Below are 144,179 nucleotides of genomic sequence, written 5' to 3' on the forward strand. Positions count from 1 at the left end.
TTCACTGTAACTGAGGCTCTGAGAAACAGAGACACATGACTACATGCTAGGGGATTCAATTCCTGTTTTTCCTTCCTGTTTGTCCTCTGCTAAAATCAAAAAAGAAATACCTAAAAGAAACTTCTTGGTTTTGTTATCCTGATAACATATTATTACTACATCTGTGGAGGTAAAGTTAAATGAAATAATAAATGGTTTTTGAGCTGTTGGCATCAAATGCCATCAGTTTTTAAAAGACAAGTAAATAACATCTAGGCACTAAATCTGTATTTGATGGCAAAGATCCCTTCTCTGGGTAATTCCATTCTCATACCCTCTCCACTGAAATGTCTATAGGAATTTCCATACGTTGGTATTAGTAAACTTCTGTCTAGCATTCATGCATCTATCTATGGGTTCATTCCTTATCAAAACTGTGTGCTCAGTCCTTGGATAAAATAGACACAGTGCCTGTCCTCAGGGAGTGTAGTCTCATCTGGCACTTATAATTCCATGTGATAGGTGCTGAATAGGAGAAATGTGGGGTGTGGTTGGAATATTTTCACAGATCCTCACCCTAGACTTGGGCGTAGCTGATCAGGGCCATATCAGTAATATCTAAGGTAAAACCTGAGTGTGTTAGGTGAAGGTGGAGGGGTGAAGTTGTGGGGAGGTGTTGTCCCAAGAAGAGAGACTAGCATTCTAGGAGGCTCATGTCAAGGGAGAGAAGGTTTTAGGGAACTGAAAAGAAGTCATTTTCAGTAGATCAGAGAAGAGAAGAAGAATGGAGAAAGATTATCATCATCATCCTCCTCCTCATAGTTAATACTTTAGATATATAAATTGGGTACCATTATTATCCCCATTTTGCAGATGTGGAAACCGAGGCACTGAGAGGTTACAGTAATTTTCCCAGGGTCACCCAGCCAGTATGTAGCAGATCCAAACACAACCCAGGATCTGTGCACTTAACTGGCAAAATATTGCCTGCCATCCTACCTTTGAGATATTCTCCAAACTTCCTCCCAGCAATGATTTGGGGACCCAAGGAGAAAAAAGTAGATTGAGGCAGTGATTTTATATTTAGTAGGAAGTCTGAGTGGAAATCTTAACCAAAGAAAGCCTGCTCTCCTCTGTCTGCTCCCCTCTGTAAATCAGATTACGGTAGGGAATTCCCTGGCAGTCCTGTGTTTAGGACTCCACGCTTTCACTGCCAAGGGTGTGGGTTCCATCCTTCACTGGGAACTAAGATCCCACAAGCCTCGCAGCCAAAAAAAAAACCAAAAAAAACAAAAACCAACACAGATTAAGGTAAAGACAATGCTCTCCTGAGGGGAATTTTCATTTAAATGGAGGAGGGACCAAAATGTTTTGAACACCCTAACAAGTAGGGTGGATAGAGGGAGACGATTTGGGGTGGAGGCCCAGCTCCCCAGGGGCTCGAGTAGGTAGTATATAAGGGACTACCTAGTCATATAATCGGAAGCATCTTTTTGGCCTAGAAGAGTTGCTATGAATCACTAAACTCTTAATTTTCTAGTAGGGAATGACTTAGGCTCTTAAAAGTTACACATTAGAAGTTTTTTCCCTCACTCCAGTTACTAATGACATAAGTGAAAATTACTCAAGGTGACTCAAGGAGTAGGCTTATTCAGAGGTAGCTGAGTTTTGTTTAATTCCATGACTGATCTAGAACATACAACAGCTTCATATCCCTTAAGGTGGAAACCAAAAACAGTTTAATGCCATAATCTTTGTGAGCAAAGACTTCAAAGTGGTGTAGTATGTGAACAGTACACCCAAGCTTGGAGCATGGTGATACGACTTCTCAAGACCAGACAATCTCTTGTGGACAATTACCCACTAGTTCGATTAAACCTTGAGCCTATAAGAAATCTAGCATTTGTTCATGACTAATTTTTCCTAGAATAAAACCATTTCAGTATGAAATTTACTGTATATCACCTTTCCTGTATAAAATGCTCACTTCTCCTGTTTCATCCCAGTTGCTTCATTCCTTCTCAAGAGAGTGGACAAGGATAGGTGATATTTTAGCTGCTGAGACTGGCTTGAGTCAAAATACCCATCTCCAAGACCTCCTGTGGTGAAAAGGTTGAGGACTGAGCACTATTTTCCATGTTTATTTCCCAAACTGGGAAAGTTGATGGTTTGCATGTGTGTAATAGGTTGGATTAGAAAAGGAGCTTTGGAGAAGCTTATGGCCCGTGATGGGGCACAGTTACTTGGTTTAGTTAGCCCCCTGAGTAGGGAGGATGTGTGTGTTTCATATCCTTGTTTATACCAGTACCTAGGGAACTCAAAGTCACGTGGAAATAGGATATGGTTTATCATTTAGTCCTTTCTACTCAAACCATTCCCCACCCCTCATCAAAAAATGAACAATAGTTTTATTGGCCCTTTCCCTACTACTTAAAATTCCTTCTGCCACTTGGCCAGATCTGATTTTGCTATTTATCTCAAGTACATGGATAGAGAGCTTGGTTAAGAAATTCTGCTTCACAGGGAGATCAGCTCAGTGCTTTGTGACCACCTAGAGGGGTGGGATAGGGAGGGTGGGAGGTAGACGCAAGAGGGAGGAGATATGGGGATATATGTATATGTAGAGCTGAGTCACTTTGTTATAAAGCAGAAACTAACACACCATTGTAAAGCAATTATACTCCAAGAAAGATGTTTAAAAAAAAAAAGAAGAGTTCGCCTGCCAATGCAGGGGACATGGGTTTGGTCCCTGGTCCAGGAGGATCCCACGTGCTGTGGAGCAACCAAGCCCGTGCACCACAACTACTGAGCCTGCACTCTAGAGCCTGCGAGCCGCAACTACTGAAGCCCGCGCGCTGAGAGCCCGTGCTCCGCAACAAGAGAAGCCACCACAATGAGAAGCCCCCGCTCGCCGCAACTAGGGAAAGCCCGCGTGTGGCAATGAAGACCCAACACAGCCAAAAAAAAAAAAAAAAAAAAAAAAGATGGCTCAACAGCTCAATCACAGAAAGGGTAGGGCATCAGATGTGAGGGAACCAGGGAAAACATCCCTCCCTCATCCTGCCTCCTCCTCCCACAGTCCTTCTCTCTGGCTAACTCTCTACAAGGACGCTTTCTTCTCTCTCCCTGCAGATAGGGTTGTCCCCAACAGGGTGGTGCCGCAGCCTCACATTTCCCATCTTCTATCTTTCTCTTTCTCTGTCTTCTTGACTGGCTTAGCCTCCTACCTGGCCATCAAATGTTGGAGTTCCTCGAGGCTCTATCCTAGGTCCTCTTACTTCCTCCCTCAGAGATCCTCACAGTTTTAATCACCATCTCTACTTAGAGGGTTCCCATATTTATTCTCCAACACAGACCTTTCTCCACGCTCTAGGCCTGTGTAGCCAATTGCCTACCTGGTGTCTACTCTTGGGTATCTCAAAGGCATCTGAAATTTTCCCCTTCTTTCTTGGTAACAAAATCCCCATGTTGTTGGAATTGGCAACGTACCTGGCTGAAAAGATCACATTTTCCCCCTTCCCTTTGCAGTCACGGGTGGACAATGAGATGTACGCAGAAGTAATTAAGTTGAGCTTCTAGGGGAAGGCCTTTATAAAAGGCTGACTCAGCTGGAAGTTTTGCCATTTTTGCCCTTATGCCTTCCTCCTCCTTCTGCCTGGAATGTGGATGTGATAGCTAGTGCTCGAGCAGTCATCTTGAGAGTATGAGGAGAACTTGAAGATGGAAATGAGCACTAAAAATGGCAGAGAGGGCTTCCCTGGTGGTGCAGTGGTTGAGAGTCCGCCTGCCGATGCAGGGGACGCGGGTTCGTGCCCCGGTCCGGGAAGATCCCACATGCCGCGGAGCGGCTGGGCCCGTGAGCCATGGCCGCTGAGCCTGCACGTCCGGAGCCTGTGCTCCGTAACGGGAGAGGCCACAACAGTGAGAGGCCCGCGTACCGCAAAAAAAAAAAAAAAAAAAAAAAAAAAGGGCAGAGAAAATGGTAGAAGGAGCTTGGGATAAAGATGCTTACTTTCTATCTACAGACAACTTTTAGGTGAGAAATGGTAAATGTCTATCTTATTGAAGCCACTCCTATTACAGGTCTCTGTAACTAGAACAAAACACAATTCCTAACACATAATGGTCTCTTCCTACACCTCTATCCTCATCTGTCATCAGACCACACTCCAACCTTCTCCCTCTTCTCAAGTCATGCCGTGCTCTCTGCCTATAGTCACCATGCTCTCTCCTGCCACTTAGTCTTCTCACGTGCCATTCCCAATGCCTAGATCCCAGCTCAGTCATCACTTCCTCTGAGAAGCCAGCCATGGCCAACTTCACCCATCACAGGTCTCAGAGTACCACCAGGCTCTTCTATGTAGTAACTGTCCCCTTTGTAATTTCACAATCTAGTGGGAGGGACTAGTCTAGTCCCTCCCACTAGACTATAACCTCCATGGAGGCAGGACTGTGTCCTTTCCTGTTATTACCATTGTATCGTTTATACCCAAGCCTAGTTTTGTAATAAGTGCTCACCTCCAAAAAAAGAAAATAAATGCAACAGAAAGGAGTTACTCAGGTCTCTCTGGTCCATATTTTTAAAATCCTAGGGAAGAATTCAGCTGGTTTAGTTAAGGCCAAGTTTCCACCTCAGGCCAAGAGCCAGGTCTGTAAGAATATGGCAGCCCTCATTCAAATCACATGTTTGGATTAGGAAAAGAAACAATTCCAAAAGAGGGGAAAGGGGATAGGTACATGTAACAATAAATGTCCACCCCTTTAAGGCCATCTTCTGTGCTTATTGCAACCTGCTTTTACCTGGAGGGGAAGGTGGAGGAAGGAGGGTTCACAATATAATTTGACTCAGGTCTTGCATGACCTGGAGGGGACCTGGTCCCCAAACTATTGTGTATAATAAGGGGGCCACCTTGGTACATTCCCTCAGGGTCTATTCCCATTGTAGTCCATAGGTCATGAGAATAAGAGTGAAAATTCTTGTTTTATCCAATTTTATGACTTCCATTCAATTCAACAACACTTGAAATATAAGCTCTTCACAAGTCAAATTCCTTCCCCTCTGGCCCCTGCTGCCCTCTCTGACTTCCTCCTATTTCTCAATGTCTGAGCTCAGCCCTGCCTCGGGGACTTTGCACTGCTGTTCACTCTGCCCTCAACTCTCTGTCCCTAGATCTTGGCGAGGCTGGCTCCTGGGGAGGCCAAGCCAACAGGGCTGCTGTGCATACTTCTGCAGTTCATACGATGCACAAAGGTGGTGGACTAAGGGCTGAAACTCAGTCCCAGTGCTGCCCACCAAGCTGTGTGCTCTGAGGAAGAGGAGCGTTTTTCTTCACCAAAGAGCATCGTGTAGCAAATCAAGGGTCCTTGGGGCTGCATCTGGCCAGACAGGAGATCTTTGTCTCACGTGTACACAAGCCATGTAAGCCTAGTGGTAGCCCATGGCTAGAGGGCCTTCTCATCAGAGCTGGACAGTTTTTTCCTCTACTGGATGAGGATGACCCTGGGGCTAAATTGACACTGAAGCTGAAAACCTTGCGACTGACGGAAGGTGGAGAGAGCGCTGTGGGGCGATCCTGAAAGGAAGTTCTGCCTCTGCCCCATGTCGGTGCTCTTGGTTTAGACTCTTCGTCACATCCTCTACTTCATTGTCCCACAAGTGTATTCTGAGCTCCCATCATGTGCTGGGGGAGGGATCAATGGTGACCAGGCTCTGCCTTCTGGGAATTTAATCTAGACGGGGAAAGATACAAATCAAATAATCACACCAACAACATTTAACATTAAACTGTGATGAGCCCAGCAAGGAGACGTGGGTGGGGCCTTGAGAGCTCATGGTAGGAGGAGCTAAGTGGAGGCTGGAGTGTTGGGAAGGTTTCCTGGAGGAAGTGACTTAAGCTGAAAATGGAAGGATGGATGGGTAGGAGGAGACTGGGCAGAAAAATGATGGGAATTGATATGGAAGGTAGCCTGATCTAGAGAAGAATAGAACCGTGAGCCCAGCTCGGAGAGCAGGTCACTCTAGTGCCTGAAGGTGTTTCAGACAATGCTTTTGGCTTTTAAGAATATGCCGTTATTCATCACTGAGGTTACATTTACAAATCATTCTGGTGAGTCATCTTTCAGGGGCTGCCAAGAGCATGACTCAGGGGTGTGCTGGAGCAGACTCCTTTCCACTGGCCAGAGCTGATCATACACATCTCTTCCCGACTCCACACTCAGTGGCGTAGCTTTGGTAGCTTGAAATTGATCATGGTGGGAGTATTTACACCAGAGGAATTGGTGAACAAGTCAGGGCTTTTTTTTCCTGCAGAGCCGATGTTAAACAGTTACTACTATGCCGCTGAGCATGAACCACTTCTCACAGCCCTGGAGAGGTTGCTCAATTTCACAGAGAGCGTAAGTTTTCTTGAAAAGGTAGAATTTATGACAAAGTGACATGGTGGCCTTTGGATTCTGCCTGAGATACCTGGGAAAAGATACTGCCGACATACCAGAGGTATGAGGTGGAGTGTGGTTTCTGCCACTCATGAGTGTTTCCTGGCAATTGACTTCCAAGAAGCAGAACCTCATAAATGCTGTAACTTGAGGGTGATAGAGGTAGTAGGACTGGACCAGTCAGCATGCTTGCCGACTCCCTCCATGGTCAGAGACTTTTACCAGGTCCAGGGGCCAAATAGTAAGAGCACCCAAGACTGCAGCCCTCCCCTCTGGGAGGGGGAGCAGTTGGTTCACAGCGTAGGTCAGATACAAATTATGTGTGTAATTCGATCCCCTGCTGTCTTTTACCGTAGGGGTTTAGGGAGGGCTTGATTCAGATGAAAGTTTCCTGAGAGCATGGACTGACTTAGCCTCATGTTCCGCACAGCATCCGACCCAGCGCCTGGCACACAGCAATCTCTCCCTAGATGCTGGCTTTCATATCAATGCACCCCATGAAAGAGAACCCAGAAAGTTTACACAGCTAGATGCCCTGTTTACCCCAGGCCTTTGTTTGTCCTTATGCCAGCCTTTCTGGCAACTTCCCTTTATCTTGCTAAACTCAGCTTGGGGGAACTTGAGACACCATCCCTGGTCCCCGAGACTGGGGTGGGGCTGCTGCCTGCACTGTGCAGCGTATCCCCAGTTCCTGTCCTCCCAGGTCGTTCTGCCCACCTCGTCTGCTGTGCGTGTCTACATCTCATCCATCCTTCCAGCCCTGGCCCCTCAGTATTTGGAAAAAAATAGGTGCCCAGTAAATATTTGATGTGTGAATGAGAAGCTGAAGCTAGTGCAAACAACTTGAATTTCAGGAAAGCCACACTTAACAAGCTCCTTCTGCATGCCAAGCGTATGACTGGTAGCAGACTATGCCTCCCCCAAACATGCCACTCTGGTATAAGAATGATTCTGAACGGCCAGCAATTGAGAAGAAGCAGATGTAAGAAAAGCTCTCTGTCCTCTCCCTATTTGCCTAAAGCAGGACAGAAGTTTATAAAGGTGTCCCTTTCCCCTCTCTACCAGAAAGGACAGAAGTTCATCACTGGAAATATCTCTAGACCCTTATCAGCTCAGAGGTGGCACCGGAGGAATCTATATAACAAACTTTACTAACAAGGCTTTGTCTTTCATTCGTTCCCCCATGTGTTTGTCTTCCCACAACTTGCTGCCCTAGAAATTCAAAGTCCTTTTCCTTTTCTTATCACTTCTCAAAGTGTGTTGTTCTTTTGTTAAGATGCCACCTAGCCCGAGTTGTAACCACCCCTCTGAGTTACACATCACTGGGTACTCCCATAGGTATGTGCAATGCACATGTTAATAAACTTCTGTTTGTTTCTCTCTTGTTAATGTGTCTTTTGTCAGTCTAACTTACAGGGCCCAGGTACAGAACCTAACAGGGTAGAGGGAAAAAAACGTTTTTCCTTCCCTACATATGGTAAAATGTCCTTATATTCTTTCTCTCTTTTAATCCTTACAACAACCCCATGAAGTAAATTCTGTTATTCCCATTTTAGAGAGAAGGAACTGAAGATCAGAGCTGTTAAGGAACCCAAAGTCACACAGCTCAACGGGAGGAGGTAGTACTCAGGTCCAAATAAGATTCTCTGCCTTCCACACACAGTATTCTAGGGTGGGATGCAACCAGAGTACTCAAGTGCAGCAATTCAAAACTGTTTAGTCTAAAGGGTCCCTTTCTCTGCCTTTTTTCCTTGCTTCCAACATCATAGCGTTCATTCCTAGGGGGCAGTTTGCCTTCACATTGATTCAGTTTAAGCTTATAGGACATAGGGGTCTATTTTTGTTGCATTTCTCACAGCTTTTCAGGGAACATTTTGCTACATTTGTTCCATTCACTCCAAGTTCTTCAGGTTTATGGAATGGGAACATGTACCAAGATGCCACTGAAGCCAGTAAATACCTTCTGCTAAAACTCTTGACCTGGGCACCTCCCTGGCGGTCCAGGGGTTAAGACGCTGCCCTTCCAATGCAGGGGGCGCTGGTTTGATCCCTGGTCGGGGAACTAAGATCCCACATGCCTTGGTGCTGTTGACCAGTGTGTCTTAGAGGGTAATGCCAGGACACCCTGCATCAGAATAACCGGGGGCGTTGGATAAGGGTCAGTTTCTCAGCCCTGCCCCATAGAGTAGGTCTCTGAATGGGACCCTGAAATCTGCATCTTAACCAGGCACCTCTGGCTGATTTGTTTTTTAGGAGCTTTCAAGGACCTGTTTAAAATTTTAAGGTGTAATTTATAGAGATAAGTGCACAAATCTTAAGTGTATAGCCAGACTTTTTATTTTTATATAAGTACACACATTTTAACCTGAGTACACCTATGTAACAATCAGTCAGATCAAGATAGAGGAGGAAATTTCCCTCTAAGTTGTCCCAGAGGTAACTATCAATACTATTCTGAATATCACCATGGACTAATTTTGCCTGTTCTTGAACTTCATAGATACGGAATCATACCATATATGCTCTTTTGTGTCTGTTTTCTTTCAGTTACATTGTTTTTGCTATTTATCCATGTTGTTATGTGTAGCAGTCGTTTGTTCCTTTTTGTTGCTGGTAATATTCCATTGTGTGAATATATCCTAATTTGTCTATTCTCTTATTGGAGGTCACTTAGGTTGTTTCCAGTTTTGGGCTGTTACAATTAAAGCTGCTATGAACATTTTTGTACTGGTCTTCTGGTGGACACAGTCATTCATTTCTCTTGGGTAATTACCTACGAGTGAAATTACTTCAGGCTTAAGGTTTGACTGGGAGAGGTAGATGGGAGTTTATTTACAACCAGGAGCAAGAAATGCAGCGCTGGGGCAGGATGTCAGCAATCACCACTGAAAGGAAGAAAGTGCCAAGCTGGAAACTCCGTTGCTGATTCCAGCTCATATATTCTTAGCAGGCGATATTGACCCCAAGGTGTTTCTTAGGTGAAGTGGGGCGGGGGGAGAGGGCAGAGGTATGTGAAAAAAATCTTAGATATTACAATGGTTCGTGGCCCTGAGATATGCTGGTAGACAGTAATGGCATGGGAAGAAGGGCGATTAGGAAAAGAATACCTGACAAGGCTCTTTAGGGGGTAATAATGAAAACAGCTTGGGAAACACTGGTCTAGCTAAACCTAGACATTCTTAAAATCTGGAACCTAAGGGGATCATCACTCTTTTTGGTCCAGGAGGGTAACTTGGGAATAAACAACACTACCCAGAGACGCCCAAGGAAAAACGCAGCCAAGTTCTTGTGTGTGTGTGTTGGGAGGGGCTGGGGCTTATAGGTACAAGGAAAATAATACTCGGAAAGGATGAGTAAAGAACCAGAGTCCGTAAAGATCTTGCTGTAATCAACACAGCGGCCAAGTGGCCAGTGAGAGGAGAAGTTTATTTTCTTAGCACCTTTTGTTGAGGGAGGAAGTGATGAATGTCTGCATCAGCCCTGCTGTGTGTCTTGTCAGATCGGATCTTGCCTGGAGGAAGTTCTGGAACCGCAGTACAGCCACCACACTCGAGGCTTCCTCGGCCACCAGCACCCATTGTTCTCCTTTCACTCAAGCATGATGTTTCCGCCCCAGCAGGCCTTCCCTTGTGAGCAAACGGAAAGAAAGTAAAAAAATCTGGAAAGAATGAATGCATCAAAGAGAAAGCAGGCGCCGTGAATCTAGGCATGGGGAGATGTTCACAGCCCATACCCTAGGCAGGAAGAAGGGGCGCTTGGAGGGAAGCCCCTGCACTTCTCCTTAACCCATGGTTTCTTTAACCCAGGGGGCCGCTCACCCCTACTTGCCCCTGAGGGGTGTGCGGTTAGCTGTGAGAAGGGCCTCCAGGGCAGTGTACCCCACCAAACCCAAGCACTGCCTTCGGCCCTGAATTATACACACCGGTAGTGTGGTAGGTACAGTGGCCAAACTCTCTTGTAACCTGTGTGGCCTTAGTAAGTTTCCTACCCTTTCTTAAGCTTTCTGTGCCTTAGTCTCACGTGCAAAATGAGGGTGATAAGATTGGCACCTACCTGAAAGCGTTGTTAAGAGGGTGAAACTAGTTGAATATATGTCAGGTGCCCAGAACAGAGCTTGGTCCAGTCTCTATATGAGAAGCGGCCTTAGGATGACTCATGGTCTTATGAATGGCTGTACTATTACTTATGATAACTGATGCCTGCCCTCAAGCTGCTCCCGCACTAGAGAGGAGACCACCTTCTAATTTCTTATTCAACTGAAAGGCTGACAGGCAAGTATGATTTTAATAATTTTGCCTGTTCCCCTCTAGACTTCAGGCAGGGATACTGCTGCCCCCTTGGGGTTGTCATTTCTTGATGACTCCTTTTCCCCTCCCCTCTTCTCTCCCACTCAGCAGCCAGGCTCCAGAAGGGGGAGGTGAAGATAACCACTGTCCTTTGGGGGGGGTACGTAGCTAATAGGAAATTATGATCGAGCCTGATGACTCATGAGTTGCTGCAGATTTGGCTCAGCAGGGTGAGGTCATGGCACAGACAGGGACCCAAGCTAAGGTCTGCTTGGCTAAGAAATGAAGTTGCTTTCACGTGAGGGATACTCCCGAGCTGTGGCAGTGGTCGTGGGCCGCGCACACCACATTCTCTTCCTTTCCATGTTATTCTGTTAAAAGGGATGTGATGAGCCTGGCTCATCTGGTTGTTGGCATAGCTTTCAGAGGCCCAGCTTACTTGTTCTGTGTCCAGTTTCCCAAAGATCTTTTGACCTTTCTGGAAAGTCATTGGATGATTTATTCTGAGCGTCACAGGTTGAGCTCCCCAGAAAGTAGGCTCTGCAACAGAGATTTGCCTGCACGAAGTTTATTGGGGAGTGAACTCAAGATCAATGCCTGTGGGAGGAGGAAAGGCAGCAGGATTGTTGGAGGGAAAAGTTGAACTTTGATGCTGTCCCAACAAAGTCTTCACCAAATGTCACAAGGAGCTCCGGAGCTAGGATGGCCCTTTACAGTTGGAGCTCGGGGCAGGCTTTATACCCCACATTGACCATTGGATACAGGCTGCTTTGGAAAGGGGCAGAGTGGCCTTGAGGGAGGCGGCTCTCTTTAGGCCAGGGCCAGCCCTGAGGGTGCAGCTGTGAGCTGCTGGCTGCCAACGCTCCCCGCAGCTGGGGTAAAGAATACCCCATCCTGAGGGGAGACCTGGGCAACGTACCTCAGCATCCACCACCCTGAGCATGGGCGTTAGACCTTCCTACCTCTTGCCACTGTCCAAATCCTTCCTATTTTCTGAGATCTGCAGAGTACAGTGACTGAAGCTATAGGTTTTGGAGTCCAGTAGACTCATGTTCAAGTCCTGTTTCTGCTGTTCATTTGGCGATATTTATAGAGTACATTTCAGGTGCTGTTCAAGGCACTAAGGGTACAAAAGTGGTAACCCCTTCCCTCTGGAGCTTATATTCCATGGGTGGCAGGGAGACACAGGCAATTAAAAAAGGAAAAAAATATGCTTGATATCATATATAATTTTATATATATATTGTATAAATTACATATATTATATTATATATCATGATTAGTGACGCAGAGAAAGTAAGGTGCGGGGTAAGCGAATAACGTATGGCGGTCAGGGAAGGCTTCCTTCCCTGAGAAGGTGGCATTTGAGTGGAGACATGAGGTGTGGCCGTGATCTGGGGACCATGGGGTTCAGGTGGAGAGAACCGAAGTGCAAAGGCCCTGAGAAGGGAGTGTTCAGGGAGAATCAGGAGGCCAAGGTGTTGGGTGGGGTAGGAGAGGAGGAGGGAGAAGGTGGGCGGAAGGGGCTTTCAGGAGGCAGAGAGAAACTCAGAGAGATTTCAAGGCAATATCTACAAAAGGGAAATCTATGGAGACAGAAAGCCGGGTGCCTGGGACTGGGAGAGAGGGGAAGATGGGGGAGTGATGGCTAGGGGATTCAGTTTCTTTTTGAAATGATGAAAGCGTTGTAACGTTCATTGAGATGGTGGCTACACGACTCTGGGAATGTGCTAAAAGCCACACCGTTGTGCACTGTAAGTAGGCAAGCTGTATGTCATGTGAATTATATCTGAAAAAGCTATTTTAAAAAATCAGAGCAGTGATCGACAGGAGACCGGATCAGGCAGGGCCTGGTAGGCCGTCTGAGGATCTGGGATGGGGCGCTAGCGGAAGGTTTTAAACGGGAGAGCGGAAAGATGGGGTTTACATTTGAAAAGAACCTCTCTGCTGCTGTGCCAAGAATGGGCTGAAGGGGGCAGGCGGGAAGCCGGCAGGTGGTAAGGAGTGGCTTGCAATAATCCAGGTGGCAGGTGCTGGAAGCAGGGGAGTGGGTGGTTGAATGTAGACACCCGCGGGTGGTGGAGCTGACAGGAAGTGCCGATCGGACCGCTGAGGGAGGTTGTGTGAAAGAGAGGAGTCGATATTTTTTAGTCCTACCTGATAGAGCGAAGTCACCGTTTACTAGGATGAAGACAGCTGTGGGAGCAATACATTTTGCAGCGGAATCAGGAGTCTGTGACCATGTGCGTTTGAGAGGCCTGTTAGAGAGGTGGCAGAGGCAGTGGGAGTGTGTCTAGAGTCCATCCCGGGAACACTCTGGGCTGGAGAGGAATTCTGGGAGTTGTCAGCATATTGATGGATTTTAGTCTGGAGACTGGATGAGACCCTAGGGAGGAGTAAAGAGACAAGTGATGGCCAAGTCTGAACCTTTGAGCCTTAGTCTTCCAAACTTGGAAGAGCTCCCTGGCACAGCTGTCGTGAGTGTCGGCAGACGCACAGTGAACGGAAGCGCTCTCTCCGCTGCCCTTTTCATCTCAGAGTTCCTCAGGAAGACTTACTGTATGCTCAGTGCCTTCAGCCTTATTATTTTACTACTTTATCCAGTTCAGTACTGAGCACTGATTGCAAATCAGACACTCTTCTGGGAACACCAGCTACCTAAAGGTCCTGGCTCGCACTGTCTACCCGCCAAGGATGTACCTTCCGATGGAGAAAACAGAAAACCCCATCAACCTAATGATAATGTATGGCAAACTCAAGGCTGTAATAGGTGCAAAACTGGGCTGGGGGTGGGGAGGCATTAATTCAGATAGTAGACATTTGTGAGGAGCTCACTTAGGATGCAGAACATGAGCTGGAGCTCGAGGGTTGAAAAGGAATCTGTTGGGGAAAGACGGGGTTGGAAGGGAGGGCAACCCAGGCTGACATGAGAACAGAACCACAGGAGTCCTTTGTGGCTGAAGCATGGCGTTCATGGTGATGGGATGAAGGGAGCTCAGGTTGGCTTGAATCAGACTGGAGGAGTTGGCAGAAGGCACTTGTTTAAGAAACCTGCACCCGTGGGCACAGCCAGAGTCATCTGATCACCCAGAACTGCTCCTCTCTGAGCACAGGCCTAGGGCCTTTTGATTCCTCTCACTCTTAAGCCCATTAACCAGCTCCCCAGCTTCACTGAGGCTACCTACCATTTTCTTTCCATCCAGTTGTGACCTTCTCACCACCTCTTGTTCCCCTCCTGTGGTTCCATCACTGTAGCCCGTCTCTTGCTAGCATCTCCAACTGATTTGCTTCTTTGGCTTTCTACTTCATCATCTTATAAACTCCCCATCCTGGTCATTTCAACAACCTCTTTCTCTTCTATTGCAGGGTGTCAAGGTAGCTGGACAACAAGTCCTTAACTGCTTATTGCAGTAGCTTCAACTTTTGTTTAAATCACCCATCTCAGCTGGGCTCTTACGAGTACTAGCCCATTCTTTCATGCACCCTTAGCCAGCTGAATTTCTCATCTTCCAATGTAGCCATGCCAAACCTTTGTTCTCTTTTTCAACTTGCTCTCAGCACAGAAAGTGGAAGGCTTTCAGGCACATGCTCCCTCAAATGTTTGCCTTCCCTGCATGCAAACATATCTACTTATTCATAGTTATCTATCGCTGCATTCAAAACTTAGTGGCTGAAAAGAACGAACGTTTATTATCTTACAGTTTGTGGATTCTGGCTGTGCTTTGGTTGGGTGCCTCTCCTTCAAGGTCTCTCATAAGAGTGCAATCAAGCTATTGGCTGGTGCTGAAGGATCCTCTTCTAGGGTCACTGATATGGGCCTTTACATAGGGCTGCCTCACACATGGCAGCTGATTTCCCCTCAGGGGGGAGTGACTCAAGGGAGAGCAAGACAAGAGTGCCCAAGAGGGAAGGCATAGTCTTTTTATAATGTAATATCAGAAGTGGCTTGGGACTTCCCTGGTGGCACAGTGGTTAAGACTGCGCTCCCAATGCAGGGGGCCCAGGTTTGATCCCTGGTCAAGGAACTAGATCCCACATGCATGCTGCAACTAAGAGTTCGCATGCTGCAACTAAGGAACCCTCAAGCCACAAATAAGGAGACCGCGAGGCGCAACTAAGGAGCCCACCTGCCACAACTAAGACCCAGTGCAACCTAAATAAATAAATTTTTTTTTTTAAAAAAAGTGGCAGCTTACCATCACTTCTACCTTCTGCCTTCCTTTCCATATTCCTATTCCCTGCTTGGGCTCGTTCCTCAACATGTGCAAATGTTCCTGTCCTCTGGATCCAGTGCTATGAAGTATCCGCAATTGTTCCATTGGCTTCTTCTCCTCAAATTTAAGGCACCTTCAGAAATCTCTTAAGTCCAAAATAAACCTTCCCTCCACTTCGATCTGTGACCCCTGATTCTCCCTTCTTCCCCTGCTGCTCTTCTTGAGAATGTGACCTTTATTCCTTGCATTCGAGTCCACCTCCACAGCACTGCTCTGCTAAGGTCATCCTAAGGTCAGCCAGATCACATGGCAACACTTCAGTCCTATTCTTAGTGGACTCATGCAGTATTTAATGCTATTAACTCTTCTCTTTAGCATCTCTTGCCTTGCTGATTTTGCTTTTTCAGCCCCTTATTTCTTCACTTACCCCTAAATCTGAGATTGTCCAGGCTTTTGCCCACACTCCCTGGCTTCACTCTCTCTGAGCCCCGCATTCAGTACTCCCAGCACCCCTGTGTTCTGATAACTACTGTCAGAGCTGTGAATCCTAGTCTTCCAACTCTGAAGTGAAGGAAATACACTTCTTGACTTTGTTTAAATCACCTTCAGTCTGGCAATGAGCCCCGATTCTACTGTGCTGGCAGGAAATTAATCTCGGTAAACGTCCCCCCCTTCCACCCAGGGGTGTGCCAAGTCGGCTCCTCCTGGGAGGCCCCTCCAGGCAAAGCCATTGGTCTTTGGTCTGGCTGATAATTGCTGAGATGTTCCCTGGTCTGGGCCCATGGTTCCTCAGGGCCAGTGGCCTTACTGCTTGGAGCAAAGGAATCCTTGGTAAAGTGAGAGCTCCTGGGCCTGGGGTCCAGCCTTCCCAACTGCACTGACCAGCTGCCCTCATTGAGGATTTGTCACCTCCCTGGCGAGTTGACACAGAGCAGCATCCAGACCCCAGTCTTCCTCGGGGACCTGCTGGTATTTTCCCTCTTCCCAGTCCAGGGTCGAATCTCTTCTGTCTCCTCTCGCAGCCCTCAAAGCCCTGGCCCCAGGAACACCGTGCACAGGCTACCAGTGATTGCTTTCTCACCCTGCAAAAACATCTTAGGAAAGATATTTCCACTAACAGGCCTGACCACCTGCTTGGAATGCAGAGGAGAGAAAAGTACAGCAAACAACGTACACTAGTAGTGTTGGGAGTTTGGCAGTGGTTTCAATAAATAACACCTTCTCCCTCATGAGTTTGTAGAAGACAGATGGCGATCAAAACGTTCGCTTTATTACTGAAAATGCTGATTGGAGACCATAGCTTTGGGTCTGCTTCAAGTGGCTCACTCTCTACAGACCACCCACTGCAGTCCCAGGGAACCACTCAGCACACAGCAGGAGAGATCCAGAGTGGGTAAGCCCCCAGGGCCTGGCTGCACTTGCTTAGTTCCTTCCCCAAGATGACCAATCAGATAAGCTGTCCCCTCTGTTTCTCCAGTAGGAGAACCCCTCTCATAAGGCTAGTTCCCCACTAACAAGTATCTGTAAAGCCAACCCTGCCAAACTGTGAAAGCTGAACCTCCAGCCAAGACCTCTCTCCTGGACTCCAGACCAGTACACAGGCACACCTCGGAGGTATTGCGGGTTCAGTTCCAGACCACTGCAATAAAGTGAGTCACACAAATTTTTTTTGGTTTCCCAGTGCATATAAAAGGTATGTTTATACTCTAGTTTGTTAAGTGTACAATAGTATTATGTCTAGAAAGCACATACCTTAATTTTTAAAACACTTTTTGCTAAAAAACGCTAACCATCATCTGAGCCTTCAGCGAGTTGTAATCTTTTTGCTGGTGGAGGGTTTGAAATATTGTGAGAATTACTAAAATGTGAGACAGAGACAGGAAGTGAGAAAATGTTGTTGGAGAAATGGTGCTGATAGACTTGCTCAATGCAGGGTTGCCACAAACCTTCAATTTGTAAAAATTACAGTATCTGCAAAGTGCAATAAAATGAGGTGTGTCTGTGTTTCCCACTCTCTACTGCACATCTTCATAAGGGTGAGCTTGAGGCAGCTCAAATTTGACGCTGTCAAATCTGAATTCCTGACCCTCTTACCCCAACACTGCCCCTGTATTCTCGGAATTAACGACAGAAAAGTATCTTCCAACCCAAGGACGTGGGAACTACCTTCTACTCTTTCCCTAATCCAGTTTGTCCGCGGATCCCATCCATTCTACCCCCAGAAACCTCTTGAAATATGTCCCCTCTCTGCTGCTGTGGTTTCTGCTCTCCTCATTTCTTAGCTAGACCATAGCAGGAAACTCACCATCTCCCTGCCTCTTTCTCTCCCTCTCCCATGCACAGGTATTGGGACTCTGCCGACATTTCTAGCCTCTTCTTACACCTTTTCCCTAAATGCATCCAGTACTCCTTTCACACAGCCCTACTACGCCATCTAATTTCCAGACCCTCCATCCTTTGCACATGTGGTTTCCTCTGCATTGCTTTTCACCCTCCCACCTCCCCCAACTGTTTGTCTGCCTGGAAATCTCCTAATTGTTCTACAACTTTCAACCCTAAGGTTGTTCTTCCCTAGCACCATCCCTGACCAAAGCAGAAGTAAGGGGTCCCTCTGCTGTGCTCCCATGGTGTGGCAGAACCAAGATGTCAGTCAGCTTCCTACCAGTCTTAGGGGGGCCTTCAGAGCAGGGACAAGTTTCATTCTTGCCTGTGTCCTGGGTGGCTAAGTCAATGCCTGGTGAATGTTGGGGGCTCCATAAACATTTGTGGAATGAATGGCTTCATGGCTCTTGTCTCCCACTGACCCCATCAATTTAGCCTGTCAAACTGATCTCATCCTTTCTTCCCTCCTTCCCCAACCCCTTCACCTGGTGACCTTGGTGCAGTTAGTGGGCCCCGAGCTCACAGGGAATTTAATGGTGCTTTCCCTCTGGTGTGCTCAGCTTGGGGCAGGAAAAGCAGGTGTCTCTGCAGACGGTGAGTGGGCTTTGCTAGAGGAGTGGCTGCTTTGTACACCCTCAGGGCCTCCTGCAAATCAGGCTCAATTGCCTTCACTTCCTGTGCTCAGGGAGATTAGATACTGCCTAATCAACGCCGATTTGTTTTTCTTTTCTTAATATTTGAAACTACCAAGGACCAGTTGCCATCCTAGTGGGTGGCTTTCAGAAATCCCCTCTTTTCTGATGTTTGACTTCTTGTGAGTTTCAAGAAACCAATCTATTTGGAAAGAACCTGCACTTAGATGTTCTTTGAATTGCCCTGAAGCCCTGGCAGGAAGTGACTTGGAGCTGGGTTAGTCTTGTCTCCCAGGAGAGGCGGGAGTAAAGAGGTATAGGTACGTCTGGGGACAGGTGTGGCTTTGGATCATTCCTGTGGCCATCTCTCCATGCGTGGGCAGCTTTCACAGGTGTAGGCTCGCCTGAAATCAGAGGATGCTTGTTTAAGCCAGAGAGCGTCTACTGCACGTTGGTGGTGCAGCTGTCCCGCTAGGCGCTCCGTGAGCCCCGGCTGGCACAAACGGCCTCGATAGCCATTCTCATCTCAGCCTAACCCGTTGTAACATTTAGGCAGACCAAAGAACAAGCCAGTGAAACTCTGTAAGAATTAAATGAGTCTTACATACTTTCTCCAAATAAAACAACTCTTCCAGGAAGTACATTTAGGGAGGGGCTTGGTGGCCCGGCAGGGACCACTTATCTTCACATCATTGCATGGAAGGTAGAGATCTAGTACTTCAGTCTGGTTGGGGAGACCAGCGCCGGCTTCTTCCCTGATTCTTTGGATGTGTGTTTAGAAGTGGATGCCCGTTCAGGGTCAAGCACCATGCCTAGTGCACGATGCACTGTTTCGTGTAACCCTCTGATGCCTCAGTTATTCATTGAGCTTCACTATGTGCCAGGAGCTTCTGGATCTCTCTTTCAATCCATTTAGCAACTCTTTGAGGTAGGTTCTGTGATCATAACCACCATTTTCAGAAGAGAAAACCGAGGCACAGAGAAATTAAGGAATTTTCACAACTTCTGTCAGTCAGTCGGAGCTGGAGTCTGAGCCTAGGCAGTCTGGCCGCAGAGCTTCTAAACCACTTCTCGATGCTTCACTGGCCAAACAGGTATTGATAGTCTCACTTTTCAGATTAGGAACCTGGAACCCAAGGTCTCACAAGCAGTACGGGTTGGAGCCAAGATCTCTCTGTTCCAAAGTCTACAACATTCTCTGACTGCATACTGGTTAGAGATAGTGGATATACTAGTTTAAAAGGCAAAAAGTTCTACAACTCTTTTTAAAAAACAACAAAAAGTTGTCTTCTCCCTTCCTCTTCCTCAGTCCTGATTTCTGCTCCCTAGAGCCATTTATTTTCAAGTCTTTAAGACTTTTCTCCTATTATTTATTCCTAGTTACTATTTTTCTATTATTTCTAAATAACATGCTTACACTATTCTACACTTTTTGGTTTTAGATATTTTCTACTTACTACCACTGAAGGTGAGGATTTCACTCTCTTACACCCTATTCTCCCCCCCGCCCTCTGCCACCCCTTCTTAGTATAGGTATAATTTGGGGCTAGTTCAATATTCTCTACTTATATTACTATGACTATATGAATGTTCATAGCTGAGCCATGTGATATACTGTGGATTTATTTCCTCTTTATATAGCTTTATATATAAAATATATATATAATATAAAGCATATATTTCCTTTTATATAGTTTCACTGAAACTAAGATGTGTCATTTAAAAAATTATTTGGTTGTTCTCAAACTCTGACAGAAGTGTTAATATCCTCTCACTATGATCAAGCATATCAAGTAAAACTTCATTTTTACTTTTCTTTTCTTGGCGATATTCCTCCTGGATCCCTTTTCTTCCTGCTCTTAGACTGATGGCTAAGGAATGCTACACAGCTGTTATTCTGGGAGATTAACAGTCTGTTTGTCCATCCTGTTTGTACAACCTGCCAATCTTTTGGAATATTTTCATGTCACAGCTTCCCCATGAGGTTTGAAGGGCAAGTGTTTCAGGTGGGAGAAAGCAAAGCACAGGAGGGTTGAGTGTCTGTTGAAGGTACACAGATGTAAGTGGCAGAGCCTGGGCAGAACTGGGTTTTCCTGAGTCTTAGCCCTGGGCTCCCTGCAGGAGGCCACAGTGCCCCCTGCAGCCTGGCACAAATGACTGTTGCTGCTGCTGGTCAGCCTTCCCTCAAAAGTTCCAGACTCCACAGAAGAATGCAGGGTGGCAGGAATTTCATCCACACCTCCATGTAAGTTCTTTCATAAATGGGAGATATGATTGAGCACTATACTTTGAATCATAATACTTCCCGAGTCTGCCAGTTAATAGTTATGCAGTTTGGAGCTGGTCACATAAACTCTTTGTCTCAATTTCCTCATTTGTAAAATAAGGACAACAGTGCTACCTTATTAGGATCATTGTAAAGATTAAGTGCTATAATGTTTAAAAAGGCACATCCTAACTGCTTAGGAAATGTTAAACATTTATAATTATGGTCTAGAATTCCACAGGAGGTAGTAATAATTTTACTATTGGACCCCAATTCTCTGGTACCCTTGAGTTCCTCGACCATGTTGGGATATTATGAGAGCTGTGTGTGTACAATAGAATTTTCTAAATGAGAAATTTATACATTTCACTCTAGTGACTTTGGTTAATAAGTTAAGCCTGTCATTCTTCAGTCCATCCCCAGTGCACCCTCCAGGGATTGATGACACCCCTTGGTCAGCTGAGGTCAACTAACCAATACTAAAATAAATACCATCCAAACGTCCCAATTCTTGCCGTTTGCTGATTTTTTGGCTTTCATGATTTTTTTTTCTTTATTGTCAGTTGATGCAAAGATGTTAAGTCTTTTGGGTAACATTTTTCCTTGGGAGAAAGGAGTAGCTAGCCTCATCTACTTCTCCACCATGCTTCACCCTACTAGCCTTTCAGTACTATTTGCTGTAACAGTTTGCATTCTAAAACAGGCTGAATAAAGAAAGATGATCCAAGTTTGAGATGAACTTTTGGGAAGAGAACTTCTAGTGTATTTCAAATTGTAGGTGACAACTCAGGAGAGGCTGTGAAATCACCTTAGTGAGATCACAGCTGGCTCTTAAAATATCAACCTGCATCTCGCATAGCAGGAAAGCATTTTGTGAAACTTGTTTTAATTACCTATGTGTGTATATACATATATAAATTATATATACACAGACATATTCATGTATGTGCTGGCTTGCAATATAATATGCATGTGCTGGCTTGCAATATAAAATGTTTTTTTTTAAATTTATTTTATTTTTGGCTGTGTTGGGTCTTCGTTGCTGCGAGCAGGCTTTCTCTAGTTGCGGTGAGCGGGGGCTACTCTTCGTTGCGGTGCGCGGGCTTCTCATTGCGGTGGCTTCTCGTGTTGCGGAGCACAGGCTCTAGGTGCATGTGCTTCAGTAGCTGAGGTGCATGGGCTCAGTAGTTGTGGCTCACAGGTTCTAGAGTGCAGGCTCAGTACTTGTGGCGCACCGGCTCAGTTGCTCTGCAGCATGTGGGATCTTCCCAGACCAGGGCTCGAACCCATGTCCCCTGCATTGGCAGGCGGATTCTTAACCACTGCACCACCAGGGAAGCCCTAAAATGTTTTTAACTAAGTGTTACAGTGGAAAAAGTTTGAAAAATGCATCTTAATGATCTTCATGGTGAAAAAGAAATGTGCCTTAATGATTTTCACTAAGTTTTGTTTGCTTCTGTTAGTTCCTTCATCAGGTCTCTCTTCTAGATAACCCTCTTCAGACTAAAAAGAAAAAAATCAAAACCAACCAACGAAACAGGACTCATGCATTTAAAAAAATTTATTTATTTTTGGCCACACTGCACGGCATGTGGGATCTTAGTTCCCTGATCAGGGATGGAACCCATGCCCCCTGCAGTGGAAGCACAGAGTCTTAACCATTGGACCGCCAGGGAAGTCCCTCACACATTTTCTTCAGGATTTTCTGGGTACCCACTACATATTCTTGGATATAGCTTCCTACTCTCAACTTACAACCTCTCAGGGAAAAGCAAGTATGTAAACGGAACATTATGCAAGTTAGAGTAACTAAAACGTTGACAAGTCACAAGTAACGTGTTGGGAAGGTAGGATGATTGATTCTGACCAGATTATCATGGAAGGCTTTATGTGGCCATTAGGCTCAAAATGTCAGTAATCAGAGGTTGGCAAGGAAGGGTTTAGAAGTGTGTCTTTTTAAGGACTAATAAGTAATAGTTTGGCTGGATATGGTGTGAAAGATAGTTTTTGGAACATGCGCTTTAAAAGCATCAAATTCTATCTTGCCCTTAATAGCTTAATGCATTCAGAGCCACAAAGAACCTGTTATGATGTTAATTTAACACATTCAGCATAGTGTGATAATTGTGTTAAAGTTATATCCTAGGAGCAGTGAGCTGCCCTAATCAGAAATTCACACTCCAGGGACGGTCAGCTGGCACTCCCATCAGTGTACTTCACAAGTGACTATTAGAAGCCCTTCTGTTATCCACAGCTCACTCAATACAGGAGGCTTTGCTAATTAGCTTAATAAATGTCAAGTGTGTTTCCACTGGTGCCATGAGTGGCTTGCTAATAATCTTGATGTAGACAGCAGGTTCTTATTTGTGAATTCAGTACCTGATTTAAGATAGGTGGATAGGCTAAAAACAAGTCATTAACAAGAATGTAACAAGCTCTGTAGCTTGTACTTCTGTGGACAGTACCCAAGATCTGATTGCTAAGTGCACCTCTGTCCAGCCATTAGGAGAGTATTCTGGTTGCCTGATGTTGACCACAGGGTGATAGAATTTTGCCCTCAACACTTGAGGCAGATGCTACTGCTTGCTAAGGTTTAATCAGATATTCCGTGTAAGGCAAATTGAGTATGAACTTTGCTTTTATGTTAAGCAGGTTGTGGATACCACTACCTGCCAAAGACTCTGAGTGGTGAAGGACCGAATTGGCTGTCAGTTTGATAAATAAGTTAAAGACGTCTGGTACTTTTAAGTTACTCCCGAATAATATCAGTCAATCATCAACACCTATTTATCAAAGCAAGTTTATTTGATTACTTATTCCAGACAGATAATGAGGCTCGTGTGTACAACTAAGAAATTAAGACAATCCAGATAAAAGGCAGGAAAAATTAATATGAACTACACAAACAGCTAGCTAAAAAGGAACAGGAGCTGCATTCATCTTACATAATACTGTGACGTGATGTAGCACCATTGACCTCAAAGAATCCTAAGCACTTTTTAAGGTAATTACGTGGGTCCTTGCTAAAAATGCAGCAATACATTAAAAATTATAGCAAGCCTGATGATAATCTTATGTTCAACTACTTCAAATATAAAATTATTCCAGAAAAAATGGGAAATTTGGGAAGAGTCTGACCTTGTACAATTCTTTTAAAAAATCCTAAGGAAATAGTCACCATTATTGAGACCAGTTTTCTTCCACCACTTGCACTATATTCATCACTATTATCATGACCTAAATTCTAAGCTTTGGAATTTTTAATAGTTATTTATTTAAATACACACACAATTTTATTTATTAGAAAAAATTTTTTTACACTAAAGTTCTGTTTATTGGTCTGTTCAGTCTGTTCTGATCTGAACCACAAACATGGAGAAATAAGAAACTTAAGCCTACCAAAATCAAAGGATTAGGATCTTTAATGATAAATCCTATATTTTTACCATTTCTAATCATTATTCTAAGCTATTCTACTCTGATCATTCTTAGGCTGAAATTTGTTGAACTTAAGTTTGACCCTGTTAATGAATCTAAGTTAAGTGAAGACACAAACCTAATCATACACCTTTTTCTAAATACTGATGAAGTTTCATCTGAGATATATAAAGAAACTTGGAGAGAAATTCAGTGTTCCAGAGTCCTTCATTAGCCCACTTTACTAGTTAAGAGCCACAGTACATTTTCAGAAATACACCACAGAAAAATCTTAAGAAGAAAACTGCAAAGAGTTTGGGATTATTCAATCCCGAAAAGCTGTGGTTCCTAACTTTTTTTTAAGGGTCGTGACCACTTTGAGAAGCTGATGAAATTATGAACTTTCCCTCAGAAAAATGTATATGAACAAAAACTTCTTATATACATTTGCAAGGGATTCCCTACAGTCCATGATCCGCAGGTTAGGAATTTCTATTTCAAAGCTGTGGGACACAGTGGAAAATAAGTTCAGCCCATTTCGACGTTGCCCATCTTCACTTCACTTCACTTCACTGCAACTATATAGGACAGTAAGCATTTTAATGATGTTACTAAATTGCTGCCTTAAGACAAAAACTCTTATTGTCAGCATAGTCTTATAAGATCCTCTTGCCCCAATTTTACAAGGCTTTAAGCCATTTATCCTGTCTCTCAAATTAGTTAAGTCCCTAAGGTTTAAACTAGCAGATAATTGTTTCATTGATATATTATTCTTTAGAGCCAGTCACTGAAAAATGAGATTAAAATACCCCTGTGAAAATGAACATGTGTCTACATACTGAAGAACAGGTTATTTGACTTTGTAAAATATATTTCTAGTTATATTTCTAGGTATAGTCTCTACACTTGAAATCAAATGCATCTACCTAGTGCCTGTGAACACAGCACATAACTGCAGACCATTCCCTCTTACTTACTTGGAACCCTTACAATGGAGGTCTCCTACCATGGTAACAAAATGTACAGTTGACCCTTGAACAATGCAGGAGTTAGGGGCACCAACCCACTCACCCCAGTTGAAAACACCTGTACTGCTATCTCTGCTTCAAAAACAAAGGAATTGATACATGACTCACCCAAGGGCAGGAAGCTGAAACAGTCTGGATCGAATCAGGACTCAAACCCTAGTTCTTTCGATTCCACATATTGTGATCTCAATCAAACCTTCCCCTATAATTAATTAATTAGTTTAAAGTTCTGTGAAATGAAAATACAAGTACTATATTTATTGGAAAAAATCCACATATAACTGGACCCATGTAGTTCAAATCTGTGTTGTTCAAGGGTCAACTGTACTCAATGTTCTACCTACTGTTCAGGATAGAAAACACTTCATTTCTGACCAAACCCGCTATCTCAAAAGCACCTCATCAACTCCCCAGTTACCAAACAGGTTGAAGAATGCTATCTTTGAGAAGTCTAACATTAAACTCTTGGCTATGTCTTAACCCCATGTCAAATGGACCATTAAAACAAGAGGAATGACTATACTACAGTACAAAGGTTAGGCCTGTTGCTTTCTTATTAAAGATGAACTCCGCTAGTTACTCCAAGGAATCGGTTTATATAATAGGGTAAACATGGATGTACGTATGGGGAATTCTTAAAGCCCTTATTAAAGAAGTTTTCAATCAATGTTTTAAGTCAGGTGACAGTTATTCAGTCCTTGCATAATCATTCTCTTTTGCTCAAATAGAGTATTTATAGAACAAATCTCAAAATACTTGAATAAAGAAAAAGGGTCAACTAAGAGAACAGCTTTGCCAAGGAAGCTACAACTTGGTTATGGGATTTCATTCTCATATTTTGCTATATAAAAAGTGAATAATGGAACAACCATTGTTTTCCCCTTGCTCTTCTTTACTTTTAAGAAGTCTTCCTTTGTAAAAGTTAAACACTAGAATTTCCATTTCAGAGACGTAGGGGTCAGGAACAGGAGTGGGAAAAGAAGGATCCTGCTCTCTGACAATCAGAATTCAAGTATTTCAACTCAATGGTAAAGGGCTTGCAAGAGAAAATGGACTATTACTCCACTGGCTAAATGGCATCCCATGAGTCCTATAAACTATATAACCAAGGATTTTCCCTGCACTATTCAAATGTACCATTTTGTGTTTTTCCTACTGGACTTACTAAATGGTGAGTGAAAGCTGAAGAAGGTAATATATACCAACATTCCTGGCTGTGTAATCTATACATTTTCGTTTAAAGAGTAATTCAAGCATAATCCATATTTAAAAAATTAGACTAAAGAGAGACAGTAAAGGTTTTAAAGTTTTCTCTTTGAAAAGATGGTATCTTACAGTACATACAAAAATACTCTGAAAATACATACGACTTCATTTACAAAACACTGAATCAACATATTACAAGAAGAATTACATGGTTATGGATTTTAATAAATGGAGCATGCGTTCATGAAACTTAAAAAATATTAAGAAATGCACTGAAAAAAGCAGTGTAAAAAAAGACAACTCATATATTTAAATAAAAATTACAAAGGTCCTGAGCCAATTAATGGTTGGTAACAATGTCATTCAAAAATGCCTTTAGGTTTCAATAAAATCCACTGCTCATTTCTGCATGCCTAGTCCACGAAGGAACTGTTTGAAGTTGTGGCGGTAAGTAATGGTCAGGAAGTATCATGCCAAGTTAATCGTACACTTCAAAAATACAAGTTTGCCATACTTAAAGGCATCTTACTGTTGATGCCGGAATGAGTTGCTCCTCAGTAAAAAATACCAGTCAACTAACAAGAAATGGCATGAGATAGGATATGTAACAATTTCACCGTTCATATACTGACTTTCAGTATCCTGGTCATATTTTGATTCTTAATAAAGATGCATTTCAAAGGCCTCCATGGGAGGCAAAATATAGAGAATTTATGGTGCCCAACTCTTATGTAATCACTGGACTAATCCTCCCTGGTAACTATGCAACATTTGGATAGAAAGGCACAATAAAAAGTTAAATATTCCGTGTGCCAATCCAAGAAAAAATAACTTAAATCAACAGAACAGACATAAGTACATCTACACAAATGAGGAAAGCAGAGAAGATACCTCACATTCATTTATCTCAGGTGTCACAAAGTGGCTTCAATGATAAAGTAAATGTGTTAACATTTGGAAAATTACATTTTTTGTTTTGTTTTTTTGTTTTCAACTTTTTTAGTTCTATACAATGATTACAACATAAGACTTAAAAAAAAGAGGGGGGCGGTGTTCAGGACTTGTTTTATCAGTGTCCAGAGAGCCAAGAACTGGTTCCCACAACAGAGAAACAAGCATCGAAAGTTAAGGCAGTAAAACCTCCAACGCAAAGCCATAATATTGTAGATGATAATTTGATAGCAGGTCATCCTCAGAGAACTGTATGTAGCAATCAATGAGAGAATGCTACAGCATCTGCAGGTCAAAGTGTGAGAGTTCAAAAAACCACTTCAAGGTTGTTAGGCCGATGACTGTAACTTTCACCTTATTTTATGTATGACAGCCACCTCTATCTTAAAAAGAGTGGCTGCATCTATGCCACTAAATGATTGCATATTCACTTAAGTAAGGAGGCACTGCTTTTACCGATTTAGGGTCAGTCGAATGGAATTTTTGATGACACGGATGTTATTTGCTGGAACTGGAGATGATGAATCTGGTAGTTCTTTACTGGGCAGTCTCTGTTAGAAATACAAAGTAGGAAAAACAAATACACATTATAAAGGTCCAACGAGTAAATCAGTCACAAAACTCTGAGTTTTTTTCCAAATGCTTTAAGTTCCTAAACACTCAAGTATGTGTTGAATATTTTTTCCCTATGTTCAAGTCCCCTTGTTTTGGGGACTTATTATTATTTTTTTAAACAGGTGAAAAGCAGAGGGATAGGGAAAGGGTAGAAGTGGGAGGACTGTATGAATAGGAAAGAGGACTTTGTTTAATCAATTGCCACTTCTAGACTGAGAAATGCATAAAGAACAAAGTCCTCCTCAGACTCGGGCAATGTTAAAGAGAAATAGGTGAAGAGCATGGTCACTAAACAGGAAATTCTTGGGGTGCAAGGTGAAAAAATGAGTGTGTGATACAGAGGAAAACTTGATATCCAGTTATAGCCTTCAATTAGTTTCTGTAATACATTCATGCAGAAGAATAACCCAACTTGTGAGATAATTAAGTTTTTAGGAAAACCAACTTTGTAGTCAGGGTAGGTAACTTCAGTGATGGTAAAAGTCAGGGACATCTATATGAGGGCTTTTGAAGACACTAAAGATTATTATATAATGAAGGCAAAGTCTAAGACAGAAACAAAGACAGAAGCCTAAAATACAGATAGTTGTCTGACAGAAACAGCATATCAGCTTCTTGTCAAGAGATGACTGCAAGAATTAATTCTCCTCGCATGTTACCTAGGCTAAACAAATTATATCATACACACATCCATTCAAAAAAAAAGACATGAAAAATTTCAGATGTGCATAGAAGTAGAGAATAGGAAGGACAATGAAGACTTAAATGCCACAAATGAAGACTTAGATGCCACAAAGAAGACTCAGACATTATTAAAATTTTGCCACATTTGTTTGGTTTATGCCCCTTACCCTTTATACTTGAAATCTTTTAAAGCAAAACCCAGACATGTCATTTCACACTTTAATATCATCTCAATTTTTTTTCCATTACCATACATAATTATACACCTCTACTTTTTGTAACCCACTCTTACGTTAAAAGAAATTTTACAAATTCTACAACTAATAGAAATTCTACAACTAATAGAAACATTTTCTATTTTGCTTTAGAATTGCCAATACATCCTGGGCAACTTGGCAGGGTGACAGTTGACTGTGATGAGAAACACTTTATTTAATGGGGGGTGAAAAATAAGCCATTTTGTTTACTGTAACCTCTCAAAGAAGGGCTTCTTCTGATTTACACAAGGCCGATTTTTTTGAGCACCTATAATATTATTAGCTTAAATGGTAATCCTTTGAAAATAAATTTTTAAATTGAGATTTAGGGGCTCTTTAGCTCATGTTTTAAAGGTACTTACTCTGTATACCAGTATATTTGGTTCCTCCAAAATATTAGTAACTATGGTCCCCAACTATCAAACCTAAATTTTGTCAGTAAGCAGTGGTGTACAACAAAAGACTATCAAGTGTTGGTAAGAAATTATTGTGCTGAGCACTAAACTGCTTCTTTAAAAATAAATGAAAACAAAGGTTGAACATAACCTGCATAAATCGTAAAGTCTTAAACGACTCCCTCTTTTCTAGACTTTTGAGGTACATACATTTAGGATCATACACTTTGTTTGCTATTTCCAACCCAACTTCCAACTATACTGCTGGTCTTTGAGGACAGGGACAAAATCTTACTACTCTTTTCCTCACCCCATGCTAGGCTCTTCTTAGTAAGCTTTTTGTACCTGCAGATTACCTATGAATTTTTAACTGCGTATTTTATTACAAATAAGACTATCTATTACCTTTTTGCGTGATGTATCAATAGTTGGAATAGGCATACATTCTCCTCCAATGGCATCCTAAAAACAGAATTACATACAAGTGAAAACTTTCTTTCCTATATGCAAATGCTTATTTCTACATGAAATGAAACATAACCAAGAGTTGACAGATATAATCTGATCTACTTTTGAATATAGTACTTTTCCTGATACATGGCTCTTTAAAAGTAAATATTTTGAAGCACACTATTGATATACTTACCACTGATTTTCTTTTTCTGTCCTCAGCAGCACGTGATTCCTTAAACGTTGATTCAAGTCGAATAAACTAAAATATAAACATTAAAATGAGTTGCTATTACCTATAAAAAACACATAAATCTATATAAACTGAGAAACTAATTAGTGACCAGGCTAACATCAAAACTATTACGTGGGCTTCCCTGGTGGTGCAGTGGCTGGGAGTCTGCCTGCCAATGCAGGGGACATGGGTTCAAGCCCTGGTCCGGGAAGATCCCACATGCCGCGGAGCAACTGGGCCCGTGAGCCACAACTACTGAGCCTGCGCATCTGGAGCCTGTGCTCCGCAGCAAGAGAGGCCGCGACAGTGAGAGGCCCGCGCACCACGATGAAGAGTGGCCCCCGCTCGCCGCAACTAGAGAAAGCCCTCGAACAAAGACCCAACACAGCCAAAAACAAACAAACAAACAAACAAAAAAACCTATTACGAACATGGTTTGATGAGGGAAGAGAATTTAAATTAGACAATTCCATTGCCACCCTTAATTTCTAAAGTTTTATCTTTTTGTTTAATCTATCCAGATAATGAATAAAACAGTTTTACCACCACCTACTGGAAGCAGAGGAGATCAACATTATAACACAATAAACATGATTATTTAGTTACCAATAATGCCTTTATGTAAGTCAAAGAGAAACGAAGATCATTCAAATTTTTAGACACATTAGTAATTTGAATTTTTAAATAATTAATTTTTATTTTTGGCTGCATTGGGTCTTCACTGCTGCACGCGGACTTTTCTCTACTTGCGGCGAGTGGGGGCTACTCTTCTTTGTGGTGGGCAGGCTTATTGCTGTGGCTTCTCTTGTTGCACAGCATGTGCTCTACGTGCACGGGCTTCAGTAGTTGTGGCACACAGGCTCAGTAGTTGTGGCTCACAGACTCTGGAGCGCAGGCTTAGTAGTTGTGGCCCATGGGTTTAGATGCTCCGCGGCATGTGGGACCTTCCCGGACCAGGGCTCAAACCCGTGTCCCCTGCATTGGCAGGTGGATTCTTAACCACTGCACCACCAGGGAAGCCCAGTAATTTGAATTTAAGATGAACAATTAGTATTATCCTATTAGGGTTTAGGTAAATACTCTTTTTAAACAGTCAAATCCTAATGGAACACTAAGATAACTGAAGAATTTGAGTTTCTTCAGCACTATTTTAAGTTTACTTTGAAAAAAATCAACTACTGAATCACCACGGAAGTTGTAATTTTACCTTTTCTATGTCTTTCAACCTCTTAGAAGACCCATCTATGGATGGGGAGTGGGATCTTTTGGGGGTAACATTCTTAGTTATATTTGACATTCCATTTAGATGTGGCTGCCCCTGGGCAGGGCTGTGGGGTGTTGTGATTCTAGGAATGACATTTCGTCCTACTACAGTAGGAATGGTACACACAGCTGGAGGTGATACAGCTTTTACTGCAGAGTCAACTTCTGAAAAGGAAAAAAGAAAGATTTCAGTAATTAAATACAAATGTAGTAGTATCGTTACTAAAAAAAAGCGTAGATACCTACTTGCACCAATGACGGGAATAGACAGTCCTTGGGCTGGCGGGACAGTCAGTGGCTTTTCCACAACTACAGCAGCAGGCTCAGCATTATTCCTGTTAAAAGTGTTAAAATATCATCATTAAATGATTTAAATAGTATGCATTAAAAACACTCTTATTTTAACATTTAAGATAATTTCTTTCAAGTACTCCTAACTTTAACATTTCACTGAAGGAAGAGAAAAGGGTAGGGAAAGGAAGAGGACCCAGGGAGAGAATTAACAGAAAAAATTAAAGGAAAACCTGCACATTTCTATGTACTTATCTACTCCCACATACTCATAAACCTATACCATGCCCCAGAGGATTACCACAAATTGTCAAATAATTCTAAATAAGAAACTGACTACTAACTGGCAAAATAAAATCTTTTTACAGTTAAAAAAAAAGTATTTAGCAAAGGTATAGAAAAGTTTACATTATCCTCAAATAAGCTGAAGACTGAGAGGAAAATTTTGAAATACAGACCTTTCTGTCTCTGCTGAAGGAGGACTATCAGGCTTGGAAGGCTTGTTTGTAGACACTGGGGAATTAAAAGGTGTTCCATTATCAGTGTCTCTGGAGCTATCCAAACAATTGCTATCCAGAGATGATCTTTTGGATTGAGGTCCACTTGAACTTCGACTGACATCAGAAAGACTTTGCTGAAAGAGGGGAAAGCTTTTAGGATTTCAAAAAGTAAATGAGAAAAATGACTGGTTTCAATTCTGAAGTACATATAAAACAAATTATATTTGGTGATTAATGAAGGTAAGATTTTAGTCCTAGATTGAATTGTCTGTACCTTCCCTCTTTCTTCTCAATAGGTTTGGGCGTTATAAAAATGCAAATTTGGTCCCAGGATCATTCGTCTGAGTTCCACTCAGATTGGAGAGTTACGAGTACAAACTCACCTTTTTCTTCTTCTGAAGAATCTCTGCGGGAAGGTAGTGATGAAGTTGTTTTTTTTTAACATGAGTTGCTTCAATTTTCATTCCCTCCTTTAGCATGTTTATATTGTTTGCCTGTCTGTACACTGTAACAGAGTCAGTATGTTAAAATGGGGAACTTCCTTCTGAACCAAGGGCTGTTTTCTTTTTCTGAAATACATACCTTTAATATCTCCACATCACTACACAAACACACATTCCTCTTACAGAACAAATACTTCCAAAACATTTTCACAATGTCACAACCCTATTCAAGTACTGACTAGTTTTCTCATGTCCAACTTCTAAGACTTCCCCATAATCAAATCTAACAAAATAAATGTATGGAAAAAAGGCTTTTTCCAAATCTTGTTTTCTGCTATTTTCCCCAAAGGCAATGTCTTCTCATAATTATTTGCCCAAGTCTGAGCTAATCCTAATACCAAATATCCAAGATGCCAATTCAAGCTCTCCTCCTCCATGAAGCTTCTTTTTCTACACCAACCACAGAATGTTAGACATGAGAAACCATCTAAAAGTACATCCTTATTATACAGGTGGGTAAATGAGGCTCAACAGCCTTGAATGCCTTGCCAAAATTGGAATACACATAGGCCTAGGTCCCCAGTCTAGTGCTTTTCACTCCTTATAAGAAAATCATTTTTATTAACTACCATATAAATTATTTAATGTACGTTAATTGTGAATACCAAATTAGATTATAAGCTTACTCAAGACAGGGATGGGAGGTTTCTTTTGCACAGTAAGTACTGTGAAATGTAAATTATTTAATCTCTTGGGGCCTCAGTATCTCTATCTGAAGAAGAACATTTTATAAATCTATAATAAACAGAGCTTCCCAACCCCCTCATTTTGGAAAAATGAGTCCAAATTAGAATGGAAAAATTTATATCTATGTTTTCATTCCAGATTGCTTATAAAAGAATCACCAGGAGTGCTTGTTCAGTGTGCAGACTCCTGGCTCCACTCCCAGAGCATGTGATTCAGTGGTTCTAGGTGATGCACAGGAACCTGGATTTTCATGATAAATGTGAGTGCTAATTCAAAAGAATTTAGAAAACTCAGATGAGCTAACCAAGAATATTAATAGTATGAATGTACACTATTCCAGATTATTAAGACAACTCCAAATTTATAACAGATATATTAAGATATTCCAGGGAGATATTCTTAGGGAGCTAGATGTGAAAGACCCTTTTCACTGATTCTGAGACATATTCAGCAAGCCTGTACTGAATGATATTTATTTCATGTAAAAAAAGTAAAAAGCAAGTCGTCTTTATGACTGTGATTACGAACACTGGCTGTGCACACTAAGAATCACCTATAGACTTTCTTTAGTCTTCTTTTTGTTTTAAAACAGTTAATACATTTACATGGTACAAAACTCAAAGGGGGGATTTCCCTGGTGGTTGAGCAGTTAAGACTCCACACTCCCAATGCAGGGGGCCTAGGTTCGATCCCTGGTCAGGGAACTAGATCCCACATGCATGCTGCAACTAAGATCCCGCATGCCACAACTAAAGATCCCGCACGCGGCAACAAAGATCCCACATGCTGCAACTAAGACCTGGTGCAGCCAAATAAATTAAATAAGTATTTAAAACAACAATGACAACAACAACAAAAACTCAAAAGGGTTCGAGAGTATACAGTGAAGTTGCCTCACTCCTGTCCACTAGACACACCTGGTTCCTTGACCTAAAAGCAACCAGTTCTGCCAGTTTCTTTTTTAAAAAAACTATATATCCCTCCAGAGATAGTCTATGTATTTTTTTTTTTAGTCTATATATTTTTAAGCAAACATACATATATTCTTTCTTTACACTGGTCTGCAACCCCCCACCCCCCGCCCACAAACAGGTCTTGGAAGTCGCTTCATCATGCCTTTACTTTTTTAATAGCAGAATTAATTTTCATGATATAGCTGTTCCATCTTCATTTAACCAATTGCAGAACTTTAAAAAATATAGCCAGCCAGATCCTAAGCAGGTGATACTGCGTTACTGCCAAGGTTGAGCACCACAGCTCCATGATGACAAAGTCTTACCTGTATCAGTAAATGACTGTATGTCATATGTCAAGTCTATATTAACACTTTCTGCATTTTCTACTCTCCGAAAAATTATTCCAAGGAACCACATTGATACGTAATTGTTGCTATAAAATAAAAAATTTAAGAATTTCCATTAATTTTTACAATTTTACAGATGCTATTTGGTAATTAAAACTTGGTCTATGGAAGCATAAATACAAATGTCAATGGTTTGGCCAAATTCTTAAAACTGACACCAAGAACACTGTTAAGTTATCCTGTGTTATTATACAAGAGGATTAAATGCTTCGAAAATGACTTACTAAATATGTATTTAAAGATGCTCCAAATATTGTGATGGAGTTTTTTGTTGGGGTTTGTGGGCTACCAACAAAGCATGTACTTAGTTTTAATGCATGACAACTCGTGATCAAGTATACAATGTATTATCCTCCATCAATGCCTGTTAAATAGCATCTCACAACTGATCTTAAACCATGCATATTTCAGATACCATTATTTTAAAAATATGATATTAAAAATAATTAACTTACTCTTTATGATGTTCCTTATTTCCTGGGAATGACTGGGGATTTACATGGGCAAGAGTAATAAATTCATTCCGTTCCAAATTTCCAACAAGTACACGTATTTTAGATTCTACTAATCCAACCCTAAAATAAAATGACAAGATTTTTCCATATTAAATGTGGAAGCTACATCCAAGTAAACCAAACAGCATATTAGCTATGATGCTTTACAGGGTTCATTAAAAAAATTCAGTCCAATATTTTAGGGACTCTGTTTAAAATACCATTCAGGTAAGTGAGAAGTTACTTAGTGAATTTCTGTTTCCTTCCCTTTCTTTTTCAAGAAGAACTGATCTATTTAATGCATTCCTGATCTAAAATACCCTGCCTTTTAAGACCATAAAATAGTCATGATTGGAGCATGAACAAAAACTGTTCGTTAACCTGGTTCTAAATCTTTTTCTACTTTCAAATCTTATGCCTAAACCCTAAGGCTAACATATATTTAAATAATGTTAACAAAAAGAGCTAATAACTAGCACTTAATTCATGAAATAAACATGCTCTAATCTTTACAAAATTGATACTAGATATTAAATTTTAAAAAGAATTCACTAAAATCAGATCAGATACTACTAAAATATAGAAAGTTTCATCAGGGACTTCCCTGGTGGCACAGTGGTTAAGAACCTGCCTGCCAATGCAGGGGACATGGGTTCGATCCCTGGTCCGGGAAGATCCCACATGCCGTGGAGCAACTAAGCCCTCACACCACAACTACTGAGCCTGTGCTCCAGAGCCCACGAGCCACAACTACTGAGCCCACGTGCTGCAACTACTGAAGCAAGTGCGCCTAGAACCTGTACTCTGCAACAAAAGAAGCCACCACAATGAGAAGCCTGCGCACCGCAATGAAGAGTAGCCCCCACTCGCTGCAACTAGAGAAAGCCCATGCACAGCAATGAAGACCCAACGCAGCCAAAAATAAATAAAAAATAAATTTATTAAAAAAAAAAACTTCATCAGATACCTGCAACTTTACTTTCTACCTCACTTAAATGTGACTACTGTCACTTATTTTATTAACTTATTAATGATTTTATGAATTACAAAGAATAACTACAAGAACATTTTCACATTTTCAAACGCTTGAAAAAGCTTACACATTATAATTATGTGTTCTTCAACAGCAGATATACAAAACACTTAGTTACTCCTCTGTGTTATCTAAATGAGATGTTGGCAAACTTTTTCAGTAAAGGGCCAGAGTAAATATTTTAGGCTTTGTGGGCCATATGTTTCTGTCACAACTATTCAACTCTGCCATGCAGCAGGAAAGCAGCCATAGACAATACATAAATGAATGAGTGTGACTGTGTTCCAATAAAACTTTATTTATAAAAATAAGTAGCAGACTGGATTTGCACTATACCATAGTTTTCTGACCCCTAATCTAGACAAATAAAATGTTTTAGTGAAAGGATTCTTTTCAGGGTCTCTTTAAATTTTTTTTTCTTGTTTGTTTTTTCATTCATTCATTTTGGCCAACCAGGGATTTGAACCTGTGCCCTTGGCAGTGAAAGCATGAAGTCCTAACCACTGGATCACCAGGGAATTCCCAAGGTCTCTTTAATTGTCAATGAAATAAGCATTAAACCCCTGAAGCAAAAACAGGACAGTAATATGTTTTCCTTTCCCAAAAAGCAGACCTGAGGAAAGCACAACCATCTTTGGTGGTCTAACAGTTTCTGCCTGATGGAGCTAGTGAAGTCAATACACTGGAGGCAGAAGGAATCAGTTCAGATGCGCTAGAAAGAATGTACTAGTCCTTGACCAAAAATATCTCCTATCCGTTGACAGAAGCTTAAGATTCTGAAGCCTTTCATGCCACCATCTCCTAAATTAAAAGAATATATGGGCTCATACAACTCAATATCAAAAAAAACAAACAATAATCAAAAAATGGGCAGAAGACCTGAAAAGACGTTTTTCAAAAGAAGACATACAGATGGCTAACAGGCATATGAAAAGATGCTTAAAGTCACTAATCATCAGGGAAATGCAAATCAAAACAACGAGATGTCACCTCATACCTACCAGAATGGCTGTCATCAAAAAGTACACAAATAACAAATGTCGGGGAAGATGTGGAAAAAAGGGAACCCTTGTGCACTGTTGGGGGGAATGTAAATGGGCACAGCCACTATGGAAAATAGTATGGAGGTTCCTTAAAAAACTAAAAACAGAACCATATGATCCAGTAATTCCACCCCTGGGTATATATCCGGAAAAAATGAAAACACTAATTCAAAAAGACATGCGCACCCCGATGTTCATAGCAGCACTGTTTATAATAGCCAAGACATGGAAGCAACTGAAGTGCCCATCAACAGGTGAATGTATAAAGTTGTGGTGTATGTGCAAAATGGAATACTACTTAGCCATAAAAAGAATGAAATTCTGACATTTGCAGCAATGTGGATGGACCTGGAGAATACTATGCTTAGTGAAATAAGTCAGACAGAGAAAGACAAATACTGTATTATATCACTTATATGTGGAATCTGAAAAATAATACAAATGAATGTATATGCAAAACAGAAACAAACCCACAGATAACAGAAAACAAACAAGTGGTTACCAAAGGGGAGAGGGAAAAGAGGAGGGACAAATTAGTAGTATGGGATTAACAGATTTAACTATGTATAAAATAGATAAGCAACAAGGATATGTTGTGCAGCACAGGGAATTAAAGCCATTATCTTGTAATAACTTTTAATGGGGTACAATTTGCAAAAATAATGAATCATTATGGTATACACTTGAAATTAATATAATACTGTAAATCAACTATACTTCAAAATACACATATGTGTATATATAGTCTGGGGTGTGTGTGTGTGTGTGTGTGTGTGTGTGTGTGTGTGTGTGTGTGTGTGTGTGTGTGTGTGTGTGTGTGTGTGTGTGTGTGTGTGTGTGTGTGTGTGTGTGTATATGGTAATAGGCTAGGTATCAGAATCATTCAAACTGCCTCAAAATTTTGCTTAAATCTGACTCTGAGAAGTGACAAAAGGCAAAAATCTGTACATATATTCTTATCTCATGTCACTTCCAATTCTGAAACATTAATTTGATGGCATTTCTTAAACACTGATGCTTCATGGTCAAGTACAACAGTCATCAATAAGATTTAATAATTTTGAAAATAGAGAAAGTGTTTTAGAAATGATAAAGTACCATATAAATATGTTATCATCACACAGTAGATAGAGAACTTGAAATGTCTTACCACTCTAGATGATTTTCTTCTGTTGATGCACTGGCAGTCAATACTATATAATGTCTGTGAAGAATTTTCAGCAATAATCAGGGGGAAAAAAGCCAGAGAAACATTGTTAGGGTCTGACTTTCCATTATTACTTTTTCTTTTTTACTCTTTCTTTATTACTCCTTCTCCCTCCCAATGAACAAAACAGCTAATACAGGCACACATTTATGAAAATTAAAACATGCTCTGATTTTCACAAAATTAATTCTAGACCTTCTAATTAAAAACAATTCACTAAACCCCAAAACCCACAAATACTGGGTTAGACACTACTAGAATACAGAGACTTTCTCATCACCTAGGGTTTCTGCTAACCTATCCTTTACCTCACTTAAAATATAAGTGACATCACCTATTGTGTATTAACTTTATAAGTTTAACATTCTTCTTCCTTAAACACACACACACAAAATGCAAAATTTCAAATACCTATACTTTTGGAAAAAATTTGGTGGCTCAAGGAGTTTGGACCAATCTGATTTCCCTTGAAGAATTTCATCTGTGACTGCGAGACCTAAAGAAAGAGAGACAGACAGTGATTTTGAAAACTGACCATCGTATTATCAGCTCCTGTGTGACCCTATGCCCAAAGTTCTAACCCCACCAAATCCCTGAGTAAAAAAAAGTGTAGATTTACTATGCTCTTTCTTAGAACATAAAAGTCAATTTCAACCAGACCGGGGTGGCTCTATTTTTGGCCTTCATATTATCATATATTTTGCAAAACCAAGTACTTAAAAAATACACATTTGAAAGAACTTTCAGAAATAATAGGCATAACTGCAATAGAGAATAACACTGTTGTCAATCAAAAACTCGCGGGAACATGTAAAGGGTAATAGGGCTGACAGGTTTACCTTGTTTAAATTCTTCTACCATTACTGTTCGAGTTGATGTGGACACATTATACGTAGAATTCTGTTGTGGGTAGGCAGGGGTGATTATGGGCATGAGATGATACCTATCTGATGGATTTACCTGTGAAATTAGAAGCAGAATAATTGATCTATTCTCCTATTTCAGTTGTCCTCACTTCATCCCCAAAAGTCTGAAGAATATGAAATATAAATTTAATACTACATCTCCTCAGTTCTAAGAAGTACATTTCCCCTCCCCAACTTCAGTTATTTCTGAAGTCAGATGTGTCTGATAATCAAAGTTAAAGAAAACTCTGCAGAAGTTTATTTCTCCCCCAAAAAGCTGTTAAATGGATGGTGCAGCTTATAAACAGTGGTCTTTTAGAACCAAGGAAATACAATATCATAAGTGCAAAAAGGATTATCTGGTCCAGTGGTTCTCCATCCTCTTTCTGCACCTATTCAACAGATGACTTCCCCTTGGTTACTCAGAGGAATGAGTATCACTTTAGAAGCACATTAAAATGCAAGGTGAGTGAGAGTTATGCTATCTTGGAACCATGAATCTGCTTTAAACTGTACTGCAAAGTACATCCTTTATATACTTCAGTACTTTATTATTAGTAACTAATTACTTGTAAGACAGTTTTTAACAATAGATTATAACATCTTGGTTGATATACCCACTCAAGTCTTATATGGGTGATTTTTAATGACATAACATTTGGATTGGATTGGAGATACAAATCATCTGCACCGAAAAAACACAGTAGAGGGAGGGAAAGGACTATAGTTACACAGAAGGAAGATGAACAGGAACAAGAGGAATTATCCTTAACTAGACTGCATTTTACAGAATCATCCTATTCCTAAAAGGTTTTAATGAAATGCCGTAATAAGTCACATACCCGAGGATCCCAAACTGGCAAATTCAAATTGCTTTCTTCCGGTTGCTTTAGCAGCACAGGATTTGGCCATTCCCTAACATGAAATAAGCAAATAAACTCACATAAGACCTCATTTCAGGAACTATATGAAATGTTAAAATCATTAGATGCTGTTCCAACTTTCACACAGCAAATGTTTTGGGTATTTGGTATTGAAAAAAAAAAAAAAGAAACTGACGAAGGGAGTATACAAAGGAAAAAGCTGCTTATTTTAAAGCAGTGTTCTCTGAAAGGGCAAATACTACTTTGCCCATTAGCTGTAACTAATTTAAACTTGAATTTTTTCTTTCCTTCTCATTTGCTTTCATGGACTTAACTCTGATAATTTAATAACAGCAACAGCTAACACTTACTGAGAATACTCCTAATAAATTGTGTGAAGCAGCTATAGTTAGCATCTTTAGTTTACATATGAGGAGATCTTAACCTCTATATAGCTAGTAATTAGCAAAGACTACTCTCATAAGCTAAAGGCCCACATTCACAGTCCCCCTAGAAGAAAGCACCATCTGGGGTCCCATCATTGCCTCAATTTTGATGTTTTTAAATTTAACTTAAAAAAGGAATGTAAGACGACAAAAGGTGTAAGCAAAGCTCTTAAATTTGCAAACAAATTTACATATAGGCAGAGGTTAGTAAGTAGTGAAAATATGCATATGAATACTTACCACTTGGAAAAAACTAAGAAGAACTTATGAACTAAAGTAGAAGCTGCTGCATTTGGATATAATTGGCAAGTTCTTGCAACTAGCATTGCCCAGGAGACACCACCAAGGAATCCCAACATGTTGGAATAAATACCACGTCCTAGAAAATTAATACAGTTGTTAATTATTGTTAGGACCTACTATCCATGACATTCAAGTGTAAGGAACAGTATAACTTCCCTCCTAAGATTTGCTTAGAACTTTTCTCCCTTATAGAAACATTAAAATCAACAAACAGACCTTCATGTTAGGCTCACATTCTTATCAGTAAACCCTAAGCTGCTCATCCTACCCCCTACTTTGCCCTCCAATACAGACATCTCAGTTCCCTGCCTCAGTTCTGACTGTCCAACTGGGCTCTACTGATATGACATTGGAATTTCCCACCTTTCAATATCTGTGGTTGAGAGAGAAATGAAAGGGAGTAGGAAAGATATTCAGAGGGTCCACAAGTAGGGAAGAAAAACTTTTCAACAGTACACTAGTTCCCCCTTATCTGTGGAGGAAACGTTCCAAGACCTCCAGTGGATGCCTGAAACATGGGATGGTACTGATATTTATGATAAAGTTTAATTTATAAATTAGGCACAGTAAGAAATTAACAATTATAAAAATAGAACAATTATAACAATGTACTATAATAAAAGTTATGTGAATATGGCCTCTTTTTGTCTCAAAATATCTTATTGTACACATTTAATGCCCTTTCCATCTTAACTGAGTACTTATCACTGTGGTTATAACGTTTTAAAAATTAATTAATTAATTAATTTATTTTTGGCCGTGTTGGGTCTTTGGGGCTTTCTCTAGTTGCAGTGAGTGGGGGCTACTCTTTGTTGCGGTGCATGCTTCTCATCGCGGTGGCTTCTCTTGTTGCAGAGCATGGGCTCTAGGCGCGCGGGCTTCAGTAGTTGTGGCACGCAGGCTCAGTAGTTGTGGCGCATGGGCTTAGTTGCTCTGTGGCATGTGGGATCTTCCTGGATCGGGGCTTGAACCCGTGTCCCCTGCACTGGCAGGCGGATTCTTGACCACTGCGCCACCAGGGAAGTCCCGTGGCCATAACTTTCACAGTTTCACAGAGGTGAGACAGCAAAACTAGCATGTATTTCTTTTTCTTCCTTTACAATTTCATGATACGAGATTCGTTCTTATGTAGATCTTAGCAACCTCGACCTACGGTTGTTTTCCTTCCTTAAGTTGATAACTTTCACCTTTTCACTTAAAGGAATCACTTTACAGGCTTCTCTTTGGCAAATCCAAGTTGCCAGCATCACTACTCTTGCACTTTGGGCCCATTAAAAAGTTAAATAAGGGTTACTTGAACACAAGTACTGCAATACCATCTCTGTCCCAGGCAGGACAGCGAGAGATTTCATCACACTACTCAGAACAGCATGCAATTTAAAATTTATGAATTGTTTATTTCTGAAATTTTCCATTTAATATTTTCAGACTGCAGTTAACTGCAGGTAATTGAAACTGCAGAAAGCAAAATGGCAGATAAGGGGGGACTACCCTAATCATGTTCTTGGGCATTTAAAAATTCAACTGTAAAGTTGGGGACTGACTTCAGTATTGTGCAAAAATTTGTATATCTCTCCATAAAGTACAATACACCATTGATATTACTCATTTTCTTGAATGATTGTTTCTTTTTTTGAATGACTGTTTCTTACAGCAATTTATAAAGAAGCATTACCATATTTCATCAAAACTAAGATGTCCTCAGTTATTATATAATATAGATGATTTTATGTCCCATTAAGAGAAAAAAATACAAAATATCATTTCAGTTATGTTAAATGTGAAAAACATGCATCTAATAATTGACAAAACATGGTATTTAATCTATAAGGAAAAACAAATTGTTCATGATACCCCGTTACTGCAGATTACTTTACCCTGACTACACAATATAATTGAGCCCAAGGACAAATTCTACTTGCTTAAGGTCTTTTTAGATGTGTACTGTCCTATACGGTAGCCACAAGTTACATGTGCCTATATATAGTATTTTTTTGGTAACTTTATTGAGCTATCATTCACATACCATAAGATTCATCAATTAAGTATAAAATTCAATGGTTTTTATTCTATTCACAGAGTTGTGCAATCATTACTTTAATCAACTCTGGAACATTTTCATCACCCCAAAAAGAAAACTTTAACAGTCACACACCTCTTATTTCCCCCAAGTCTTCCCAGACCTAGGCAACCACTAAATCCACTTTCTACCTCTATAGATATGCCTACTCTGAACATTTCACATAAATGGAATTATACAATATGCAGACTGGCTTCTTTCACTTAACATAATGGTTTCAATGTTCATCTATGTTGTAACATGTATCAATATTTCACTCCTTTTAACTGCCATATAATATTCCACATTATGAATATACCACATTTTGTGTTCATCTCCACTTTGACATTATTAATAATGCTATGAACATCTGTGTAAAAGTTTTTGTGAGGACCTATGTTTTCACTTTAGATATTTTTTAATTTTAAATTTAATTAAAATTAAATAAAATTTAAGTTCAGTTCCTCAGGTGCACATTTCAAGTGCTCAACGGCCATATGGTTACTGTATTGGACAGCACAGATATGAAATACTTCCATCATCACAGAAGGTTTGATTGGAAAGCACTGTTTTAGATTGTAAAACCTGGTGCCAGAAGTGCAGCACAGCTTAAATGTAGTTACAAATAATTCAAAATGTGCTGTACCAGCTCAGGGCTGGGTCTTTTATGAACCACATCCTATATATATATAAACTAGTACAGTTCAAGGCTTTATTAGAAGAGTGTTGGAAGGTAAAAACAAAAGGTTAAAACTATCACAGTAGGTTCTTCACTTAATACATTTACTGAACACCTGCTATACACCAGCCTCTCTGCTGGAATGGGGAGACAGAGATGATGAGATGGTCCTGTCCATAGACAGCTCGAACACAAGTAAGGGTTTTACTCTTCAAGTTCTAACTCATTCTGACTCCCTGGCTGCAATCCAAGATGTAAAGTCAGGGGCTTTTAGTTTTCACCCATGGGAGAAGAAGGTAAAGTCACACATCAGAGCACTGGTAAGCATCACATGTGAAAAAGAAATAGCTTCTCCAAAGCTTACTGCACCTCAATCCCCCAAGGTATCAACAGGTTCAGGAATTCCCATATGTGCTTCTACCATGAGCAACTGAAAATTATAATTTTATAATGCAAACGTAAAATAAAAGACTTGGGATACTTACGTTTTGCCCATAGTTTGACTGCTCTTAGGGTGAGTCTGAAAGTTTCTTTATTTGGCACTAAATGCAAAATTTCATCAGTAACTCTACACCCTGAAAAACATAAAGCATTCATTTTTCATTATGCAACAAATTCCAGTTAATTCAAATGTCCTTCTAACTTTGACTCTCAAATGCTAAAAATATCAAAGATACTAAAATATGAGGCTTAATTTCTTTAGGTACTTTAAATGTAGCTCTTATATAAGAGAAATCAGTTTGCTTACAAAGAATTAAAAAGCACATGGGTTATACAATCCAATATTAAAATAAGAGATGAGTCTGAATATCTTTTTAGCTTTCTTCCACCTTTGGCTTTACTGTTAATCAAATGCCTCCAACTTATAAAACTGTTATTGCTTTAATGCAAACCTTATCCACAAATACTGTGATTTACTGTTGCACTCTGGAAATACAGCAAAATGCAATGATTAAGTTAAACAAAATATTGGGTTGGCCAAAAAATTCATTTGGATTTTTCCATAGCAGCTTATGGAAAAACCTGAATGAACTTTTTGGCCAATCCAATATAAACCAGTGGTTCTCAAAGTGTGGTCAGTGGACTGCTGGGAATCTATTAGGTCAAATCTATTTCTATAATATTAATGCTTTCTTTGCCTGTTTCACTGTGTTAACATTTGCACTCATGGTGCCAAACCAGTGGTGGGTAAAACTGCTGGTATCTTAGCAGTGAATCAAAGCCATGGCAACAAACTGAAATAGTAGACAATATTATCTTCACCACAAATTTGCAGTTAGAAAACAGGAAAGGAACGTGTGTGATGTTTGAACATTTTCAAGGTAAGCTGAACTATCTGTTTTTTTTCAAGGAACACCAGTTTTACTTGAAAGAATGATTGACAAGACAACTACAGTTATTCATACTTGGGTATTTAGCAGACAGTTCCTAAAAAATGAACAAAGTGAGCTCCTCACTTCTAGGAAAACAAATGACAAAATTTGTTACCAATAATAAAACTTGAAGTTTCAAGTAAAAATTAGAATTTTGGACAACTGGTATCTGCTAGTGTGAGCTTGACAGCTTTCCAAGACTTAGACTTTTCTAATGAGATTGGTGGTGACATTAATGAATGTGATTTTTTTAAAAATTATTTTATAATGAAATGTGTGTTAACATTTAGACGATCCAAATAACTTTGTGAGCCAGTATTTTCTAAATGACTAAGGCATGATAGGACAAAATCATGCATGGGTAAAAGATCCATTCAAAGAATAAGACAGACCAACAGATTTTAATGCAACAGAGTACAAAAAGTTAACTGATACAGTTTTAGGTCTGATATTCTAATTAACACTTTAAAAAGATCACTTTTATTCGGCAAAAAAGGGAACAAACTATTGATATATGCTACAAACATGGATAAACCTCACAAACATTATGCTAAGTGAAAGAAGCCAGACACAAAAGACCACATATTACGTGACCCCATTTGTATGAAATGGCAGATCTATAGAGATAGAAAGTAGATTAGTGGTTGCCTGGGATTGGAGGTTAGAAAAAGGAATGATTGCAAATGGGTATGAGGGATCGTTTGAGAATGACGAAAATGTTCTAAAATCGGATTGTGGTGCACAACTCTGTGAATATACTAAGATTACTGAATTGTACACCTAAAAAGGATGGATTTTATGGTATGCAATTACTCCTCAATAAAGCTGTTGAAAAGAAAAAGGAAATTGGGCCTCCCTGGTGGTCCAGTGGTTAAGAATCCACCTGCCAACGCAGGGGACATGGGTTTGAGCCCTGGTCCGGGAAGATCCCACATGCCGCAGAGCAACTAAGCCTGTGCGCCACAGCTACTGAGCCTGTGCTCTAGAACCTGTGAGCCACAACTACTGAACCTGCGTGCCACAACTACTGAAGCCCATGCGCCTAGAGCCCATGCTCTGCAATAAGAGAAGCCACCACAATAAGAAGCCCGTGCACTGCAATGAAGAGTAGCCCCCGCTCGCCGCAACCAGAGAAAAGCCCACGCGCAGCAATGTAGACCTAACACAGCAAAAAATAAATAAAATTTTAAAAGAAAAATAAATAAATAAATAAAAAGAGGCTTCCACCAGAAAGAAGATTATTTAAAAAAAAAAAAAGGAAATTGTCATCAGTCAAGTTTTGGTGTAGTATTAAAGAATATCCACAATTATCAGAAAAGGCTATGAAAATACTTCCTTTTCCAATTACATATCTTTAAGAGGCCAGATTTCTTCCTATACTTCAATCAAAACAAAATTTTACAAGAGATTGACTGCAAAAGCAGATATGAGAATCTAGCTGTGTTCTATTAAGTCAAATATTAAACAGTTGCAAAAATGCAAAAAAATAAAAAAGCCATTCTCACACAAAAATATATTTATATTCACTTATAATGGGTTTACTATTGCTATTTTAAAATGAACTAATAATTAAACACCTTAAAAATTTCTCAGTTTTTATTTCTAATATGATAAATTGATAAATATAACTCACATAAACAGAAGATCTTGGGGGGGGTGGTCCTCAAAAAATGTTTAGAGTATAAAAGGGTCCTGAGACCAGTAAGTTTGAGGACCACTGCTATAAACATAAACATTTCAAGTAAATTTGTGTTTTAAGATGCTTAAATGTGATCAGATTACTTGTATAAAGAAAATTACATCATTTTTAACTGAGTTTGTCTAATTCTTAAAACGTCTATTAATAGTTTTGCAAAAAGATCTCTATTCATCTAATTGTTTTCAAGTAGGTATCTGAGATTTCTCTTTAGAAGCTTACCATTTAGGCTGCGAATACACCTTATATCAAGGCTTCTCAGTCGAGAGTCGTCTCTTAGATCTAAATTATCTGATATGGTTTGTATTGACAGTCTTGCAAAGACTAGATCAATCTTTGGAAAGATGGAAAAAAAAAGAGAGAGAGAGAGAGAGAGAGAGAAATATTACTTTTTCTCCTTTTAGTCCATTCTCCCCCCTTCCCACCTCAAAAATGTAAAAAGTTCTAATTATTAGTTTGGGAAGTTCTACCAAAACTTCCAAAGGCCTATGCAGGTAATATCACATTGGAAAATCACTGCAAAGTTTTGGGAGAATAATTTTCAAATTAAGAGTAAGCATTTTGATTTTGCCAATCATTAAAAAAAATCAAAACCTTGTAAATGTATTTCTAGATAAGATGACAGATCCAACACATTTACATTCACTCCCTCTTGAAACCCCATTAAAATACCAGCAAAATTTTGTGTTTTTTTTGTTTTAGTTTTATTTTGTTTTTAAAGGCATAACCCACTAAGTCAAAGAGAACAGAAGGAGACAACGGTAAAAACCATGAAATCTGGAAAGCAGATGGACAAATGGTAACAGACTCAGCAGATCTAAGGAAGCAGAGATAAAACATATTATATCTGGGAAATAAGGACAGGAGGCTGTAAATAAGTTCTTAAATAAAAAGGAACATTTAGAGAATAAAAAAGTATTCTTAGAAATTAAAAACATGATGGCAGGGCTTCCCTGGTGGCGCAGTGGTTGAGAGTCCACCTGCCGATGCAGGGGACACGGGTTCGTGCCCCAGTCCGGGAAGATCCCACATGCCATGGAGCGGCTGGGCCCGTGAGCCATGGCCACTGAGTCTGCGCGTCCGGAGCCTGTGCTCCGCAACGGGAGAGGCCACAACAGTGAGAGGCCCACGTACCGCAAAAATAAATAAAAAAATTTAAAAAAATTAATTAAAAAAAAATATGATGGCAGAAATGGAAAACAAGAGAACATTTAGAAGATGAGAAAACCCCAAAAAAGCAGAACAAAAATATGAAGATGTAGTTATAAGTGGGAAGGAAGAAGTAAAAAAAAAAAAAAAAAAAAACCAAAAAAACACGGCAGTCCTGGGGGTCCAACATACAAATGTTAGGAGTTCCAGAAAGAGACAGAAAACAAAGGCGGGCAACACAACTGAATTCAATACAATTTCCAAGAACTGAAGGACAGGTATTTCCAAACTGAAAGAACTACTTGAGTGCCTTAGCACATTTGGTTGAAAAGACACATACCAAAACAAAGTGTATTACCATAAATTTTACAACTATGAAGACCAGGGAAAAAAGAAGAAAAGAAAATCACACAAGTGGCCAAAAAGGCAAAATAGGTCACATAAAAACCATGAGTAACCAAATTGGCCTCACACTCCTCAACAGAGTGTGGAAGCTAGAAGACAATGAAGCAAGGCCTTCAAAATTCTGAGAAACATTATTTCCCACCTAGAAGTCTATGCTTAGCCAAACTATCAATTTGGTGTGAGAACAAAATAAAGATATTTGTAAACATTCAAGATCTCAAAAATATGTGCTCTTTTTCAGGAAGCTGGTGGATGAGTGCCACTAAAATGAAAGTAAGTCAAGAAAGAAGAAAACTCAAGAGAGAAGCAAAAGGAAATCCCAGGATGAGAGAAGAAAGATGTCAGAATGACAGCTGTATTATCAGTCATGGAGAACAATCAGTGTGGATTAGAAGAAGTGAGAAGAATCAGTGAGATATTTTTTCAAGACGATAATGACAGGACACCTGAGAAATCCAAATCTATTTAGCGGAGATTTAGACAACTAGGAGAGACTGAATTTGAATTAGTCAAAGTATAAACATCAAGCAAATAAAACACAAAACATTAACTCCCAAGAAAACAAAAGACACACAGCAAAGAATGGTAACCTAGTACGTTTTGTGCTCAGTTTTGAACATTATTTATAAGACCATAATAATATAAACACTGAATACTGCTCCAACTAAAACTATAATAATATAATTATTTTAGGAGATTATGGGAATGAGAAGGATGTGTATAAACATCTTGGGGGTAGGGATGGAGGCTGGTTCCTTTTCCATGGTGAGGAAGGACTCACCATGACTAGAGTATTTGATTCCTTAAAATCTGTGCCTATATAAGTCTGATTTTTAAACTATAAAACAAACAAACAAACCCATATAGGTTAAATAATTCAATTATAAAGTCAGAAAAATATTTAACACTTACTTCAATTCCATCAAATTCAAATTTTATAACAGGCACAAAGGCATCTTCTACAGCCTACAATAAAAGAAAACAATTATAACAAATAAGGTGTAATCCTTTATCCTTCCCAAATGCCAGTAACATGAATACTTTTTCTCCCAATTTTTATTTTAACTCAGTAGGAAAACTGAAAATTTTCTTAGTTTCTCATTCTACCTAAGCAAGCACTTCTACTTTGTGACTGTGTTGTTTAAGATACGCAAAATGTCCATGACAGTAGTTACCTAACATATTATCCTTCTAAAAATATTCATCAGAAACTGGCAGGCAGAACTGCTATCATCTGGGTATTTACTATTTGTTGAACTTAGCTGAAAACTGATTATTTACAAAAAGCACTAGTGTTAGATATTAAAATATCAGATCCATGACTAATCTATCAAAAAAAATCTATATCATTTGGATTTAGTAGAAACGTTTCTCTGAGCCTTCTTTAATCCCCCAACCTAACAATTTTTTTTTCTTTTTTGTAAATTTTTTGGCCCCACTGCCATGTGTGGATCTTAGTTCTCCGACCAGGGATGAAACCCTCGCCCCCTGCACTGGTAGCTTGGCGTCCTAATCACTGGACCACCAGGGAATTCCCCAACTTAACAAATTCTTAACCTCCTTCTCCATTCCCAGACACCCAAATAACACAAATCCTCTGAGCTTCGCCTTATCCAAGCACTTGAGATTGCATTAAAACTACCTGTTTGCTTAGTACCCCCAGTCCCTCCCTCACATAAACTATCTTGTTCGCTCTTGTATTTGTGGGACTAAGGCCAGTATCTGATGAATCATTGGTGCTGAAATTTTATTTGCTGAATGAATGGCTAGATATACACACATAAAGAGTTACTAGTTGAACCTTATACATAATGAGCCATTTGCTGTGCACCAACCATTTATCAGATATTATAGTAAATGATTTATGTAAATTATCTCATCAATCCTCCAAAAAACTTTATAAAAATGTTATCACTAGATCTTCATTTGATAGCTAAGGAAACTGAGACTCAGAGAGAATAGGTAACTTGACCAAAATCCACAAGCTAATATGTGGTAGATTCTAGATTCAACACAGGTGTGTATAACTAAAAAGCCCATGTTTTTAGTCATTACTGTTATTTTAACAAGATACAGCAACTTCTTAAGAAATACATCAACCATCATAAGCCCTAGCTTTTGCAGTTATCTGTTAACAAATTCAAAATATTAAATACGAGAGGATACTTACTCTTAAGTTTCTAATGCCATCTTGATGTTTCAATTTTTCAAAAAAAGACTGAAAAAAATCAGATCTCTCCACATGTCTTGGAGCAACACAAAGTGCATCAATGTCAGCTCCTGCAAATCAAAGTATTTATTATCAAGAACAGTATATTGAATATGTATTACATTTTTGTATACACAAACATATGTACAGAAGAAACTACGTAAGATGAGTATAGGAAATAATATAGTACTCTAGTAGTGAGATAATGGGAATTTTTTCCTCTGTATTTTCTGATTATGAACAACAAATAAGTTTGTTATTGCAAGTTCTTACCAGTAAAACATAGAAAAGCAATTACCTTTGGTGTGTACTCCAAGCCTATAGGAGCCAAAGGTGAAAATTTTTCCACCAACAGTAGCCACAACAGAAGGTGGGAGATTCTAAAATAAAATAAAAAATTTTTTAAGGCATTCAATTGTTCAAATTATTTAGCATTAAAATTGTCTAAATGCTCTAATACATGTTGACAAGGATGTGAAGAAAAGGGAACCTTTGTAGACTATTGATGGGAATGTATATTGGTGCAACCACTGTAGAAAACAGTAGTAAGGTTCCTAAAAAAACACTAAAAACAGAACTACCAGGGACTTCCCTGGTGGTGCAGTGGTTAAGACTCCACATTCCCAATGCAGGGGGCCTGGGTTTGATCCCTGGTTGGGGAACTAGATTCCACATGCATGCCACAACTAGGAGTTTGCATGACGCAACTAAGGAGCCCATGCGTCGCAACTAAGGAGCCAGCAAGCCACAATTAAGGAGCCTTTGAGCTGCAGCTAAGGAGCCCACCTGCCGCAACTAAGACCCGGCACAACCAAATAATAAATAATTAAAAAAAAAAAAAGAACTACCACATGATCCAGCAATTACACTCCTGGGTATATATCCAAAGAAAATGAAAACATTAATTTGAAAAGAGATATGCACCCTAATGTTCATAGCAGCATTATTTACAATAGCCAAGACACAGAAGCAAACTAAGTGTCCATCAACAGATGAATGGATAAAGATGCAGTATATATACAGAATGGAATATTAGCCATAAAAAAGAATAAAATTTTGCCGTTTGCAACAACGTGGATGGACTTCGAGGGTATTATGCTTAGTGAAATAAGTCAGACAGAGAAAGACAAACACTGTATGATATCACTGACATGTAGAATCTAAAAAATAAAACAAACTAGTGAATATAACAAAAAAGAAACAGACTCACAAATACAGAGAACTAACTAGTGGTCACTAGTGGGGAGAGGGAAAGGGAGAGGGACATGATAGAGGTAGGGAATTAAGAGGTACAAACTACTATGTATAAAATAAATAAGCTACAAGGATACACTGTATAGCACAGGGAATATAGCCAATATTTTATAATAACTATAAGTGGAGTATATAACCTTTAAAAATTGAGAATCACTATGTTGTACACCTGAAATTTATATAATATTGTAAATAAACTATACCTCAATTTTAAAAAATTGCCTAAATGCTACTGATATGTACTACATTTGTCAAGTTTGGTGACCTGACATTTGTAAAAGTACTTCAGAGCTTTTTTGATTGCAGCTGAAGTAATGAAGGTATTTCCAGAGGAAAGACAAGACAAATTTGTGTCCAGTATACATGCACACATCTCTATCTTAAGAAAAACATTTTTTATCACTTGACCCTACCTGTCCCCCCAAATTACCTGATTTGGCTCCATCACTTAAAAGTCACCAAGGAACTTGGAACTACCAAATTAATGCACTTTCAGCTCTCTACAGTTATCATACTCTTGACTAATACTATCTCCCCTTTAGTTTTTGTGACAGATATGCTTAACTTATTGATTCTAGCTCTGTAATATTTCTGCCAGAAAGTGGGGTAATTCTTGACATGATCTCCTTATGAGACCTAATCTAACAACTTTAATTAACATATTTTTGGTTGTACCAGAATTACAATGCTACTTTTCACCTCTCTCTAGAGCCAATTCTAACTGCCCATCAGATATTTTCACTCAGACTTTCTGATCCACTTCAGTATACATGCCTGAAACCTAGCAAAAAATTCTTCCTATGATAAACCAGGTATACCTCCTGATTTCTCTATTTTTGTTCCTTATTTTCCTTACTGCCCATACCTATAAGTCATTATTATTCTTCCTGGCTTACCAATTCTTAGGTTATATCCCTCACATGTCACTTCCTCCCCACCCACTCCCATTCTGTGCTATTTGACAGTATCATAAGTTACCCTCTTGCTATTAGTCTTTATTTCTTACTCCATTTTGTTAAAAATTCACTGGCTGGTGTTCTTAAATTAACTCTATTACATAACTCTTCTGCTCAAAACTTGCCAATGCATTCTTCTACGGATACTGATCCTTGGATCCCAAGGACATCCACAGTATGCTCTTAAGGATCTTTCTTGCCTTGTCTCCTAATATTCCCTTCTGAAGCTCCAACTGCCAACACGTTACATAACCTAGTCTCCTTTCCATTGCATTTGCCATTTTCCTTCTCTCAAATGCTTGCCATCCTCTCTGGGTATCTCAATACCATCTATTTTTCAAAGATCACTTCAAGTTCCACCTCCCTCATGAAGCTTTCTTTGATTATCCATCTTGCAACAAGCTCCTTTTTCCCCCTGTGCTCCTCTACTGTTATTATCTTTAACCACTTTTATACTACATTTATTGACTTTTTTTATTCTGTGTATGTTAGTTCCATCTCTTCAACTATATTTGAATTCCTTGAAGGTGAGAACTATGTCTACTACTTCTATTTCCCCAAAATGCCCAGTCTAAGTTCCAGAGAGTAATATCTGCTAATGAACTTGACTAAAAGTATCTGCATAACAGGACATTATGTTTGTTATTTTCTGTTTAACGGACATGTTTCAAGAGTACCACAAATAATAGCTAGAAAGAGTTAATAAAATTATTGATGACTAACATGAATCAAAAGGATAGAGAAGCCCCTTTTAGTTTACCTTCCTACTTTGAAAAGCATGATTTCTTCTTGATTTATGAGAAAGTGATAAACTGAATCACAGAGTAAAGTATTTTCCCCACAAACCACAGTATTTAACTAAAATGATTTGACTTGGAGTTCTGGACTGTTTAAACTTTAAATATTCCAACTGTGTGTAGAATACTAAAATGATCTTTGATCTAACTCAAATCCTTCAGATATTTTTCAAACTAAAATATGCATAAATGAAAGGGAATTATAATGATATAAAAAAGACCAATCACCTTATCTATGCAAATAAAGATGTTAAAACCAATTAAAATTTTTAAAATGATTACATATTTTATTTCCTTTGCTTAAAAAATGCCAAACAGTGGCAAAGCCTCAAATTTTTAACAATGGTTTTATGCCTAGAAATTAAATGGAAACCAGCTACTGGTCTTTGCAGATTAAAGCACTGATGTGAATGAAATGAGGGAAAAAGCAATTTAAATAATTAAAAACAAAAAAACCTTTTGACCTTGGAACAGATTCTACTGGATTTTTCTTTTAGGTGCAAAAAACCACACAGTAAGAAAATTAGTTAGGTGTATCTCTCAATAAAGTAATCTAGCCTCTTTTGTGAATAGTTTAACACTTGACTTCCCTTGATGTATCCTAGAATATGGATGGGAGCAAAGACCTCAGCACAACCACATCAGCTGACATAAAGACCACACAAGAAGTCATAAAGCTTGATACTTTGATTTTAAAAGAATTCTACCAAGTTGTGTATCTGGTTTGCATACCCATAGCAATTATGGGCTGACATTTATTCAATCCCTGAGCTCTGTCCTGAGGTTGCACAGGTGAATAAGGTTTATTTCTTAAGGAGTTGATCAGCTAGTAGCAGAGAAACAAGCATGATTTTTTTTTTTTTATTACTCATGACTAGCATTTCACCTGCTCAGAATTCAACCTAACTGAAAACCTCTACTATTGATAACCCTGCTGTGAGCTCAGAAATGAGCCAGATAGTCATTTGGCAGCAAAAGTAAACAGCGTAAAGACCACTTATTTAAACTCAATGATTGTAGATTAGCACAGTCCCTCATAACCTTATTCAGAGCCCATTTTTTAAAAGAACCAATTTTATATATGTATCATAAGTACAGAAGGAAATAATAAAAGTTGTAAAAGAAAGAATTCTAACAGGTGTTTATCTAATTTCTAAACTGATGCAGATTAATGGGCAGAAAGGGATTTGACAGAGAGAGACACTACTGCTGTGAGCCATTAACTTTCAGCTGAATGCTGTTAAGAGATGGGAAAACTGTAAAAAAAAAAAAAAAAAACCCTAAAATTTAAAATACAACAGTTTGAGCCACTTCGTGAAGGGGCAAATAGTATTACCCAGTTGAACATGCCCTACACCTCATTTTACTACAGCCAGTAAAATAATATTCATAGTGATGATTCCCTGACAAATGAGAATTCAATTATACTCAAAATACTCTAAGAAAGCAAGAAAAATGTAATCGATTTTAGAAGAAAAATAGTTAAGCTACCAGAGGGGGGAAAAAGTTGTGTAAGTATAAATTAGGGTTTGCAAACTCCTATGTCTCATGGGCCAGGCAGGAATGCAAATGACGAAAGTATACACATAAGAAACACAGAAACTGATAACTGACAGTTGCTGTGTCAGAGAGAGCAGGGAGTGATGGGGACCATGAAGCACTGAAGGGGAGGAGCCCAATTCTACTCAAGCCTCTTCCTGCCTTGCACAAAGGAAGGCCCAGTGCTGCCAGACCTGGTATTTCACAAGAAGTCTGAAATCTGGCTTTTAAAGTAAAATCTCAGTAGTTAAATTTTGATCTACTACATGTGAGTCAAGCAAGACATTTATGTGAACTCCAGTCAGACACTGGCTACCTCTGGGGTAAATCCTCACTTATTTAGGACTCAATATCTACACCAATTCATTTCCAAGTATACTAAAAAGTTTTAATGTATTTCTGATTATTCTCAACTCTGCATCTTACTACCAGGACATAATGAAACTATGAATTCAATTTAGTTTAGAGTCTTACCTTACTCTCACTGACCTCAGAAATCCATTCTTTTACTAAATTGTTCAGTTTACCAAGAACAACCAGCCTATAATAAAAAATAACATGCTTTAGATGAAAACAAACACACACCAAAAACAAACTATTTTAAAAAGTAATTAAACATATAGGCAGTACCTTTGTGTTGGTGCTAGAGTAAAAGCATATTATACACGTGCTAATGCTATCACATCTGTTGACACATGGCACATCTCTTTGGCATTCTTAGGTTCCTAAGAGTTCCAAAGAGACGATAAATGTGATTGATAGTATTTTGGTCTTTGAGCTATTTTCAAAATTCAAAAAGCCTAGTAAAAAAATCAAAATTACCTTCAATAAAGCTGCAGAGGCCAACTGAACTGTCAACTTTCTTGGCCTTACTATGGAATAAAATCAATTCAGTGTGGTGATAATAGAGGTTAGCATTCTCTCACTGACAGTTATGAGTTTTTGGATAATAAAAACAGGTAAATAATTTATTGGCTAATTTTTATAAAATTTACTTAATAAAAGCAATTTGATATTAAAACAAACTTGCAACCAATGGCATATCCAAATCCAGATTTAAAAAAAAAAAGAAGAAAGATAGAAGAGTTTAGGCATCTCAAAGATAACACATGAAAAACTGAATTCTTGATCTGTCCGAACCTGCTTCTCCTTCAGCCTTCCCCAGGTAATGGAATCCCATCCTTCGAGATGCTGAGACCAAAAATCTTGGCATCGTCCTTGACCCCTCCCCTCCCACCCCCTCACATTCCACAGTCATTAAACCACCCTACTTTTAAAATACATCCAGAATTCTACTACTTCTTATCACTTCCACCTCCATCCCTAGTTCTGGCCACCATCATGTTTTTCCTTGGGTTATTATAATAGCCTCCTAACTAGTTTCCCTGCTTCTGCCTTTGACCCCCCTTCAGACTATGCTCAGTAAAGCAGCCGGAGTGACTATGTTAAACATGAGTAAATCATGTCAATCTTTTGCTCAAAACCCTAACAGCTTCCCATCTCACTCAGAGTAAAAGCCAAAACCGTTATAAATGGCTTTCAAGGTCCTAAGTGACCTTTCCTTCCAAGCTCCTTCCCACCTCATTTACTTTAAGCCCACATTTCCCTTCTTATTCACTCTGCTTCACATACCTAGGCTACCCTGCTGTCTATTTCTTAAATATACCAGGTACACTCCCACCTCAAGCCTTCTGCCTAGAATGCTCTTCCCTCATACCCACATAGCTCCTCTCTCACCTTTAAAATTTCCCTCAAATGTCAATGAGGCCTTCCCTGACAACCTCCTCTCCCAGCTTCATTCTTCTCAGCAGCACTTGTCAAGTGTAACACTGTATTTATTTTACTTACTTGGCTAATTGTTAGTTTCCTCCTCTAACCTTCAACTAAAATATAAACTCCAGGAGGGCCAAGTTTTCTCTTCATTTTGTCATTTTTATATCCCTAGGCAGGGACATAATTGGTACTTGATATATGTTCACAGAATTAATGATTAAAGAATGTACTATAAAATATTTTGCATTGTTAAGTGACATACCTGTGGTTCAATTCTTCCTCATCTTCAAATACTCCAAATGGTTTCATGGCATCAATTAATTTCTGTGTGTAAATATGATCAATTTCTTTTGGACATGCCAAGCTAATTGGAGAGGTGATTCCATAATGCTTTTGTTGACGCTGGCTGTCCAGCACGGTGTTTCTGTTCAAGAAAAATGAAACAGCAGAAAAAATTTAAAGTACCATATACTGATACATTAAATCTCTCAATCCACTCATTACTTTAGCTACCTTAAAAGTTTAGTAAGTACTAATGGTTGGAGCCCCGCTTTTTTTTTTTTAACGAAAAAAGGATATTTTGTGCTTATGTTGATGAAGGACTATTCATACTGCCTCAAGCTTTCATGGTTAGGATGTCTTTTCAAGCCAAAAGCAGCCTGTGTTGGCATCAGGACAGCTGTACCAACACCACTCAGCTCAAATGCAAAGAGCCTGAATGGGAGCTGGGCCAGGGCCACCTCCACTACACACCCTGCAGACTTAAGTCAAGTACCATCTACAGTCAGTCTTTGAAAAGCAGTCAGCCACTCGAAAGAAAGCTCTAAGTAAAAACAATGCCCCCCCCCCAAGAAACAAAAACATCCCATTAGCAGGTCCTAGTGAAATAGTCTAGCTTTTAAAAAGCAATCACAACTAGATTTGTTCCCAAAACATACATTAACATTCCTTGCTTGCATCAGAGTTTATAGTCCTAACATTCTATCACTCTAGTTAATTGTTTTCTTCATTGTCTAAGTGAAGTCTATGACACCAGCTACCTTGGGCCCCACTTTCTTATCTATATGCTGAAAAAGTTGACTATCAAGGTCCCTACTAGCACTGAAATTCCAAATCCATTATTCTGAACCTCCCTCATCTAGACAGGAAAACAAGGCAAGCAACAGAATTCCACATTCCCTTCCACTCATAAGTAAACAGTCTTGGAGCAAGTCTAGTACAAGTGTACAAGGAGACATGTACAAAAATGTTCACTGCCACACTGTAACATTAAAAAAAAAAACTTAGAAATGACCTAAAATAATCACTAACAGGAAAAGGACTAAATTAGGGTGTATCCCTACAATGGAATACAATACAGTAGTACTAATTAATTAGAGCTGAAAATACTATCATGGACAAATCTCAAAGATATTATGTTGTACTAAAGAAGTTGTTGAATGACAAGTGTGATACTAGTTATATAAAGCTTAAAAACAAGTAAAACAATGCCGATTATTGACACATACATGTATAGTAATAGCATAAAAAACATGCAGCAATAAGCATCAAATTTGGAACTGTGGGGAACTCTGGAGAGGGAGGTGGATGGACCTCTGAAGAAGGTAACAGAATCCTTCAGATGTATTCGGTATGCTTCTTTTCTTTTAAATAAAGATATGTGTGTACACACACACACACACACACACACACACACACACGTAAAGTTATGCTTTGGGAGAGATGGATGGTGGCTACACAAATGATGCTTATGTTATTCTCTGCATTTTTCTTTATGTTTAAATTATTTCCTAATAAACTAAAATGTAAGAAGCTACGACAAAATCTTGCCAAGCACGGACACTGTTTCTGACTTATCAAAGTATGAGCAGGAGGTATAGACCGGCAGATGTACTGTGGATAGGTGGGGAGACCAGGGAGACCATAGTCATTACGAAAGAGAAACCCATGGGCTGGGATAGGTCATTCACTCCAGGAGACGTGGAGACAGCCGGTCAGGAAGGGAGGAGGGGGAGGGAGGGGGATGGTATTTGCGCCAATGCAGACAGGAGCAGAGACCGGCTCAGACAGCGCTGGGGGCAGGAGAGTAACCGACAATTTCTCCCCACGGACACACGCGCCTCTCTTCCGCCGCAACCTTGTCTGGGGGCGTCCTCAGAGGTAGGGCAGCCAGGGGCAGATGGGGACTCCTCCAGTCCCCGAGTCTGTGTAGCGGTGGCCAGGTGAGCCGCCGGGTGTAGGGGAGGTGCCCTTGCCAAACGGCCGGGAGAGGGGAAGGAGACCATTGAGAGAGCTCAGGGCACGGCGCGAGGGGCAGGGAACAGAAACGGGTGCCAGGCCGGCCACCCCAGCCCACCCCGTTATGCCTCGCCCCCAACCGCCGGCCCCCACCACTTACGCAGACATCTCTTTCATCGCTTCCTGCGCCTCCCTCACCGGCGAGTCTTTCGCTCTGGAGTCCTGTTCTTGCTCTTCCCTTCTCCTCCTGTCCACTTTCCTCCGCTCGCTTGGAGCTCGCTTGCTCGCTCACTGTCTCACTTACTACGGCCGAGGCATCCAACCGAGTAGTGAAAACACCAGAAAACCGGCTCTATTTATGACAATACAGCGCGGCCGACGCCAATATGGCGCCTCTTCCCAGCCTGCCCCTCGCCCGCTGAGGACCCGCCCCTGAAGGCCTGGACCCGCCTTGACCCCGCCCCCTCTCCCTTTGGGTCCCTGGAGGCTCCGGGGGCCCCGCCCACAGAGGCGCCGGCTGCGGCTGCCGACACCGGTGCGAAGGAGCGTTTGGTCCCCTCCTTTGTCAGTGGGACTGTCAATCCAGACTAACTGCTTGGAAGGTAATTTGGAACATGTTTTCCTTGTTTCTCTTATTCTCTTATGAAAGCCTATATCATATATTTTTAAAAACTCCACAACCTTGCCTAGCGAATACTATTTTAACTCTTCCATTATACCACACTTTTAATTTAATCGGTTATAGTCATACATAATCTAACTAACCCACTCGTGGAGGAGATTATGTCGTGAAAAGGTCACACCCAGGAACGTGTGACTTTGCAGTTACCCCGGAGAGAAGCAAGCTTGTAAATTGGAGGCTAACTGTTCGCCTTTAAGTACCGCCCCTGGTTCATGGCATTCTAGCAGTTAGGTAACGGAGGTTGATAGGAAGGCTGGCAGTTTGCAATAGGAGGATAAATACAAGGCTGAATCAAAATCGCACACTTTCAAATAGTGGAGATCATGTTCCATGTGAGTGTGAGGATGAAAACGGGAAAATGATGACAAATTTTAAAACGTTAAAGGGCAGAAACAATTTAAAACACTAAGTCGTTACAAGGAAAAGAATGTCAAGAAGATGCTTTTTCTTGGAACGTGACACAGTAGATAGAGAAGATAGAATCATAGAGAAGACAGAATTAATCATTCAAAAATATTTATTGATAATCTAATCTGTCCCAAGCACTGTGTGAGGCTCCAGTGATTTAATTGTGCATAAAACCAGATGTATATTCTTTAATTTTATGGAGTTTAGAGTTTAGTGAGGAAACAGTCAAATATAAGTGATATTCTTCTGTTGTAGAACTAAATCGCCTACTATGTGTCAGGCACAGGAGATACTTAATTCCCGCTCTTGAGAATTCACAGTCTAGTGAAGGAGAACAAGCATATACAAAGATCATTAAAATATGGTATGGTCCGTGATAAGATGGGGTCAGGGCATTTAGGGAGGACTAAAGCAGGCTGCCTAAACTTGAGGGCTGGGATGGTCAATAGTGGCTTCCTGGAATAGGGTATTCGCTGATGGAGGAGTTAGGGCAAATTGCGTACATCTGGCCCTGGGCCCTGGTAAAAGCACCTTCCTGTTCTCTTGGCACATGGGCCTCGAGGGTCCCTGCTGCCTCTAGGTTTTGTCTAGGGCTCATTGGAAGGGCTTGTGGTCTCAGCCCAAAGCATCACAGGGCTAATTCTTCTCCCACCTCTCCCCATCTCCCCAACAGTTTAGGGAATCTTGCCAGACTGGGAGACAGAAAGTCTCCTTTCCTCAAGGTTTCTAACCAAGACATTTGTTACTAGTTGCATAGAGTTCTCTTCACGGCTCAGCCTCGTTTCAAACCCCAAAGCCAGAAAGAGTTGCAGGTTGATTCTGTTACCTGCACAGGGCAGAGTCCTTAGCTCAGCGCCAGGAACATAGGATTCAATAAATCTAACTCTTGTTTACATTGATTACCATAACTCTTATCTCCTAATTTTTCTCTTCATTTATGTATTTAATTTTGAAATATTTCTTTTCCTTCTTGCCTTTCTTTCTTTTCTCTTATAGAATGCTTTTGTTTTGCTTTTTTCTCTGTATAGAATGCTTTGTTTGCTCTTACCTGCTGCAGTAATTTGGAAGAAAGGTAAACTCTGCTTTCAATTCTACTAGTTCAAGGAAATCCTAAAGTGTTTCAAAGACAGCTTTAAGCCTTTATTTATGTAATTATCAAAGTCAACATCAGAACAATACTTTTTAATTCTGTTTTACGTTGTTATTTGTAGTTTGCCTCATTTTTATTTGTTTCTTCCCATTTTCCCCATCTTTGTTAATCTACCTGGGATTGAATGCCAGTCCCCAACCCCCATTTCAATAAGGACACTTTCTTTCAAGGAAGAATATGTTTTCCTTTGTGTGTGGGGGGGGCGGTGGTCTACATTGTAGCAGTACTTTTTTTTTTTTTTTCCTTTTTTGCGGTACATGGGCCTCTCACTGTTGTGGCCTCTCCCGTTGCGGAGCACAGGCTCCGGACGCGCAGGCTCAGCGGCCATGGCTCACGGGCCCAGCCGCTCCGCGGCATGTGGGATCCTCCCAGACCGGGGCACGAACCCGCGTCCCCCGCATCGGCAGGCGGACTCTCAACCACTGCACCACCAGGGAAGCCCGTAGCAGTACTTTTTAAGCTAAAATTTTCCAATTACAAATGTAACCCATGGGACTTCCCTGGCGGTCCAGTGGTTAAGACTTGCCTTCCAATGCAGGGGGTGTGGGCTCAATCCCTGGTCAGTCGATCCCTGATTCCAATGCAGGAGGTGCTAAGATCCCATATGCCTCTTGGTCAAAAAAACCAAAACATAAAACAGAAGCAATATTGTAACAAGTTCAATAAAGACTTTAAAAATGGTCCACATCAAAAAAAACAAAACAAAACAAAAACACAAATGTAACCCATGTTTGTAAAAAAAAAAAAAAGAAAAAGAAAAGAAAGAGTGGAAATCTCTCCCTCCTTCCATTCCTAACTCCATTTTTACTCCCCAGGGAACCATTATTAACAGCTGGGTATCCTTCCAGAATGTTTTCGATATAACCCAAACCGCATATAAACATGTACTAGAGGTTTTGATTTTATTGTTTTTTAATTTTGAAAAATAAATAAAGGGGTCATACTGCACATGTTGTCCTGCTCCTTTTTTTTTTTTAACCAAAAAAATCATGAGCATCTTTCTATGTTAGTAAATGTTATGGACTGAATTGTGTCCCCAAAATTTCATATGTTGAAGTTCTATTTTCCAGCACCCAAGAATGTGACTATATTTGGAGAGTTTAAATAAGGTCATTAGTGTGGCCCCTACTCTAGTACGACTGATGTCCTTATAAGAAGAGGAAATTTGGACACAGATGGCACAGAGGAAAGGCCATGTGAAAGCACTGGAGAAGACTGCCATTTACAAGCCAAGGAGAGAGGCCTCAGAAGAAACCAACCCTGCTGACATGTTGTCTCAAATTTCTAGCCTCCAGAACTGTGAGAAAAGAAATCTTTGTTGTTTAAGCCTCCTACCTAGTCTGTGTTACTTTCTTATGGAAGCACTAGCAAACCAATATAGGAAGTATACACCTACTTTTTCACAGTAATATGGTATTCTTTGTCATAAATAATATGTAATATTTGTCAAAATATATTTAACCATTTCACTGGTTCATTTGTCTCAGATTTGTTTATATTATAAATAATGCTATAGTAAACATCCTTATATATATATCCTCTACACTTGTATCACTAGTCATTAATAGATTCTTAATGATGGGATTACTATGTCAAAGGGTATGTATATTTAAAAATAAAATTTATCAGACAGAGAAAGACAAATATGATATCGAAAACATATCACAGAATCTAAAACAATGACACAAATGGGACTTTCCTGGTGGTCCAGTGGCTAAGACTCTGCACTCTCAATACAGGGGGCCGGGGTTCGATCCCTGGTTAGGGAACTAGATCCCCACCTGCCGCAACTAAAAGTTCACATGCCACAACTAAAGATCCCGCGTGCTGTAAGTAAGACTTGGCGCAGCCAAATAAATAAATAAATAATTTTAAAATAATAAAAAATGATAAAAATGAACTTACAAAACAGAAATAGACTCACAAACATAGAAAACAAACTTATGGTTACCAAAGGGGAAAGGGGGGAGGGGTAAATTAGGAGTTTGGGATTAGCAGATACAAATTACTATATATAAAATAGATTAAACAGCAAGGACCTACTGTACAACACAGGGAACTATACTCAATTTAGAAATTTTCTAAATTTATATTTAGAAAATAATCTAAAAAAAGAATCTAATTTATACATATATGTATAACTGAATCACTTTGCTGTACACATGAAACTAACACAACATTGTAAATCAACTATATTTCAATAATAAATAAATAAATAAAATAAAATTTATATATTCCAAATTGTCCCCTAAGAAGGTTATTCCAATTTACACTCTAACCAACAACGTGTATGACATGGTCTATTTCCTTAAACCTTCACAAATGCTAGATATTAAAAATGCTTTCTATCCTTATTATGAAAATTATAAATGTTCAGAAAAGTAGAGAGAGTAGTAGAATAAAGCCATATACCTATCACTTAGATTTAATAATTACTTTAACATTTTGTCATATGTTTCACTTTTTTTAAATTGAAGTTTTTTTAAATATAGACATTGTGATTCCTAAATATTTCACTCCTAATATTTTTTTCCTCCAGTTTTGTTGAGATATAATTGACAAATAGCACTCTGTAAGTTTAAGGTGTAGAGCATAATGATTTGATTTATTGGGTTGGCCAAAAATTTCGTTTTCTGTAACATCTTATGGAAAAACTTGAACTTTTTGGCCAACCCAACAACACATACATCATGAAGTGATTATCACAGTAGGTTTAGTGACCATCTATCATCTCATATAGATACAAATTTAAAGAAATAGCAAAAATTTTTTTCTTTTGATGAGAACTCAGGATTTACTTTCTTAACTTTCATATATAACATACAGCAATGTTAATTGTATTTATCATGTTGTACATTACATCCCTAGTACTTAGTTGTCCTGTAACTGGAAGTTTGTACCTTTTGACTGTCCAATTCCCCCACCCTCACCTCACTCCTAAATGTTCTGATATGCATATCTAAATAAGAACACTTCCCTACAGAACCACAATAATATCAACACACCCAAGTTTCCCCCACTTGTCCCCAAAATGTCTTTGCAGCAAGTTTGTTATATTAGAATCCAATCAAGAACTATGATTGCATTTGGTTGTTGGGTCTCTGAAGTGTACTTTAATCTAGAACAGACACTCCCTTTTCCTGTCCCTCCTTATCTCCCTCTTAAACCCTTCAGCTTTTTATTTTTCCTATGACACTGACTTGGAAAGAGCAGGATAGTTGCTCCCCTAGAATGTCCTAATTTCTGGATTTTTCTGATTGTCATTTAACAATAACCCCCATATTTTTTATTATTGGAAGTTGACACTGATGTCTTAGTTAGATTCAGGTTAAACACTGCATCACATAATGGTGTAACTAGGAGTCACATAATGAAGCTCTGGTTATTCCAATGTTGGCGATATTAAGATTGACCACTGGGTTTATGTGGTGACAATCATCTTGGAACTAGCTAGTGATCTGTGAGGTGATACTTTTGGCACCAGGTGAATATCCAGCTCTCTATCAAACTTTTACCTAGTAGTTTTAGCATTCACTGATAATTCTTGCCTTAATTATGTCCTTAGGGGTTGCAAATTGTGATTTTCAAATTTTGTCTACATTCATAGCTGGCATTTTTCTTGAAAGAAGTGCTTTTCCTCATCAACTAGGACTATTAGGTCACCCTGTGATACAATTACTATTGCAAATGAAAAATATTCCTGTCCCTTTCAGAGTAAGAACTTGGTGTAATGGTCACCTGCAAAGAAGTTTTTATTTATTTTCTTTGCTTGCCTGATTGTTTTATTATTCTTACTTTTTTTTTCTTTGAGTATCTTATGGACTCATGGTTTCTTGTATAGTCAGTGTTTTTCAATCAATTACAGTCATTGTTCTTTTGATGCTAAAATTGTCCCAAATTTGGCCAATAGGTTCCTCTGTCAAGCTGATTCCTCTGTTAATATTCAAAAAGAATTCTTTTAAATTAATATAATAGGTTGGAAAGTGGTATTTCTTTGTGATTTTAACTTGCATATTTCTGATCAGTGGTGAAAATGATCATCTTTCATATTTTACCAGCCATTTGTATTGTATTTCTTTCTGTGAGGCTTGCCTATTCATATTTTTTTATCTTTTTTTGGGGGGTTATAAGTGTATTTACACCAATTATCAAGTCTCATCCCTACAAATGAAATGTTTTCAGTACTATGGCCAGTCTCTTCCAGCTGCAACTTCCCTATGCTTGAATTTTTTCTTTTGATCATCTCTTGCTCTAGAATGTGTCTTGAAATAGCTTATTCATAAAGGGGGTATGTGTTCTTAGTTCTGGCATATTTGAAAATGTCCTTCTATTTGATAATAACATTTCCTTGAAAGCTTGGTAAATGTTGCTTTATTGTTACCTGAAGGGTCTTGGACACTTGTAAGATTCTTATTTTTGAACATTAAAAATTCTCCCTAAATAGGCCTTTGTATGACAGTCTTTTCCTAAAATATGTCTGGAGTAAAATAAACATTCAAAAACTTTTCTGAATCTTTTTTAAAGATTAGGTAAAATTTATTTCTACTTTAAAATTTATTATTGCTTCTGTTTATCAATCAGCTTTTTTTTTTTTTTTCGGTTCATTCAGGTAAATAGGGTTTCACCTTGAGAGAGTTTTAAAATGTTAGTACAAGTAATTCAGGAAAAACTCTTTAAAAATTAATATTTTAGCTTTTTAAGATATACTGGGCTGTTTACTTGTCTGTAGGACAAGTAGGGGCCATATCTGTCTTGCTCACCTGCTCATCCTCAGAACTTAGCACAGGTGTTCAATAAATATTTGTCAAATTAATTTATTTCAAGTATTATTCTCTCTTACATCTTTCTTCATCTCATCGTATCTTCATCTTTTTGCCCCAATTGATAGGCTATCTCCATTTTGCCTTCTCCCTGTAACTTAATATTCTGATGTGTCTGAATGTAATACAAGTACTCAATAAAAGTTTTCCATCTTTGAACAATCTTCCATTAAATCTAAGTACTTCCTTTACCTAGCAGATTGTTGTAGCATGGTACTGTTTACACTGGCCATTAGCAGGTTATTACTAACACTCTTTGAAAAATGAATAGAAGAGTATGATCATCCCAAAATGACCTTGGGAGCTAGTACTGAGGTTGCCCACATATCATGCCAGAAAGGACTAGGGTCTCCCCTTCTGCCAGCAGGATGGGCTATGCCCAAACTTAGCTTCCTAGGATAGATTTCTACCCCTAACAGAAGGGGCTACAACTTCTCTCTTTTTTTTTTAAACCTTAACTATTTTATTTATTTGGCTGTGTTGGGTCTTCACTGCCGCATGTGGGCTTTCTCTAGTTGCAGCGAGCGGGGGCTACTCTTCGTTGTGGTGCGTGGGCTTCTCATTGTGGTGGCTTCTCTTGTTGTGGAGCATGTCCTCTAGGCATGTGGGCTTCAGTAGTTGTGGCATGCGGGCTCAGTAGTTGTGGCTCTTGGGCTCTAGAGCACAGGTTCAGTAGTTGTGGCACTCGGGCTTAGTGGCCCCATGGCATGTGGGCTCTTCCTGGACCAGGGCTCAAACCCATGTCTCCTGCATTGGCAGTCAGATTCTTAACCACTGCGCCACCAGGGAAGTCCCAGGCTGCAACTTCTTAAGGGCCCCTGAGATCCCCAGGTATTGGGCAGCTGGCACCTAAACTCAGTCACGCTGGCTCTAGTCTGTTTCCACATTCTGACAAGGTTGCCCTTTCACAATTTTACTCTAAGAAAGTATTATCTCAAGGGACATGTCCCTCTCCTGGAATACACACAGCACCTAGCCATAGCATCCCTCTCTCTAGGATAATGGGAAGACCTGAGACCATGCCATCTTCTCTTCCTGACCCTTGGCTTGTAAGTTTCCCCATTAAAGAGTGTTCCTTAACTCAAGCTGAATGACCATGTGGAATTCACCTCAAGCTTTGTTGCGTGATAGGTGGCAACCATGCACGGACTCCCTCCCTACTTTGAACAACAAAAATAAAATATATGGTTGAATTTGTTCTCCACGGATTCATGTCCAATATTGCTCAGTTGACTTTGAACAAATAGGAGTTGGATACTGTCAGAAATTGATATAGGTTCTGATTGTTTGTGCCCCTCACTCTCCAATTCAAAGGTTAGAACTAGGGTGGAGTCCTCATGATGGGATTAGTACCCTTAGAAAAAGAAACAGGAAGAAGCTTGCTTTCTCTCTTTGCTTTCTGCTTTATGAGGGTACAATGAGAAGATTGACATCTGCAAGCTAGTAAGAGTGCCCTCACCAGACACCAAATCTGCTGGTACCCCGATCCTGAACTTCCCAGCCCCCAGGACAGTGAGAAAAAAATTTCTGCGGTTTAAGACACCAAACCTATGGTATCTTGTTATAACAGCCTGAACTAAGACAGGTCCCCAAGCAAAATTTTAATAGTAGGACATCAGATCCAGATGAAATAAAAAGGAAAAGAAGCGGGCAACAATGACATTTCAGATACGTAGTAATGTTTTGTTATCGAATTGAATTGTGGGGGAGGACGGAGTGGAATGGGGGAGGTAGTCATAGTGAAGCCACGTTTTTATCAATGTGTGTAGTGTCTCTGGGAAAAGGACCTTACTCTTTAAGGTTTTATGCTTGGATGACTAGTTTGTGCCTCACTGGGGCCTCAGCCTGTCACCAAGGATGTCAACGAGGGAGGGGCACCCAAGTGTTACAATTCCTAACAGGCCTCTCAACCTGCTTTTCTTCAGTTCTCTGTGACAGGGTGGTCTCTACCACTCCATGTTAGGGGTGTCAGAGGACGCCGTCTAGCATCTTTTGCTTACATCCATAATTTGTTGTCTCCTCAAAGAAAAAGGATTGCTTTCTGTTTTATTTTGCTACCCAGTTCATTCAGCACTGAATTTTAGTACAAGCCCTCAGTGTTTCTACTGTGAAATTTCTATTGCTGATGCAGATATTTTGTTTGTACAATTAATTGCCTAAAAATATGAATTTGGTGCAAAGGAGGGACAAGGCAGGTGCCTATTCATTTTTCTTTATCTAGAATAATATGTAAAGTCCTGGACATGATTTAAGCAATTCAAGAGCCCATTGATTAGATGAGTTTGCCCCTGAGAGCAACTCCAATTCCAAGTATCTGAATTTCCTGGTTTGTGTTTGTGGGCCCCTGCATCTTCAAGTATTTTCTTGCATTAAAATCCTGCTAGCTTCATTGGAAGAGCCGTTGCTCTGGGCGCTTTGATGAGTCACACCAAGCAAGGCAGCAATCAACAGCTTTCCTGGGAGGCGTCTTAACTGCCTGAAGTTAGGGATCTCAGCAACCCTTCCCAGCTCTTTCTTCTCTACACATTCGGAAGGGCAGAAAAAGCCTTTACACCAATTTAAAAACTTTTCCCCAGAGCTCGGGGGATTAACATATAAACTCAGTGGACAGGGCAGGTAGGTTCCCTGTTCCCCTCCAAACTGAAGCCAAGATTAATTACGGTATTCACCTGTTCCCGAAACAGGCTGGGTAATGGATCCCGGCTGTGCGCTCCCCGAAGCAGCACTAATCCGGCAGTTCTCCGTGGACTCGCTGGCTTTGATCAGCTCATTCCCTCTCAGCAGGCCAGCACGGTAGCTGCAGGACACAAGTGTTTAGTTTACAATCATGTTAATTTTACTTTTTGTTTGTCTTTAGCAGTTGGAGATTAATGAGTAAAAGGGTGCTTAAATTTTCAACCAGCCTTCTTCTAATAGCTTGGTCGCATTGTTGCTGGCAGTTTTATTACTTTGATTTCCTGAATCAATTAGGTATACGGTTTCCTTGTCCAATCTCGGTTATGGTACAGGAAAAGACAGTCCTACCAGGAATTGTTGCTGCCGCTTTGGATTCCACAAAAGGCGATTATGAAAATAGCACCTTTTGTAATGACTTTTCATAGGATTCCATTGCTGAATGCATCCCTGGCATTTTTAACAAACCCAAGTATTTTACAAAGTATGTTACTATACTCATTTTTTTCATAGCTAAGGGATCAAATGAGCCCTTATCTGATGGGATGGTGAAAATTAACTCTGAACTGAATTTGGAGTAAATTCTTTAGAAGAGGAGGTTGGGGAGTTCCCTGGAGGCCTACTGGTTAGGATTCCAGGCTTGCACTGCTGTGGCCTGGGTTCAGTCCCCGCTTGGGGAACTGAGATCCCGCAAGACACGCAGCACAAGAAAAAAAAAAAAATTGAAGAGGAGGTCGTTGCTACTATAGCTCTGAATTCTGTCTTTTGAACTGAGGAAAACAAACTCCATTCCATTGCAGGTTTTCTTCAATGTGTGCTTCCTGGCGTGTATATAAACAAGCAAAAAAAAAAAAAATTATTTCTGATCTTATATTTTTTTACTTAATATGACCATTTATGAAAAAGGTGCTTTAAAGTCTAATACAATGTATTTCTAATGTACTTGCTTTAAATAATTTAATGATATTTTGTTTGGATATATGTTTATAACATATTCTCTTGGTATATTACATGCCTAGTGCTTAAAATGGTGTCTGGTATATATTAGGTGTCTATATATTTTTACTGAATATATGAATAAATGGGTGAGATATCCAGAAATTATCTATTTCCAAATCTTAAAATACATTGGGTTTCTTTTGTATTCTCTTTTTTTTTTTTGCGGTACGCGGGCCTCTCACTGTTGTGGCCTCTCCCGCTGCGGAGCACAGGCTCTGGACGCACAGGCTCCGGACGCACAGGCTCAGCGGCCATGGCTCACGGGCCCAGCCGCTCCGCGGCATGTGGGATCTTCCTGGACTGGGACACGAACCCGCGTCCCCTGCATTGGCAGGCAGACTCTCAACCACTGCGCCACCAGGGAAGCCCTGCAGTCTCTTCTATTTGGTGATTTGTTTAGAAGATTTTGACCTGAGGGAAAAATATGGGGCTAGGTATTCTGAAGGGCGCGTGGGTTCAACTCTTCCACAGTCCCTTAGTTAAAAACTTTGCCAACTCAAAACTTTGTAGGCTAATCTTACTCCTACTTCTTACTGCCACTGATCTTGGCATCTTGGTCTGCTCAGAACACTCATATTTGTTTGTCTTCAGCTTTTCCATCAGTCTTGTTTCATCTGCTTTATATTTTCCAAAAAGTTCCCGATATTCTTGACTGTTGGTGGCATCCTTCTTGAGTGAAATCCATCAATCAGCTTGAATCAGAAATTCTATTGAATCCTTATGATCTGTGCATTTACGTTTTCCTTCACATTAGGTGATGTTTTCTTCTATTATCTTTGAATATTTTATTCTATATGTTCTATTCAAGAAGAAAACTAGCTGCATATTTCAACTCCTCTATTTTCCATATAGATTATTTATTCTCACGTTAATCTCTTCCTTTCTTCTGCATTTTGACTTTTTCTCAAGTCTTTGGCACCGAATCTGACACCCATTCACTTTTCTCTTGTATTTTTTCTGCTATTTTCTAAAGGTTTAAAATCTTGCTCTTGCGTTACTTATTCACATAGCGATGATTTTTCTAAAGTGCAAACCTGCTCATGATACTTCTTGGCTTAGCATCCTTTAATGTCCCCTATGTCCTCTGGATCATGTCTGACACGTCTACAGACACATCTCTCCACCCTACCAGCTCCTAACACAATCCTGGTCGGGAGGAGGCCCTTACTGAGGAGATGTTTGAGGCACTGAGGAAAGAATTTCATCTTGGGACATTGAAATGAAGAGGCATTCAGGGGTCTGTCCAGTTGTCCCAAGGGCATAATGGCATTTCTCAGGACCTCTAGCCTGGGTGATGTGTGATACCCATTTTGTAAGCCCACTAGGGCCCTTCCTCACCCTCCAAAACTCTAGGGAGGATATTTGAGAGATGGGCCTTAAGAGCGAGCTTGTGAGACTTCACCATGCGGCTGTGAGTGAAGGACAATGACGAGAAGATGGGCACTATGCTATTGGGGGTAGAGATAAGATCCTACAAGCTGTGGGGCTTGTGGGATGTGGCTCTGGCAGGTTACATTTTCTAAAGCTGGCCTCACCAATATATATCACATGTTCTCCTTACAATGTGACTTGCCACTCCTCCACTGAGAGATGGGGCCTATGTTCCCAACCCTTGAAACTGAGTGGGCTTTTGTAACCAGTAGTTTGGTGGAATGATGCTGTGTGACTTCTAAGGCTAGATCATAAAAGGCAAAGCAGCTTCCCTCTGCCTGCCTCTTGGGACATGTTCCTTGGGAACTCTGAGCTGCTATATATGAAGTCCTACCACACCAAAGCTGCTGTGCTGGAGATGTGCTCTAACCACACAGAGTTAGAGGGGATGGTTGAGGAGCCCCAAGTGTTCCAAAATCCAGTTGTTGGAGTCTCCCCAGCCTAGGCACAAGGGATTTGAGTGAAGAAGCTTTTGAGGTAACTCCAATCCCAACCAATCAGACTTAAACCTCATAAGAGACCTTGAGCAGAACTGAGTCTGCTGAGTTGCTCTGAAATTCTTGACACAGACACTATGAGAGACAAAAATGGTTATTACTGTTCTAAGCTGTTAAGTTTTGGTGATTTGTTACATGACCGTAGCACATGGGAAAGGGAGCCTAAAACATTTACCAAAATTGACCATAACCTGGGCATAAATTAAACCAAATAATATTCGGGATTTTTTTTTTAGCCATTTGGGGGTAACTGCAATTTAGTCTTAAAATAAGAACCTAGCAAATACCTTAACAATTGCGTATAACTAGGTTGAGTTTATTCCAGCAGTGCAAGGTTGGTTTAACATTAAAACGTTAATCAGTGTAATTAACTATGTATACAGAATAAAGGCAAAGTATTGTTAACTTAATAGAGAAAAAAGGGCATTTGGTAAAATTCTACATATATTCATGACTGAAAAAAAAGGTCTAGTGCCAATGGATAGAAAGAGTCTTCCCTAATATGTTAAGTGATTCTCCAAATATCTATTGCAAATATTGTATTAAAGAGTAAAATATCAAAACCTTTCCCCCTGAAATTGGGAACAAGAGAAGGATATACACTATCACCATTTCTATTTAATATTGTCCTAGACAGTACAAAAGGCAAGAAACAAAATAAAAGGTATAAGGCTTTGTAACAGGAGGAAAAAACTGTCATTATATATAACTGACATACTTGTATACGTAGAAAATTCATAAATAATCTACCAATAAATTATTAGAATGAAAACAATTTAAAAAGTTAAAACATTGCAAATTATAGAGAAGTGAGAGTCTAGAGAGGTTGATGGATACAAGTTTAATCTACTATAATCAATTGAATTTCTATATACCATCAACAATCAGAAAATGATAGTTTAAAAATAGCATCAAAAAACTCAAAACACGTGAAGTAGGGAAAATAGGTAACCTTACAGTTGAGAAGACTGGCAGATACTACTTCAACCAAGTGGGCAAAATTAACATTACCAGCAAAGGGAAAAATGGACATTATGTACCTCTTGATATGGTGCACAAAGAGAGAGACAAAGTTACTTTCATTGTTTTTTCTTCCCCAAATGCATAACCTGCAGCCAACCATGAGGGAATATCAGACAAAACCAAATCAGGGATGTACAAAAAATAACTGGCCTGTATTCTTAAACATTTCCAAACAAAGACAGACTCAGGAAATGTTCCAGATTAAGGAAGACTAAAGAGACATAACAAATAAATGTAATATGTGATTCTGGATTGGACGTTGGACCAGAAAAACCAAAAACCAAAAACCAAACACACCACATCACTTATTTTCTCTTTTGCTACAGGGGATGTTATTGAAGGCATTAATGAAATTTAAATAATGCATGCAGATTAGAGAATAGTATTATATCAATGTTCATTTCCTGATTTTGATATGTGTATTGTGGTTATGTAAGAGAATATCATTGCTTTTACAAAATACAGATTGAAATATTTAGAGGTAAAATGAAATCATGGCTACAATTTACTCTCAAATGTATAAATGGAGGAAAACAACACATTCATGGACTAGAATATAATTCTCCTTAAATTGATCTAAATATTCATGCAGCCTCAATAAAAATCTTAGCAAGCTTTCTGTTTGCTTGTTTTGGTGGGTTTTGACAAGCCAAATTTGAAATTTATATGGAAATGCAAAAAGCCAAAAATAGCTAAGAATTTTTAAAAAGAAGAATAAAGTAGAAGGACTTGCTACTGAGTAAAACTTATTACATGTCTACAGTTATTAAGACAGCTTAGTATTGTGCAAGGACAGATACTAAGGTCTGTAGACCAATTGGACAGAATAGTGTGACCAGCAATAGACACACATAGAAACATTTGATTTATGGCAAAAGTGACACTTCAGAGCAGCGGGGAAAGATGATCTTTTCAATAAATAGTACTGGTACAATTGGATATCCAAACGGAAAAAAAAAATGAAACCTGACCTCTACATCACATCATATAGAAAATTAAACTCCAGGAAATTGCAGATTTGAATGTATGAAGCTTCTAAAAGCAATAGAGGAAATAATCTTCATAATCATGATGAAAAGAATTTCTTAAACAGGACACAAAGTTGCATTAACCATGAAGGAAAAGATTGATAAATTGGACCAAACCAACATTAATAACATCTGTTCATCAAAAGACACCGTTAAGAAAGTGAAAAGGCAAGCCGTAAGATATATATCCAGAATATATAAAGAACTCTTTCAAATCAATAAGACAAACACAGACAAGCTATTTAAAAAATGGGCAAAAGATTGGAACAGATTTCACAAAATGACTACTAATATATGAAAAAGTATTCAAAATCAATGAAATTAAAATGAAAACAACAATACAGTGTACTGTACACTCCTGCCAGAATGACTAAGATTACAAAGACTGACACATAGCAATTATTGGTTAGGATGTGGAGCTAGTGGGAATCCTTATACATTGATGGTAGAGAGGTAAATTGGAATGACCATGTTGTAAAACTGCCAGTATATCCAGCTGAATATACACATACCCTAAGATCCAGCAATTTCACTTCTAAGTATATGCCCTGCAGAAAATGTGTGCATACATATACCAAAAGACATGTACAGAAATATTATTCATATTAGCCTCAAATTGGATACAGTCAAAAGTAGAATGGATAAATAAACTGTGGCATACTCATACAATTTAACACTGCTGGCAATAAGAATGAATGAACTGCAACATATTCAACTACATGGATGAATTTCCCAAACATACTGTTGAGCAAGATACAAAAGAACACATGTGGTACAGTTCCATTTACATGCAGTTCAAAACCAATCCTTAAATTTTTTTATTGAATTATAACTTAAGTAGAGAAAATGTACAGGATAATTTTTACGTATGTAAACAGTTATGATAACCATCACCCAGATTGAGATATAGAACATTTTCAAGTTCCAGCGGTGTGCCCCCCTCCCAGATGACAGCTCCCAACATTAACCACTATTCTATTTAGTTTTTTCATAGATTACCATTTCTTGACCAGATTGTTGGTTACATAGATGTGGTCACTTTTTATTATTTATCGATTTGTACATTTAGGATTTGTGCACTTTTCTGTATGTACCTTATACTTCAATAATATTTTTTTTTGAAATTAATGATTCTGTGACCTATGGCCCCTCAAATCCTGCACAGGGACTGTAGAATCTTATTCAGGCGTGTTCTAAGCACTTGTTTCTTCTATTTCTGCTACTGTAGGCATATTTCATGAATTTATGACTATTATCATTTTATGAGTGTATTCAAACTAAAAACTCACATTAAAATAGGAAGGAGGAATAACATTTTAAAAATTACTGTACTATAAAAATCATTGTTTCTCTGTGAGGAGAGATGATGAATATGTGCACTATTTTTTCCCCCTCAGCTTTCCTGGTCTTCTCAAGAACAACCTGAAAGACACTCTGATGAGGTGAAGGAGGGGGCTTGACAATATGCAAACAAAAGCTTCTTGTTGGGACCCAGTGTCTACCTGAACACTCTATAGCTCCATCAGTCCCATTGAGATTAAGGTATGGCTCCAAATCTGGCCTTCAGCATTAAAGTCTGACACTAATACCCCACGGTAGAATCTCTCATGATGTCTACCAGTATCCTTTGTATTGAGTTCATTAGTTTCATGGCTGGGACTATATATAATTCTGTCTGCTGCTTTCTGAGAAAACTTATAGGAGGAGTAGATACCAATAATTATGGAAACATGGAGTTCTATGTAGAAATTGACTTTTTGCTGTTTTTATCTCTTCCCCCACCTTCCTCGTGTTGCACAATCTTCCTATTAATACAATGTCCAACTGTTATGGCTAGTGTTAAAGGATATTATTTTTATATGAATTAGTTCTAATTTAATCTCCATGGCATAAAATTACCTCAAATTGAATTGATGGTTTAAAAAATAATCACTTTTAGGAAACAGTTTGGGACATTGTGTTTTGAATACTATTAGGTGAACATCAAGTAGAATTTTATGTTTGAAAAATTACAAGCAGTTATTTGCACTCAAATTATGACTCTCTCCTGAGGAAAGTACTTTGCAGACTAGAGTTATTAGTCTCACTTTGTAAATGAAAAAGCAAGCATTGAAGAAATTAAGTGTTCTGTGTTAATTTAGAGCCAGGAATGAGACTCAGGATTTCTGGTACCAAATCATCTGACCACAGGCAACTTTTAGAATTTAGCTGAAAGTACAAGAATTTGTCAAAATAACCTTGATAAATTAAAATGCAATATTAAAAGGGAATCTCTACCTTATATTCTTATTACTGTACCTTATATTCTTGGTCTCACCTGGTAACCCTTATCACCTAAGCTAGAAACTTGGGAGTCATTCTTGACTCCTGCCTCTCTCGTGTACAATTAGACTTTAAGCTCTGCCAGTTACTCTTTTTCTCTTTGAAATAATTTCAGGCTTTCAAGAATACTGCAAAGAACAGTTTTTCTTTGAACCACTTGAGCATAAATTGCTGACATGGTGCTGTAACACCCCACAAAAATCCCTGGAGATGCATCCAAGTTGTGTGTCAATAGTTTATTATCCTTCTTATCCCTTATCAGCTGGTAATCCCTATTCACCTAAGATAGAAACTTGAGAGTCATTCTTTTCTTCTTTTTTAATGAATGAATTAATTTATTTTTTGCTGCGTTGGGTCTTCGTTGCTGCGTGCGGGATTTCTCTAGTTGCAGCAATCAGGGGTTACTCCTAGTTGTGGTGCATGGGCTTCTCATTTTGGTGGCTTCTCTTGTTGCGGAGCGCTGGCTGTAGGTGCACGGGCTCAGTAGTTGTGGCACGCAGGCTCGTAGTTGTGGCACACAGGCTTTAGAGTGCAGGCTCAGTAGTTGTGGTGCACGGGCTTAGCTGCTCCTCGGCATGCGGGACCTTCCCAGACCAGGGCTCCATCCAGGAGCCCAGCCAGACTTGTCTCATTAGAACAAAAGACATTCCTATCACCCAGAAAATTATCAATACAAATGTCTTAGGAGCTCTGGGTCAGGAATAGGGATCAGAGACTGACTGACAGAGCAAACGATTTTCCTAGCACCCTTATTTACAAGGATTTTAGGAGCTCTGTGTCAGGAACCAGGAACCAGGGGCAGAGACCAATATATATTCCTTATTATTTCACAGGGACTACTTACCAAGGTGTCGGCTCTGTGTAGGTACCAAGCGTGTTTAATAGCAAGCTTTGTTTCCACTACTAGACCTGCAGGGGCCATGGGAGGGAGTAGGGGAGTCGCAGGAACCCAGAGACAGAGCTGTATGAACATGGTAGTGTTCAGCTGTATGGACATGGTCACCTGAGAGGAGCAGAGACACCCCAACCTTGCTCTCCTGCCCCTCCATCTCTGCTGGTGTCCCCCACCCCTACCCCCAACCTTTGCCTGAACTCAACTGGAAGCCAGAGGGCAATACAACCTGGTGATGCAGTCCTGGGCACAGAGCATGGTGGGGAAGGTGGAGAGAGGACCAGTAGGGCAAACAGAAGACATCTGCACAGCAGATAACACAAAGTACCCTTGAAAATCCTTTAAATCCACCCTCAGCCCCTCCTCCACTTAGTGTTAAGGTTTTACATGAGAAACTTTAAATAAGTGACTTATCTAAAGTGATGGCAAATGCTAAAATCTTTCCTTTATTCCCTTGCCTCTGAGAGGACTGCTCTGTCTCAGCCGTTCAACCATGGCTGTTTGGCCTAAGTGGTGGGGAATTCTATAATGTAGATTAGCAAAACATCAGACATCACAAACTCAAATGCCTTAGGGGGCCAGGCAGGTGAAGAAAATCAGACCAAATAAGACATCAATGGATGCAGTTGCAGGCAGCCAGTGAGTGATCTCGGGCTTCGCTTCTTAATGCTATCTCCTTTCATCAGCCGTCAGCTAATGGTGATGAGCAACTACAGTGTTGACTACTCACGTCTGGATACAGAATGAGATTCATAGAAAGCAGTTTCCCTGGTGCCCTTGCAAAAGACCGACTCCCCAGTAACTGTGGGCAGAAGGCTAGGAGCACTTCTCCTCAGGAGGCCTACCAGAGGCAAGCACTGTTCTAAATGCTTCACCTGAATTACCTCCTTTAATCCCTTCCACATCCCTACCAGATAAGAATTATTATGATCACGACTGTACAGGTGAGGAAACTGAGGCACAGAAATTTTAAGGAAGGACCAGGTGACCTGCTACATCTCTTCAGCTGTGCATTCTGGGCAGGACTGCCTAGCTGTTAAGAACCAAGGGGATTATATATTAATTTTTGAATCTTATTTGAATCTAACTTGGTTTAAAAAGTGATTTGAGGGGCTTCCCTGGTGGCGCAGTGGTTGAGAATCTGCCTGCTAAGGCAGGGGACACGGGTTCGAGCCCTGGTCTGGGAGGATCCCACATGCCGCGGAACAACTAGGCCCGTGAGCCACAACTACTGAGCCTGTGCGTCTGGAGCCTGTGCTCCGCAACAAGAGAGGCCGTGATAGTGAGAAGCTTGCGTACCGTGATGAAGAGTGGCCCCCGCTCGCCGCAACTAGAAAAAGCTCTCGCACAGAAACAAAGACCCAACACAGCCAAAAATAAATAAATTAATTAATAAACTCCTACCCCCAACATCTTCTTAAAAAAAAATGATTTGAGGTGTCTAGAATATTTCGCCTTTCAAATACATTACGAATCATATCATTAAGGAAATAGTAAACCTAGAAAATAATAAAGTTTACTTTGAGAGGGGCCAGATATTTGTGTGGCCACAATCCTGGCTGCAATAACCTCCTAGGGTGGGAAGTCATAGTAGCCTCTCTTCACTTGTTTGGACACCTGCCTGGGCCTCTTGGGACCTGTGGGTTTCCAGGTGTTACATGTACACTTTGCATTCCAGACATGTTCCTTTGGAACAGACAAACGGTGGGGAGAGGTGGGCTTTCCTTGGCCACTTTAACCCACCACCTGCAGCTCCTCTGTATTGGACAACTTATGAGTGTTTGATCTCAACAATAAGTGTTTAATCACTTCCAAGATACATCAACATAAGACAAACCTTTATTTGCAAACATCTAGCACTACGCTGAATATGAGAGGTGGGAAGGTGCCTTGTTCCTGATCTTAGGGGGAAAGCACTCATTCCTTTACCATGAACAATAATGTTAGCTCTGGGTTTTTTGCAGATGCTCTTACAAAGTTGAGGCATTTCCCCTCTATTCCTATTTTTTATCATAAATGGGTACTGAATTTTGTCAAATGGATTTTTTTCTGCATCAATTAATCTGATCATGTAATTTTTTATTCTTTAGCTTGTTGACAGGTGGTTTACATTGATTGTTTTTAAAATGTTGAACTAGTCTTGAATACCTGGAATAAATTCCACTTGGTCATGGCATTTAATTCTTTTTTATATATTGTTGGGTTGGATTTGTTAATATTTTGTTGAGGATTTTTGCATCTAAGGTCATGAGAGACATTGGTCTGTAGTTTCTTTTTTGCACTATCTTTGCCTGGTTTTGGTATCAGGGTAATATTAGGTCCATAAAATGAATTAGGAAATGTCCTCTTCCATTTTCTGGAAGAGATTCTGTAGAGTTGGTGTTAACTCTTATGTAATTGTTTGGGAGAATTCTCCAGTGAAGCCATCTAGGCCTGGAGATTTCTTTTTTGGGAGTTATAAAATTTTGAATTCAATCTCCCTAATAGTTATAGGGCTATTCAAATGAACTAGTTGATATTGGGTAAGTTATGGTAGTTTGTGTTCCTCAAGGAATTAGTTCTTCACATTTAGGTGTTCAGAGTTTTTTGTTTTGTTTGTTTTTAGTATTCCCTCATTATCCTTTTGATGTCTTCAGGGTCTGTAGTGATATCACTTGTTTCATTCTTTTATGTTTTTTTAATTAACAGCTTTATTGAGGAGTAATTGATATACAAAAAACTGCACAACTTTAATGTATGTAATTTGGTAAGTTTGGACCTACGCATACACCCATGAAACCATCATCACGATCAAGGTAATAAACATAGCCATCACCTCCAAAAGTTTCCTTGTGCTCCCTGTCTTTTTTGTGGTAAGAACACAATATGAGATCTACCCTTTCAACACGTTTTTAAAGTGCACAATACAGTATTGTTAACTGTAGGCACTGTGTTATACAGCAGATCTCTAGAACTTAGGACTCGTCTTGCATAACTGAAACTTTATGCCCATTGAACAACAACTCCCCCCCATTCCCCGCCCTCTGCCCCACTCCACCCTAGCCTCTGGCAACCACTATTCTACTATCTGCTTCTCTGAGTTTGACTATTTTAGATACCTCACAGAAGCAGAATCATGCAGTATTTGTACTTCTGTGACTAGCTCATTTCACTTAAAGCAATGTCTTCCAAGTTCATCCATGTTGTCACATATGTCAAGATTTCCTTCCTTTTTTAAGGTTGAATTATATTCCTTTGTATGGATGTACCATATTTTCTCTACTCATTCATCTGTCAATGGACATTTAGGTTATTTCCATATCTTGGCTATTGTGAATAATGCTGCAATGAACATGGGGGTGCAAACAGCTCTTCAAGATCCTGATTTCCAAAAAATATATTTATCCAGAAGAATTAAAATCAGAAAGAATTGAAATATTTTGTCGTTTCACTGACTCTTTGCTCTGTTCTCTCCATTCTGCTATTTGTTTTATTGGTTAATATCTTTAAAATATATTTTTCTTGGGCTTCCCTGGTGGCGCAGTGGTTAGGAATCCGCCTGCCCGTGCAGGGCACACGGGTTTGAGCCCTGGTCCGGGAAGATCCCACAGGCCGTGGGGCAACTAGGCCTGTGCGCCACAACTGCTGAGCCTGTGCTCTAGATCCCGTGAGCCACAGCTACTGAGCCCGCGTGCCTAGAGCCTGTGCTCCATAACAAGAGAGGCCACCGCAATGAGAAGCCCACGTACCGCAACAAAGAGTGGACCCCGCTCTCTGCAACTGGGGAAAGCCGCGTACAGCAACGAAGAACCAAAGTAGCCAAAAATAAATAAATAAATTTGAAAATATATATATTTTTCTTAAACTGTATTTTTTCCCTTTTATTAAAATTGAAATTTAGTTGATGAACAATTTATGTTAGTTTCAGGTGTACTACATAGTGATTTGTCCTTTGCATACATTATGAAATGAGGACCACGGTAAGTCTCATAACCATCTGTCTCCATACAAAGTTATTACAATATTACTGACCACATTCCCAATGCTGTATATTACATCCTTGTGGTTTATTTATTCTATAACTGGAGGTTTGTACCTCTTAATCCCCATCACCTATTTCCTCACCCACCCCAACCTCCTCCCTGCTGGGAACCACCTATTTGTTCTCTGTACCTGAGTGTGTTTTCATTTGTTTTGTTTGTGTTTTTGTTATTTAGATTTCACATATAAGTGATATCATACAGTATTTGTCTTTCTTTGACTTATTTCGCTTAGCATAATAACCTCTAGATCCATTCATATTGTTCCAAATGGCAAGAGGCAAGATTTCACTTTTTTATGGCTGAGTAATATTCCATTGTGTGTGTGTGTGTGTGTGTGTGTGTGTGTGTGTGTGTACATACATCTTCTTAATCCATTCATCTATTGATGGACGCTAGGTTGCTTCCATATCTTGGCTATTGTAAATAACACTGCAATGAACACTGGGGTGCATATATCTTTTCTAATCAGTGATTTTGTTTAGGTAAATACCCAGAAGTGAAATTGCTGGATCATATGGTAGTTCTATTTTTTAATTGTGATAGGAATCGCCACACTGTTTTCCACAGTGGCTGCACCAATTTACAATCCCACCAACAGAGCATGAGTGTTCCCTTTTTGGAAGTTTGTATCTTTTCAAAGAATCAACTTTTGGGTTTATTGATCCTTCCTATCATTTCTTTCTTCCTTCTATTTCTTTAATTTTTCTCTTAACCTTATCAGCATCTTCTTTCTAAGTTTTTTGGGCCCATTCTGTTGCTACTTTCAACTTAAGTATTTAGGTGATTAATTTTTAGTCTTTCTTCTTTTCTAACATAAGCATTTAAGACTACAAATTTTCCTTAAGTATCACTTTTGCTGCATCTCACAAGTTTTGTCATGTTGTATTTTTGTCATCATTCAGTTCTAAGCATGTTTTTAAAAAAATTCTGTTATGACTTCTCCTTTGACCCATCGATTGTTTAAAAAAATGTTCTGAAATTTCCAAATGTAAGGGGACTTTTTTTTTTTGGTAATTGAGTCTTATTTAATTGCATTGTGGGCAGAGTTTGTTCTGTATGATTGATACCTATTCTTTCTATTTGTTGAGACTGCTTTATACTATCAGCAGTTCTCAAGTATAGTCTGCAGATCCCTGGGGATTCCCAAGACGGGTTTAGGAGAACTACGAAGTCAAAACTATTTTCATAACAATACTGGGACATTATTTGTTTTTTTTCACTGTGCTGCTATTTGCACATGGTGAGTACAACTGCTGGTGCCCTAGCATGAACCCAGGCGGTGGCATCAAACTGTACTAGCAGTCATTTTATTCTTCACCACCATAAAGCTGGTTTCACTTAAGAATGTCCTTGGGCTTCCCTGGTGGCGCAGTGGTTGAGAGTCCGCCTGCCGATGCAGGGGACACAGGTTCGTGCCCCGGTCCGACAAGATCCCACATGGCGCGGAGCGGCTGGGCCTGTGAGCCATGGCCGCTGAGCCTGCGCGTCCGGAGCCTGTGCTCCGCAACGGGAGAGGCCACAACAGTGAGAGGCCCGCGTACCGCAAAAAAAAAAAAAAAGAAAAGAAAAAAGAATGTCCTTGACGAAGCATGTCATTTTATTCTTCACCACCATAAAGCTGGTTTCACTTAAGAATACCCTTGACGAAGCATTAAAAAATTATACTTTTAGTAAGTCTTGAACCTTGAGAACACATCTTTTTTTTATTATTCTGTTTGACAAAATGTAAAGTACACATAAAGCATTTTTGCTGTATTCCAAAATACGATGGTTTTCCCATGGAAAAGCACTTGTGCGAATACGTTGAAAGCAGAATCAGCTTTTTTTTTTTTTTTATAAAACTGGAGAGAACAACTGACAAACTTTGGTTCTTCAGACTTGGGTATATGGCAGGTATTTTCTTGAAAATTGTCGTAGGAAGTCTGCCACTTTGAGGAAAAATGATTATTGTCGGTGATAACATTTGAGCTTCAAGGGAAAATTCAAATTTAGGAATTTGAATTTACAGTGGTATCCACCACTGTAAAGTTGACAGCTTCCTCATACATAAGGACTTTTCTAATGAGATTGGTGGTGATATCAAGTGTGATTTTTAACAATACACATTGTATAATGAAATGTGTCAACCTTTGGAAGATACCTATACCTCAGTGAACCTTTTTTTTTTCCTAAATGATCAATGAATGATGTCCACAATTATGCATGAATGAAAGATTGACTCAAAGTGCAAAATAGACTGATGGATTTTCATGTAGCAGGGTGTGTAAAGTTCACTGATAGGGTTTCAGATTCCACAGTCAAGTAACCTTTAAGAAATTATCACTTGTTGAATTCGGGTGTAGTATCAGAGAAGAACATTCACAACGATTTGAAAAGGCTGTTAAAATACTCCTCCCTTTTCTAGCTACATGTCCATGTGTCAATGCCTTCCAGCCAAACACCGCCAAGAACAGAGCAGTAATTGAACAAGGTGGGTTTATTCTTCATTGCAGGGAAGGAGAATATACACCAGCAGGGATTGTCTACAGTCTTGGTAAGATAGTTTTAGAAAAAACATAGGATTTGGGTTTGGTTAGGTGATATGGGGGGAGGGTTTAGGAAAGCAGAGCTTTGTTCTATATTGTATACTGTCAGGATATGGTGGTAATTCTATGATTAGGGTCCTTAATAAATCTTATCTGTAGGAAGGTATAATGGATTGAATGGTGACCCCTCAAAAGATATGTTCACATCCTTACCCCATAACATGTGAATGTTAGTTATCTGGGAAAAAAAAAAAAGTCTTTGCAGACAATTGTGATTAAGTTGAAGATCTACAGATGAGATCATCCTGGATTTACCCGGGCAGGTGCTAACTCCATGAGTTAGTGTACTCCATGTAAGTACGCTTACAGAGAAAGGCAGAGGAACATTTGAGGCAGACACAAAGAAAAGGTCATGGGAGAGCAGAAGCAGACACTGGAAGTGATGTGACCACAGGCCAAGGAACTCCTAGAGCCCTCCAGAAGCTGGAAGAGATGAGGAAGGATTCTCCCCTAGAGCCTTTAGATGAAGTGTGGCCCTGCCGACACCTTGCCTTCTCACTCTGACTCCAGAACTGGGAGAGAATAAAGTTCTGTTGTTTCAAGTCACCAGGTTTGTGGTATTTCTTTCAGTAGCCACAGGAAACTAACACAGAAGGGTTGACTGGAGCAATGCTGTAGTTGGTAAAGAAGAAGTGGTTACCCAGCCAGAATAGGGAGATGTTTGGCTACTTGCGTGGCTTAGACAAGTTCATGGTCTTGTTTACGTTTTGGTTCATCATGGTCACAGAGTGGCTCTGTCTGAGGGGATGTTCTGTGACCTTGACCACCAAGGCCAGCTGTGACTGCCAGGCCAGCTCCCAGCAACACCAACTCCTGCTGGATCTCAGGGGCTGCTTTTCTCATTCCCATGGGTGAGGCTGGACTTCATAGACTTCAACCAAAACAACCTATCACAACAGATGCTCCTGGGAAAATCCAGCTATTTTTTCTTTTCTTTTTTTTTTTTGCGGTACGCGGGCCTCTCACTGCTGTGGCCTCTCCCATTGTGGAGCACAGGCTCTGGACGCGCAGGCTCAGCGGCCATGGCTCACGGGCCCAGTCGCTCCGTGGCATGTGGGATCCTCCCGGACCGGGGCACGAACCCGTGTCCCCTGCATCGGCAGGCGGACTCTCAACCACTGCGCCACCAGGGAAGCCCCAGCTGTTTTCTATTAAGCCAGGCATTAAAGAAATTTGCCAAAATGAAACAATGCCATTTTTCTCACTAATGAACAAAGCAATTTTTCATAAAAATGTTATTTATGTTAACATACAATGTTATTATTATTGTTAATTTAAATAAATATTTGTATTTATTAAGTTAATAAACACATAAATCATCTTTCAGTTTTAATTTCTAATGTAGTAAATATAACTTCCATGAACTAAAGTTTTTTGGAGTCTTCAGTAATTTTTAATAGTATAAAGAGGTCCTGAGACCAAAAATGTTGAGAATCACTGGCCTAGTACATTGGCGATTTTGGTAAATATACCATATATACTGTCTAACTGTTGGGATCAGGGTTTCATGCATGCCCACTAAATCCAACTTGCTAAGTGTTCTCAGCACGTATTTCTTTACTAAGTTTTGGAATGCCTAACTTATCAATAATTTGGGGAGGTAAATTGAAATTTCCCACTTTGATGATTAATTTGTCAATTTCTCCCTGTAGTTCTATCAATTTTTACTTTACATACTTTAAAGACATCTGATTAAGGCAGACTGTCTGGCTTACTAGCTGTGTGATCTAGGGCAATTTACTTATTTCTTCTGGGCTTTATTTCTCACTTTTGTAATATGCAGATAATAATGGTACTGCCTCATACAGTTGTTGTCAATAAATATTTGCTAATGATATCTTCACTAGCAGTGATTAGTGTAGGAACAGAAAAGGAGAACAGATGGATTTATTCCGTTGTGATTTTGGCTGGGGGAAAAGTTGGGGAAGAAATATAAGTGGATAAGTATAGTAAGGTGGAAAATAATAGTGAGCGTGTAGGCTGGATAGGAAGTGACAAGCCTGAGCTATAGGGAGAAAATGCAGTGGACATCTTAATGAGAATGAAGGATGCATATGGTGAGATGGGGTACTGAGTGAGCTGGGGAGACAATTACTAGTGTAAATTTGAGGTCCAGGGGAAGGTCCCAGGTGTGGGTGGTATAAAGAGGCTACTATGATGGACTGGTTATTTACATGGTTGCTGAAGCCACGCAAAATACGTGGTGCTGGATGGAAATGAGACCCCAAAGTCTTCCATACAGCCTTGACCAGTAGATGAACAGGTGACAGTGGAACAACAGCATGTCACAAATCTCAAAGCAGAAGTGATGCTTTGTGAGTGGCACTGACAGCTGAGTGAATGCCAGCCCTGCCTGTGGTCCTGGGGACTTCAGAAAACCAGACCTTCGCTAGAGGCAGGTGCAGGGTAACCAGTCCTCTGGGAGAGCCAGCTTTCATGGCAAGGGGATGGAGGTACTTCCTGGGATAAGGGGGAGTTGACAATGTTGGGGAGTGCGTTTCCTGTGGGACAGGGTATAGTATAAAGCTTGGTGGAGAAAGCAGTGGGCCAGGGGTCAAAGGAGAGAAAACACAAGAACTTTCCATCTTGAGCCATGACCGAGGATGAGAAATGTGTGAGGCATGGTGGGATTGGCCAGGTACAGGTTCCAAAGATTATCTTAGACAATGAGTCCAAGGATAGGGCCCAAGATAGTGTCAGTTTCTTAATGATCTAGACAAGGAGGTGGGCAAGGAGGGGTAGTTACGGACAGATCAGTAAGAAAGAGGACTTTCTTTTTTTAAATTTTTTTAAAAATAAATTTATTTATTTATTTTTGGCTGCGTTGGGTTTCTGCTGCTGCTGCGTGGGCTTTTCTCTAGTTGTGGCGAGCGGGGGCTACTCTTCTTCGCGGTGCTCAGGCTTCTCATTGTGGTGGCTTCTCTTGTTGCGGAACATGGGCTCTAGGTGCACGGGCTTCAGTAGTTGTGGCACGTGGGCTCAGTAGTTGTGGCTCACGGGCTCTAGAGTGCAGGCTCAGTAGTTGTGACGCATGGGCTTAGTTGCTCCATGGCATGTGGGATCTTCCCAGACCAGGGCTCGAACCCGTGTCTCCTGCATTGGCAGGCAGATTCTTAACCACTGTGCCACCAGGGAAGCCTGTCTTTTAAAAAATTTTTTTATTGGAGTATAGTTGCTTTACCATATTGTGTTAGTTTATACTGTACAGCAAAGTGAATCAGCTATATGTATACATATATCCCTACTTTTCTGGATTTCCTTCTCATTTAGGTCATCACGGAGCATCGAGTAGAGTTCCCTGTACGTTCTCATTAGTTATCTATTTTATACATAATACCAATAGTGTATATATGTCAATCCCAATCTCCCAGTTCATCCCACCCCCTGCTTTCCCCCTTGGTATCCATACGTTTGTTCTCTACATCTGTGTCTCTATTTCTGCTTTGTAAATAAGATCATCTATACCAATTTTTTCAGATTCCACATATATGCATTAATGTACGATATTTGTTTTTCTCAGAAAGAGGACTTTCTAAATGAGTTGGTGCTTAGCTGTAGTGTAGTCTGTCCCACGGGGTAGTGAATTCCTCATTATAACTTTTTTGGTTTGTTTCTCTTTCAGGGAAGCTGAAAGTTGGGCTGCAGGACTTCCAAAATTCTATGGGAAAAAAAAAAACCCTTAGGGCTTCCCTGGTGGCGCAGTGGTTGAGAGTCCGCCTGCCGATGCAGGGGACGCGGGTTCGTGCCCCGGTCCGGGAAGATCCCACATGCCGCGGAGCGGCTGGGCCCATGAGCCGGAGCCTGTGCTCCGCAAGGGGAGAGGCCACAGCAGTGAGAGGACCGCGTACCGCAAAAAAAAAAAAAAAAAAACCTTAGAACTTGAGTGTAGTATTTGGCTATGTCTCCCTCTAGTGGCCATCCTTCAGAATTAACAAAAATGAACTCTAAAATCTCAAACTGAAAGTTTAGCACTCGTGGCTTTCAGAATACCCTAAATTCCATTTTATGTCAATTCTGCATGAAATCCAGATAGTCATCTGTGCACTTATTGTTTGAATAACTATCGTTATTTTTCTAAATCAAGAAGATGTCATAGGCTAGTAGATTTCTGTGCCAGGCACATAAGATCTAGGGATGGAGCATAAGACAAACTAGATCCCCTGCCTTCATGGGGCTTACATTCTAGTGTGGGTAAACAGACCATCAGTAACAAGTAAATAAAAAAGTTGCAGCCTCTGATTAGTGCTGTGCAGGAAGTCAACAGAGTGCTATGAATGGGACTAAGGAGGATGACTTACTTTGGATAGAGTGGTTAGGGAAGACCTCATCATTAAGATGGGAAGAGGGAGAAGCATGTTCTGGGCAGGTAAAAAAAAAATAAGCACAAAAGCCCAGAGATGGAAAAGAGTTTGGCATTTCTAGCTGCTAACAGAAGATTGGCACAACTAGAACAAAATTGACAGGTGGCATAAGGCATGGGTTGTGGTTGGAGATGATGGTAGGGACCACATCATGCCAGCCCTTGTCGGCCTGGCATGGGAAACCTCAAAAGCCATGGAAAGTTTGCTAACGACAACTTTCATCCTATCTTAACAGGCTGCACCTATTTAAAAATTAATTTTCTTGAAATTATCTAGATCTATACTTAGCTAAACCAATGGAAGAACTATATATTTTTTTGGCCACGCCACACAGCTTATGGGATTTTAGTTCCCTGACCAGGGATTGAACCCAGGGCCCCAGCAGTGAGAGTGCTGAGTCCTAACCACTGGACTGCTGGGGAATTCCCTGGAAGAACTATTTTAAAATGTGAATTTGCTTTCATGTTGACTGATTTGTGCATGAGAGCAAATCTATGGCTCATGAGACCATAGATTTCCTTGGCACTAAACCTTCTTTCTGTGTGGGCATTTGGTAGTGAATTGAAACAGAATGTTGAATTGGAAACAGCAGGTTCTGTGTTGAAAAATATTTCCACTTACATTGGCCACTGTACTATTGAAGGAAGTGAACAGCACGTTCAAGGCACTTACCTCCTCCTGAGCAGGAATTGGAGACAGCTTTCTCTTTTCATGAAGATGACTTCTGTATTTGAATTACCTCATTCAAAAAGAAGACTTACTGGAATTAGCCAAGCCCCAAACTGATTGTTCTTCTTCTGCAATGTGAAAAACTTAATGTCATTTATACTTTGTCAAGGAATTTCAGGAGAGCGTTAAAAATCTAAAACTCAATGTAGAATAGTCAGCCTTTTTTGATCTAAATATTTCTTGCTTTAGAGGTGCTGTGAGAAATGAGAATGGTAAATGCTAGATAAAGGCAACACTGGTAAGTGTATAAAAAGGAAAACATTCAGTGTGACGCCCTGGTTGGCTGATGGTAAGCACACAGCTAGCGGACACCCTGCGCTGTGCTATGTGTAGACAGCTGTGTGGTTGTGCTGAGAAGCTTGCCTTACTTACCTGTGTATCAGCACCCTGAGCTAGAGAGGTGACAGTCTCACAAGAGGATGAGGGGCAAGCTCACTGCAGCAGATAATGCAAGAGACGTGAATATGTTAGTTTTCCCATCAAAAGTACAACGTTAGATTGGTTCAAAACAGGCAGCTGCAAGAATGGTACTTGGCCAGAAGGAGGAAGGGAAGACGGAGAGAAGAGACATATGACTGTATCATCAAAGGTGATGTGACACAAGCAAAAGAATATCAGGGTTCTCTATCTCCACCACCACCCAAAATACCACCCAGAATTTAGGGAGTGGGAGCAATGGGGATATTCAGATTCCAACCAGGATTAAATTTTTTCTTGTTGTTGTAAATTAAATCATATTCTAAAAACTATTACTCTAAGCATAGTTTGGAAGATTTGAATCATGTATATGACATCTTTGAAAGTGAATATTGCCACATGTTTTTAATGCCCAAGTTTGTACTTTTATATATAATCAAGATGGTGCTAAGCGATGACATTTAACTGTTTTGTTTATATTTATAGGATTATTTTATTGTTTTCCATAAAGCACATGATTAACTTAAATTTGCATTTTGTTACTTACTCCAACTAAAACCATGCAGTCTGTTGCTCAGTCAGCTCTTGGCCACATTTATTCCTGGGATACAAGATGGCTCAACTGACCTACTGGAAGTAAAGCTTCTGTATGTCAGAGAAAGTACACTTACTCAATAAGACCAAGACCCGGTCAGCAACACAGAAGTTCTGTACATCATATTGTCTACACCCCAAACTTAAGTAATAAGTGCATGGTTACAGCACCAAACGCCACGAGATTTAGTCAACATGCTGAGTTATCATCAGCTATGCTTATGTGATAGGTCAAGTTGAAAATAAATGCTGGTTAAGGAGCATACAGAGTTTTGGGGAGAGAAAATCAGGTCCCAAAGCTGTTTTTTTCTGCCTAGAATGTTCTACACCTGCCACTTCATGTGGTTTCTAGTTTCTCAACTTAAATGTCACTTTTTCAAAAGGATAAATAAGGACTAATATCCATAAAAGAATCAAAAGAAGCAGAAATAAAAACAGTTCTTGAAAGCTGGGACAACTCTAGATCAGAAAATATTAGAGAACTAGTAAATTGAAAAAGTGTGCTGAGGAATTCACCCAGCATCCAATATAAAGAAAAATATGAACAATCAGTTAAAGATGTGAAGGAAATATTTTGGAGGTTTCAGGCATATCTAATAGGAGTTCTAAAAGAAAAGAATGGAGGGAACTATGGAGAAGCAATATTTGATGAGATAATAATAATTTAAAATTTTCTAGAATTGAAGGAAGATGTATATTCTCAAACAAAAGTGCATTCCAAATACCCAGCAGTATATATAGAAATAAATTCACACGGAAGGCACATTGTGGTGACACTGCATCACAGATAAAGAGAAAATTTTTAAAGCAGCCAGAGAAAAAAGACTTATTATCCACAAAGGAATGGTAATTAAGTGGACAGTTGTTTTCTAATCAATAATGATAGATGTCAGAAGACAAAGGAGCAAAATTATGAAAGTGTTGAGGAAGAATAACCATCAACGTAGAATTTTATACCCAGTTATACTATTCTTCAAAAAAAAAGAGAATAAAATTTGCCATAGATTCTCATTGAAGAGACTATTAAGGATATTTTCCATCCAGAAGAAAACCAAACCCAGAGGAAAAGCATTCAAAAACAACCAACCAACCAAAAGCAGTGAGAACAGGAACAGATAAAATATATCTGGAAATGTGTTTATGTGACCAAAAAATCCCCCACAAAACAAGTTTGTGCATGTTTTTATAAAAAAGATAAAAACTCTCCTTAATAATAAGACTATCTCTGTGTGTGTGTGTGTGTGTGTGTGTGTGTGCGTGCGCGCGTGCGCATGCGCTTAATGGGTAGTTACGTATGTGAGGGCCTTTAAAACAGCTTATCCATCACCCAGCTTTAGCAGCAACCAATATTTTGCCAATTTTGTTTCATATATTGCTAAAGTCCTTAACAGCATACAAATATGGAATAATTTTAGTGTATTAAAAATTTATAGTTAAGTATATATGCTAAATATTTAAAACAGCCTAAACAAATAGATAGATATATAATCTATAGATTCTAAAATTGTAGTGAGTCTCTGAAAATTTATCAATCCACTGAACACAAGAAAGGAGGGGGCAAAAACTGATAAAGAGGACTGCAAGCAATGAATAAAAAATAAGATGGTAAAAATAAGTCCATCACTGAAAACAACAAATATAAATAAATTCACATATAGAAAGACAAGAAGCTATCAGATTTGATTATGCTTCTTACAAGGTACACCTATACAAGAATGATATGGAAATGTTTAAATGAAAGGAAAGTAACAAACTTAAGAAAAGCATAACCAAAAAGGAAAGGGTAAACAAAGTAAATTTATTACAATTAAGAACTTGTTCTCATCTTGTCAGCACAAAGAGAACAAAAAGAGAAGCCATGGTAAAGGGGATTAAGAGGTGCAAATTTCCAGTTATCAAATAATTACATCACAGGGATGTAATATACAGAATAAGGAATGTGGTCAATATTATTGTAATAACTTTGTATGGGGACAGATTGTTACTAGACTTAATCATGGTCATCATTTCATAATATACGCAAATGTCAAGTCACTATGTAGCACACCTGAAACTACCATAATATTAAAGGTCAACTATATTTCAATTTTTAAAAAAAGAGTGAGAAGCCACAAACTGGGAGAAACTACTTGCCACATGTATCCAGACTATATAAAGAGAAACTAAGAATTAATAGGAAAGAGACAACCCAATGTAAAGAGGGGCAAAAGCCATGTACAGCTGTTTTAGAGAAGAGGAACCAAAAAAGAATGAAGAGACATATGAAAGGGTGTTCAACTTCAGTAGATACCAGGGAAATGCAAAATAAAAAGCACAGAGATTCTTCTTCACACTTACCATATTGGGAAAAATTTAAAAGTCTGATTATTTCAAGTGGAGCAACAAGGACACGTATATTCTGATGATAGAATAAACATTGGTACAACCTCTATGGTAAACAATTTGGCATAACTGAGAAAAGATTTCTCATATGAAAAATGGGATTAATTATGTTATCCACTTCATAGAGTTGTTTTGAGAATCAAATGACCTAGCATCTTTTGAGGAAGGTATTATTCTCATTTTTTCCTATAAGGAAACTGAGACATCCAAATGTTTAATTAATCTGCCTGTGGACTGGGAGAAGCTATCTGCAATGCATATAAATGTCAGCATAAATATTCAGAATGTGGAAATATATCTTATTGATAAGAAAAAGCATATTCACATAAGAAACTTAAATGGCCAATAAACACATGAAAAGATACTCAACCTTTTTAATAGTCAGGAAAAGACAAAACGAACAAAAAAATACAGTGCCAATGAAAAATCAAAATGACATTGAAGTACTATATCAAACCAACTGCTGTGGGATTATAAACTGATTCAACTGCTTTAGAAGCAGTTTGTCAATATCTGGTGAAGCTGAAAATGTGCACAGCTTGGGACTCAGTAATTCCTCTCTTAGTATTGGGTTGGCCAAAAGTTTCATTCGGTTTTTTCCGTAAGATGGCTCTAGTAGCACTTAGTTGTCTTTAACTTCATTCGAAACAATTTTGTTAGATTGTATGTGACAGCTGTCATATCAGCGTGCATTTAAAAAAAGACATCAAAATTGGTGAATTTTTGTGTAGCCATTTAAATATTGAAGATGGAAGAAAAAAGCAACACTTTTGGCATATTATGCTTTATTATTTCAAGAAAGGTAAAAACGCAACTGAAACACACAAAAAAAGATTTGTGCAGTGTATGGAGAAGGTGCTGTGACTGACTGAATGTGTCAAAAGTGGTTTGCCAAATTTTGTGCTGGAGATTTCTCGCTGGGTGATGCTCCATGGTCAGGTAGACCAGTTGAAGTTGACTGTGATCAAATTGAGACATTAATTGAGAACAATCAACATTATACCACGTGGGAGACAGCAGACATACTCAAAATATCCAAATCAAGCGCTGAAAATCATTTGCCCCAGCTTGGTTATGTTAATCGCTTTGATATTTGGGTTCCACATAAGTGAAGAAAACCTTCTTGACAGTATTTCCACATGCGATTCTCTACTTAAACGTAATGAAAATGTTCCGTTTTTAAAACAAATTGTGACGGGCAATGAAAAGTGGATACTGTACAATAATGTGGAACAGAAGAGATCGTGGGTCATGTGAAATGAACCACCACCAACCACACCAAAGGCCGGTCTTCATCCAAAGAAGGTGATGTTGTGTATATGGTGGGATTGGAAGGGAGTCTTCTATTATGAGCTCCTTCCGGAAAACCAAACAATTAATTCCAACAAGTACTACTCCCAATTAGACCAACTGAAAGCACCACTCTACGAAAAGCGTCCAGAATTAGTCAACAGAAAACGCATAATCATCCATCAGGATAGCACAAGACCACATGTTTCTTTGATGGCCAGGCAAACACTGTTAGAGCTTGGCTGGGAAGTTCTGATTCATCCATGGTATTCACCAGACATGGCACCTTCGTTCAGATTTCCATTTATTTCAATCTTTACAAAATTCTCTTAATGGAAAAAGTTTCAATTCCCTGGCACACTGTAAAAGGCACCTGGAACAGTTCTTTGCTCAGAAAGATAAAAAGTTTTGGGAAGATGGAATTATGAAGCTGCCTGAAAAATGGCAGAAGGTAGTGGAACAAAACAGTGAATATGTTCAATAAAATTTTTGGTGAAAATGAAAAATGTGTCTTTTATTTTTACTTAGAAACTGAAGGCACATTTTGACCAACCCAATATATGCCCCAGAGCAATGGTCTTCAAACTGGGGTATGCATATCCTTGTGGTTATATGAAGATTTTGCCAGGGTACTGGGGTACTGATAGTTAAGAGAACCTTCAACTCCCATGTATACTACCCCATTCCCACCCCCTCCCCACACTGCCTGGAAACTCTCTGGCAACTTTCCCACCCTCTCTTTCATAATTGCCCTTCTTCCACTATTCAAAAGGATAAAAAGGCATACTCCTTCTTTACATTTCAATGGCCAGGATCAGTGTCATCCACCTAAACTGCTTTGGTTGCTCAAAGATGCTTTTCTTTTCTATTAAACACAGAGTTGCCTAATAATGTATATGGAATTATTTTGAATTTTATACAAAATTTAAAAATTATTTTCCAAAAGCCAAGCACTAGAGTACAATACATGTACATATTTACTGAAAGAAAATCATGTCATTTACACTATTTCTTGCTTTCAAAACTCATATTTTAACTACATCTTTTAATGCAATAACTGCATTATTATAAACTAAGCATGAGAAACAGCATACAGATTTACTCATGTTTTAAATAATTTATTATAAAATAGACTAATTTTATTAGATATACATTTTGATCTTGATGACTTTCATTAATTGATTGTGAAGATATGTTCAATAATTAATTTTTTATAAGTAATTTATTTTCTGATATTCCTTGAAATATGTATTAACACATTTATTTTATTACCTTTAAAAATTTTTTATTGGAGAATAGTTGATTTACAATGTTGTGTTGGTTTCAGGTATACAGCAAAGTGGATCAGGTATACATACACATACGTGCACTCTTTTTTTTTTTAGATTCTTTTCCCATACAGGCCATTACAGAGTATTGAGCAGAGTTCCCTGTGCTCTACAGTAGGTCCTTATTAGTTATCTATTTTATATATACTAGTGTGTATATGTCAATCCCAATCTCCCAATTTATCCCTCCCCTCCAGCACATTTACTTTAAATAAAACACTTAAATTCCTTTTAGCTCCTTCTCCTGACTCTTGTGCTGTTGTTGTCATGTATTTTAATTCTCTATATTTTTAATTTTTAAAACTTTAAAAATTTTTTTAAAAAAAATAAATTTATTTATTTTATTTATTTATTTTTGGCTGCATTGGGTCTTTGTTGCGGTGTGCGGGCTTCTCATGGCGGTGGCTTCTCTGGTTGCGGAGCACGGGCTCTAGGGCACGCGGGCTTCAGTAGTTGTGGCTCGTGGGCTCTAGAGTGCAGGCTCAATAGTAGTGGCGCATGGGCTTAGTTGCGTCACAGCATGTGGGATCTTCCCTGACCTGGGTTTGAACCCGTGTCCCCTGCATTGGCAGGCGGATTCTTTTTTTTTTTTTTTAACATCTTTATTGGGGTATAATTGCTTTACAATGGTGTGTTAGTTTCTGCTTTATAACATAGTGAATCAGCTATACATTTACATGTATCCCCATATCTCCTCCCCCTTGAGTCTCCCTCCCACCCTCCCTATCCCACCCCTCTAGGTGGTCACATAGCACCAAGCTGATCTCCCTGTGCTATGTGGCTGCTTCCCACTAGCTATCTACCTTACGTTTGGTAGTGTATATATGTCCATGCCACTCTCTCACTTCGTTCCAGCTACCCTTCCCCCTCCCCATGTCCTCAAGTCCATTCTCTACATCCGCGTCTTTATTCCTGTCCTGGCAGGCAGATTCTTAACCACTGTGCTACTAGGGAAGCCCTCTCTCTATATTTAAACCACATAAGATATTGCTTGATGCAGATAATATTCATATATACTTACTCTTTCTAGTGCAGTTCATTCTTTCCTACATCTTTGTACACCCATCAGGAATTATTTTCCTTTTTTAAAGGCAGGTGTGCTGGTGACAAATCTCTCCCTTCCTGGTTTTCTGGAAAATGGCTTTATTTTGCTTTCACTTTTGAAGAATATTTTTCCTGGATATGGATTTCTAGGTTGGCAGGTAATTGTTTTTCAGCACTTATAGAGATATCTTTCTATTGTCATCTGGTTTCTAACATTTCTGTTGAGAAGTCAACTGTCCGTATTGCAGCTTTGAAGGTAATGTTTCTTTTCTCTCTGGCGGCTTTGAGTTAGAAATGATTCTTTTTCACAATATTATCTGATGTGTCTAAGTGTATGCTTTAATATTTGCTGAGTTATATTTATTCTATTCGGACTTTATAATAGTTCTTAAACCTGTAAACTGATGCTTCCATTAGTTTTGAAAAATTCAGGGAGGTGGGCACCCAGGTATTCAGTATGTTATTTTATGTGCTTTACTGTTTGTTATGAATGTTTCAAAAATATTTTAAGAGCAAAAAGACAGGTCCTGCCTCAGGTGCTCACCTAGGACCCTACTGTCGCTTATTTGCTTAGAGGTTGCTCTTTGCTCTTGAGTTCCTGGCTTGTCATTTTGATTCCTTAGTTTACTTCTTTAAGAATAAGATTTTCAAGTGTTCTGCTCATGAACGTGTATAATCATGTCACCCAAGATGGCTGTTCTCTTGCTCTCTGTACATCCCCTGCTTGACCAGTCCCCTGCCTCACCTACAGCCTACTCACCTGACTGACCTTCCCTCTTAATCATAGAGCCTAGTCAGTAACTGCCTACATGCTTGCCCCTTGCCCCAGCTAGTGATTATTCTAATCCTTAGGCCAGAATGGCTCCACCTACTAGTTTATCAAAGGGAAACATCTGCCCCATGAAAGTCTAACCTGAGGGGCTATGAGGGGCATGCCCCTCAGCTGGTTTCCCTGGTAACTGATGAGCCAACCTGACATCAATTTTCCCTGTAATCGATAACCTCCCCCCCCATACCGCTTCCCAGGGAAGACTGCTGCTGTGTCCTGCCTGCTGTCTGCTGTACACAGTGGGGTGTCACCCCAGGACCTTGCTTTGAACGTGTAAGCTCCCCCATCCAATAAACCACTGATGTCTCTGTCACTGTCTCAGGCTCTTTCTTCAGTCTTGAGGCTGGGCAATTACAAGGCTTGTAGGCCTGCAGGGTGCCGCCCAAAAGAACAAATCTGAGAATTACCGCCTGAAGTTCAGAAGCTTTCCTAGTGGTTAAGAATCCGCCTGCCAATGCAGGGGACAAGGGTTCGAGCCCTGGTCCGGGAAGATCCCATATGCTGCGAAGCAACTAAGCCTGTGCGCCACAACTGCTGAAGCCCGTGTGCCACAACTACTGAAGCCTGCACGCCTGGAGTCTGTGCTCCGCAACAAGAGAAGCCACTGCAGTGAGAAGCCCTTGGCAACTAGAGAAAGCCCGTGCCCATCCACGGAAGACCCAATGCAGCCAATAAATAAATAAATAAAATAAATCTATTAAAAAAAATAAATAAAGTTCAGAAACTTGAAATACATCTTAAAGGCTAACATGAATGTAGAAGTAGCATGAAGAGGGACACTTGAAAGAAAGCAAGCCTTGCCAAGGATGATAAGGTCTAAACGTAGGGAGAAGGGGAGAAGGCACTGTTACAAAGATTGAGTCTATAGAAGCAGCTAGAGGAGCAGGGAACTGTCACAGTAATCAGACTCAAGGAAATTGCAGAAGTCTGAGAAATTCTGTGCTGACCTTAAGGCCTATTGAGATGCCCAAGAAACAGACAACATATGTCTAGGATCCTTCCCAAAAAAAGAAGAAAAGGAGTTATCCAGGATTATGACAGCTAACGGACTATGCCTCTAGTTAGTCACAGTCAGAAGAATTCACTAATTCTCTGGAAGGAATACGTGGTCAAACAAGAATGCATTCATGTATACAGACCACAATCAGCTAGGGTTAAGTAAACCAGAGCGTGGCATATGGAGTCAAATGTTCTTATTTTGATTTCTGCTTTGTCCTATCTATGTGGCCTTGGCAAATCACATGCCCTCTGGGCTCAGTTTTTGAGAAGGATGTTAGAAAGAGCAAGAGACAAAGGACACATGAGAACCGATATAGCAGCTTTGCTCTCTTTTGCCTAGGCTGATTCTAGAGTGAGAAACCATAGAAGTTCCCCTTTCCCCATACTTTAAGTCCCTTGTGACATGCAAAACTTTATAAATATAGAAAGCAAATCTGAACCTATTTAAAGAGATAGAAAGGAAGGGTAAATATTTCTGTGTCCCCACATGCAAATATGAGAAAGATAATTTAAGGAATTTTTAAACATTTCAAATGCTTATTTTTAAAAGTACAAACTGGAAGTTGTTAACCCTGCTTTTTTCTTGGCTTACAGAGGGAACATACGTTGGAATAATAGAGAACAATGTCTTATAAATATCTGATTTAATGTAATTATACATCTTTAGAACAATCTTGAATTGTATTGGCATGAAAGACAAAGCATAGATACTGGAAACAAATTTCTCTCCTAAACTACCTCTGGATTGTCATTAATAGCAAAATACTAAATATATATACATCCTAAGTGTTCTGTGCAGATCAAATTTATCTAACACAAGTTTGAGTCAGTATCACAAATCTGTTACTTTTGGAGATGGCTGGATTCTACCATGTTTCTTTTTCCCTTTTCTAAGTTTTTTCATTCTTAGAAAAGGATTAACACTTTACATGGAAAGTAATTGATATGTTTTTTAAAATTACAGGATGTTCTTAGGTGTGGCTAGCATGGTATTAATTGTCCATTTTATAAGTCCATTTTATGGCTTTTAGGTATTTTATTTTTCCTAGTTGAGGGTTATTCGATTTAGTAGGAATTTTTCAGTATCTCAGATTTCATTCTCTGAAGTACCATCTTTTCCTGGAGGAACTCTGACCTGTTCCATGGGAACGGGACTATTTCCCATGGGAATGGGAAAGCGCCTTTCAAAAGTGTGTAGCCAGTCCCCATGGCTGGTGTTTGTGGTGGCGTTACATTTGCTAAAGATACTCAGGGCACACTATTAATGAATCTGGGTGAAGTTGATATTAATCATGTCTCCTGGTAAGTCTAGGGGATGTTTAATATAACAAGTCATCAGAGATAAGTGCATGTGAGTGGAAGGCACGCATTAATACTTAGCTATCATACATACCTATTTGTTTTGCCTGTGAAATCAAAATTCCCTTTTTACTGTGGTTAAGGAGAGTTCTCATCCTAACAGTGCACTAACTCTTGTTAGAAGAGTCAAGAATTGTGAAGGGTTTATGATTTTAACTTACTTTCAAGCTAGCAGGTTAGTCCTCCAGTTTCCTGGATGTTGAAAGAAGACACGAACTTCCTGGGTCAAAAACAAAGGACTTCATTACTCATGGCATAGTGGGCAGTGTGATCTTCATGTTCTCATCCATTCCCCTTGCCCCCCATGTCCCACAGAGGCAGTGTAGAGGCAGGCCCAAGGGAAAGCTGTGTATACAGTGGGTTTCTGTCATAGCTGAGGGACCATGAGCTTAAGAAACTACCAACCTTACAAGGGAGTTGCTTGCAAACCTGTCCAAACTTTGCTCTGGACAGAAATATTTTTATTATCCAGCACAGCAAACAAATCTTCCCTATCTTCTGCAGGGAGACACTATATCTTCTAAGACTGCTCATTTGAACACATATTCCAGAATAAAAGCTGTTACAAGATGAACAGAAACACAAAGTACCCATGGAGAATTGTCTGCCCACAAGAAGTAGGAACATTTCCCCGACCCATTATCAGGTCTGAATTCCTATTTTTTTCTTTGGCATTATGTTTTCTATAACCAAGACATAGTTCTCTGTCCTAAGTATCATCTTCTGCTAGTAGGTAACTTCCTTATATGTAAAGGATTGGTTGAGAAAGATACTGGATTATGAACACAGGATATGGAGAACTCTAACGATTATCTGCCTCTGTCTCGGGTCAAATTATCCGAATAAAATGAGGGTGAGAGCCCTAAATGCCTGACTTGGTCTCTTGGAAAATCTTCAAATGCCCCTAAGTCTTCTTAGATGTTAAGTTACATCCAAGTAGGTAAGGCAAGGACTCCATGGCACCAAATAGGGCCATAGAGACAGATGTTTCAATGAACTTGAGAAATTGTGGGTTTGGTTACAAGTGATACTTTTTGTTATTCGGTGAGGAGCTTAAAATCTCAAAGATGTTCAGGCAGTTGAAAAGACCTTGCAGAGAAAAAGTGATTTCCAGGGACAGAAGTATGTTGTCCATAAGAAAACACATCACATACACCAACCCCCTGAAATGGCTAACCTTTGCTTAAGGATGCAAAGCAGACTTTCTTGGAATTCTCAGTAAATCACTGAGGTGATAGGGAACACTGAACGCAGTGAATATTTAAAGAAAGGATCTCTTCGGAGCTTCTGCTAATAAAATATTCTCTAAGTCAAAGGGTACCTTCACCTAGCCACTTCTTAATAATGAAAGTGCTGGTCAGGGTAGCAGGCTTCGGGCATCCTCAGTGTTAGGAAAAGACTGACCAATGTGTGTATGTCCTCTAGGAAAGTGTTCTTTTCTCTCTTTAAAAAATTAACTTCCCTCTGTCCTTATCAGGGAACTGTAATTTTAAAAAAATCCTACATTTTACTTTACAACTACTCACTCTGCTAAAACAGACAGAAATGGTAACTCTTTTTCACTGGAGAATGGAAGGCTTGTTACAGTTGTATTATGGTAAGGAAAGAATTTTCTTCATTTTTGGCAATAGATTATTCAAAAATTATTGATAATATGATGTAAAAATATTAGAGGAAATCCTGAAAAGGGGAAATAAATCACCCATAATCATATTGCCTGAACATAACACTCTTCTCACTTTTTTGAATGTTGCCTCTTGGTCCTTATTTAAATACATGCATATTTTTGGCATAGTTGCAAGACATGTTTATAGCAGGTACCAACTCAATTTATGGATATATCATGCAGGTTCTTTTTTTTTTTTACATCTTTATTGGAGTATAATTGCTTTACAATGGTATGTTAGTTTCAGCTTTATAACGAAGTGAATCAGTTATACATATACATATGTTCCCATATCTCTTCCCTCTTGTGTCTCCCTCCCTCCCACCCTCCCTATCCCACCCCTCCAGGCGGTCACAAAGCACCAAGCTGATCTCCCTGTGCTATGCGGCTGCTTCCCACTAGCTATCTACCTTACGTTTGGTAGTGTATATATGTCCATGCCTCTCTCTCGCTTTGTCACAGCTTACCCTTCCCCCTCCCCATATCCTCAAGTCCATTCTCTAGTAGGTCTGTGTCTTTATTCCTGTCTTACCCCTAGGTTCTTCATGACATTTTTTTCCTTAAATTCCGTATATATGTGTTAGCATACGGTATTTGTCTTTATCTTTCTGATTTACTTCACTCTGTATGACAGACTCTAGGTCCATCCACCTCATTACAAACAGCTCAATTTCGTTTCTTTTTATGGCTGAGTAATATTCCATTGTATATATGTGCCACATCTTCTTTATCCATTCATCCGATGATGGACACTTAGGTTGTTTCCATCTCCGGGCTATTGTAAATAGAGCTGCAATGAATATTTTGGTACATGACTCTTTTTGAATTATGGGTTTCTCAGTGTATATGCCCAGTAGTGGGATTGCTGGGTCATATGGTAGTTCTATTTGTAGTTTTTTAAGGAACCTCCATATTGTTCTTCACAGTGGTTGTATCAATTTACATTCCCACCAGCAGTGCAAGAGGGTTCCCTTTTCTCCACACCCTCTCCAGCATTTATTGTTTCTAGATTTTTTGATGATGGCCATTCTGACCGGTGTGAGATGATAACTCATTGTAGTTTTGATTTGCATTTCTCTAATGATTAATGATGTTGAGCATTCTTTCATGTGTTTGTTGGCAGTCTGTATATCTTCTTGGGAGAAATGTCTATTTAGGTCTTCTGCCCATTTTTGGATTGGGTTGTTTGGTTTTTTGTTATTGAGCTGCATGAGCTGCTTATAAATTTTAGAGATTAATCCTTTGTCAGTTGCTTCATTTGCAAATATTTTCTCCCATTCTGAGGGTTGTCTTTTGGTCTTGTTTATGGTTTCCTTTGCTGTGCAAAAGCTTTGAAGTTTCATTAGGTCCCATTTGTTTATTTTTGTTTTTATTTCCATTTCTCTAGGAGGTGGGTCAAAAAGGATCTTGCTGTGATTTATGTCATAGAGTGTTCTGCCTATGTTTTCCTCTAAGAGTTTGATAGTTTCTGGCCTTACATTTAGGTCTTTAATCCACTTTGAGCTTATTTTTGTGTATGGTGTTAGGGAGTGATCTAATCTCATACTTTTACATGTACCTGTCCAGTTTTCCCAGGATCACTTATTGAAGAGGCTGTCCTTTCTCCACTGTACATTCCTGCCTCCTTCATCAAAGATAAGGTGACCATATGTGCGTGGGTTTATCTCTGGGCTTTCTATCCTGTTCCATTGATCTATCTTTCTGTTTTTGTGCCAGTACCATACTGTCTTGATTACTGTAGCTTTGTAGTATAGTCTGAAGTCAGGGAGCCTGATTCCTCCAGCTCCGTTTTTCGTTCTCAAGATCGCTTTGGCTATTCGGGGTCTTTTGTGTTTCCATACAAATTGTGAAAGTTTTTGTTTTAGTTCTATGAAAAATGCCAGTGGTAGTTTGATAGGGATTGCATTGAATCTGTAGATTGCTTTGGGTAGTAGAGTCATTTTCACAATGTTGATTCTTCCAATCCAAGAACATGGTATATCTCTCCATCTATTTGTATCATCTTTAATTTCTTTCATCAGTGTCTTATAATTTTGTACATACAGGTCTTTTGTCTCCTTAGGTAGGTTTATTCCTAGATATTTTATTCTTTTTGTTGCAATGGTAAATGGGAGTGTTTTCTTGATTTCACTTTCAGATTTTTCATCCTTAGTGTATAGGAATGCCAGAGATTTCTGTGCATTAATTTTGTATCCTGCTACTTTACCAAATTCATTGATTAGCTCTAGTAGTTTGCTGGTAGCATCTTTAGGATTCTCTATGTATAGTATCATGTCATCTGCAAAGAGTGACAGCTTTACTTCTTCTTTTCTGATTTGGATTCCTTTTATTTCCTTTTCTTCTCTGATTACTGTGGCTAAAACTTCCAAAACTATGTTGAATAATAGTAGTGAGAGTGGGCAACCTTGTCTTGTTCCTGATCTTCAGTTTTTCACCATTGAGGACGATGTTGGCTGTGGGTTTGTCATATATGGCCTTTATTATGTTGAGGAAAGTTCCCTCTATGCCTACTTTCTGCAGGGTTTTTATCATAAATGGGTGTTGAATTTTGTCGAAAGCTTTCTCTGCATCTATTGAGATGATCATATGGTTTTTCTTCTTCAGTTTGTTAATATGGTGTATCACGTTGATTGATTTGCATATATTGAAGAATCCTTGCATTCCTGGAATAAACCCCACTTGATCATGGTGTATGATCCGTTTAATGTGCTGTTGGATTCTGTTTGCTAGTATTTTGTTGAGGATTTTTGCATCTATGCTCATCAGTGATATTCGCCTGTAGTTTTCTTTCTTTGTGACATCCTTGTCTGGTTTTGGTATCAGGGTGATGGTGGCCTTGTAGAATGAGTTTGGGAGTGTTCCTCCCTCTGCTATATTTTGGAAGAGTTTGAGAAGGATAGGTGTTAGCTCTTCTCTAAATGTTTGATAGAATTCGCCTGTGAAGGCATCTGGTCCTGGGCTTTTGTTTGTTGGAAGATTTTTAATCACAGTTTCAATTTCAGTGCTTATGATTGGTCTGTTCATATTTTCTATTTCTTCCTGATTCAGTCTTGGCAGGTTGTGCATTTCTAAGAATTTGTCCATTTCTTCCAGGTTGTCCATCTTATTGGCATAGAGTTGCTTGTAGTAATCTCTCATGATCTTTTGTATTTCTGCAGTGTCAGTTGTTACTTCTCCTTTTTCATTTCTAATTCTATTGATTTGAGTCTTCTCCCTTTTTTTCTTGATGAGTCTGGCTAATGGTTTATCAATTTGGTTTATCTTCTCAAAGAACCAGCTTTTAGTTTTATTGATCTTTGCTATCATTTCCTTCATTTCTTTTTCATTTACTTCTGATCCGATCTTTATGATTTCTTTCCTTCTGCTAACTTTGGGGTTTTTTTGTTCTTCTTTCTCTAATTGCTTTAGGTGCAAGGTTAGGTTGTTTATTCGAGACGTTTCCTGTTTCTTAAGGTAGGATTGTATTGCTATAAACTTCCCTCTTAGAACTGCTTTTGCTGCATCCCATAGATTTTGGGTCGTTGTGTCTCCATTGTCATTTGTTTCTAGGTATTTTTTTGATTTCCTCTTTGATTTCTTCAGTGATCACTTCGTTATTAAGTAGTGTATTGTTTAGCCTCCATGTGTTTGTATTTTTTACAGATCTTTTCCTGTAATTGATATTTAGTCTCATAGCGTTGTGGTCAGAAAAGATACTTGATACAATTTCAATTTTCTTAAATTTACCAAGGCTTGATTTGTGACCCACGATATGATCTATCCTGGAGAATGTTCCATGAGCACTTGAGAAAAATGTGTATTCTGTTGTTTTTGGATGGAATGTCCTACAAATATCAATTAAATCCATCTTGTTTAATGTATAATTTAAAGCTTGTGTTTCCTTATTTATTTTCATTTTGGATGATCTGTCCATGGGTGAAAGTGGGGTGTTAAAGTCCCCTACTATGAATGTGTTACTGTTGATTTCCCCTTTTATGGCTGTTAGTATTTGCCTTATGTATTGAGGCATTGCTATGTTGGGTGCATAAATATTTACAATTGTTATATCTTCTTCTTGGATCGATCCCTTGATCATTATGTAGTGTCCTTCTTTGTCTCTTGTAATAGTCTTTATTTTAAAGTCTATTTTGTTTGATATGAGAATTGCTACTCCAGCTTTCTTTTGGTTTCCATTTGCATGAAATATCTTTTTCCATCCCCTCACTTTCAGTCTGTATGTGTCTCTAGGTCTGAAGTGGGTCTCTTGTAGACAGCAAATATATGAGTCTTGTTTTTGTATCCATTCAGCCAATCTGTGTCTTTTGGTGGGAGCATTTAGTCCATTTACATTTAAGGTAATTATCGATATGTATGTTCCTATTCCCATTTTCTTAATTGTTTTGGGTTCGTTATTGTAGGTCTTTTCCTTCTCTTGTGTTTCTTGCCTAGAGAAGTTCCTTTAGCATTTGTTGTAAAGCTGGTTTGGTGGTGCTGAACTCTCTCAGCTTTTGCTTGTCTGTAAAGGTTTTAATTTCTCCATCAAATCTGAATGAGATCCTTGCTGGGTAGAGTAATCTTGGTTGTAGAATTCTTCCCTGTCATCACTTTAAATATGTCCTGCCACTGCTTTCTGGCTTGCAGAGTTTCTGCTGAAAGATCGCTGTTCACCTTATGGGGATTCCCTTGTGTGTTATTTGTTGTTTTTCCCTTGATGCTTTTAATATGTTTTCTTTGTATTTAATTTTTGACAGTTTGATTAATATGTGTCTTGGCGTATTGCTCCTTGGATTTATCCTGTATGGGACTCTCTGTGCTTCCTGGACTTGATTAACTATTTCCTTTCCCATATTAGGGAAGTTTTCAACTATAATGTTTTCAAATATTTTCTCAGTCCCTTTCTTTTTCTCTTCTTCTTCTGGAACCCCTATAATTCGAATGTTGGTGCGTTTGATATTGTCCCAGAGGTCTCTGAGTCTGTCCTCAGTTCTTTTCATTCTTTTTTGTTTATTCTGCTCTGCAGTAGTTATTTCCAATATTTTATCTTTCAGGTCACTTATCCGTTCTTCTGCCTCAGTTGTTCTGCTATTGATCCCATCTAGAGTATTTTTAATTTCATTTATTGTGTTGTTCATTGTTGTTTGTTTCATCTTTAGTTCTTCTAGGTCCTTGTTAAATGTTTCTTGCATTTTCTCTATTCTATTTCCCAGATTTTGGATCATCTTTACTATCATTATTCTGAACTCTGTTTCAGGTAGACTGCCTATTTCCTCTTCATTTGTTAGGTCTGGTGCGTTTTTATCTTGCTCCTTCATCTGTGGTGTGTTTTTCTGTCTTCCCATTTTGCTTATCTTACTGTGTTTGGGGTCTCCTTTTTGCAGGCTGCAGGTTCGTAGTTCCCGTTGTTTTTGGTGTCTGTCCCCAGTGGCTTAGGTTGGTTCAGTTGGTTGTGTAGGTTTCCTGGTGGAGGGGACTAGTGCCTGTGTTCTGATGGATGAGGCTGGATCTTGTCTTTCTGGTGGGCAGGTCCACGTCTGGTGGTGTGTTTTGGGGTGTCTGTGGACTTATTATGATTTTAGGCAGCCTCTCTGCTAATGGGTGGGGTTGTGTTCCTGTCTTGCTAGTTGTTTGGCATAGGATGTCCAGCACTGTAGCTTGCTGGTCGTTGAGTGAAGCTGGGTGCTGGTGTTGAGATGGAGATCTCTGGGAGATTTTCGCTGTTTGATATTATGTGGAGCTGGGAGGTCTCTTGTGGACCAGTGTCCTGAAGTTGGCTCTCCCTCCTCAGAGGCACAGCACTGACTCCTGGCTGCTGCACCAAGAGCCTTTCATCCACACGGCTCAGAATAAAAGGGAGAAAAAGTAGAAAGAAAGAATTAGTAGAAGTAGAAAGACAGAAAGAAAGAAAGAAAGAAAGAAGGAAAGGAGGGAGGGAGGGAGGGAGGAAGGAAGGAAGGAGGGAAGGAAAGAAAAAAAGAAGAGATAAAGGAAAATAAAATAAAGTAAGATAAAATATAATAAAGTTATTAAAATAAAAAAATAATTATTAGGAGAAAAAAAGAAAAAGAATTTTAAAAAGAAAAACAAAATGGACAGATAGAACCCTAGGACAAATGGTGGAAGCAAAGCTATACAGACAAAATCTCACACAGAAGCATACACATACACACTCACAAAAAGAGGAAAAGGGGAAAAAATAATAAATCTTGCTCTCAAAGTCCACCTCCTTAATTTGGGATGATTGGTTGTCTATTCATGTATTCCACAGATGCGGGGTACATCAAGTTGATTGTGGAGCTTTAATCCGCTGCTTCTGAGGCTGCTGGGAGAGATTTCCCTTTCTCTCCTTTGTTCTCACAGCTCCCAGGGGCTCAGCTTTGGATTTGGCCCCGCCTCTGCGTGTAGGTCGCCGGAGGGCGTCTGTTCTTCGCTTAGACAGGACAGGGTTAAAGGAGCCGTTGATTCGGGGGCCGTGGCTCACTCAGGTCGGGGAGAGGGAGGGGCACGGAGTGCGGAGCAGGCCTGCGGCGGCAGAGGCCGCTGTGACGTTGCACCAGCCTGAGGCGCGCTGTGCGTTCTCCCGGGGGAGTTGTCCCTGGGTCCCGGTACCCTGGCAGTGGCGGGCTGCACAGGCTCCCCGGAAGGGGGGTGTGGACAGTGACCTGTGCTTGCACACAGGCTTCTTGGTGGCGGCAGCAGCAGCTTTAGCGTCTCATGCCGCCATGTTAGCCGCGGCTCGTGCCCGTCTCTGGAGTTCCTTTAAGCAGCGCCCCTAATCCCCTCTCCTCGCGCACCAGGAAACAAAGAGGTAAGAAAAAGTCTCTTGCCTCTTCGGCAGGTCCAGACTTTTCCCCGGACTCCCTCCCGGCTAGCCGTGGCGCACTAACCCCCTGCAGGCTGTGTTCACGCCAACCCCAGTCCTCTCCCTGGGATCCGACCGAAGCCCGAGCCTCAGCTCCCAGCCCCGCCCGCCCCGGCAGCTGAGCAGACAAGCCTCTCGGCTGGTGAGTGCCGGTCGGCCCTGATCCTCTGTGTGGGAATCTCTCCGCTTTGCCCTCCGCACCCCTGTTGCTGCGCTCTCCTCCGTGGCTCCGAAGCTTTCCCCCTCCGCCACCCGCGGTCTCTGCCTGCGAAGGGCCTTCCTAGTGTGGGGAAACCATTCTTACTTCACAGCTCCCTCACACTGGTGCAGGCCCCGTCCCTATCCTTTTGTCTCTGTTTATTCTTTTTTCTTTTGCCCTACCCAGGTACGTGGGGGGTTTCTTGCCTTTTGGGAGGTCTGAGGTCTTCTGCCAGCGTTCAGTAGGTGTTCTGTAGGAGTTGTTCCATGTGTAAATGTATTTCTGGTTTATCTGTGGGGAGGAAGGTGATTTCCGCGTCTTACTCGTCCGCCATCTTCCCGGAAGCCTCCTATCATGCAGGTTCTTAAGGAATGGGATTTTTCTTTAAAAATCATCAGATGTTAATGTGTTTTAAAAAGCCATGTCTTAATTTATCTTACAGCTTAACTGTTATTTTACTAGAGGGAATAAATATATTTTCTTCTATAGACACTCAGACCAATTGCTTTTTTTTTTTAATTTTCATTGGCATATAGTTGATTTACAATGTTGTGTTAGTTTCAGGTGTACAGCCAAGTGAACCAGTTATACATCTACATATATCCACTCTTTTTCAGATTCTTTTCCCATACAGGCCATTACAGAGTACTGAGTAGAGTTCCCTGTGCTATACAGTAGGTCCTTATTAGTTATCTATTTAATATATAGTAGTGTGTATACGTCAATCCCAATCTCCCAGTTTACCCTTCCCCCCCTTCCCCCCAGTAACCATAAGTTTTCTACATCTGTGACTCTTTCCATTTTGTAGATAAGTTCATTTGTATTATTTATTTATTATTTTTTGGCCACAGTGTGTGGCATGTGGGATCCTAGTTCCCTGCCCAGGGATCAAACCCATGTCCCCTGTGTTGGGAGTGTGGCGTCTTAACCACTGGACTGCCAGGGAAGTCCCTGTACCTTTTTTTTAGATTCCACATACAAGCAATATCATATGATATTTGTCAGACCGATTGCTTTTTGGGCTCATTCCTAGTTTTGATAGAGACTCCATTACCATTCCCTTTTAATCTGCTCTGACATGTAAACATGCATCCAGTTAATCTAAACGTTGTATCAGACTATTAAAGAATAAATTAAACAGAAAAGGGGCTAAAATCATAGCCCCATTTCCTGCTGTTTGAGATTGTAATCTTCTGTAGGAAGGTAATGTTTGCCCACAATAATATTAAAATACAAGCTTCACAAAAGTGTTGATAGCTGGGAAATCCATGTTTGATTATATTATCTAACCTTAGCTGGTACCTCTCTATAGGAGCAATCAGTGACAGCTTCAAACTGTCCTACATTACTTGTGTTTTTTCAATCTATAAGCTTAAAAAAGGCACAGGGGTAGGTAATAATAGAGGTAATCCAAAGGAGTATTGGGGAAAATCTTCATTTGGTGGTGCTTCATCCTATCTATTTATGACACTTTGCAATTACTCAAATCTCTGGCTCAGGAGAACTGTGAAAACATTGACAGTGTAAATGCATTATTGAGTGGGAAGGCTATTATGGCAGAGACTGTCACGTGCTCACCCAAAACTCATTTTCTCATTTCCCAGGCATACTGGTTGACATTTCCAGCCTCCTTTGCAGTCAGGTGTGGCCGTGTGACTAAGTTGTAGCCAATGGTGTGTGAGCCCATGTACTGTGTGACACTTCCAGGCCTGGCCCATAATAACCTCTAATGGATGAGCCTCCATGCTCTTTCTCTTTCCTGCTTGATCCAGAAGAGCATCCTTGGAAGCCATGAGTTTCCAAGATGGTGGAGCCATAATATGGAAGCCTGTTTGTGATCCTCATCCTCTGACGAGCACCAGCTATTTTGCACTTTACTTTAGTAAGAATTAGACTTCAGTTGGGTCAAATGAGACTTTGGGGTTGTATCCATAACAGCTGCTAATGTTACCCTAATTAATATAATTACAAAATATAAAGTGATTTGTCTTGTATAATCACACACGCAGAGACACATTATTTTAGTTCCTCTGTAAACAAGCCATGATGATGGCAGAGAAGGTAATAGCTAAAAATAGTTTGAAGTTAAGCACGGCTGGGGACTGAGATACTACTCAGAGGAAACAATTATCTATAGGATCTAAGAAGTAGCATAAAGTAGTGGTTAAGTATGAGGGGTCTGGGGCCAGACTGGTTGGGTTCCAGTCCTGCCTCTGCTATTTGTTATCCGTGTGACCTTGAACAGATTATCCAAACTTTTCTTGCCCCAATTTCCTCAACTGTAAAGTGGAAATAATAATAATGATAATAGTATGTATGTACTTCACAGGCATCTTGTCAAATTTAAATGAAATAATATATATAAAATGCTTCCAGCAGTGCCAGACAAAGTAAGCACTGGGCAAATGTTATATTACTATTATTAGCAAGTAAGAACCATGTGTTGGGCAAGGACCCAGAATCCAGAGATGAGGAGAGAGCGTTTGGGTGTAGAGACTCAGGTCACGATGGCCGCTCTATCTTCTGGCTAACACTACCCATCACTGACACGCTTCCCATCTGAGTAGATAAAATGATAGAGGAGTACCTCAAATTACTGCAAAGAATGTCCCTCCTTCCTGCTCATCTGCCATGGGCGTGTCTTGCCTTGTATAAGGACTCCTTCCTTTGTCAGCACCAAGTAGCAGGTTATATACACATCTGTCTTCCCTTTTCCTCTCAAATCCCTTCTGTCCTCCATGTCTTCAAGGTGGAGAAGCAAAAGAGCTATTTAGCTGCAAACCTCTGCCATTGTTTATTATTGGTTCTATCTCTGGCTAGCCCTGGGGTAAAAATGAGCTACCTTAAGGACAACTTGAGTGATGAAATAGAATTCTATTTAAGGTCACTAGCATATTGAATCTTTAAGCGAACTATAGAATTGAGAGATCCAGGCTAGCAAATTGCTAAGTAAAAAATAGGCATAGAGATTTTTAACTCATATTTTAAAACTGTGGTAAAATATACATAACATAAATTTAACACTCTAAATATTTTTAAGTGCACAATTCAGCGGCATTAAGTACATTCACAATGTTGTATAATTATTACCACTATCCATCTCTAGAATTCATTCATCATCCTCTATGTAAACTCTGTACCCATTAAATAATTCCCATTCCTCCTTCCCCTACCCCTAGCAATCCCTCTTCTACTTTTTGTCTCAATAAATTTGCCTATTCTAGGTACCTCATATAAGTGGAATAATACAATATTTATCCTTTTGTGTCTGGCTTAGTTTGCTTAGCACAATGTTTCTAAGGTTCATCCCTGTTGAAGCATGTATCAGAATTTCCTTCCTTTTTGTGGTTGAATAATATTCCGTTGTGTGTATATATACCACATTTTGTGTGTATATATACCACATTTTGTTAACCTACTCATCTATTGATGGATACATGGACTGTTTCCATCTTTTGGCTGTTGTGAAGAATGCTGCTATGAACATGAATATACAAGTATGTGTTTGAGTCCCTGTTTTCAGTTCTTTTGGATGTATGCATAAGAGTGGAAATACTGGTAATTCATGTTTTTAAATAGGAGATTTCTACATGTGTCTCATTAACCAGAACTGTGTCACATGATGTCTCCTTACTGCAAGGGGATGAGGTGGGGTTGAGAACATGAGGTTTTAATTTTTCCCCCAGCCTCTGTAGTAGAGAAAGGCAAGAAAATGTGGACTGGAAAAAAATGATGAGTGAATCCGCCTATGGTATCCACCACAATGTACATCCTAGGAGATGAATCTAGAACTGAGATTTTGTACTCCCACAGCAGGCAATATGGATAAGCATTGGTTTCCTATGGTAACTATAATGTTGTTGGTATTCTATAAATTCAAATGCAATGCTGTCCCTTTCTCCTGGATCCCATTTTGAATGATTTTATGACTTACAGGAACTGCCTCATCTAGTTTCAGTGGGACTTTAGATAAATCTGCTTTTGATAGGTAATTACCCATGGTTTGGTTTATATAAAATAGGCTTTCCAACAGAAGGGGGGCACTCAACTGTAGATAAAGATAATTAAATGATAATTAAAATTGGGTTGTTTAGCAATAACAATACAAATGGGGAAGGGGCAAGATGGCATCTTGGAAAGGAAATCATTCTATTAGAATACTCAACTAGAAAATACAACTAGTTCTGTTTAAAGATTACTATTCAAAGATTATTGTTCAATTACTCCAACATTAGCTGTTTGATTTACCCAAGGACGCTCATTTATCACCGGAAGTTTGGGAATAGGATCTAGCCATAGCATTTGTAGACACTAGACGTTCCGAAAGATGGTTTATCCTTATCTTAGATATAAATTTTAAATTTCCATTATTAAGGAGGAAATCGCCAAGGTGACAGTCTTATCAATGATGGATTCAAGAATGATATGAAGGATGGGAAGATCAAAGCGTGAGTTAGGCATTTTGAACTTGTCTGACACATACATAGCTAAAGAAAGAGGAGGAGTATGGTGTTAGGATACAATTTCAGATGCATGTAATAGAGCCCCCAAATAACCATGGGTTGAACAAGAGAGAAGTTTGTTTCTCACTTGTGAAGATGATCCACGGCAGGTATAGTGGCTCTTGTCCAAGGATCATCTAGGGTCCTTGGCTCCTTCTCTCCTGTTTCTTTGCCATTCCAAGCAGCAGAATGGAAGCAGAGGAAAGAGTGAAGGGATGACACATCCCTTACCTTTTAGAGTGTGACCAGAAGTCAATCCTCACTGTGCCCGGGATTTAGACATATAGTCATACCTCACTGCAAAGGATTCTGGGAAATACAGTTTTTATTCTGATGGCCATATGTCCAGCTAAAAATCAGGGGTACTATTATTTTTAAAGGAGAGAGTGGATTTTGAAATACGATGAGTAATCTTGCTACCATAAAATTGTTTCTATTATAGAAAATAGAACAATTACTTTAAAGGAATTTGAAAATATTGGAGTCAGAGGAGATCTTGGGTTTGTGCAGAAGCGAATCCTTCCCATCCTCTTGACAGATTAGTAATCTGTTCTTCTTTATGAGTTTTGGGGCTTTAAAGTGCATGGCCAGAGCCAGCTATTGCCCTGCATTAACCATTATCCTGAGCAAGACAGGCTCCCAAATAATTACACTACCATAGGAGACACAGAACATGCTCTCCTTCTGACTGCACGTACCACTGCAGACTGGATTAGTTCTGTTACCGTCAATTATTTTCTGTGTAGAGGTTGGCAGCCACGTCCTTCCTCTGTAAACTTTACCTGTACCTACTCACCATTCTAATGTGATGCACAGAAAAGTAGTCAACAGAAAAACTAGTACACAACCATGGCACAGGAGGTGCTGTAGGGAAAGGAATCAGTGGGTCATTTGGAGAGAAAAGTTTTCTATGGAGCCTTGGCATGGCCGTGAAGAGAGAGAGGGCTATAAGGGAGGAAGGTAAGCAAGAGAGGGGAAGACAACTGATCATGAGCAGAAGGAAGTGTTTCCCTCTCCCTAGTGGAAGTGAAGAATGACTCTCACACATCAGAGGAATTGAGACAGGCATACCTCCAAGGGGGCAGAGACAACTAACCTAACTTAAAGGAAACCTAACAGTGGAGCAACGCTAGGGAATTACAGCAGGAACAGGGGTAACGAATGTGCTGCAGCGCGCAGGAATTCTAAATGGAAACCTCCGCACAGTCAGTCTTTATAACATCCAGCATTCTTCAACCCCTCTGAGACATCTGGTCCACCAACCTCAGCTCCCTTCCCCACTTCCCCAAAGCCCTCCTTGTGCCCCTACTTCCCACCTTGCTCAGTTTGGATTCCATGGTTCAATCCCTGAAATCACACCCTTACATAGTATTCAATCTACCTGCCCCTCTCTCCGTATTTCCCTGGCAAAACCTCAACTCTGATGAAGCCTAACAGACGCACCCAACTCCCTGCCTGCCCCCGAGGAGCTGGATGTGGCTGAGGGAAGCCCACAGTGGAGCCCACTCTGCTGAAGCTCCAGAGCCTGCAGCCTCGCCCAGCTGTCCTGTACATCACCAGGGTCAGCTTAGTCTCTTTTTCTGAAAGAGAATAACTGAAATTAACCAGAAAGTTATGAGCTCTGCTCAGTATTTCATTAAGTATGGGAAAATGAAATTCAACTGGAAAATGATTGAAAGCAATGATTAAAAAAATTAAAACTGCTGTTTGTGTTTCACTGAGTCTAGACATCTGAGTAAGTCAGTTGTGTCTATACTTCTCTCTTTTTCATATCTTGTTCTCTTTATTTTTTAAAAAAAAGTTAAATGTATTTTTATCAAAGTGATACATATAAGTAGTTTTAAAAAGTCGTATAACTAATTCTAAACATTTAAAAAATTTTTAACAATCAGTTTTACAAGGCTTATAATAAAGAAATTATCCAATTTCTTTCTGAGGGGATATATATATATTTTAGAAAAGATGGAGATAAAGAAAGCCTAAAACAACAGTAAAAAAAACCCCAAAAAACAGTTGCCTCTGATGGGAGGAAATTTGGTAATTTATTTGTTTTAAGCCTTGTGAACAGTTTGATTTTTAAAAACATATATATATATATTTCTTGATTTTCCAGTTTTATATATTATTCGTTGACTTCTTATTGTAAAGATGAAGAATTACTTTTTTAAACCTGTTTCTCTTCCTACCATCCTCTCAATATATATCTATTACAATTTTAGTTCAATCAATATTCATTGTTATTGTGACTAGTAAATAGTCATAATTGAGCCTTTTACTGTACTATGAGTGTGTTTCCTTTCTTGTACAATCTGTTTTTCTGAGTCATTTCCTCATTTTTTCCTTTGCTTGGTTTTCTCTGTACTTAATAACAATTTATCCCCAAACTCTGCTAGAAGTATAAGGCAGCTAATATGTGTTTCATTTCTTTTTCTTGGAAACATCCTTCTTGGAGTTCTCCACTCTCGTACTCCAATCTGAGCTTGTTGCTCTCTAGGCCTGCTGCATGGATGTCATTCTGGGATGTCCCGTTGTTCTCCTCCAGGGAATTTCTTCTAGGCTTCCTGTGTTTGGTTCCTTGACTCTTGGGTCCCTCTTTCTTGGTTTAGTTTCTTGTTTTGATGGAGTACATCCCCCAGTACCTTTCTAACAAGGTATGCATAGGTGGTAAATTGAGACTTTGTTCATTGGAAATACTCTTTATTTTACTCTCATGTTTGATTTGGTTCTCCCAGTGCAGAGTTCCTGTGGTTCATCCTCTCTAGGCTAATAGTCTTTTGATTTTTTTTTTTTAGGCTAATAGTCTTTTGATTTGATGGTGGAGGGCCAGTCACCCAGCTCTGTGGGGGCAGAGGAGGGAGTCTAGGAGACGTTTTCTTCTTCAGGAGACTTTCACTCATTCCTGCTTTTAGCTCCTTCTAGCACCTTCATAAGTACCTGGTACCTTCAATTCCTGAGCCTTTCTGAGCCTTCCTCATTTGGCATGAATGAGACCACTTTTTTGTTCCTCCAGACTATAGTTACCTAGTTTTCCATTTTCTTCATGTTGCTAGGTTAGTTACCACTCATCTCTCTGCTTTCCAGGTTTTAAAATTTTGTTGACATCTCTCATATGCTCTCATCACCTCTCCTAGTCTCTCTGTTCCGTAGTTTTATGTAATTAAAACCCTTTATTGTCATTTTAATGGGAATTCAAAAGGGAACAGAAGTGCAGGTATTCAGTCCTCCATTCAGCCTGGAATTCTCGATCCTCTCAACCCACTCCAAATTTTATCCTCGTCATTTTGCTGAAACTGTTCTTATCAAGAGTAAAACCTTGCCTAATCCAGTGGTCGATTCTCAGTCTTTATCTTACTTGAACTCTCAATAGAATTTGGTACAATTAATTGCCTCTCCTTTTTGCATCACATCCTCCTGTCCTTCTTGCTACCTCTTGGTCTCCATTTCTGCTTCTCCTCTTTCTCACCTCTAGGTCTGTAGGCTCCATCCTCTACCCCTCCTCTCCTCTTCTCTATTTATAGTCTCTTGGGTGACATGCAGTCCTGTTGGTTTAAATACCATCTACATGCCAATATTTTCCAAATATATATCTTCAGTTCCAATCTCTGCAACACCCTGGATCTCCACACTTACATAAGTCTATCTGACATTTGTCTATCTGACATTTCCAGTTGGGGGTCCAATAGGCATCTCAAATTGGACCTCTTCAATGTAGAACTTGAGTTTATCCTTCAAGCCTGCTCCTACCTCCATCTTCTCCATCTCAGTGTATTCACCCAGATTTTGCTCAGATTGAACACTCAAGAATCATTGTTGATTATTCTATTTCCCTTATACCCATGTCAATCTAACCACAAGTTATAGCAATTCCATCTTCAAAATATATCCTGGTCAGAGAACCTCTCATCACTTCCCCTTGCTGATCCAAGTCATCCCCCATCTCTCATTTGGATCCCTAAAATAGCCTCCTGTCTTCTGGCCTTTCTGCCATCATTCTTGCTTTCCACCTACACCTAAAGTCTATTTTCTGCATAGCAGCAAGAATGTTCTATATAAAAAGCAAGTCAGCAATGTCACCCCTACTCACAACCATCCAATGGCGTCCATCACACTTCGAACAAAGCCCCCTCCTTACCAAGGTTGACACGAGGTTGACACGAACTGGCTTCCACCTCCCTCTTCATCTCACTCTCACTCTGCTCCGGCCACACCGGCTTCCCTGGTTATCCCATCTAAGATAAACCTCATCAGTCTCCATCCCCTTAGAAAGCCACCTGCTTCCCAAAGTTCCCATGCCCCTGGAAACAGATCTTCTCAGTGGTGACCCCTGGGGGTGGGGCTTGCCATGGGGGTGGGAGTGGCCATAATATTTGGCCCTGAATATCCCACCAAACAGGAGGGAGAGTGGCTAGAAAATGTTGTAGTATGATAAATATTGATAGATATAATCCACATAACTCACATAACCAAAAGCTATTTGGGGTTCTCAATAATTTTTAAGAGTGTTAAGGAGTCCTGAGACCAAACAGTTGGAGAATCACTGTGATAGACAGAGCCTGGGGTGGTGGAGGAATTTATGTATTATGGGATCTGTGCAAAAAAAATCGGTGCTGGGCTTCCCTGGTGGCGCAGTGGTTGGGAGTCCGCCTGCCGATGCAGGGGACTCGAGTTCGTGCCCCGGTCTGGGAGGATCCCGCGTGCCGCGGAGCGGCTGGGCCCGTGAGCCATGGCCGCTGGGCCTGCGCGTCCGGAGCCTGTGCTCCGCAAACGGGAGAGGCCACAGCGGTGAGAGGCCCGTGTACCGCAAAAAAAAAAAAAAAAAAAAAAAAAAACAAAATCGGTGCTATTCAGCTGGGTGTGCCATGGGCACGGGTGCAAGCTGGCTCTCTGGGCAGAGTCATGACATGACTCCAGGGAGGCATGAGACCTGAGCCTGAGAAGAACCTCAGGGACTTTGGGAATCTGGCCGCCGGCCATCTCCCTTGTAATGGGGCCGGCAGCTGATGCCTTGCCCTCAGGGGGCAGTGTTGGCCAGTGCCACTCACTGGTAGGAGGCTTCTTTCTATTCTTTGAACCCCAGAAAGACTCGTCTGGGGGTTCCTCCTCTCACTCCCACTCTTACAAACAGAAGCCTCCCATTAGGAGACTGGGCAGTTAGAGTTGTCTGTAACAGCAGCTACGAGAAGCAGAAAACCCTAAGCCCTAGTGTCCACCCCAGTCTCCTCATGCCAGTGTCTAGGGCACTGCATGGTTATGGCTTGGTTTATCCTGACAGAATCTTGGGAGACATGGGGCCAGGAGCCCAGGAAGCTGGATCACTCCCCAGCTGAGCTGCTGAGGCTCCGTGTGACGTGATGGCATCTGCCGGACCACACAACAAATTGTTCCCTGGGTGTAGCTGCCTCACCTCGACAGTCTGTCAGCCGCATTTACCGGGAACCCGCCAGCAATGTGAATCGGTAGGCGATCCAGACATTGAAGTAGCAGTTCCCAGGAGGTAAGGGCCAAGTTACCTATCTATCAAATCTTGTCTCTCTGCTGACATCTGGAAAAACTAGGTGACACCCACACACCTGAGGCCTGGGCAGGAGCCCAGTTAAAGGTTGCAGTTTTTCTTTAGTTACTTTCTGACCTTGGAGTTGGAGAGTGTCCATATTAGGCTTTGCTTCTGATCAAACTGCAGGAATGTTCCAAGGTCTAAGCGTTTGGAAGTGAACGTAGGTGAGTGCGCATACACGTGTATTACACGTTTTGTTGGGTCACTTACAGTGCGACCTAAGGTTGAACCCTGGGCAATGACTGATCACTGAGCACTCACTTAATTCCACAGGCAGAAGCAGCCTGTCCAGAAAGAACCCCAAACATGCCACTGGATAAAGGTTTAAATGGGCTTTCTGCCTGTGAATTGCATTCGATAGTTGCGTGGGTGCAGCCCATGGCAGGAATCCACACAGCTCACAGGAGATCTGTGCGGCCCTGGGGTGTTGCAATGTCACTGTCTGGGTAAGTGGCAGCCAGGACGTGGGGCTTGGTGATTATTTTTGGTTCGGTTTGTTTCTAGCTCAGAAGAAAGACTATATATAACATTGAGAGAGGCATAACTTATAGATTGTCAAGGTTGGTACTAACAGTGAATGATATACTAATATACGTTACATGGAACCACAGGCTTGCAAGAGCAATGCTCACGCACTAGATGAAAGGATAAATCTTCTGTTGTGTAATGGGAAAAGAAAGCTGGCAATGTAAATGCAGTCTTAATATTTTTTTTCCAGCACTGCATGTGTAATTAGGCATTCAGTTACTTCCTCATCTAAGGAAATTTGACTTTAATGGGAGCTTATGTGGCTAACAATGGATGGAGTCTTTTGAAAATGTAGGGGTGAGGATGGGAAGGTATTAACTCTTAAAATAGATTATTGCCTTGGCCTTGAAACAAACAAAACAAAACAAACAACCCCCCCCCGCCCCCCTGCCCCGCCACACACATGCAGTACCCATCTGCCAGAAATATACGCTATGTGGATAGATGCTAGACTCATTTTCTGAGCCTTAGAAATTAAGCCAGGAACAGAATGGTCAGAGAATTTTTGTCTCCTAATGTTTTGGTCATTTAAGGCTCCCCTCCAAAAGGGCTTCTGCTTAATAAATGCAGTTGCATTGGTGTCTGAAAATTGCACAGTTTATGATGCAGTCTCATGATGTCTTGAGAAACTAAGGCATAACCTTGGGTAAATCCAAAGTCACCATTAGGAAGAGAAAGTTTCAAGCACATAGTTTAAGTACAGCTGATATAATAGAAGCAGTCGGGAATTCCCTGGGGGTCCAGTGGTTAGGGCTGCACACTTCCACTGCAGGGGCACGGGTTCTATCCCTGGTCAGGGAACTAAGGTCCCGCAAGCAGCACGGCGCATTAAAAAAAAAAAAAAAAAAGCTAAAGAAAAAATAGTAGAAGCACTCCCCATCCACTTTCCCTGCCCCCAAACTCCCAGAGAATCATTGGGAACAGCTAGGAGCATTAACAGCCTGACCAGGGTGAGTGCCAGATGTGACAGCACTAAAAATGTTTGCTGGTGCCATGGTGGAAGCGGTTAAGAAATAAAGGCAGAAACCGAGTTTAAAGATTGTAGACCACGGACAGTCCTCAAAGGCAGCCACTCACTTCCAAAGCCCCAGCTCCCCCTGCATGGTTCATCCCGGGGGGTAATCTTTCAGAGGACATAGTCTTAGAAAGCCAAACTGAGTCACCCCCATAGTATCTTTAGCTTAAACGGCCAGGATCCCTACAGGATTCCAATTCATGGGGCTTAACAGCCTATTAGGGAAAGGAATTCTTTCTCACCGATAGTAATTTAAAAAAATTTTTTGGAATAAATTATACTTACTGTTCTTCTCCTGGCATTTTACAGAAAATATGTTGAGCTGTCAAAAGGGGGCATCCTTGCTTTTCCAGACAAATGAACAGTTTGAGTTTGCTTTTTAGAGAAGCCTCTGTAGGAGTGGTAGGTGGCAGCAGAGCTTGTAGTGATTCTTAATGCAACAGGTGTGCTACTCAGGACACACCTGGGGGCACGGACCCTGGTATCTACAACCTGGCTCCTCCAAACATGGCCATGGGCCAGCAGCATCAGTATCACCCGGGATGTAGGATCTCAGCGCAGCCCAGACCTTCTGGATCAGAATCTGCATGTAACAAGGCCCTGGGCGGTCAGTGAGCACCTTCAGCTTTGAGAAGCTCTGCTCCACAGCCATATTTCTCAAACTTCCCTGGAACAAGAATCACCTGGTGGGGTGGGGGGGCAGGGTGAGGGTGGGAGGAGTCTTGTTAAAACAGTTTCCTGAGCTTCCAACTTTCACTTACTAACCCAGAATTTTCAGCAGAGAGATCTGGTAATCGGCATGTTTAACAAACGTCCCAGGTGATACTAGGCCTGAGTGACATGTGAGGAACACTACAAGATAGTTTTATATTTTGAAGGAAATACATAGTGATCTAAAAAAGAAACTGCTTTCTCCAGAATACATCTTTCTTTTGACAAGGTGCAGTCTCCCTTTTCCTTCCCACTGCTACTCTTTTTTTAAAATATATAAATTTCTTTATTTGTTTTTGGCTGCGTTGGGTCTCTGCTGCTGCATGCGGGCTTTCTCTAGTTGCGGCAAGCAGGGTGCTACTCTTCGTTGTGGTGTGCAGGCTTCTCACTGAGGTGGCTTCTCTTGTCTGCGGAGCACGGGCTCTAGGCACACGGGCTCAGTAGCTGTGGCTCGCGGGCTCTAGAGTGTTGTGGCGCACAGGCTTAGTTGCTCCGCGGCATGTGGGATCTTCCCAGACCAAAGATCGAACCCCTGTCCCCTGCATTGGCAGGCGGATTCTTAACCACTGTGCCACCAGGGAAGCCCCCCACTGCTACCGTTGAAAATACAATGCTAAGGGTGGGGAAGTTGGAAGTGGAGGGGTAGCGTCAGAACCGCGTGTAGCAGGAGAGGCTGGGGGAAGAGGCTCCGGTGCCCTGTGACGCTGCGGGCACCGAGATTGCCAGCAGAGGGCAGCAAAGCATGCCCTGCTGCAGGGACCGGTGGCATGAGTGTGGACCGACCAGAAAGACTTACTTCTGGGACTTTCTGGAGCTGTTGGTGGACCTCAGGCCTGGCTGGACTGACACTATGTTGGTCAAGTCAATGGGTTGTCAGTAGACACCAGCTGGGTCTGAATGGGAGCCAGGTGAGGACTGAATCCGCGTTGTCCAGTAGAAATAGAATGTGAACCACACTGATGATTTTAACTTTTCTGGAAGCTGCATTAAAAACAAAATAAAACAAAGCAAAACAAATGAACAAAATGGGTGACATTAATTTTGATAACATATTTAACCCAATATATCTAAAATATGATCATTTGACATGTAATCAGTATAAAATGATTAATGAGATAGTTTACATTTTTTCCCCCTGTATTAACTCTTTGAAATCCAGTGTGTATTTTACACTTGAAGCACATGTCAGTTTGGACCAACCACATTGCAAGTGCTCAGTATCTACACGTGGCTAGTGGCTACGGTGCTGGACAGCCCAGGTTTGAGTTGTTGAAGAGCTGAGGGAAAATGATAAGGCTGGGGGTGAAGGAGAGATTAGAACCAGAAACAGGGAATCTGGCCTAGGGACAGATTCTTGTTTCATCCATGATCAAATATTCACTGAGGGGCTACATTTCAGTTCTTTATTGAGGACCTACTATATGCCAGGAGTTGGGCTGAAGCCTGGAGATACATAAACCATTGAACACAGTCTCTGATGCTGAGGACCCGGGTCCAGACTAGTGAGGAGGTAGCCTGTTTCCAGAATCTTTCAGATCCCCGTGGCACACACTGCAGCAAATTTCTGAGCAGGCACTGGGTGGACCCCGAGACAAATTGTTTGACCCACCCTGGGGGCGAAGCTCTGAATGACAACTAAGTCAAATTGGTTTTGTTTTGTTTTTTTCCTTCTTATAATCATTTCCAGGTTTACTCAGAAGTTGTTTGAAACACACATGTGTTTGGTCTGGAGAAAGAAAATCTAGCTGAGGTGAAAATCCCTGAGCTGGCTCTAAGATTCCCTGAAAGGAAAAGCCAATGCATCATCAGCTAACACAACACAGGAATCCCATCTCGGGCATCCCCTGACCTTTTACCAGGGGTGTGCCCACAACATTCAAGGTCTCTTATTCCCCCAGCAGCGCTGTTCTAGGTTAATGCTATTTTGGGAATGTGGTTCTTCATTTCAGTGTGAATTTCCTCATCTTTCTGCACAAATTGAGTGAAATCCTTAGTGCATTTTTTTTTCTTAGATGGATGGAAGCTAAAAGAGAATGGAAGGCCTCCAGCTGTTTGAGGCTCTGTCCTCAACGACAATCAAAATTCTCCATCTTTTCTTGTTCTTGGCACTTTCTGATTGAAATAAGATTCCAGCATTTATCTGCACCTGCAATTTTGACAAGAAAGGAAAATTTAAAAGACAAGTGAAAGAATTCTCTGAGGGAAGTCAATGAGTCGACAGTAGTCAGATGCCTGCAAATCTCTTTTTGCATTCCTCCGTCAATTAAGCTACAGTCACATATTGGAGAGCAGAACTTAAGTCTGTGAGTGGAAATGCAAAAATGTGCGTCGATCAGTAGCAGGAACCTTCCTTTGGAGCGAATATTACTTGGAGAGCAGCTGATGATCCATTTGGCATTGAAATGGGGAGGATTTTGAGTCAAAGAGGCCACTTTAAATTATAGATCTGAGTTTAGTTGAAGGTCAGACTTACCTTGCATGAATAAAATCTTCGGAGATTTTGGAATATACTCAGAAAATGCAAACTATCTTGAGCACATAAGCATTTCCTTCAGGGGATAAAAGCAGTTTAATTTTATTGCCCTCTGCATAATTATTGACCATATTAGCATAGGAGATACCGACAAGGAAGGCAGAACAGCGATCTGATGACCTCTTTGATTCTCAGCAGCTAAAACCATGAGCTTTGGCAGAAAGTTACTTGGAGACCAGGGAAGATTGGTAAGGGAATGTGGTAGTAGCCAGTAATTTTACTGGGACTCAACAGATGGCAAAATTACCCACTGAGAGGTGAAAGATTATTTACCCAATCTCATATGACATAGTCTCTCAGCTCCAGGAATTTGGGGACCATCTATAGCATCATATTGATGATTTGGTTATCTGGATTCCTCTGTAATCTGACTCAAAGCTTCCTGGCAGCCAAGATGAAGAGGGAAATGTAGTGAGTTACAAACTTGTCACTTGGGAAGAAGAAATGTAGCTCAGCTCTCAAAGGAAACTCAAAAGGGACATTCATAAGGAAGTACTCTAAACGTTAAAACTATTTGATTCATGGCTGTAATATTCTTTCCAAAAGCTACTGGCTCACCTTGCAGATTTATGATTAGTATTTAGGAAAGTGTAAATGCACTTCAAAGGTTTGCAAACCTGTTAATATGAATTAACTTCTTTTCTCAACTCCTCCCCTGATGCTAATCTAAAGCCTACTTTTTTTTCCCCATGGCTTGCTGTGTTAATTGGATTACAGAGATAATCCCCCTCCCATAAAAAGTAATCTCTGCAGGTTTTGGAATCTACATTCTGCTGCATTTTGTAGGATTATCTCTCAAAGGCAACAGATTAGAAGCACTGGTTGGTGCAAATACGCTGAAGTCTGTGCTGTAATCCCTTCCAGTGAAGATGGGGCCTGGGGGGGCTCGGAGGTTATAAATGAATGAAAGAATGCCAGATTAGCAGTCTGAACACCTGAGTCCTAATCTCAGTATTGCCACTAATTAGTAGCGTAATTTATGGCAAGTCACTTTACTTCTCTGAGACTCAATTTTTTGTGCAAAATGAGGAGATAGTACTAGATCAACATTTCACAAAATTTGGTCCAAGGAAAACTGGTGCTTCAAAATGTTAATAGATATCCCATGAATGAAGAATTGGAGATCAAGTAAATTTGGGGAAATCTGCATACCATCATCATCTCTCTTTAGAGTAGCGGTCCCCAACCTTTTTGGCACCAGGGGCCGGTTTCGTGGAAGACAGTTTTCCCACGGACGGGGTGGGGGTGGGAGGGGAATGGTTCAGGCGGTAATGCGAGCAATGGGGAGCGATGGGGAGCGGCAGATGAAGCTTCAGTCGTCTGCCACTCACCTCCTGCTGTGCGGCCCAGGGTTTGGGGTCCCCTGCTTTAGAGCACCATGATGCCCATTAGCATATAACGTGATTCTTAAGAGTTGTGCAGTGAAGAAATGCTCTTATATATTTATGTGTGTGTGTATGAGTGTGTGTATATATTGATATATATATGATGTATTTTACATATATTATATATACAAGTATTTTTTAATGTGGGAGTTTTCAAACTTATTTTGGCCATAGAGCCCCTTTTTTTTTTCTAAAGAAAACTTATTAAGTTCTAGAATATGGATGGTAAATGTTGAACTAGATCAGAGGCTCAAACTTTCTGTTTTCAGGACTCTAAAAAATTATTGAAGACTCCAAGGAGCTTGTATTTATGTGAGTTATTCTACTGTTACTTATCATATTATACATTAAAAAGGCTACATTAAAATATTTACTTATTAATTCAGTAAATATAACAATAATAAATACATTGCCTATTATTATAAATAACATTTTTTTAAAAAGTAACTATATTTGGGAATTCCCTGGTGGTCCAGTGGTTAGGATTCTGCACTTCCACTGCAGGGGGCCAGTGTTTGATCCTTGTTCGGGGAACTAAGATCCCACAAATCGCGTCGTGTGGCCAAAAAAAAAAAAGTGACTATATTTGCAAAACCAAAAATTATTGAGAAGAGTAGCATTGTTTTACATGTTTGCAAATATCTTTAATGTCTGGTTTGACAGGAGGCATCTGAATTCTTACATCTGCTTCTGCATTTAATCTGTTGTGATATGTTGTTTTGATGAAGCATATGAAGAAAATCCAGCTTTATGGGATTGGAAAGGGGAGAATTCTAATATATGTGGAAATGATATCAATGAACTTTTCAGACTTTTCCCACTAAAATCCATCCATCTATCTTATACTAGAAATGAATTGTTTACTCACACATGATTTTTTATTTTTAAAATAAATTTATTTATTTTTGGCTGCATTGGGTCTTCGTTGCTGCACGTGGACTTTCTCAAGTTGTGGCAAGCGGGTGGCTGCTCTTCGTTGTGGTGCGCGGGCTTCTCATTGCGGTGGCTTCTCTTGTTGTGGAGCACAGGCTCTAGGCATGCGGGCTTCATCAGTTCTGGCGCACGGGCTTAGTTGCTCTGAGGCGTGCGGGATCCTCCCTGACCAGGGCTTGAACCCGTGACCCCTGCATTGGCAGGCAGATTCTTAACCACTGTACCACCAGAGAAGTCCCTCGCACATGACTTTATAATGTCATGTGTTCATGATTTGGAAAATATTGGTTCACTGATTTATGCAGATCTTCCAATTGATGACACATTCCATCACACAATACCAAATATAAAATATCAAAAAAATCACATTTGTTACTATCACCAAAAACTATCAGAAAGGTTTTTAGGTATCGGGAAGCTGTCAAGCTCACCGTGGCAGGTACAGGTTTTTCCAACTTCAAAATTTTAGTTGAAAGCTCGAGTTTTATCATTGGCAACAAATACTGTCAATTGTTTTCCTTGAAGTAGCAGTCTCACTTAATTATTTTTGAGATGTCTGCCTCACACCCAAGTCTGTAGAACCACAGTTTGTCAGTTGTTCTTTCAAATAAAAATGACGTTGCATGATAAAATCGGCCGGTTCAGCTCACAACTCAACAATTGCACAAGTGCTTTTGCTCAGGATCCTCGTGCTGGGAACGCAGCTGGTGTGCTTTATGTACTTGCCATCTTGTCTCATAGCATGTTAACTCAAGGGTCAAGATTCAATAAAATTAATAATTTTTACTGTTTCATTAGGGACATTCTTAAGGGACACTGGCTCTTTTCTTTTTAACTGCTACTGTGTAATGGTGACAAATACAATGACACAGTGGTGCCACTCCTTTGATTCATGCTAAGGCACCAGCAGTTTCATCTGCTGTTGCTTTTGTGTCATTAGTGCAAATTCATCACAGTGAAAAAGACATACAGAGTCTTAGTAATATTATGAAATAAACGTTGACCTCTCAGGTGCCCCTAAAAAGGTCTTGGGGACCCCCGGGGGTCTGTGGGCTTCAAGTTGAGAGCCACTGTTCTAGATCATCTTGAAGGTCCTGCTCAGCTTTAAGAATCTAAGATGAGGACAAATTTAGATTCATTTACATTTCCCTCCTAGTTCCTCTTCGTGTGCATCTTTATACAGTTGTCTGGAACTTGGGGTTTAGTTTGTGAGCCTGGAATAAAGTAAAACAAAGCCCAGTGGTTAACAGCATAGACTCTGGAGCCAAAATATTTCAGTTTGAATCCTGAATCCATCACTTCCTAGCTGTGTGACCTTGGGCAGAGTTGCTTAACCTCTCAATGCCTTGTTTTTCTCATTTCTAAAATGGGCATAATAAAAGTCTCTACTTCATAGATTGTCGCGAGGATGAAATGAGCTATTTACCCATAAAGTGATTAGAACAGTGTCTGACACGTAGCCAGCCCTCAATAAACATGACCTATTATTCTGGTTACTGCTCATGGAAGGCCCTATATCCCTGGCTTCATAAGGGCACGAGACAGAGACTAGTCACCCCTGCCTGAGGACTGCTGAGGCTCCACGAGTGCTGGCAGCCAGTTGTTTCAGCAGCACCTCTGTATGGTTACTACCACCCCACTGTTTTGTATCCAAGCCAGCTTTGGGGTGGGAGTTTCTATTCCTAACACCCAGAAGAGCCTTAACAAAAATGAGAGCCCATCTTGGGTTATAAAAATGGCTCTTTACTGTGGCTTGACAGATCTGTCATTTTAGTTTACAAGAAACCCCCTCTATCCTCTTCCAGTGCAGAAGAGGTTGTTGAAACACAGCCCAGAGCCTCTAGCTTCTTGTTAACACCTTGTGGTTTGATTTCTGGTCAATTAAGACTGCAGGAGCCCCTGATCTCTCTGGTGAACACTTGGTAGTTGGGGACCTAATTAGTGGCTTCCTTGTGCCTGTCAAAGAAAATCGTTTAGATTTTTTTTCTATATTAAGAAATATTTACAAAAATATTTCCCACACCCCACTTCTAGCAGTCCCTAGTCCGTGGTGATTGTCTCTCCCAGTTTTTTATTCTTTCGATCAGTTCTCCCCTCTACAAAACCATAAGTACCTAGGGATGACCCTGAGATGCCCTTTAACAGGTCATCATCGATTATAAGACTCACATATCTTTAATTCCAGCTTTGAGGTATGGAGAGAAAAGTAATACATACATACACGTTACAAAATTATTTCAATGACAGAAATATTAAAGTAGAAAAAAATCTTGAGTTCTGGAAATACAGTGCAAGGGGAATGAGACTGAATGCCTTAATATTTTAGTCAGTGCCAATAACATGTAGAAAGAAAGAATGTGTATCTAATAAGTGCATTGTATCTAGTTGTAAGAACTCTTATAACTCAATAATAAAAATAACCCAATTAAAAAATGGTTTGAGTAGACATCTCCAAATAAGATATACAAATGGCCAATAAGTGCATGAAAAGATGCTCAGTGTTAGGGAAATGCAAATCAAAATCATGAGGTATCACTTCATACTCAGCAGGATGGCTATCATCACAAAATCTGATAATAGCAAGTGTTGGCAAGGATATGGAAAAATTGGAACTCTCGCACACTATCAGGGGGAATGTAAATTAGTGCAGCTACCTTGGAAAACAGACTGGCTCTTCCTTGAGAAGTTAAACATAAAGTTATCATTTGACTCAGCTCTGCTTCTATCTCACCAAGCAACCTTCAGATTATTAATTCAGCATGACATAGGGAAAGGGTAGAACTTGGGTTGGGGGAGTGGAAGTTTCTGGATTCTGGAAAGAGATAACCCATGTAAAAGGAAGAAACTGGTATTCTGATTTATAGTTCAGTCTCTTGTGAGTTTAGTTAGCTGAAGTTTACCACTGAAAGTCTGCCTGTCTCTGAATTTGTTGATCAAGTCCATTTTCAAATACTTAAGGTTAAGAGTCTTATGCTGGTCAGTGAGCTATTCATCAAGACCATCCAAGCCGTGAGGTCTCTTGAAAGCCCAGGAGCTGACTTTCCCTGGATGACACCCATGACTTTCCTGTTCACACATCATTCTAACTATAACCGGTGTGGCATCATGATACATGTGCTGACATTGATCTTCAGTAGCCTGAGCAAGAATCCTGCCAGTACTGTGGACCAACCAGCCAGTTTTTAAGTGAGACCCTTAATTGCTATTGACTGATCTGACATCAGGAGTGTGGACCTGTGGTCATTTGTTTGGCTGCTTTGACTTGGGAGGGTGAAAAGTGCACTCAGAAAATGGAATAGTGTTTGACCTTGCTGGGAGACTCAATGGCCTAGAACTTGTTACTAAGGCAATTGGTGCATGTCTCTTCTGCTCTCTGCCCTGCTTTTTTGGCTGGTGAGAGTGTGGAGCTGCAGGCACAAGAAGGCACGTTCTCCAGGCCAGTGATGGAGAGGGAGATGGGTCCAGGAAGTGGGCTGACTCGTAAAGTGAGCAAGGACCATAAAAGGCACATTTTGAGGCTGTACTATCTCCTTGGGGGTGTTCATTTCTACGACAAATACTTACTTAGTTCCAGTACTAGAGAGCAAAGAAGACAAACTAGCCACTTCCCCCAAGAAGTTTATAGGCTGAAATATGAGTAAGGTGACTATATTAACTAATCTGCTGATGGGGACGCCTAATTGGTTGCATTGTTGAACACATGGTCATTGATGCTAAGTATTTAAGCCAGGGTGCTGCCAGAGGTTCAGAAGGTATGGGTCTGGGGATGGTGGAAAGGACACAGATAATGATAAAGTTTGTGAGCTTCAACACTGAGGATGAGCGCCCAAGGCAAGTTCGAGCAGCAGAATCTGGGGGGTGAGATTTGCACATTGGCCTGCATATGCAGTCAAAGTGCATATACATTGGACTATACCTTTTTGCTTCTTTCTCTTAACACCCATCTCAAGGTGCCCCCAAGGGCCATGTCTTGGGAACCCTGTGGTAATCACCTGCCTTGCCAGAGTGCATAACAGGTGTCTCACTGAGAAGAAGACAAACTTGATTTTGGAGGAAAGACAGGACCTGGGGGCAGTGACTTTAGGCCTGTCAGAGGCTAAAAGAAAAGAATTAGAGGGAAAGTAAATTAGCAGAAAATTTGGAGACAGATGGTAAAGAAGGAAAGAAGCCCAGAGAGAGGAGAAGCTGGTCAGAGGTTGGGCAAAAAGGGGCTGAGGGGGCCTGGCCGGGCTCTTTGCCAGCAGAGGGCCCTGCTACATGGTGGATGCACTCTTCTATTTCCATTTCACCAGACTCTGTTGTTGTTTACACTTTAAAATATTATGAGGTACAGCAGAGAGAGAGGAATGGTATGAAATGCAGCAGAAGTTTGACAGTAACAAATATAACTAGGTGGCAAAATGAAAACAAGAAGATAAGAATAGATTAGGGCATTAAGAAAAACAAGGTATTTCTTTAGAAAAATAAAAGAGGAAGAGAAACTGAAGTCAAAAGAGGAATTTAAAGAAGATGAATTTTACTAAAGGGCTGGGAATTGGATGCTGGCACGAGAAAACAATGACTGGTCACAGGGGGCAGATCTAGGTTTGCGGGGGCCAGCAGCTTAAAGAGTTTGGGGAGGGGACTTTCTAAGAGAAAGATTACAAAATTGTGCATACAGAACTGTGCATGCAAAATTAGAAACAGGCCTTGGAAGAGGCATCTGCCAAGGGTGGGCCCTGAAACTTAAACCAATAGCTTCACAGTAAATCATCTTGCCAGTTTGTCGTGGGGCTCACTGATCTCCCTGGCACTGCTCCGCCCCTCCGATGCCCTTTCCAGATGGCCTCCAGCACAGTCTGTGGGCAGGCCCTGCTCACCATCCTTCCCGAGCAGCCCTTGACTCCTAGGTACAGGTGAAGCCCCTTAGTGGGCACACCAGGCCCTCCATGGGCCAGCCCAACCCCTCCCCTTCCACTTTGCACGTTACAGGTGATCAGCTCCACGTTACTTGTCACTCCCTTAATACTCCAACACCAAATACTCATCTATTGCCTCTGCTTGGAATGTCCCCTCCCTCACTCTCCACCTCCTCTTTCTGCTCATCCTTTAAGGACCCCTAACTCCCCTCATCCTGGGCTGGGTTATCTCGTGGCACCGGCATACTTCTATCACGGGGTTGTCCTAGGGTAAAGCGGATTGCTGTCTGCTACCTACCCCCCGCTGACCCCCGTCCTCACACCGTATACTCCAGTAGTTAGGGGTATGGGCTCTGGAGCAGACAGCTCAGCTCTAAATTCTGCTTGTGCAACCTTGAGCAAGTAGCTTAACTTCTCTGATACTTCCTCACTTATAAAAGGGGAATACCCACAGTGCTTACCTCATAGAGTTGTGTTGTGAGGGGTAAAGGCAGTGATGCACATAAAGTCTTAGCCTGGGACGTGGACAGTGATCAGTGGTGCTGAGCCCTGCAGCTTAGAGAATGGACACCACTGAATCCATTCTTGGACCTCCTGTGCCTGGCGCGGTGCCAGGTGTTTAGGAGGATCACTGAATTGAATCAAAACATATACTTTGGATTAACCCGGGGATGGTCAGTTTAAATGACTGAGAAATGAACATTATAAAATGCTTCCCTGCCCAAATTAAAATAGCTGTATTCTTGATGATAGAAAGAAAGGTATGCCAAAATGCAAAAATACAAGGATAAAGTAAAACTACTTGGGTGATCATATAATTTATCACATAAACAAACACTTTTGAGAGTGAATGGGCATGCTCTTACAATAGATCTTCCCAGGCAAACCAGGAAGTACGGTCACTCCACCTATAAGCTTCACTCCCCAAAGATGACCACGGTTAGCATTTTTGTTATACTGCCTTCTAGTCAGTCTTTTCTTTCTTTTTTCCTTACACTTAGGTTGTAAATACTATTTTCTAACCTGCTTTTCTTTTTTTTTTAAGATTTATTTATTATTTATTTATTTTATTAATTTTTGGCTGAGTTAGGTCTTAGTTGCAGCACATGGGCTTCTCTCTAGGTGTGGCGCGCGGGTTTTCCCCTCTCTAGTTGTGGTACGTAGACTCCAGGGCGCTTGGGCTCTGAAGTTGTGGTGCATGGGCTCCAGAGTGTGTGGGCTCCGTAGTTTGTGGCACACGGGCTCTCTAGTTGAGGTGCGCGAGCTTAGTAGTTGCCACGCACGGGCTTAGTTGCCCCACGGCATGTGGGATCTTAGTTCCCTGACCAGGGATCGAACCTGCATCCCCTGCATTGGAAGGCGGATTCTTTACCACTGGACCACCAGGGGAGTCCCTGCTTTTCTTTTACTTAACAGTATGTCATGAAATCCTTTCATCAATAAGTATAGATTTTTACCACTATTTTTAATGACTGCATATTACTCCATTTGGATGTACCATAATTTATTTAACTCGTCCTGTATTGATGGATATTCAGATTGTTTCCGACTTTTGAGAATTATAAAATATTTATAAAGAAATTTCAAGTTGCTTGCTATTACTCTGTAGATTGGAGTTTTGCAGGGACAATATCCAGGTGACCAGTTATTTTCTCTAAGGTGCTTTGCCCTCCACAGTCACCTCCAGAGTCTTATTTCTATCTTGTGGGCTGGCTAATGCAGAAAGAAGTTAGCATATCCCCCCACTGCCTGGTTAAATGGGATTAAAATAGAGCCTTTTTATTTAAAAAACTAAGCATAAATGCTAACTAATATTACTGACAATTGTATTTGAGTGGGTGATGCACAATTTAGTCAAGAGGCAAAGAACCATGAATGCATGTCTTTAATTAGATACCTTACTTACTGGCCCTTAATTCTATTGCTGCTTGAGTAAAACGTTTTGTTCATTCATTCATATGTTCATCCATTTACAAACTACTAATCACACTCTTGTGCTAGTCATAGAGAAGCTTTCTGCAATCTAAATCAAATACAGTAAAACCGCATTTATGTGGATGCCTCTGGTTCATTAGCGGACTCTCAATGTGTTCTTCAAACACTCAGACACCTCACTTTAATTGAGAATACCAGCTACTACGTCTGCCAATTATATCCTGTCAGAACTCCAAGGCACACGAGCCCCTGGAGATCCTCAAGGGATATAGCCAAGAGAACTTTGCAATCTCCGAATCTGGGAACTCCATAGTAGCACTTCTTGGAGAGTGTTGTGGAGATGAAGACAGGTAGAGAAAAACAAAGCTGTGCTGAGGTGCAAATGCTGATGCTGGGCCATCAAACAGAGAACCTGGCAGGTCACAGAGGCATGGGATGCTGAAGAGTTCTGGATGGACTGAGTACTTAACAATAGTTTCAAAGAAGGATAATGAACCAAGACTTGTGAGCCTATTGGTAAAAAGACAAAGAGAGTTCTAAGCCAAAAATGAAGAGATGTGTGAGAAGTATTTGGGGGAAAAAGGCTAAAGATGGCCAAGCTAAACAGGAACAGGCTTACATTAGGCCCTACCTTAAAACTGATGTGATACGAAGAAGCCCCAGGTGAGTATTTTAGTTTTTTATTCCTATGTAATAAATTTCTCCCAACTTTGTGGCTTGAAACAATGCCCACTTATTATCTCATAGGTTCTGTAGGTTAGAAGTCTGGGTGCAGAATAGCTGGGTTCTCTGCTCAGGGTCTCTTGCAAAGCCGAAATCAAGGTGCTAGCAGGGTTGTGTTCTCATCTGGGGCTCAGGGTTCTCTTCTGCAGTCATTCAGGTTGTTGGCAGAATTCAGCTCCTTGTGGTTGTAGGACTGAGCCATGTTTTCTTCCTGGCTATTGGCAGTGGTTGCTCTCTGTTCCTAAGGCTGCTCTCAGGTCCAAGCTACATGGCTCACTCCATCGGCAGTTCATGACATAGCTGTTTGCTTTCTACCAGGCCAACAGGAGAGTATCTGTGGCTACATCTTGTCTCTTTCCAGGGCTCAGCTGATTAGGTCAGGCTTAGCCAATATAATCTCCCCTTTGATTAACTCAAAGTCAAGGGCAACTGATTAGGGACCTTAATTACATCTGCAAAATCCCTTGTGCCATATAATGTAGCATATTCACAGGAATGAGAGGCCATCATATTCATAGGTCCTGCCTGTACTCAAGGGGAGGGTGTTACACAGGACATGTACACCAGCGGGGCAGAAATCTTGGGGGACATCTTAGAATTCTGTCTACCATAACAAGATAAAGCATAACAACTAGAAAAAGCATTTTTATTGTGGGACTTAAGGTCACTTCAGTTTTTCAACAGGAGTGCAGGAAACACAACGCACGTGGATGCAAATGTTCTGGTGATAACAATTATGAACCTTTGAACAGCAGAATGAAAATCTCCAGGAACCATATCATTGGATCATCCCCTTGGTTAAAGCCTTAGGTTAGGGGGCAGTAGAGCAGGGGCAGTGTGGCAGTGTTCAAGTGGGGACAACATTCCAGTTCTTTCTGCTGGGGCCCAGGGAGCTCATTATCTAAGACTACCAGTTAAGTCTTGAGGAACCATTCTGACTGAAGAACACGCTCAATGCCTAGGGTCCTAAGAGGAGGTCTTCAGGGAGTGGGCTCTTAGCAGAGGATGATCAGAACGGTGTGTGGTTTCTGGAGCCATGCAGGTGTGTGTGGGAGTGGGGCGATGGGGAGATGTGAAATGTCAATTTAACCTTCAATACCCAAGACAGGGGTGCCCACTTTTAACCTCCACACTCACTCTTAAGGGACAGACATGCAAGATGTTGCATGCGAAAAGGCAACTGACAGAGGAGCCAGCTCCATCCCAGACCTGTTCCCCTCTTGCCCACCAGAGGTTCTTGTGGGTGGACCAATGAAGTACCCTTGTGGAAGCTTCTGGAGTATCGATCCCCATCTTACACAGGACTACCTTTTGTTGTTTGTTTGTTTGGGGTGAAGTAGAAAAGAACAGCCTTATTGTTTTGCCAGGCAAAGGGGGGCACAGAGGGCTAATGCTCTCAAAATTGTGTGTCCCCTACACAGGACTACATTTTATCTCAGGCTACTACGTGCTCCATCATCACAAACTTCCACGTTCCTTTAGGGGTCAAAATCAAGGGAGAAGGGAAGCAGGGGTTTGTCAGGGACCTTCCTGTTCTGAAGAGATGCCCTACTCAGCCAGACTCCAGCAGGGGAGGGCAGCAGGCATCTTCATAATCATGGGAACCAATTAGATAAATCCAGATACAGAGACTTAGGCTTCGAGTTAAGGACATTTGAAACCCCAGCCTCTGAAACGACTGAGCCTGGTGGCCACTGTCCTGTGTTGTGGGTTGAACCAGTTAAACTCATGTTGTCAAAGCTGATGGACAAAAACGTCCATTTGCAACTACTGAATGCTATCAGCATTGGGAAGCGGTCTTGGTGGAACCAAAAAGCAACAAAATTCTGAAACACCGGAGTCTGCAGGAACTTAAACCACCCACACCGGGGGTAACTACAAAGCAGTGCAGTGGTGGAGATGCCACTGGGTTTTGTGGCCACCCTAATGCTGTGCAGGTGGCTAGGCCTATTCGTTAGTGACATGAAACACCTTCCTTGCAATGCTCAGGACTTAAATAAATGCTTCAGTAGAGCGGCAGTTTGCCCAGTTCATGGCCTTCAGAGTCACTCAGGAAGAGTGTTACTCAGCACTCTCAGGAAGTTATAGGTAAGCCTTGAGGGTCAACTGTTTTCTCTGCATGGAGGCCTGGGTGGAAAAATTAGAAGGAAGAGGGCCCCAGCTCTATACTTGTCCTCTAAGTCCTACTATCTGCCAGGAACTATTTTAAGTGATGTATGTTGGTTGCCCCTTTTCTACAGATAGGGAAGCCAAGGAAGGCTTAGAGAAGTCAACTGTTTGAAGCTGTATGAATAAATAAGTGAGAGAAATGGGATTCGAACCAGGTCAGCACAGGGTCAGCATCCTCGCGCATGGGGCCAGGCTGTTCTGGGCTCCTGCCACGCTGTGCTGCCTATACAACCCAGAGAGAGCCCTCACAGAATGTGGCACTGTTTTTCAAGGCAGGTAATACTCACAAATTAGATAAAAATGTCGAGTGCATAGAGGGCAGTAAAGCAGAGCGTGGGGTGCCTGGGTGGTGATGATGGGTCTAGGGAGGTGTCCTTTTCTCTCTCCACTGCACACTGACTGCAGGATTCCTGATTGAGGTATTACAGAAATGCCACTCTCCACTTCAGGGCTATTGGTACTCGCAGCACTAGATGGCTGTCCTCAGGGTTCACTGCAGCTGAACGTAAATATAAACCCCGCCACTTCTAAGGGGGGGCCCGATGATGCCCAGGTGTGTGGTTCTGGAGCAGCTTTGCCTCAAGTAAATCAGTAGGTCCATATTAGAAGACACGTGTTAATTTATTGCAGCGAGATTTTATGTCTTAGTCAGTCATTAGCAAAATTTTGTACCAGAAATTCTTTCCTCTTTAATCTTGGTGGGATTGGTATTACACATAACTCGACTATTAAGACAAGAATACCTTGCAGATAGGGAGGTCGTTAATCTAAAGGGTTTCTGCAGTGTGAAATGCAAATGTTCAGTGACAGGTATGCCAAGATCCCCCAAACCCTGCTTAATCTGCCATAAAGGGATCTAAGGAAAGGTTTGATTGTTTTGTTCACACAAATAAGAAGCCCTTCCGCAGCTCTGCTCTCTTGGCAGCTCCAATTCTTTTACCATTTGTTCAGATAGAGTTTCCAGCCCCTAGAGGGCTGGTTCATCAACACCTTCTTTCCCTCTGTGTTCCCAAAAACAGACCTGGAATTTGGGGTCTGCATTCACAGAAGGTGAGGGTAAAGCAAACACGTTCTCTCTCCGCTGTCTCCTCTGCGAGCCCCTGTGACCAGCTCTTCCTCGTGTATTCATCCCTCTGGGACAGCACTCCTGGGTGTTTCCATACCCGGCTTCTGGGTTGATGGTGCCCCTGGTTAATTCTGGGAGACAGCGATGTCCACGCAGGAGTCATCCTTGCAGGAAGCCAGGAGTTAGGCGGCTCTTATTCTAACCCAACTCTGTCACAAAGTAGTTGTGGGACCTTGACCAAGTAATCCCTATTGCCTCAGGTTCCCAGACTGGGACCAGTGATTGCTAAAGTCCTTCCGGCTTTAACCATGATCCTGTAACGTCTGCTCTGCCCTGTGCAGAGGCCCTCAGTAAAGAACCTCATAATTAGCTCACTTTATTCAGGATGATATGCCTCCTAACATTTGGTACAGTGGCCCAGGGCTCTGCTGTTGGACGGCTTAGTTCAAATCCTGGCTCTGAGTGACCCTGGGCAAACTTTATAACCTGTCTATGCCTTAGTTCTCTCATCTGATCATAGTACCAGCGTCATAGAGAACTTGTAAGATTTAAATAAGCTAATATGCATAAACTACTTAACACAATCCTTGGTATACACTAAGTGCTAAACGTTCGCTCTTTTATTAATTTTATTATTCTCTAGAACTTGGAAAAACTATGGGCTTAAATTTCTATTAAAGTATAACCAGCAAGCCACTGCCTCTTCCAGAAAAAAAAATTTAGTCTTTATTTGGAGACTTGTATAGAAAGGAGTCGAACCCCTTCCCCCCCCACCCCAAGTTCTTACTAGAGTGTTGCCTTCACTTGGGAGTACGAAGAGGGGGACAGGAACTTCTCTGGGCTCTGAAGCAAGCCTTCCTGAGGCTGGCCCACGATCTACTCCCATCCTGCCTTTCTGGAGTCCATAGACTCTGTCCCCTGCCCCCCAAGTGCCCGACTATGGAGGGGAGCTTTCTGGCTCACCTACTCTCAGAACCCGTGGAACACTTGCAGAGTCTTCAGTGGTCTTGTGGCAACAAGAGATCTCTGTGTCTTTCTCCCCCCGTGCCTCATTATTTTCTCCCTTTCCTCCTTGGCTCCACCCTCTCCCGTTTTCCTCCCTGGGGAGCCCCTTCTGGTCCTTCTCTCTATCTTCTTCTCATCCCCAAAGAGTCCTCCAAGGACTCATCCGCAATGGTCTCAGCTTAGTGCCTTGCAAAAAAAAAAAATCTGTCCCTCTGCACCTTTCAGGAAAACCAACAGCCCAAAAAGTTTTGGAAAATAATTCATTATCTTTAATGGGATTTTGTTACCAGGCCCAGCCAGGGGGGACCCGAGTTCCCAGGAAATCTAAATTAATAAATGCCCTACCAAGGGGTGGGGCTGGGGGCGGGGAGATAGAAACTGAGATACGATTTCTTTTTGAGCTTTGCAATGAAGCATGAGAGTCTTACACAGAAAACCTAAAATGCCATCCAGCCAGGAAAAAGGATTTAAAGCATCCCCGAGAACCCTAGGACTCTTTGGAATCCATTTTGAGCAAAGTGGAAATATTTGGATGAGTGAAACGGCTGTTCTTTTGTAATTGGCATCTGGTTGATCAGGGACTGCTATCTAAGACCATGAGAGGGTTGTCAGGAAAATCAGTATATAGAACATTTCACTGACAGATTCCTAATTTCATCTGTGCCAGCCACAAAACTTATTGTACTCATTTTGGCTCTCGAATGAAAGAGCAATTGGGGGTACCTTTGGGGTCTTGGAAGAAGACTTAGAGAGGTTTGTTAGGCTATTAGAAAACAGAGGGAGCGGCTCTTCCCTTCAGCTGTAAACTCTAGAGAAGTCTATTAGAAACTCTCCATGTAGAGCTCGAATCACCTTCTCCCTTGATTCAATCACCCCGAGTCATTAGGCTGGTTGAACACCACTTTAGACTGTGCACTATAAATAATTAAAATGTCAAATCATGTGTGGTCACCTGATGCAGCCCCAGGAGGAAGTGGTAATGCAGAGGATGTCTGACTTTGTGCCGAGCTTCTTGCTGATTGCCAAGATTTTCAAACTGCATCTCTAGCCCCAGCCTAGTTCTCTAAGCAGCAGCCCCATATTTCAAACAGGCACCATCCTGGCATTTGCTGCACCCAACAAACTCCATGGAGCAAATCCTGAAACTAGAACCTACCCCTCTTGGCCAGTTCTTCCTCCTGATGTTATGTTTCAAGACTATACTCCCGTCTTCAAGCCACAGAGCATGGCAGGCGGCATTCTCTAAAAAGGCCATGTATTCATTTCCTAGGGCTGCTGTAACAAATGATCACAAACATGGTGTCTTCAAGCTACAGAAATGTATTCGTTCACTGTTTTGGAGGCCAGAAGTCCAAAATCAAGGTGTCGCCAGGGCTGTGCTCCCTCTGAAGGCTCTAGGGAGGATCTCTCCTTGCTTCTTCCAGCTCTGGTGGCTCCTGGCATTCCTTGGCTTGTGTGGGCATAACTCCAATCTCTGCCTCTGTCTTCATATGGCCATCTTCTCTGTGTGTCTCCTCTGTGTCTGTGTGTCATTCTTCTTTTTGTAAAGACATCAGTCATTGGATTTAGGACCTCCCGAATCCAGTATGAACTCATCTTAATTACATCTGCAAAGACCCTATTTCTAAGTTAGGTCACATTCCCAGGTATGGGTCGACATGAATTTTGGAAGGACGCTATTTAACCCAATACAGGCTACAACAATATTTCCTATCCCACGTGCACCTCTAGAACCTTGCCACTCTCCCATTAAGAGGTGAAGTCTTGCCCTGTTCCCTTGAACAGATTGAGCCTCTGAGCTGACTTCTATTAACACAGAACAGCAGAAGTGATGCTGTGTGACTTCCAAGTCTGGGCCATAAAAGACATACAGCTTCTGCCTACCTCTCTCTCTTATGACGCTTGCCCTTGGAATAAACCACCATGCTGTGAGGAAGCCCAGGCACAAGGAGGGGACCGCATGGAGAGAATCTGAGGGCTCTCACCCCTCAGTTCCAGCTGAGCTCCCAGAGACTGCCAGCACCAAGGTGCCAGTTGTGTGAGCGAGCCATTTGGGAAGAGGGTCCCCTAGCCCTCAGTCAGCTGCCCTGACTGATGCTACATGGAGCATAAATGAGCCATCCCCACTGAGCCCTGCCCAAATTGCTGATGTCTAAGCAAAATAAATGATTGTTGTTTTAAGCCATTATGTTTCAGGATTAAAACTTTTGTTTTTTATGCAACGTTGGATATCTGGAACACAGAGCCTAAAACCTCTGGAGCATTGTAACCCTTCTGTCCTTAGAGCCCTCTAACCAGTGAATCCACAAGTCTCTTCTCTTCCTTCTGCCCCCACCTGGCCCCCACCTAATTATTTCGCAATGGATTGCATCCTTAGCATCTTTTTTTTTAATATATACATTTATTTATTTTTAAAATTTTTGGCTGCATTGGGTCTTTGTTGCTGCGCGCAACAACACGGGCTTTCTCTGGTTGCGGCAAGCGGGGCTATTCTTTGTTGCAGTGCGCGGGCTTCTCATTGCGGTGGCTTCTCTTGTTGCAGAGCACCGGCTTTAGGCGCACGGGCATCAGTAGTCGTGGCACATGGGCTCAGTAGTTGTGGCTCGTGGGCTCTAGAGCGCGGGCTCAGTAGTTGTGGTGCATGGGCTTAGTTTCTCCATGGCATGTGGGATCTTCCTGGACCAGGGCTCGAACCCGTGTCCTCTGCATTGGCAGGCGGATTCTTAACCACTGCGCCACCAGGGAAGTCCTGTATCCTTAGCATCTTAACTGGCCTGTGGACTTGGGTCCCGCTTTCCTCCATCCTACCAAATGATCTCTAGCACAGTTTGGTTTTGCAACTATCTTGCTTAGAATTCATTGATGGATATCCATTGCTTAGAGCCTTTCCTCTCATTCCTTAACTGAGAGATAAGACTTCTTTAATCTGACCTCAGTTTATTTTTCCTGCCTTATCTCCTGTGTCTTCTCTGTAAGGATTCTATACTTCCAGCAAATCAGACAACTCACCATTCCAAACACGTCTTGAGCTCGCTCTTCTGCCTGGATAACTTGGTTTACTTTTTCAACATTTAATAATGCTTTCTGAGCACTATTCATGCCAGGCAATGTGCAAGAAACTAAGGAATACTGAAACATTGCCCTCCCCCCATCTTCTCTCTTCATCTAACTGAAATTCTACCTGTTTTCCAAGTCTCTGCTCCAAACCTCACTTCTTCCATGAAGTCTCCCCAGATCTCTTACCCAAAAATGATCTTTCTGGTACTTCCCTGGTGGTCCAGTTAAGACTTCACCTTCTAAAGCAGGGGGTGCAGGTTCGATCCCTGGTCGGGGAGCTAAGATTCCATGTGCCTCCTGGCCAAAAAACCAAAACATAAAACAGAAGAAATACTGTAACAAATTCAATAAAGACTTAAAAATAAAATGGTCCACATCAAAAAAAAAAAAAACAAACAAAAAAAACCACTTTGCTTTCCTCTGAACTCTTCTTACATCTTCTTCTCCAAACAAGCCAAGCCTGTGACCGCACCGTTTCCCAAGCCTCTTGGCCCTTGCATGTGCTGCATGTTTTTCCTTCACCCCTTTCCAACTGGCTAACACCCACTAACCTTCATACCTCAACTCAGATATCAATTTCCTTTGAGAAATTTTCTGTGATCCACTTGCTCTGTCTTACATTTCCCCATGTGTGATTACCTGAGGTGCAGGATAGATCCCACGCCTAACTCTGGCCCTGGGAGGGCATTGACTAGGGCTTTTACTCCTGTAGCCCGTGTACCCAACCCATGGAGAGGGCTCCATACATGTTTGTTGAGTGACTGAATACATGAGGAACTCACTAGAAATATCTCAAAAACCTTTCGACATGGCTGGATATAGGAAACTTATTTGGAAATGAGGTTTTGCTTAGCCTTAAAGGTTCGTGGCTGTATTTCATGTTCCTAGAGGTTATTTTTGAGCTAGGCTCCAGGTAAAGGAACTCTATGTATTTCTTTTTGCTGGCTCCCAAACATATTTTGGTAATGTAGAAACATTTCAACCAGAAGACAACCATTTTAGCATTTTGCTGATTGTTCTTTGTCGTCTGTGTAAAAGTCTCATTTCTTCAACAAAATTATAAATTTTTCAAGCATGGGGATTGCATATTCTCTCTCTTTTGATTTTCTCACAGTCCCTATTTTGTATTGGGAACATATAAGCCCCTCAATATTTATTCAGCAGATCTTTGTGGGGAGATATGACTAACCACCCCCACCCAACAGATTTCTGTCAGTATCCTTTGAAAAAAATTGCTCTTGTGTGTAGCAATCTAAAAAGCTGCTTCCCAGCACTCGACAGAAATTGTCCGGAATTGGTCAACTTTAGAAAATGCATAATCTTCCATCAGGATAACGCAAGACCGCTTGTTTCTTTGATGACCAGGCAAAAACTGTTACAGGTTGGCTGCAAAGTTTGGTGTCATCCGCCGTATTCACCAGACATTGCACCTGTGGATTTCCATTTATTTCAGTCTTTACAAAATTCTTGTAATGGAAATGGAAATTCAATGGAAAAAATTTCAATTCCCTAGAAGACTGTAAAAGGCACCTGGAACAGTTCTTTGCTCAAAAAGATAAAAAATTTTGGGAAGATGGAATTATGAAGTTGCCTGAAAAATGGCAGAAGGTAGTGGAACAAAAGGGTGAATATGTTGTTCAATAAAGTTCTTGGTGAAAATGAACAAATATATATATATATATAAATAAAAAAGCGGTTTCCTTTGCTTGAATGGATGGAGAATGTAGCTGTTAGTTGTGGACCATTGTAAGAAGTGAATTCTAAAGAGAACTGCATTGTGGGAGGAATTCCCCATCTCACACTCTTTAACTTGTCTTTCCTTTTGGGGATAGAAGGGTGAACCCTGAGTTTCCTGGGATGTCATTATACATCCTGGGATTTAATCATCCAAGACTTGCCCCCCCTCTCCATGTATCCCCAAGGACTGTGAAGACATTACTGTGGGAGAGAGGTAAGCTCTTTAAAAAAATCTAAGTTTCAAGCTAGAGTTAGATGACCTCTCTTAGGCTCTAATGTTAAATTTGAGACTCTTGAGAGCATTTGCTGAGGGAATCCATCGTCCTTTTATCTTGTATTTCCTGGGTCTTACTCGATATGATGACTCTAGGGGAAAAAATACCACGACTAGTACTTGAACTGCTGGCTCCTATAGTATCTTGAATTAATGTTACTTGCCGCTTTATCCAGGAACAGTTCTGCCGTGAAATACTCAGCTCTAAAAGAAATGAGACTACTGAGAAGGATTCTTTTGAGTGTCTCTGGCATGCAGAGAGGCGATGGGGATCTGTGTGTGTACGTGTGGGAAAGTGAGGGGGTGATAAATTGTGTGCTACTTTTCCTTTAAGAGCACGTCCTTTTATTCCTGACACTTAAAAAGACACTGTCAAAAAGATGTTTTACTGATCTGACTTTCTGTGCAGGAGAACGTGCAACAGTTACCTAGTAAGTGGTTTTATAGGGAGTTTCACCCACACGTTATAATAAACTGAGCCCAAAGATAACGTATCTTTTGTGCTTTTACAGTGCTTGGATGATAACTGTGAAAAATTATCTAGTGGAGGTTAGCAAACTGTACCTGTGGTCTTTTTCTCATGACCTCTGTATGATAAAGTTTACTTTCTTGGAGCATGATGCATTGTCAAATAATAGGTTTGCTTGTCTGGCCAACAAGAAGTAATTGAGGAGTGTTATAGTTTTACAATCCGTGTTTCAATGACTCTGCTGCTTTTGAGTTGTTAGACCTGAACAAAATGGGTCAATGTTGAAAGAATAAAGTTTTTTTCTCCCTCTCCCCCTCCTGCATCTCCCACCTTCTTTATGGAGGTGTTTTGACAGGGAGGGATGGGATGTGGGCCTTGACTATGATGATTCTCTGCCCAGGCATCCCAGCTTTCAGTTGGGGCTTGAGGTGGGAGATCTTGGTCCTAGTTCAGTGACTGAGAGCAAATTTGGATTCGGCTTACCAAGAAATATCTACTGAGCACCCTTGTCTTTCTTCTATCCTTGGAGAGAAAAATAGGCTAACAAGCTTACTTTGGTATAAAGATTCTTTGGACCTCAGATCTATGTCTTTAAGGAACAATTTTCCCTGCACATTCTTAAGACTTGTTAGAAGCAGGTTAAATTTGAGTGACCTGGATGATCTAGGACAGGAAGTTTTTGATTAAAGAGCTTTTGATTTTTGCTACATTCCATTTTCTCTGGGGTTAGGTCTTGCCCAGGATTTTACAAAGTGTGTTCCATATAACACTAGTTCCATGAGATGCTTTGTGGTGAAGTGAGTTTGGGAAACAGTGCACCTAATCTAAAACCTTATTTTAGGATCACCTAATGGTTAACATTAGCATATTAAAGGCTTGAAGAAGTCCAACAGCAGAGAAGCACCTTAATTTTGGCATTTCCCAAAGATGATCACAGAATCCCACCCCGCCCCCCAACGTCTTGCGGAGCTAGTATGCTGCATAATGTATTTGGGGGAATTCTGAAAATCCGAGGTTTCGGTGATTCATAAAAATAGCCATCATATTTTCCAGAAAGAAACCATTGACAGGTCAGTCACTGCTTCCTTCCACCAACACATACACATATGCACTTGTCTTAGAAATGTTTTTTTTTAATAGCCTATTAAGATTAAAAATTGAGAGCTTCTCCATGCGTAGGAAGGGTTATTTTACTGTTCTGGGGGCCAAGGAGATTTTAAGAAAATAACTTATATAAGATAAATGACTAGGATTCACATTTGTGTAGGAATATTTGATGGACTTATTTGTGTTTGCTGATGGTGGTGGTCACTAGAATGCAAGGAGAGTATAAAGGACTGGTATCCAAAATATACAAACAATTCTTAAAACTCAACAATAAGAAAACGAAACAACTCAATTAAAAAGTGTAAAGCCGAAGCCAAAGACACCTCATGTCTGTTACATATATATATATATATATATATATATATATATATATATATATATATATCAGACAAGATATAAGGTTGGCAAATAAAGCATATGTATGAAAAGATGCTCCACATCATATGTCATTCGGGAAATGCAAATTAAAGCAACAGTGAGGTACTGCTACACACCTATAAGAATGGCCAAAATTTAGAACACTGACAACACCAAATGCTGGTGGGGATGTGAAGCAGCAGTCACTCTCATTCATTGCTGGTGAGGATGCAAAATAGTAGAGCCACTTTGGAAGACAGTTTGGCAGTTTCTTACAAACTATCCACACTCTTACCACACGGCCCAGCAATTGTGCTCCTTGGTATTTACCCAAAGGAGTTGAAAAATTTAAAAAAACCTGCACACAGATGTTTATAGCAGCTTTATTCATAATTGCCCAAACCTGGAAGCAACCATGATGTCCTTCTGTAGGTGAATGGATAAACTATGGTATATCCAGAAAATGGAATGTTATTTAGCATTAGAATGAAATGAGCTTTCAAGCCCTGAAAAGACATGGAGGAATCTTAAATCCATTACTAAGTGAAAGAAGCCAATCTGAAAAGGCTACACACTGTATGATTCCAACTATGTGACACTCTGGAAAAGGCAAAACTATGGAGACAGTAAAAAGATCAGTGGTTGCCAGGAGTTGGGGATGGAGGAAGGATAAATAGGAGATGTACAGAGGATTTTTAGGGCATTGAAAATACTCTGTAAGATGCTATAATGATGGATACATGTCATTATACATTTGTCCAAACCCATGGACTACACAACTCCAAGAGTGAACCCTACTATAAACTATGAACTTTGGGTGATTATGATGTGTCAGTGTAGGTTCATCAGTTGTGACAAATATACCACTCTGATGAGGAATGTTAATGGGGGGAATATGCATGTGTGGAGCAAGGGGTACGTGGAAATCTCTCTACCTTCCCCTCAATTTTGCTGTGAACCTAAAACTGCTCTAAATAAATAAAGTCTTAGAAAAAAATGCAGGGAGGGGCCTGCTGGGGGAGAATTTACTCTAACAAACAAGTGTTAGGCATGATTAGCCAAATTCAGAAATAGGGCTCTGGGGGTCAAAAGGGGGCAGTGGTCTTTCTCTGGTGTGCTGGCTGCTGCCCTGCATGTGTCACCCTCGTGGTGGCATCCTCCCTGCAGAAGGCTGTGTGTGTCAAGTTCAAGGAG

The 144,179-nt window shown here is 40.6% G+C and overlaps 1 protein-coding gene and 1 long non-coding RNA gene across 2 annotated transcripts; one reads left to right on the forward strand and one right to left on the reverse strand.

The window, feature by feature from the left end:
- Positions 1-25,956: 25,956 nt before the first annotated feature.
- On the reverse strand, positions 25,957-58,865 carry PAPOLG (poly(A) polymerase gamma). The gene is made up of 23 exons (XM_060168699.1): positions 58,621-58,865; positions 56,485-56,646; positions 54,924-54,990; positions 50,202-50,283; positions 49,865-49,974; positions 48,607-48,660; positions 46,363-46,474; positions 43,557-43,646; positions 40,271-40,409; positions 39,564-39,636; positions 38,656-38,776; positions 38,228-38,312; positions 37,760-37,813; positions 34,495-34,614; positions 33,956-34,065; positions 31,870-31,991; positions 31,445-31,620; positions 30,942-31,030; positions 30,640-30,860; positions 29,394-29,459; positions 29,153-29,209; positions 27,253-27,347; positions 25,957-27,081 (listed from the first exon to the last, which is right to left on the reverse strand). The coding sequence occupies exons 1-23, from the start codon at positions 58,635-58,637 to the stop codon at positions 26,862-26,864; spliced, it is 2,442 nt and encodes an 813-aa protein (XP_060024682.1). The 5' UTR covers positions 58,638-58,865; the 3' UTR covers positions 25,957-26,861.
- On the forward strand, positions 58,281-61,999 carry LOC132531121 (uncharacterized). The gene is made up of 4 exons (XR_009544020.1): positions 58,281-58,382; positions 58,831-59,062; positions 60,579-60,622; positions 61,771-61,999. It is a non-coding gene; the product is annotated as an uncharacterized LOC132531121 (long non-coding RNA).
- The last annotated feature ends 82,180 nt before the right edge of the window (positions 62,000-144,179 follow it).

Source organism: Lagenorhynchus albirostris, chromosome 13 (assembly GCF_949774975.1).
Source record: "Lagenorhynchus albirostris chromosome 13, mLagAlb1.1, whole genome shotgun sequence".
Classification (NCBI taxonomy): Eukaryota; Metazoa; Chordata; class Mammalia; order Artiodactyla; family Delphinidae; genus Lagenorhynchus; species Lagenorhynchus albirostris.

Coding starts and splice junctions, on each gene's coding strand:
- PAPOLG (XM_060168699.1), bottom strand. Junction 31,992..33,955: donor ACAGTCATTTACTGATACAG/GTAAGACTTTGT, acceptor ACTCTGTTACAG/TGTACAGACAGGCAAACAAT. Junction 27,082..27,252: donor ATTCGACTGACCCTAAATCG/GTAAAAGCAGTG, acceptor TTTGACCTGCAG/ATGCTGTAGCATTCTCTCAT.